Source organism: Mobula hypostoma, chromosome 17 (assembly GCF_963921235.1).
Source record: "Mobula hypostoma chromosome 17, sMobHyp1.1, whole genome shotgun sequence".
Lineage (NCBI taxonomy): Eukaryota > Metazoa > Chordata > Chondrichthyes > Myliobatiformes > Myliobatidae > Mobula > Mobula hypostoma.
Genome location: NC_086113.1, coordinates 11,772,098 through 11,916,276, shown reverse-complemented (window position 1 = coordinate 11,916,276; position 144,179 = coordinate 11,772,098). Strand labels below are relative to the sequence as shown.

The following is a 144,179-nucleotide window of genomic DNA, read 5'->3' as shown; positions in this document are numbered from 1 at the left end:
GTTCTGAATGGACAATGTACACTACCTCGCTCTCTTTTGCGCTACTCTAAAAATATATATATACTTATTGTAATTTATAGCTTTAATTATTATACATTGCACTGTACTGCTGCTACAAAACAACAAATTTCACGACATTTGCCAACGATATTAGACCTGATAGTATTCACACCACTAAGGCAGTGGATACAATGGAAGCCCGGCTGAATGCTAAGGGGATCCGGTGTTCCTGTGACGTGCCAGCCGTTTATTTGGGTTGCCTTGCCGAGAGAGGTCGACTTCCTTAGCAAGCGATCTCTCGGAAGGAAGTGCTCCTTCACACTTTCGTTAATCAAAGCAATTACTGGAAACCGATAGGGACTGAGCTCGCTCCCTTGAATTACACGCGAGGTTTGAAAACACTCATGAAAGTTCAGGCCGCCGCACCTACCGGCGTCATTCACAGGGACTAATGGCGCGGCAGTCAGCGAGCCTTGCGGTGATATATTAATTTCGGACTAGAGTACATCAATAGAAAAAGAGAAATCACATACTTTTTTTAAGGCAAGTTTTAATTTGTGGAACAATGTCATTGCTGATAAATCAAGGAGAGGCTCCATCACCGAATCTGCTGGGTAAAATGCGTAACGTTTACCTTACGTGGCGGCGTGAGTCAAGTCGCTCCTATCAAAGTAACGATACTTTACAACTATCAACTAAACCAAAAGCACGAGACGCCCCTTCCACATAAATCAACCGAGTTCCTTGCGATGTTTACCCAATTAATCTGGAAAGAGGACGGCGGCATGAGGTGATATTTCACCCGCTTCGTTTCTTCTGAGGACCGTGGCTAATCACTTCCTAACAGTATCATTTATTTTTTAAAAAACACGACACCAAAACTTGCAAGATGAGATTTCCAAAAACTGCGAATGAGGTTATCAGATATTTGATGAAAAGCCCGGAGGGCGAGCAGCGCGACTAGCTGCCGCGGCGCTCCCGTTTGCAACCTTTGAATTGCATTAGCTGTAACGCGGTGTGGAGTAGATCGATCGATCTCGTGTAATACCACACACCTTCAAATCAATAGGGAATTTTGTGCTTTCATGTTCCAATGTCAACCCCATTAATAAGGGTTATTCAAGACTCCTGGCTGCGCCCCAATGATCTGAGTATTTTATAGACATTGTAAACCGTGAGTGACACCACACCCAAAAAAATGGGCAATTCTACACCAGCTGTACGTTATTTATTTGATTCTTTTGACTTATTGTAGGCAAGATAACTTTGCAAAACTAACAAGAACCGTTAAATTTAAGCTCGTACGTCGTGATCTTGATTCGCCCCGTGTCCGTGACCTGGTTCTGCATCCCAAAATGGATTTAATCTCCCTACTACTGTGTTTGGTTTTAATCGGTGTTAATATTTAATACACACTTAAGCAGATACAATAAGGTTTATACGAAATTCAATAAAGGAATAATATATTTCTACTCTCTTTCAGCACAAGAATGATTTTAATTCACTGAGGGCGGATTGTTTCGCTTTGACTATGGAATGCCAGATACGCAAATTGAAATAACAAGATGCGACTTTGCTGGGCATCATTTTTGAGTTTGTTGTACCAATATAAAATTAGCTCAAACATAGGCCGGCGAATATACAAATGACGAGAGCCAAATTAATCTTCTATAATTCTGCAAATACCTATATTCCCAAGTTATGTTAATTGATAGGAGCATTTGGGTATGAAAATTGCTGTCATTTCAGGCTGCAGACTAGAAAGCAGTGAACTGTAGTTTTTCCTTATATTTAGTGTTGTCATTACTACAAGCAATTTAACTATAATTTGTGTAAATATCTATACAGTATCTGAAATTCAGATATTCTAGTTTCGAAACGTAGACAGATTAGATTTCTAATAATAAAATAATGATTTTGTTGGAAGTAATTTGTCAAACAATAATGCATGCTGAGAGCAAGAAAGTTGGTGATACTTTCTGGAATCGAATTAAGAATTAGAGTTACAGTTACTGCATGTGTATTACGACCATTTTGATTTCGTTCTTAATAGTAAGTATATTTGCTAATTTTTCGGGAAATATATTTCTGCTGGAACTAAGTGTTCTTGGAGCCAACGAGTCATTAAAGTTACTTTCGTTTGATGTTTTTTCTTATTGTAACGTAGTTGTGAAATAAATTGCAAATCAAATGATTTGTAGTCGTATTCGCCTTTTTATAGCTGTTATGCAAAATCTTTTAATACCATTATCAGATATCACCTACATTATTGTAACCACCGAACGAATAAAACCATTCGTTGTAATTTTTACAAACTGTCAATAAAAATGTGAACTTAAGCAAAAAGAATAACAATTTTGTGCTCTGTTCTAAGCAGTTATTATGTAATAAATACACCCTAGTTGTCCCGCCACCGTGGCAAGTCGCAATGAATTTGATTATCCACAGTGTTTAAAGGCAATAACATTTTATATGCAGAAATATGAGAGTCAGTAAAATTTGAAAAATTGTGCATGTGTGTTACAGAAAAATCAAAGTTAAAAATCCATTAATACCTATGACATTCTAGAAACTATTTTCCTATGCCAACTGGTTTTATTAATAGCAAAAATGTTTTCATGGCAATTATGAAGAATGTTAATACATTCAAGGAAATGAAATCGAACGTGTTTTACTACCAATTCCAGATTGATTAAAATAGCCGAGAGGGAATATTCCTCGAATAAATAGTTAAATATATTATAATTCGTAGAAAACATGGCCTGCCCTTATTGGTCATGCGCTCAGCGGGATCGGGGAGGTACGTCTAATGTACGTTTCCATTGGATCACAAGCCCGGCGGTCGATCATGAATATGCAACTTCTGATGACGTCGATATGTTCATTGGTCAATATTAGAATTCGTTTACCATGCATCGCCTTTCTATTGGCTTCCAGGCGGAAAAGGGGCGGGCGAGGTGGAGTCTGCGTCGTGACGTTATATTATAATCAGATCCACCCTTCTAATTATGACGTGGCATCGCTTTATCCAACCCGAGCGCAAGGGCGTGCACCGATAGCGAAGGGAGGTTACTAAACGTCATCGCGTGCGTCATCATCTACGCCCTCTCAACGTCTTCCAATGATACGCGTCGGGTCCAGCCAATCATCGCGAAGCATGTAAATTACCCGCTGCGCAAGCGTGTTAAGAGGCTCCGCCTGCTCCTGCCTCCGCGCTCCTGTCCCTTCGCTGCATTTCGTTGCGACTCGTTCCTCTTGTCCCATTGCACGGCCAGATGAAAATATGCCTTGATGATTACAATTTTTAATTTTCTGATATATATAAGCCTGAACGAATTATGTGCACAATTACATCCCACGTCATTCGACAATAAATCGTACATAATGCAATGAATTATTCCAAAGGACAGCACAGCTTCATTCTTGCACGCTACATTTATTCTAAATGTTGTTCTCTACTCGGGTTCCAACTACTGTACAATATTAGAATGGGTTTTGAGATAATTATCCTATGATGATAATAACAAATAAATTAACCGAGCGTGTGTTACGCAGTCCATTAACTTTTATATTTCTGAACTCAACATAGGAAATCTCTAACCTATGAGTTTGTAACTGGTGGGGAATAAATGTTTTTTGATCGTTTCCATTTAATAATAATAAATTTTGCAGAAAGGTTCCGGTTTTCCAGACCAAAGAAGGGGATATTCATTGGAGCTATACAAGATGTGCAAAGGCAAGTAACGAAAGTCACTCGGTTTACTGGAAAGGGAGAAAATTTAATCTAACGATATCTGCTCTCTATAGAGGAATGACACAAAACAAACTTCCCCAAGACGTGACATTGAGGATCTTTCTCCTTTCTGGTGTGTCTGGAACCAATGATTACAATGTCAAAATCCAGGACTGGGTGAGAAGAAATTTCTTCACTCAGAGGCAAATGGGTCTTTAGATTTCATTGCCAAACAAGGCTTTGGGGTTAATTTGTTGAGTGTATTCAAAAGCTAAATCAATAGATGTTTGGATTTAAGGGATATGTGGTTAGCACTGGAAAATGCAGATCACCCTTGGTCAAGGTGTAGCACCTGCTTCCTGCCACCCCTGATCAGGGAGCAGGTGGTGGATGGTCATATGAGCAGCTGAATCATATCACAAGTCCTGGTTATGTGACCACTGACGCCAGGCAGACAATCTCTGATGGGTATTGATAATGGCTGGAATCACCAGTCTTGTAAAGAAACTGCCCAGAAGAATACAATGGCAAACCACTTCTGTAGAAAAATTTGCCAAGAACAATCATGGTCATGGAAAGACCATGATCGCCCACGTCATACGACACGGCACATGATGATGATGAAAATACAGAATTGATACCCTAAGGTAGGGGAGTCAAATTGGTGTTTAAGAGGCACATGATGATGATAAATGTGGGCCTGGTTAGATTGATTTTCAAATGCATCCAAGCCCAATTCCTTACTTGGTTCTGTTCTGACCAAAACTGATTGGAAGGGAATGGAAATTCAAGCGAGTGGGATTATGCAGCCAACACCAGAGATTCCCAAGCAATACTCCTAAAGTCCACAATCAGCAGAGCTTGTGTTCAAGGAGGTGGATTCATACAACATAGTTTGTTATTTCGTAAGGCAGGTGTTTTTCTCTTCACACATCTAACTGAAGTGTGGCCCAGGAGAGGCAGACACAAGTCTGTCCATTCGGGAGCCAGGGTTGGATCAATCTTCGTCCACCGCCCACTCCAGCATGGGTGACCTAGAGTTGGCATTGCCCGGTGGAGATCTTGAAGCACGCAAGCCTCCGCACAACGTCAGCGTGTTGGCCCAGGTTGCAGAAGACAACATAGCGTAAGAGGTTTCAAAGTACATGGCCATTCACCCATTCCCATAAATATAACACAATAGTTACATTCATGGCCAAGAAACAATTCATTTGCTTTAGCAGATTTGACCTTTGTTAATCTTCACCTTAAATCCACACTTTATGGTTTACCTGCACTGCACTTTCTCTGTACCTATTACACTTTATTCTGCAACACACATCAAAGTTGCTGGTGAACACAGCAGGCCAGGCAGCATCTCTAGGAAGAGGTACAGTCGACGTTTCAGGCCGAGACCCTTCGTCAGGACTAACTGAAAGAAGAGCTAGTAAGAGATTTGAAAGTGGGAGGGGGAGGGGGAGATGCAAAATGATAGGAGAAGACAGGAGGGGGAGGGATGGAGCCAAGAGCTGGACAGGTGATAGGCAAAAGGGATATGAGAGGATCATGGGACAGGAGGTCCAGGGAGAAGGAAAAAGGGGAGGGGGGGAACCCAGAGGATGGGCAAGGGGTATAGTGAGAGGGACAGAGGGAGAAAAAGGAGAGAGAGAAAAAGAATGTGTGTATATAAATAAATAACAGATGGGGTACAAGGAGGAGGTGGGGCATTAGCGGAAGTTAGAGAAGTCAACGTTCATGCCATCAGGTTGGAGGCTACCCAGATGGAATATAAGGTGTTGTTCCTCCAACCTGAGTGTGGCTTCATCTTTACAGTAGAGGAGGCTGTGGATAGACATGTCAGAATGGGAATGGGATGTGGAATTAAAATGTGTGGCCACTAGGAGATCCTGCTTTCTCTGGCGGACAGAGCGTAGGTGTTCAGCAAAACGATCTCCCAGTCTGCGTCGGGTCTCGCCAATATATAGAAGGCCACATCGAGAGCACCGGACGCAGTACATCACCCCAGCCGACTCACAGGTGAAGTGTCACCTCTGCGTTGTCGTGTCGCCTACACGTTATTCTGCATTGTTATTGTTTAAATGATGCTGAGGTAGAAAGAGCAGCCACGATTGTAAAGAATAACAGAGTGGGTACGTGAGGCTACTTGCATGATGGGGTGGAGATACAACTCTACCAAAGGAGGTGTAAAGCGCTCCCTCCTTCCGTTTACCTTGTTCTGCCTCAATGCACTGGGCAATGGTCTCATCTGTATATGCAGAATGCAAGACAAACTTTTCACTCTATAGTGGAACCAAATGCAATTCCTATTATTTAAAATATGTCCCAATGATTTAAGAGACAACTGTGGTTTAATGAAAATGTTCAGCAGAAGCACAAATGATAAAGTTAACTTAATTTTGCATATTCCATGTTAGAGATTAATTCTGCGACAACACTCTGTTAGCAGGAAGGACAAACAAAACGATGAAATCTATAAATTAATAAAGCAGGCCTCCAAAATCGGGAACTCAGCAAAAGTATAAAATGGAACTAAACTAGAAATTTCCAAATGCCTAGATTTCTTCAACTGTTTTGGAATCATATTTTGGTTTGTTCAACCTGTTTCTCAGGGAGGTGGGGACTCAGATCCCATTCCAGAGACCTGTTCATCAAAAATCCCAACTGACTCGCCTGTGCACTGTGGGGTTGTCAGAGCAACATCAAGTAGAACCAAACAGGAGGCACTGTCCAGCAGACAAGGTTATAAACCAGGGTCAGGTGAACTCAATGGACTTCATGGCACCATTTCAGGGGGATCAGGGGAGTTTCGCCAACACCCTCTCCCCACACCCCTCCCCAACGTAATAGTGAATCTTCACTCCTCAAACACCGTCATAATCAGATTATCATTGCTGTGACCTGTTTGTTCTGCATTTCTGTATTTAACATCAGGGCAAAATATGGAATAGGAAAGTAAAATTCATTTTTTTCTTTTATTTAACCCAAACCTACTCATGGGACAATGTACAATGACCAGTTAATCTTCCCGGTAGGTCTTTGGAAACTGGAGACAACCCTTGCATTCCACGGGGAGGACGTACAGAGACTCCTTACAGAACTGCACCGGAATTGATCTCTGAACTCCGGAATGCCCAGCGTTGTATCAGCATCACACTAACCGCTGTGCTACCATGACGCCCTGACCCAACTCCAATGGCGGAGTCACACCTACCAATGGCAGAGGACGCTGGAGGTCAATCATCCAAAATCGAGGGAATTCCATCACTGTGGGACTTTATCATTTTGCCCCAACAATTCTCAGCTGCAAGAAATGAACTCGCTCCCATCAGGTTATCCAGCAACGGGGATAGTCACTGGTTCCTGACAGAACTTCTCGGAAAGTGATACGGTCCACATCTGCATGCAGCAACCTCAGGCACCAGCAGATGTGAGGCAAGGAACATTACTACCGCAGACTTGCAACAAGAACCATTTCCTAAACGAAAATCTAATTACAATACTTGAACTTTAGTGCCATTACCAGCTGTCAGACGCTCCACCACCAACATCCTGCAGTGGAGTTCATCACTTGCATGAAAACCTACTGTAGCGGCAATATAAAAATGGTGGTGACAAAAGACTGATAATATTGACTCTCTTCATCCACCAACACAGACACAATGGGCCATTGTTCTGCTTTATAATATAATTCTACCTGTATGTACCTAGGAGTAAGTCCAAGGCTGATTCCCTGGGGCAAGTGTTGGCTTCAGTTCAGTTCCTTCAGTTTTGGTGGGAGGAGAAGATGGCGGCGTGACACAGCTCACAGCGGCCACTCCAATGGTGATATCTGTTATCTGTCAAGTAGGGTGCCATGCACAATCCTGATTTGATGGAGATGGACGTGAGAGCACGGAGGAACATCTGGTGAAACTTCTGAAATGCCTGCTTCGCTGCTGCTGCTGCTACTATGTGGTCCAGAATCTCCGGAGGAAAAGGCCCCGAGTCCTCGGCTTTGCTTGTTGCTCGGCGGCCGGGGCGGGGTTGAAGCGCTCGGCAGAGGATGGTGCTCAGAGAGGCTGTGTCGGAGGGGCTGGTCAGAGGCTCGAAGTTTTCGGATGGACACAGAGTCCACTGCGGTCGGGTGCTTCCAATGGTGCTGCATCGGCAAGTTGTCGGCGCTGGAGGTTCATGGCGGGGAGAGTTTCTCCCTTCTGCCGCCTGCGTGAGTTGATGAGTGTATCGGGACTTCGAGACTTCTTTTTTACCGTGCCCATGGTCTGCTCCTTATCAAATTATGGTATTGCTTTGCACTGTTGTAACTATATGTTACAATTATGTGGTTTTGTCAGTTTTAGTCTTGGTCTGTCCTGTGCTTCTTGTGATATCATTCTGGAGAAACGTTGTATCATTTTTAATGCATGCAGTTCTGAATGACAATAAACGAGGACTGAGTGTACTCATAATCTAAAAAAGTGGCTTACCTCATGACATACCAGAGCCTTTCAGAATCAGATTTACAACCACTGACAAATATCATCAAATTTATTTGTTTTGCGGCCTTAAAAGTCTTTAAAACTACCGTAAGTTTTAAAATCATGGAATTACCTCCGTTAACAGCACTGTGGGTGTACCTACACCTCAGGGACCACAGTGGTTCAAGAAGGCAGCTCATCATCACCTTCTCAAGGGCAACTAGGAACGGGCGATAAATGCCGGCTTTGCTGGTGGTGCCCACATCCTGTAAATGATTAAATAAAAAGTTACAAAGTTTGGTACATAAGAGGAATAGCAAGATAGTGTTCATGGACCGTTCAGAAATCAGGTGGCGGAGGGGAAGAAGCTGTTGCTAATATGTTGAGTGTGGGTCTTTAGGCTCCTAGACCTCCTCCCCAATGGCGGTAATGAGAAGGCGGCACGTTCTAGGTGGTGAGGGTCCTTGGTGACAGATACCACCTTTCTGAGGCATTGCCTTGTGAAGGTGCCCTTGATGGTTGGGAGGCTGGTCACCATGAAGGAGCTGGTTGAGCCCACAGCACCCTGCATCCTCTTCCGACCCTGTCCGCTAGAAACTCCGTACCAGGCGGTGATGCAACCAGTCAGAATGCTCTCCACCGTACGTTTGTGGAAATTTGCAAATGTCTTTGGAAAAGGCACAAGAGGGGAGTTTGACGGAACTGTTTCCAAACCGTGTTACATGAATGCAGCTTATGAGAACATCCAGAGGCTCAAAGCCTTCCAAGAAGCAGCCTAACAGCCGTTCCTTCCACCAACTTTAACACGCTCTTCCTCCCTCTGCCACCAGCACACAGTGGCCACCACCTCACACCGTCAACAAAATGAACCCTTTCCTCCGCAAGGAAATTCCAAGATCACCAGTAAACCTGAAAACTGGGCCATCTAAAAAGACAGGTGTGTAGCAGTAGGTCCCAAACGTGGATATCTACTGGTATGAAAGCAATACATTCAGATTAGTCCTTCAGTGACACAAAAGGTTGGATGGAACCAACTCACTGCTTGGCCAAAGGCAAGACTGACTTCCACGTTGGAAATCCAAGCCAGACACACAAATTGCAGGAAGAACCCAGCAGACCTGGCAGCATTCTACAGAGGCGAGGTTGAGAGTGTGCTGACCTTTTGCATCACAACCTGGTACTCCAGCTGCAGTGCTGTTCACAAAAAAGCCTTGCAGAGGGTGGTTAGGGGAGTAGAGAAGGTTATTGGGGTCTCCCTACCTTCCGTCCAAGATCTCTTTCAGAGTCGATGCCTCCAGAAGACACGGTACATCATTAAAGACCCCTCACACCCTCTCCATGAACTGTTTGTTCTTCTGCCATCAGGCAAACATTACAGGAGCATCAAAACTAAAACCACAAGGCTACTAAACAGCTTCCTCCCACAGGCAGTCAGACTGCTAAATAGCTGCTCCACCTGACTCTGCTTTGGACACTTTTAACTTGCACTGGACACTTATAACTGATTTAACTGGCATGTGGCTGTTGTGTTTTACTATTTATTGTTATGTTTATTATTTAGTGTTGCGTTCGTTATGTTATGATTGCACTGCCCCTGAGAAACGCTGTCTCATTCTGCCCTGCAGAGCTGATGTACGGTTGGAATGACAATAAAGTTTTTTGAACCTTGAATCTTGAATCTGTGGAAAAAAAGTACAGTCAACGTTTCGGGCTGAGACCCTTCGGCAGGACTGGAGAAAAAAAAGCGGAGGAGTGAAAAGGATAGTGGGAGGGGAGAGAGAAACACACGGTGATAGGCGAATCCTGGAGGGGGAGGGGTGAAGTAAAGAGCTGGGAAGTTGACTGGTGAAAGAGATACAGGTTTGGAGGAGAGGGAGTCTGATAGAAGAGGACCGCACAAGGACTTTTTTTTGCTCACTGAACATACTCCATAGCATCTTCCATTATTGGAGATTGAGGATTTCAAAGAAGAGCTAAAAAGCCCTCGTTCCACAACTTGTATAAACAAATTGAAGTTTCTAGAACTTGTAAAAATGCATCTAATCAATAGGATCTTTTAAGTGACTCTTAGATAGATACATGGAGCTTTGAAAGACAGAGGGCTGTGCGGTAGAGTAATTCTAGACAGTTTCTAGAGTAGGTTATGTGGTCGGCACAACATTGTGGGCCGAAGGGCCTGTAATGTGCTGTAGATTTCTATGTTCTATGTTCCATGTTAACCACAGTTACTCAAATTGCTTCAGAATTCTTTAACTCTTACTTCCACCAAGTCATGCACAATACTGTCTTAAAAGTATTTTACTAATCTTTCTTGGGACTTGCTATCAGATTCAGATTTATTTATCACATGTGCAGTGCTATGCAAAAGTCTTAGGCACACATATATAGAGTGAGGTTTCCAAGACTTTTGCACAGTACTGTCTCTGTCAACATGGCGAGTTTGTAAATCCGGCGGGAGCAAAGGAAGTTGTGAATGGCGAGGGTGGAGCACCGCGGGAGGGGTGGAGCACCGCGGGAGGGTGGAGCACCGCAGGAGGGGTGGAGCACCGCGGGAGGGTGGAGCACCGCGGGAGGGGTGGAGCACTGCGGGAGGGGTGCGGGACAGGGGCCAGAGAAGGAGTGCCGGGGTGAGGTGTGGTGTGGGAGCAGACACACCCCACCCTGAGACACCAGGCAAGGTCATTTGATTCCAAACAATTGGTTTATTGATCATTACAGAATGTCTCTCTGGTGCTTCCCGCTCCCTCCTCTCTCCCTTCCCCTTTTCCCAACCGTGATTCCTCTCTCCCTGCCCCCGTCCCACTTTCAGTCCACAACTGAGACCCAGATCAGAATCAGGTTTATCATCACTCACATATATCATGATTTTTTTTCCTTTGCAGCAGCACTACACTGTAATATATAAAATTACTACAGTACTGTGCAGAAATCTTAGGCACCCTAGCTATATATATGTGCCTAAGACTTTTGCATAGTATTGTATATCAAAACACACGGTGAAGTGCGTCACTTGCGTTGACAACCAACACACCTCGGGCAGCTCACCACATATTCCAGCTTGGCATCCTGACAGCTCTGTAGGAGTACTTTCACCAGAAGGACTCCAAGATGCAGAGAAAAGTCTTGCCTTGCATTCTGTTCAGTCAGATCTACTCATTCCACAGTCCATGCAGCTGGAACGGGGCAAAACAATAACAACGCCGAATAGAGTGTAAAAGCTACAAAGAAAGTGCAGTGCAGTTAAGCGATAAAGTGCAAGATCATAATGAGGTAGATTGTGAGGCCAAGAGTCCATCTTATCACACAAGAGGTCCGTTCAAGTGTGGTCACGTGGAATAGAAGTTGTTGTTAGTCTGATTTGAGCCACGTGCCGATGGGGGAGTTGGGTGGCTGGGAGGTTGTATTAGCATGCTTGTTGTCCTAACTTGCACAAACTGACCAGGTGGGAGCACTGAAATACCCTCTCTGGAGTTAAAATGCCTCAAGATTTTCCCAGCCATCCAGAATAAAACAGACAAGACGCTGGAAGGTTTCCCCAGCCATCCACAATAACACTTACAACATGCTGGAAGAACGCAGCAGGTCTGGAAAGGAATAAACAGTCGATTTTCCGGCCAAGACCCTTCATCAGGACTGGAAAGGAAGGGGAATGAAACCAGAACAAAAAGGTTGGTGGAGGGCAGAGAGTACAAGTTAGAAGGTGATAGGTGAAGCCAGGTGAGGGGGTGAGGTGGAAGGTGTGTGGGTGGGGGAGGGCGGAATGAGGTGAGAAGCCGGGAGATGATAGGTGGAAAAGATGAAGGACTGAGGAAGGAATCCTATAGGAGAGGAGAGTGGACCCTGGGAGAAAGGGAAGGAGGAGGGGAAGCAGAGGGAGGCGATGGGCAGGTGAGGAGAAGAGAAGGTTTAAGAGGGGAGCCAGAATGGGGAATTGAAAAAGAGAGGGGAGAAAGGGGGAGAAATTTCTGGAAGTTAGAGAAATCTATCCAATGCCTCATCATGAATTCCACACAATGTCTCACCAGAAACAAGTCAGACCACCTCAAGAACTGCCTCACTTGAGGGAATTCACCTCTTTGTACTCAAAATTATTTGTTAAATATATACTTCCAATTAAGAAATTAAAATCACATGCTCACCACTTGGAAGAATCGGCATTAATTGAAAAAGAATTCTTAAAACAATTTGAGTATTTGTGGTTGAAAGTATCTGGCCTTTGGCTGATGATTGGGGGTTTGCTGTATCAAAGGACTAATCTGAAAGTATTGCTTTCATACCAGTAGACAGCCATGCTTGGGAGCTATCACTATTTATTCCAGAGATGTTAATTACTTTCAAACCCATCTTCCCAAGATATTTCATACTGGAGAAATAATATATTGAATCAGGGAACTTTGGGAGGTTCCTATTAGGAAACTATTAAACTGAAAATTTAATTAAGGCCGTCAAAATTTAATGGAAGTGTTCACAGGTAATAAACCACCAAGGTGATTTCTCTCATCTGAAACGTTAGATTAAATTACAGCTATCACTGACTCTCCATTACCACCTCTATGTCATTCTGACACCCTCCTCTACTGCCACAAAGACAGCACTTTCAGCTTGGAGGAGTAACATCTCGTATTCCGTCTGGGTATTCTCCAACTTAATGGCATGAACATCAATTTCCCTAACGTCCAATAATTTCCACCCCCCCCTTCTATTCCCCACTCTGGTTCCCCTCTGATCTCTCCTCTTCTTCTCACCTGCCCATCGCCTCCCTGGTGACCCTTCTCCGATGGTCCACTCTCCTCTCCTATCAGATTCCTTCTTCTTCAGCTTCTTCCACTAATCACTTTCCAGTTCCTCACTTCATCCTCCCTCCCCCATCCACCTACCTTCTCCCTCACCCGGTGTCACCTATCACCTCCTAACTTGCATTGCTCCCCCTCCCCCCCACCTTCTTATTTTGACTTCCTCCCCCCTTCCTTTCCCGCCCTGATGAAGGGCGCCGTGGTGTGCGCTGGCAATGACTGAACGCAGGTACGGAAGAATGACTGACTTCCACATTGAGACAGGAACAGGAGTTTATACACGGGAACTCCAAATGAACGTCAGTGACCTGACTGAGCGACGTTGCGAGACGAATCATGCTCGGAAAACACAAGGAGCCCGCAATCATCGCTAAACAGGAGTCTGCTTTAGATAATCACAGTACGCTGAAAACCCGTGCCAGTCAAAATAAACTCGGCAAGGTTAAACAGGCAGCACAACAACTCTAGACAACAATTAAAAATACAGGAACAAGGTCAGCAGGGTTCACAACAGAAGGGTGATGGCCTGTGGGATGGTCTATGTATCCGGTGCTCCCGGTGTGGCCTCCTGTGTATCGGTGAGACCCGACGTATATTGGGAGACCACTTCGCTGAGCACCTACACTCCGTCCGCCAGAAAAAGTGGAATCTCCCAGTGGCCACTCATTTTAATCCCACTTCCCATTCTGCCTCCTGTACTGTTGTGATGAGGCCACACTCAGGTTGGAGTAGCAACGCCTTATAGTGTGAAGTATCTGGCATTTTGTGTGTGTTGCCCCGCATTTCCAGCATCTGCGGAATCTCCCGTGTTCACATTGATGTCAGTTATTCTCCTCCCCTGCACTCTGAACCCTGCAGGTATCTCCCATTCTCTCCTAATTTCCCTTCCCTACCAAGTGACACAATCGGTCGGCTGAGACAATGATGTCCACCGCGCTATTCAATGATTGAGTGGATTATCTTGTCCATGCATGGATTTTCTAGTAATGGTCACTGAACAACAGATCAGGACAGGAAGCTCAATGGATTTTCCATTGTGAGCTTGAGAAGCACTTGTAAAACTGCAATAAAATTCTGACCAAAATGTAAATAACCCAGATAAAAGCTTCAAACCTTCCTGCTATTTGCTTGTTACGCAAATATTATGAAATATTATATCATTGGTTCTCAGGGCACCACAGTAGCATAGAGGTTAGCTCAACGCTATAATAGCTTGGGGCATCGGAGTTCAGAGTTCAGTTCCAGCATCCTCTGTAAGGAGTTTGGACATCTTCCCCGTGAGCATGTGGGCTTTCTCCGGGTGCTCCCATTTCCTCCCACAGTCCAATGACGTACTGGTTAGTAGGTTAACTAGTCAGTGTAAATTGTCCTCTGATTAGGCTAGGGTTAAATCGGTGGGTCGCTGGGCCGGAAGGGCCTGTCCCACTCTGTATCTCTAAATAAAATAAAATAAAATCAGAAACTGGCGTGTCATCCAACTTTATAAACAGGACAGCAAACAATCTCAAACAAGAGAAAATCTGCAGACGCTGGAAATCCAGAGCAACACACACACACACAAAATACTGGAGGAACTCAGCAGGCCAGGCAGCATCTATGGAAAAGAGTACAGTCGACGTTTCGGACCAAAACCCTTCATCAGGACCAGAGAGAAGAAGATGAAGAGTCAAAGTTAGAGGGGAGGGGGGGAGGAGAGGGAGAAACATGAGGTGAAAGGTGAAACCGGGAGGGGGAGGGGTGAAGTAAAGAGCTGGGAAGCTGATTGGTGAGAGAGATACCGAACTGGAGAAGGGGGAATCTGATAGGAGAGGACAGAAAGCCATGGGAGAAAGAAGAGGGAGAAGAGCATCAGAGGGAGACAAGGAGATAAGGTGAGAGAGAGAAAAGGGGATGGGGAACGGTGAAGGTGGGGAGAGGGGCTTGGCCATTACCAGAAGTTTGAGAAATCGATGTTTATGCCTTCAAATTGAAGGCTACCCAGATGGAATATAAGGTGTTGCTTCTCTAACCTGAGTGTGGCCTCATCGCGACAGTAGAGGAGGCCATGGATTGACTTGTCAGAATGGGAAGTGGAATTAAAATGGGCGGCCACTGGGAGATTTTCCACTTTTTCTGGTGGATGGAGTGTAGATGCTCAGCAAAGCGGTCTCCCAGTCTACATCGGGTCTCACTGATATACAGGAGGCCACAGCGGGAGCACCGGATACACAGACTCACAGGGGAAGTGTCACCTCTCCTGGAAGGACTGTTTGGGGCCCTGAATGATAGTGAGGGAGGAGGTGTAGGGGCAGGTGTAGCATTTGCAAAGATAAATGCCAGGAAGGAGATCGGGGGGCAGGAGGAATGGACAAGGAAGTCGTGTAGGGAGCAATCCCTGTAGAAAGCAGGCAGTGGGGGATTGGGAAAGATGTGCTCGGTGATGGGGTCCTGCCGGAGATGGGTCCACCAAACAGTCTGCTGGAGCAGCTCAGTGGGTCAAACAGTGGGAGGAATGGGATGTCAATGAGAGGAATGGGAATGGGATTGTCAGTGGGAGGAATGGGATTGTCAGTGGGAGGAATGGGATGTCAATGAGAGGAATGGGAATGGGATTGTCAGTGGGAGGAATGGGAATGGGATTGTCAGTATGAGGAATGGGATTGTCAACGCTTGGGATCAAAACACTGCCACCATTTTGGGTGGTGGAGCAGCACATTAGTCAGTGTTAACGCGTTACAGCGACGGTGAGCCATGTTCAATTCCCACCGCTGTCTGAAAGGAGTTTGTATCTTCTCCCCGAGACTGCAGGGGTTTCCTCTGGGTGCTCTGGTTTTCTCCCACATTCCCAAGACATGCAGGTTGTAGGTTAGTTGGTCACATGGGTGTAATCGGGCGACGTGGCCTCACTGGGCAGGAACGGCCTGTTATCGTTCATGCTGAGTCTCCACATAAAATAAAAACAAAAGTCGTACTTGCATGAGTTCTGAAATGGAGGTCAGGTCCTGATCCAGTAATGATTCAACATTGGGGGGGGGGGAGATCAGAACTAATTTCCTTTTCTTGTCACTGCTCAGTATAGGTTGAGACCCAGAGTGATCTGACCTTTCTTTGCAGGACACATGATAATGGCTCAGGCCTTCCCTATTGGTCATTTCCGTCCCACCATTCCCCATTTACAGATCCCATTCAGCCATTAGCTCGGCCTCATTGCCTGCCTTAGGGACCCAGTGTTATTGTGTAACTTCCCAGCTGGAACAAACTGATCGCAGGCCGGGAGGAATGAGAGTAAGTGACCAGGATCTCACTTCAGCAGGATGGCTGGTGGGACTTGTGCTCCCATGGCTGCCGCCTGCAGTTCAAAATTAGATTCAACAAGAGACTGCGCCGGGACGCAGAAATTATTAACGCACTTCCTTTCCCAAGTCCAACGCTCCCGTTGTGGCCCTCTCCGCATCGGTGAGATCTGACGGACTTGGGGGCCACTTCATTAATTGGGCTCCTTTGTTCTCTCTGCGGCAAAAGATAAGATCTCCCAGTGGCCGCCCATTTCAGTTCGACTTCCGATTCCCATTCTGAAACGTTTGTCCGCGGCTTCCTCTGCTGCCACGATGAAGCCACTGTGAGGCTGAGGACGAACATCTCAAATTCTGTCTGGGCAGCCTCCATGCACCTCAATCTCTCCCCCCACCCCACACCACCCTGCACCCTGCCTTCTCTCTCTTTTCCATTACCCATTCTGCTTACCCTCACCCCTTCTCCTCACCTACCCATCACCTCCCTCTGATGTCTACCCTCCTTCCCTTTCTTCCACGGCCTTCGCCTTTGACCTCCTATTAGACTCCTTCTTCTTCAGACCTTTATCTCTTTCACGTATCCCCACCCAGATTCTTACTCACCCAGCTTCACCTATCCCCGCTAACCTTGCACTCCCTCTTCTCGGTCCCTTACCTTCTTATTTTGGCTCTACCCACTTCCCTTCCAGTCCTAGTGGAGGGTCTCAGCCCAAAACATTGACTATTTGTTCTCCACAGATGCTGAGTTCCTCCAGAATTTTGTGCGTGAACACTATCTTGACCCGTTCCGCTCTGCGCTGACTGTGGCTGGTGAGGGTGTTGGTCCTCCACTGTCCGTCCCTTTGCCCTGCGAGAGCTCGGATAATCATGAACAGTCATCCCGCAATCAGCTATCTTCGTAAAACTGAACCCGCTCTCAGCCCCCCAAAAGTTATTACATTTACTGGTAGAAAAGCTATTAAACCGGTCTGTTGAAAGCATCCCCAATGTTACTGGGTTAGAAGTTCTAGGGCTATTGATGAATTATACAACTCTAATGAAAACAACACACACAAGATGCTGGAGGAACTCAGCAGGTCAGGCAGCATCTATGGAGAGGAATAAACAGCGGACATTTTGAGTGGAGACCCTTCATCAAGACTGAAGCCAGTTTTTCCTGAATGCTTCCGCAGTTCCTTTTCAAGGTGCTGCTTTCTCGTTGGGCTACGGTTTAACTTGGGAGGCAAGGTGGAGACCAATGTTCCCTCTGATTTGTAATGACCAGTGTGCACAAGGATTTTGTGCTGTACAATTTTTTTGCCCAGTGACAACGATACGTGCGCACTGAATAATTTCTTCAATAAAAACAGCATAAACAAGCCAGTTCTAAAATCTGGAGGCAATTCATCACGAACTCTACGTCGTCAGCACAGAAACCGGGGAAGGAAATGTGATTGTGTACGATCGTGAAATATACTTGACATGCCAACAAGGTAGAGGGTGACAATCTTTTGTGCAGTTTAAATTCCTTTGTGCGCTAGTAGCAAAAGATGTACGTGTGCATACACACCTTAGAGAGAACGTTGGTAGAGATATGTCTCTACCAAACAAGATGTAAGGTGCTCCCTCCCTCCACTAGCCTACAGGTCACCCTTGGGCAAGGTGTAGCACCTGCTTAACACCCCCGATTAGGGTCATGGGAAGCCGTGGGAGCAGGTGGTGGATGGTCGTACGAGCAGCCGGTGCAGATCACAAGTCCTGGTTGTGCGACCACTGACGCCAGGTAGACAATCTCTGAAGAGTGTCGACAATGACTGGGGTTACCCGTCTTGTAAAGACACTGCCCAGAGGAAGGCAATGGCAAAGCACTTCTGTAGAAAGGTTTGCCAAGAACAGAAGAATTTGTTGTGGCAGGGGGTGGTGACACTCTGGAAACATCAACCCCGCAGAGGTATGGATGCTGGCGCACTTGAAGGGTAAAGTGGAGCTGGATAACCTTCCAAAAGGTCAAGTAACCCCTATTGGTCAGGGGTCAACCAATCTCTAGCTGACATTCTCTGATTGGTCGTTGTGCTGGACAACGTCTCCAACCGTCTTTGTGCCCGTTCCAATAGTCTGTGCTCTGGTTGCCCGGTTGGGTTTGGGCTGTGCGGTTTGCGGAATAACGGCTTATTGCGCCTTCTGGCTTTGTTCTGTTGCCAAGCTCACGGTCTCATCGGTAGTTCCAGGTGAGCAAACGCAATGGGGAACTGGCGCAGTGAAGATCTTGAGGCCTAGGACCAATCAGACCTCGTCATATTAAACAAGAGGGGATGCTTGAGGGGCTGGGTGGACCATTCTCCCTGTTTTCATGTGTTTGGCCAACTGCAGACTGTCACTCCAGTAACAGCATCTTGTAAATCTATTGTTCTGAACACCTGCCAGTGCCTTTCAGTAGCTAGATCACCTCATTCCTGGAATGGCATGCCTTCGTCCCTCTCTCCCCAGTTCTCCCTCCCCCTACAGGGCTCTCTTTAAAATGCCACAAGAAAGCAGCACCCAGCATCAGAATTCCCCACCACGCAGGCCACGCTCACTTCTCATTACTACCATCGGGCAGGAGGTGCAGAAACCTCAGGTCCCACACCACCGGGTTCAGGAAAAATCATTATCCTACAATCATCAGGCTTTTGAACTCACTTCGGAACTTCACTCAACACTACTGCGAACTGACTGCAGACCTACAGACTCACACCCAAGGACTTGTTACAACCCTTGTTCTCAGTATCATCTTTTATTTGCACCGTTTGTCTTCTTTTGCATGTTGGTTGTTTGTCAGTCTTTGCTCAGTACAGTTTTTGTTTGTAAATTCTATGGTATTGATGTATGTTCCTGTAAATTCCTACATAAAATGAACTTCTGGGTAGTATATGGTAACATACAATACGTGGTTTTAGAGTTAAAAATACACATGGACTAAGATGTTAACTGTCCTGTGCTATCACCAGTGGGATCATCAGTTGATCTGCCACCTGTCTTCAGGAGTTTCGGCCCACTTACGATCAAGTCTCCCTCGAGGTGGTGGGTCATCAGTGCCAAAGCACCACCTCCCACTGGCGAGCTTAAAAACTTGGCATCTGCCCCTATCAGTCACTTCCATCCAACAGATAGTCTGCTCTTCAGGTGTCTATGCAACCACTGAGGGGTTTGCAAGATATGTATACACTGTCTGACTATCTGCCCCTCTAGACTTACTTGGTCCACACCCATGCTGATCCTTTCTCTGCTGCCTCAGCTACAGCCCTGCTGGTTGACTTGATCTCTCTTCTAGTGAAGCCAAGGTCACGCAGCCACTTCTGGAGAGTGAACGCAATAAACCCACTGCAGCCCACTTCGAATGGATGGCACGAGACCTTCCACCCTCTGTCCCTGCACTCTGATCTTAACTCTGCATACTTGGTTAACTTGCGCTCATGGGCTTCATCGATGTTGTCTTCCCAGGGGACTGTGAGTTCACCAATAACCACTTCTCTACTGGTGTCAGAATGTACTTTGAAACTTGGAACGTGATCTGCACCACCCTCACACAGACACAACATCTCCTTGGTTAGTTTGCCGCGGATATTTTTTCTGGGATTACATGATCTCAGGCATTTTTTTTTGCGTAAATAAGTGCAAGCAGAATCAGGTTTAATATCACCGGTATATGTCGTGAAATTTGTTGTCTTTGCCACAGTGGTACAATGCAATACATGATAATAGGGAAAAATTTGAATTACAGTAAGTTGAAAGAGCACAGAGAAAATTTACAAGGATGTTGCCGGATCTGGAGGACCTAAGTTAAAATGGAAGATTGAATAGGTTAGGATTGTATTCTCTAGAATGTAGAAGATTGAGAGGAGATTTGATAGGGGTATATTGAATTATGAGGGGGAAAATAGGGTAAATGCAAGTAGGCTTTTTCAACTGAGGTTGGGTGGGACTACAACCAGAGGTCATGTGTTAAAGGTGAAAGGTGAGAAGTTTAAGGAGAACATGAGGGGAAACTTCTTCACTCAGAGGGTCCTGAGAGTGTGGAATGAGATGCCAGCACAAGTGGTGCATGCGAGCTCAATTGCAATGTTTAAGAGAAGTTTGGATGGTAGGGGTATGGAGAGCTATGGGCCCGGTGCAGGTCGATGGGACTAGGCAGTTTAAGTGGTTTCAGCATGGACTAGATGGGCCGAAGGGCCTGTTGCTGTGCCGTACTTATCTATGACTCAATATATATTAAAGTTAAATTAAATAAGTATTAGAAAAATAAAAATAAAAACGTAGTGAGGCAGTGTTCATGGGTTCAATGTCCATTCAGAAATCGGATGGCAGCCCCCACCCTCTCCCCACTCCTAAAGTTATAAAAACACCCACAGAACCACCCCCTTCCCCCCAAAAAAAAAACTACTCACTTTCCGTAATGAATTATCGTTTGACATGGCCACAAAGGTTTCCTGTTCTCAGAATTACACCTTAATGTAACTTGTCGGTATCAGGTAAAGAGCATTAAGTAAAGAAAACCGAACTGTGTCAAAGTTAAAATCGCTAAGTTTAAGAACTTGAATGATTGAGGGGCTGGTGTGTGGGGAAAGTCAAAACACACACAACGTCTCCAAAATCGAGGTCCACACCTGCAGTTGCAGCTCCATAACCGAGAGGGAGGACTTTGAAATCCAACTATACCTGTTTCCAACATGCCCCGAGCTGGATTCCGCGTTTTATTGCGATTACCTTCTCTAATTGCCACGAGAAAAAAGACCGCTCGGTTAATTCCAACAGAAAAATGCCCAGAAGCTCGAGTTCCTGCCCACCCCGAGGTCCCAAGCGCACGGCCACCTGTTTGAGGAGCAATCGCTTCACCTACTGTCCCACAACCCGGGTCTCATAGAGAAGCCGCGGTGTACGTGTTTGTCTCTTATATTTATCACTTGTCACAATTATAAACGAAATTCCTTTCTTTATTTGTTTTCATTTATGCTGCCTGACTTATTGAGTCCTTCCAGCATTTCGTGCGTGTTACTCTGGATTTCCAGCATCTGCAGAATCTATTGTATTTATGTTATAAGCGAAATATCAATGTTTCATCATAATGATTATTAATTCGGACTTTGGCAAAAAAAACCAGCAAAATGCCTAAAGGCTAAAAAATGCCTATAAACTTTCCTCGCTTCTCTTTTCCATATTAAAGGATTGGATTTGTGAAATAAAATAATCAGAAAGTGCTCCGGCAGCTCGTAATGAGAAGAAAACCGAAGCCTGCGCCGACCTCGTCTGGGATTTGGAAGGTGGGTGATACCCAGAATGAACACTAGGTGTCTCTCTAACACCGCGTATCATTCTCCGCGAAAGCGGCCACTGCTGTAACCCTTGCGCTGCCGGAGAATGTAAACGCCAGCGACTTCCCAACGACGCCCGCAGCAGAAACTTAATTCTACAACTATCACTGCCCAAAGATGTTTCGCAAGTAATCTGATCTGCAGAAATGGGTTCCTTTTCTTCATAAATAATCTACGGTTCATTTTTTTTCCCCGTGAATATGATAAAATGCATTCGCAGAATCAATAGTTCTTCCAGCATTTTGTGTGTGTTGTTCTGGATCTCCGGCATCTGCAGAATATCTTGAATTTATGTTACTGGCGAAATACAGAATGCATTTGTTGATCTTTTCGCCAGGGTTGAAATGTCTAATACCAGAGGACATGCATGTCAAGTGAGAGGGAATAATTTTAAAGGAGATGTGAGAGGCATGTGTTTTAGAGTGTGGTGGGTGCCTGGGGTGGCGGTAGAGGCAGATACATTAGAGACTTTAAAGAGACCTTTAGATAAGCACATGAATGTGAGTAAAATAGAGGGATATGGACATAGAGGAATAAGGGGTTAGTAATTTTTTGGCACAACATTGTGTACCAAAGGGCCTTTTCCTGTGCTGTACTGCTCTGTGTTCTAGAAACAAAATGCTGTGCATTCGAAATGCTCAGTGTGAAAGAAAAAATATCCGTCAAATTAAAAATCAAGAGATTGATTCTTTCTCGGATGTGCATGTTTAAAGCGTAAACACACAAGATATTCTGCAGTTGCTGGAAATTCAGTCCTGATGAAGGAACTCGGCCGGAAACGTCGACTCTTTATTCCTCTCCCGGACCTGCTGAGTTCCTCCAGCATTTTGTGTGTGTTGCTCATGTTTAAAGCTGTCGTTCTCACTGTAGTGATTAATTTGTCCACGTGTCATTGGAATGGTTAGTTGGGTACGCTGGTGTGGAAAATCATTATCGCTCACCTGGGATAGACCAAAGTGTTACTAAACAAATAATTCAGAAGGTCAGAAGTTTTTTTTCAGATTTCACTCCAGCAGATCGAGAAGTTTTAGTTGCTGTGTTTTTTTTTCATTTTATAACTGAAGTTCATCAAGGTGGGAAATCTAATTGTGTTTTTTACCTGCTTTCCGTCTCCCATCAACATACTAATTTTGACAGTAAATTGAAAACAAAGTGCTGGGGATTCTGAAATACAATCATAAAATGCTGAAGAATCAAGGATCAGCTTTATTCGCCAATGTACGTTTACCTGTATTAAGAATTTGCCGTGGTGTGTTGAAAATCAACACCATTCAACAATTATAAAGATTAAAGGATTATATTTAAAAAAAGGCTAGAGATTAAGGTGCAGATATGGAATAAAATGTGAAAAAATACCTAAATCCCAGCATGTATTTACAACGTAAACATCTTTATTGAAGTAGTTTAAAGTGTTTGCAGTGACAGTAGTAATAGATAGAGGGGTGTGGGGGGGTCTAACTGGAATGGTTGATCAAATTAACTGTCTCGAAATGTTCGGCATGTTAGTCAGCATCTGTGAAGAAGGAAGCAGAACTTAGCTCGATAGTTTTTCATCAGAACTGGGAAAAGAAGGAGATAAACAGGTTTATGGGGAGCACAGCAGCTTGGTGGTTAGTGCATTGCTTTACAGCACCCCGCGGTAAGATCAGTGTGCAACCCCCACCCCCACCCCCACCCACCCCGGCAGGCTGTGAGGAGTTTGTACGTTCTCCCCAGGGCTGCATGAGTTTCCCCCGGGTGCTCTGATTTGCCCCCATATTCCGAAGACGTACTGGTTAGGGTTAGTGAGTTGTGGGTACGCTATGTTGGTAAGTTGTGGGTATGCAATGTTAGTAAGTTGTGGACTGGACGGGAAAGGCAGTTTCCCGGAGCAAATAGCTTTCACAACATTGCGTCCAGATACAATCGTATGGTCTGACAGCAGTAGAGAAGCGGTTATTGGTGAACTCACAGTCCCCTGGGAAGACAGCATCGATGAAGCCCATAAGCACAAGTTAACCAAGTATGCAGAATTAAGATCAGAGTGCAGAGACAGAGGGTGGAAGGTCTCATGCTATCCATTCGAAGTGGGCTGCCATGGGTTTATTGCGTTCACTTTCCAGAAGTGGCTGCGTGACCTTGGCTTCACTAGAAGAGAGATCAAGTCAACCAGCAGGGCTGTAGCTGAGGCAGCAGAGAAAGGATCAGCATGGGTGTGGACCAAGTATGTCCAGAGGGGCAGATAGTCAGACAGTGTATACATATCTTGCAAACCCCTCAGTGGTTGCATAGACACCTGAAGAGCAGACTATCTGTTGGATGGAAGTGACTGATAGGGGCAGATGCCAAGTTTTTAAGCTCGCCAGTGGGAGGTGGTGCTTTGGCACTGATGACCCACCACCTCGAGGGAGACTTGATCGTAAGTGGGCCGAAACTCCTGAAGACAGGTGGCAGATCAACTGATGATCCCACTGGTGATAGCACAGGACAGTTAACATCTTAGTCCATGTGTATTTTGTAACTCTGGGTACGCTGTGTTGGTAAGTTGTGGGTATGCTATGTTGATAAGTTGTAGGTACACTATGTTGGTAAGTTGTGGGTACGCTATGTTGGTAAGTTGTGGGTACACTATGTTGGTAAGTTGTGGGTACACTATGTTGGTATGTTGTGGGTATGCTATGTTGGTAAGTTGTGGGTACACTATGTTGGTATGTTGTGGGTACACTATGTTGGTATGTTGTGGGTATGCTATGTTGGTATGTTGTGGGTATGCTATGTTGGTAAGTTGTGGGTATGCTATGTTGGTAAGTTGTAGGTACGCTATGTTGGTAAGTTGTGGGTACGCTATGTTGGTAAGTTGTGGGTATGCTATGTTGGTAAGTTGTGGGTATGCTATGTTGGTAAGTTGTGGGTACACTATGTTGGTAAGTTGTGGGTATGCTATGTTGGTAAGTTGTGGGTACACTATGTTGGTATGTTGTGGGTACACTATGTTGGTATGTTGTGGGTACACTATGTTGGTAAGTTGTGGGTATGCTATGTTGGTAAGTTGTGGGTACGCTATGTTGGTATGTTGTGGGTACACTATGTTGGTAAGTTGTGGGTACACTATGTTGGTATGTTGTGGGTACACTATGTTGGTAAGTTGTAGGTACACTATGTTGGTAAGTTGTGGGTACGCTATGTTGGTAAGTTGTGGGTACGCTATGTTGGTAAGTTGTGGGTACACTATGTTGGTAAGTTGTGGGTATGCTATGTTGGTTGGCGCTGGAAGTGTGGCGACATTTGCAGGCTGCCCCCAGTGCATGCACAGATTGTCTTGATCACAAACGACACATTTCTCTGTATACTTTGATCTTCTGGTGACAAATAAAGATAACCTTAATCTTAAGTGTTGGGCTCCAGGAAAAGAAGGCAGAGAGGGGTTTCTCACAAAATGGAAGAGAGGAGAGATTCAGCGAGAAAGGAGGGTGATAATGGGACAAGTCAACAAGGTCTGGAGGAGCTGATAACGAGCAGAACCATTCAGCCCAGAAGTGTGTGTCTGGTTAGGAGATCGGCTGTTATTTCTGAAACTAAAGGTCGGTTTTCACTGGAGCAGTGTGTGAACACAGAGGTAGGAGTGAAAAGAATCCCTGACCATCCCGGCCACATTCTCTTCTCACTACTACCATCAGGCAGGAGGTACAATAATCTCCACTCCCACACCACCGGGTGGAACAGTTACTACCCTACAACCATCAGGCTCCTGAACCAGTCTGGACAACTTCCCTCACCTCAACTCTGATCTGATTCCACAACCTACAGACTCACTTTCAAGGAGTCTACAACTCATGTTCTCAGTATACAATTTGTCTTCTTCTGCACGGCGGTTGTGTATCAGTCTTTGCTCACGTATAGATTTTCATAAATTCTATTGTATGTCTATGTTTTCTGCAAGAAAATGAATCTCAAGAGAGTATATGGTATAGGTACTGTGATAATAAGATCGACTTTGAATCAATGGACATGTAAGCTGATGCGCTGAGTTGGCCTTGTAGCTACAAAGTGCCCTGGTACAGAGGCTTGAATATGCAGGATTAACGAGGTTGCAGTGGACTGTAGTCTCGACCATCTCCACCACTGGCACAGCCCTCCCCATCCATCGAGGACACCACTAAAGGGGTGAGTTTGAAAGAATGGTTGTGGCTTGCACAGTGAGCGGAAGGGCAATTAAAGATTAGATTAAAGATTGGCTTTGTTTGTCACTGGTGCATCAAAACGGACAGTGAAATGTGTCGTTTGCGTCAAAGACCAACACAGTCCGAGGATGTGCTGGGGGCAGCCCACAAGTGATGCCATGTTTCCAGCAGGCCCACACCTTCATAACCTTAACCCCTACGTCTTTGGCCTGTGGGAGGAAACTGGAGCACCCAGAGGAAACCCACACAGTCACAAGAAGGACAGGCGGTGGTGCGAATCAAACACCGATCACGGCGCCGGGAAGCGGCCGGCTACCTGCCACGCTACCACACCACCCCTACGCTACTGTGCACACTGGGACAGAAAGGTGATGGGACGCAGACAACGGCAGTCATGGAGGAGTGATCCAGAGTGTCGTGAGGGTGGGGAAGAGGTGTTTAGTTGTGGTGTCACTGTGGAGATGAGGGAAACAGCAGGACGTAACCCTTTGAATGTTAAACACAAGAGATTCCGCAGATCTTGAGATCAGCAATGCAAGGGATTGAGCAACACAAACGCAAAATACTGGAGGAACTCAGCACCCACAGAGGTGAAAAAATGTCGCCATTTCAGGCAGAGACCCTTCATCAGGGCTGGAAAGGAAGGGGGAAGGTACCAGAATAAGTCGGGGAGGGGAAGCAGCACAAACTAGCAGTTGATAGGTGAAGCCAGGTGAGGGGAAAGGTGGGTGGGTGGGGGAGGGGGAACGAGGTGAAAGCTGGAAGGTGATAGGTGGAAGAGGTCAAGGGCTGAAGAAGGAGGAATCTGATAGGAGAGGAGAGTGGACCCTCGTAGAAAGGGAAAGAGAAGGGGCCCCAGAGGGAGGTGATGAGCAGATGAGGAGAAGAGAAGGGGTGAGAGAGGGGAACCAGGATGGGGAATGGAAAATGAAAGGCGGGGGGGAGAAAAACCTGCAAGTTAGAGAAATCAATCTTCATAGCGTCAGGGTGGAGGCTACCCAGATGGAATGTGAGGTGTTGCTCCTTCAACTGAGTGTAGCCCCATTGTGGCAGGAGAGGAGGCCGTGGATCAACACTTTGGAATGGGAATGGGTAGTCGAATCGACAGGGATGACCTCTGGGGAAACCCCGCCTGTTGTGGCAGATCGATGAAGCGGTCCTCTTTCCGGGGCAGGAGATGGAATCAAGGGAAATGGTATTGTGGCTCAGGGTTAAAAGGACAGACATGGAAGGTGGTGCAGGAAACTGACAGGCAGTGAGGAAATCCCTGCCGAGCCCAGTGAGGGAGAATCGTCTACTGAGGAAGAAGAAACAGACTGCAGAATTGGTGCACCCAACAGAGGAACTGGGAGAACGGAAAGGAGTTCTGGTAAGGAAGTAGCTGTGGGTGTCATTGGGTTTGTATTGATAATAAGTCTTTGCTAAAGACTAGTAGACTTTTATCACTAGCTACAATAGTCCCCAGGTTCAATTTTCATTGGAAAAATCAGTCTGGTCCAATTAAGTGTATGGTTTTTTAAGAACTGTTTTCAACGCCATTAATTTATACGGAAACCCATTCTATTAGTGGCTATGATGGTGATAACACATAGTTTTGCAGTCTATAAACAGAATGCACCGCACACTAAAGCAGCAGGTTACTTGATTACATTCCTTCAGCTTTGTTAATGTGTATTTATTAGCTAATCAAATAAATATTTCAATTACTGACCCAGCATTTACCACCTGTTAAATATCTCACCAGTGGAAATGCCTCCGACAATATGACCTGTAACGTTGCCAAACATGAAAGAAGGTTTATTTTAAACTGAAGTCCTGTGCTGAATTGATGGCTGCATTGGTGCTGCTCCGTGCATCTGTGCCAAGCTCGACAATTTCATCAACTTTGCTCCAACTCCCACGCTGCCTTTACATTCACTTGGTCCCTTTCTGACACCTCTCTCCCCTTTCTCGATCTCTGTCTCCTTCTCCGGAGGCAAACTGTCTTTTATGAATTTATCGACTACCTCAGCTAAGGGTTCAGCCCAAAACGTTGACTGTTTATTCCTCTCCATAGACGCCGCCTGACGTGCTGAGTTCCACCAGCATTTTGGGTGTGTTGCTCTGGATTTCCACCAGAGTCGTATCTCTCATCTTTTTACTAAATAACTGTATTTTTTTTATCTTCAAAATTCAAACTCCAAACTTCGTAGTACATTGATTATGAAAGTATTTATGCTATATACTACTTTCAGATTCGTCTCCTTGCTGGCGGCCACAAAACAAAGAAACACAATAGAACCCATTTAAAAAAAAGAAAAACGTCAAATCCCCAAAGTGTATTAAAGAACTTTTAATGATACACCTGGAATTTAAATACACAAATAGAGGATAAAGATGATTTGAACACTTAATATTCATTTTAAGAAATTAATTTTATATCTAAAATATTTTTATATCTGATTTGTGTTGGGCACGTGGCCAAGTGGTTAAGGCATTCGTCTAGTGATCTGAAGGTCACTAGTTCAAGCCTCAGCTGTGGCAGTGTGTCTGTGTTCTTGAGCAAGGCACTTAACCACACATTGCTCTAGTGTCTGTGAGAGGAGTGGCGCCCCCATACAGACTTCCAACTTGCACCTTGTAAGGCATGAAAATGCCCAACGCAGGCCTCTCATGGTCTGAGTCAATGTTCCCTCCCTCCCTTCCTCCATTCCCCCATCCCTGAGACAATAGCAAGTTAGAAAAGTGGACTAGTAAACAACGAATTAGAGAATTTGAAAACTGAATGTAGGAAATGAATATGATTATTGTTGGAAGTAGTTATTGCATTGGACAAAAATGAATATAAATGAACCATAGAGGAATATTAAGATCTCTGGCTTTGTCTTTCTCAGGTGACAAAATGTTGTACATAAACTGTAGATAACATTGTAGGTCTATCGATGCAGTGTGGAAAATATTTAGGACAAAAATGCAGACAAGAAATGAAGGATCTCCCTCCCAGTGTGCTAAATGAATACATTATAAAATGTAATTATGATCGTTATGTCAGTAGATGTGGTAGCCAAACATAACCTCACAATTTAGATAGCTGAATGTTATTCCAAGACAGGGCATTATATGAAGATGAATGGTAATAATTGGGGCGCTACAGTGGTGTGATGGTTAGTGCAAGGCTATTGCAGCTCAGTGCATTCCAGATTTCAGAGTTGACTTCCAGCACCGTCTGTAAGAAGTTTATACGTCCTTCCCGTGAGCGTGTGCATGTCCTCCAGTGCTCTCGTTTCCTCCCACATTCCAAAGAGTTACAGGTTCATAGGTTAATGGGTCATTGTAAATTTTCCTGTGATTGGGCTAGGGTTAAATAGGTGGGTTGCTGGGGTGAGGCAGCTCTTTGGGCCAGAAAGGCCAGTTCCGTGCTGTATTGCTAAATAAATAAAATAAAATCTATTTTTAACATTTGATTCCAAATACAGTATACGTCGGAAGGTTAAGAGTACAGGTCGAAGCAGAAAGGTCAATCAGAAGTCCAGAATTTGAGGGTAACTGGCCGGGCCCCCAAGTCTGCAGGTCTCTGCGGGTCTGCTGGGGAACCCGTGGCCCTGGGTCTGCAAACCTATGAGTCTGTTTGAGGCTGGAGGCTGAAGACAGCCTGTCCTGGGTTTAGAGGACTGTGTGTATGTGCGGATGAGTGGGTGGGGGGTGGGGGGAGGAAAGGGGCTTGTTTCTCTGTTATTGCTCTGTCGCATGGTATGTTTTGTTGTGTTGTGCTCTGTGTTCTTCTGCAGAGCACTGTTCACATGTTATGTTGGCGCCACAATTTATGGCCCTCTTGAGGGCTACGGTACATAGGTTGTTAGCGCAAGTGACACATTTCACTGTATAAGTGACAAAGAAATCTAAATCTGAATCAGAAAATACATTGGAGTTCTGTGAATTAATCACCCCTCTCCATTTTTATTTATGTTGGTTTATTGCACAGTGTGATGCTCCCTAGATCTAAACTTATTAGAAAAATATCTCAATGTTACTTCAAAAGTTACATATTCTTTTAAATTAAATATAAAAATGTCAACCTGATAGAAAATGCTAAATTGGATTACAAGCCAGACAAGTGAAACCCTTTGGTTTTTATTCAGGGCTGTATTAATATTTATCTGCGCTTAAATTACTGAGGAGATGCACTGAACAAGATTCTTTCAGTAGCATTAGATTAACTCACATACACTAAAAATGTCAGTTTGAATTATATTTGAATTTGGCTTTGTGAAGAGTTGGTTCCTTCATTGTCCAGCCAGTCTTTTTTTTTACCGTATTGAACTGCTATTTCTTTTTGCAAGGTACTTGTATTCTTGAAAGTTTACAGGTTTGAAGCTGCCACAGGGACAGCACAATTCGATGCCACATCCTGGAGTCATAGGACACGACAGCACAGAAACAGGCCCTTCAGCCCATTTAGTCTATACCGCACCATTAATCTGCCTAGTCCCATCGATGTGCACCCGGACCATATCTCTCCATACCCCTCCCATCCATGTACCTGTCCAAATTTCTCTTAAATGTAGAACTTAAGATAGAAATTTAAAATTAACGAGAAGTGGGGCGGTCACCATTGAATCTGTTGTGGAATTATTGAGCATGCCCACAAGAAAATGAATTTCAGGGTTGTGTATGGTGACATATATGTACTTTAACAATAAATTTACTTTCAGCTTTGAACCCAATCCATCAAATCTGCTGGGCAGCTCGTTCCATATTCTCACCACCCTCTGAATGAAGAAGATCGACCTCACGTTCCCCTTAAACATGTCGCCTTTCACCCTTAACAAATAGCTCTAATCTCACCTACCCTTAATGGAAAAAAGCCTGCTTGCATTTACCTTCTCTATACCCCTCTTAATTTTGTATACTTTCATCAAATCGCCTCTCATTCTGCTATGCTCAGGGAAATAAAGTCCTAGCAAGTTTAGCAAGGCTGTGGCAGTGGTACCAGTTTTGATTAGAGCGTGTGATGGATAACACTCCGCTGTTCTGGGCGATGCTTTCGGCGCTGAGGACCGGCAGGAGATGGCGCTCACTCTACTCGGAGAGCACGCCGGCGGAGGAAATGGATTGTCCCGGCACAAGAGCCCGGCTTTTCGCTCGGACCCGGCCTCTTGTGTCGACTGAGGCTCCGGTCTGCTTGCTGCCCGTTCCGAACGGCAGCCTCTTTACAACCAATTGCACTTCTGCACGGGAGTTCGTGAATAAACACCCACAGTGCGTGTCCGCAGGCCGGGCAAGGCCACGCCGAGTGGGCGGGTCGTGCACCTGATGTAGTAACACGAACTCGGGAAAATCTGCAGGTGCTGCAAATGCAAAGCAACGCACACAAAATGCCGGAGGAACTCAGCAGGCCAGGCAGCATCTATGGATAAGAGTCGGATTAGGAAGGGTCGACTCCATAGATGCTGCCTGGCCTGCTGAGTTCCTCCAGCATTCTGTGTGTCTTACTCGATGTAGTAACTGTCCCTCGCTCTCCACTCGGTGCAACGTTTTGTTACTATAGCTTTCCCACAGCTGCAGATATTTGTTTTTTTTTATGTACACCTTCTAACATAACTGAATTGCTTTTGCCCCAGCAGCACTGTTCTCCCTTGCATTTTAATATGGCTGCTGTACACCGAGTCTTAGGTATTCGCCAGGCATAGCGGGGCACAGACTTACCGAGTAACAACAGGGAGCCGGTACAACCACCTCGTGGATGGCGATGATATTTGTTTGTTTGCTTTTCTGTAACGGTTTACAGCATTGAACCCATACCGAGGTACCCAGGAGCCCCTGGGTCCCACACCTCCAGATTCAGAAAGAGTTATTACCCTTCACCCACCAGGCTCCCGGACCAGCATGGATAACTGCACTCCCCCAACGCTAAACTGACTCCACAACCTATAGAAGTTGCTGGTGAACGCAGCAGGCCAGGCAGCATCTCTAGGAAGAGGTGCAGAACGAAGGGTCTCGGCCCGAAACGTCGACTGTACCTCTTCCTAGAGATGCTGCCTGGCCTGCTGCGTTCACCCGCAACTTTGAGTTGTGTTGCTTGAAATTCCAGCATCTGCAGATTTCCTCGTGTCCACAATCTATAGGCTCACTTTCAAGGATTCTTATCACTCATGTTCTCAGTTTTGTTATTTACTTTTTTTAAGAACCAGGTTTTATATCACTGACATATGCTGTGAAATTTGTCATTTGTAGTAGCAAGTACAGTGCAATACCTAATGATTAAAAACTATAAATTACAATAAGAAACATTTTTAAAAATTATATTAAATAAGTAGAGCAAAAGATATAGTGTTGATTGTTCATTCAGAATTCTGATGGCAGAGAGGAAGAAGCTGTTTCTAAAACATTGAATGTGTGTCTTCAGGCTTCAGTACTCCTACCTTGATGGTAGCACTGAGAAAAGGGCACATCCTGGGTGATGAAGGTCCTTAGTGATGGATGCCACCTTTGTGAGGCATCGCCTTTTGTCTGGGTAGCCTCCAACCTGAGGTGTGAATATTCGCTCCCCCTCCTAACTCTGACTTCTTACCTCTTCTCACCTGCCTATCTCCTCTCCTGGGCCCACTTCTCTTTCCCTTTCTCCTGTGATTCACATTCTTCTCCTATCAGATTCCTTCCTCTCCAGAACTTTATCTTTCCCACCCACCCAGCTTCAACCATCACCTTCCAGCTTTCCTCACCTTTTTGTTCTGGTGTGTTCCCCCCCCCCCTCCCCTTCCTTTCCAGTCCTGGAGAAGGGTTTTGGTCTGAATGCCAACTGTTTGTTCATTTCCATGCACGCTGCCTGCCCTGCTGAGCTCCTCCAGCATTTTGTGTGTGCATTGCCTTTTGAAGGTATCCCCGTCACTGGTGTGCAGAATGGAGCTGGCTGAGTTGACAGCTTTCGGCAGGTTTTTCTGATCCTGTGCAGTGACCCCTGCAGACCAGACCAGAGCAACTAGTTAGAATGCTCTCCACCGTACATCTGTAGAAACTGATAAGAGTCTTTGGTGTTACATCAGGTGTCCTGAAACCCCGAATGAAATATAGCCACTGTCACATAGATGATTTGTCTTCTTTTGAATATTGGTTGTGTGTCGATCTTTGTTATTTATAGTTTTTGATAAATTTTGTTGTATTTCTTTATTTTCCTGCAAATGCCTGCAAGAAAGTAATATATTTTATGGATATTATATGGTGACATATGTACAAGGGGTGATTGATAAGTTCGTGGCCTAAGGTAGAAGGAGTCAATTTTAGAAAACCTAGCACATTTATTTTTCAACATAGTCTCCTCCTACATTTACACACTTAGTCCAGCGGTCGTGGAACGTACGGATCCCTTCTTTGTAGAAGTTGTCGTCTTGGACCTCCAGAAAGTGGTCCACAGCAGGGGTGATTGATAAGTTTGTGGCCTAAGGTAGCAGGACATGTTATTAACTTCAAACTTTCTGCATAATCACTCAAAGAGTTGAACTGCATGTGCATGTAACGAGAGCAGTATAACTCATCTCCTTCTACTTTAGGCCACAAACTTATCAATTACCCCTGCTGTGGGCCACTTCTACAAAGAAGGGATCCGTATGCTCCAGGACCGCTGGACTAAGTGTGTAAATGTAGGAGGGGACTATGTTGAAAAATAAATGTGCTAGATTTTCTAAAATTGACTCCTTCTACCTTAGGCCACGAACTTATCAATCACCCCTCGTAGTTTAGGAAGTAGATTATACACAAGATATTCTAAAGATGCTGGAAATCTTGAGCAATACACAAAATGCTGGAGGGACACAGCAGGTCAGGCAGCATCCAGGGAGGGGAATGAACAGTCGGCGTATTTCATCGTATGTTTCAACGCACATGTGACAAGTAAAGCTAATCTCTTTTTAATCACTTAAAATACAGCTGGCAGGCTGGAGGTATGTCCCTACCAAAGAATATATAAGGTGCTCCTTCCCTCAACTAGACCACCCTTGGGCAAAGTGCACCTGCTTAGCCCCCTGATCAGGGTCATGTGAAGCCACAGGAGCAGCTGGTGCATATCACAAGTGCTGGTTGTGCGACCACTGACACCAGGCAGACTGTGTCTGAAAAGTATTGATAATGGCTGGGGTCACCCGTCTTGTAAAGACACTGCCCAGAAGAAGTCAATGGCAAACCACTTCTGCAGAAAAATTTGCTAAGAGCAATCATGGTCAAAGACGATGGTCATCCACGTCAATACAACAGGACACATAATGATGGTGATGAAAATACATGAGAACTAATACCTTAGGATAAGGGAGTCAACTTGGTGTTTATACTTTATACCTTATTGTCGCCAAACAATTGGTACTAGAATGTACAATCATCACAGCGATATTTGATTCTGCGCTTCACACTCCCTGGATTACAAATATTAAAAATATTTAAAATAGTTAAAATTAGTAAATATTAAAAAATTAAATTATAAATCATAAATAGAAAACAGAAAAATGGGATGTAAGGTAGTGCAAAAAAACCAAGAGGCAGGTCTGGATATTTGGAGGGTACGGCCCAGATCCGGGTCAGGATCCATTCAGCAGTCTTATCACAGTTGGAAAGAGGCTGTTCCCAAATCTGGCCGTACAAGTCTTCAAACTCCTGGACCTTCTCCTGGAGGGAAGAGGGACGAAAAGTGTGTTGGCTGGGTGGGTCATGTCCTTGATTATCCTGGCAGCACTGCTCCGACAGCATGCAGTATAAAGTGAGTCCACGGACGGAAGATTGGTTTGTGTGATGTGCTGCACCGCGTTCATGATCTTCTGCAGCTTCTTTTGGTCTTGGACAGGATAACTTCCATACCAGGTTGTGATGCACCCTAGAAGAATGCTTTCTACGGTGCATCTATAAAAAATAGTGAGGGTTTTAGGGGACAGGCCAAATTTCTTTAGTTTTCTCAGGAAGTAAAGGCGCTGGTCGGCCTTCTTGGCAGTGAACTCTGCTTGATTGGACCAAGTCAGGTCATTTGTGATATTGACCCCGAGGAACTTAAAGCTTTTGACCTGTTCCACATGCGCACCACCGATGTAAATTGGGTCGTGCAGTCCGCTACTCCTTCTGAAGTCAACAACCAATTGCTTTGTCTTGCTGACGTTCAGGGATAGGTTATTGTCTTTGCACCATACCACCAGGTTCTTAATTTCCTCTCTGTATTCGAACTCATCATTACCCGAGATACGGCCTACAATTGTTGTGTCGTCAACAAACTTATATATTGAGTTTGATGGAAACTTGGCTACACAAATAGACACACAATTATACAGGAAACGGAGAGATATGCATCATGTTTAGATAGAAGATTTAATTTAATTTGGTATGGTGTTCACTGCCAATGTCACAGATGAAGGTCCCTTTCGTGTGCTGTACTGTTCTATGCATAATAGTGAACTCATTAGGATAGAACGCAAATTTTCACGAGAAATCGCCACATGCACCAAAATTCTCCTGGACCTTATGCAATAAATTATTCCTCTGCATCAAAGTACGAGGATAGAAAATTAGATTGCTAGTTTTCAAACCACAAGCTTGTTTTTAAAGCTAGAAATAGCTCCATATAGTCCCTGTACCACAAGAAACCGTGAAGAGTAATGGACACTGCCTCGTCTCCATGGACTCTGTCTACACTTCTCACTGACTTGGGAAAGCAGCCAACATGATCAAAAACCCCACCCATGCCAGATATTCTCTCTTCTCCCCCTCCCACTGGGCAGAAGATGCAAAAGCCTGAAACCACACACCACCAAGTTCAAGAGCAGCTTTTACCCTGCTGTTATAAGTCCCTCGTAAGATAAAATTGGCTCTTGACTGTTGTAGCATGGATGAAATCACTGGAGAGACAGAGTCACTGGTAGATACAAAGCAGCTTCTTTATTCAACACAACAAGGTACAGCAGGCATCACACGGACGGAGTCGCTTTCCGCAGAAAGGTCTGCTAGCCCAATGTGGGCTCAATATTTACATGCTAAACACAAAGGCAATCGCTACTTAAAAAGTTATAGACAATGTATAGACCATGCTTCCTATTGATGCTACATACAAACGTCACACCCTCGGATTTTATCCTTTCCTTCCGACGCCAACGTGTCTGGGTTGGTATCCACAGCCTTTAGTTCAATCCACAATACATTTATTTGGCATTTTACGTGCTAACATAGAAGACAATTAATATTTATAATGTATAGATAATACTGTCTTCGAAACTACAGCGTCTGGTCAAACTACGGCGCCAGAAGCATCTGGTATTCACACCTTTTTAGGAAGCGCGTTGTCAAATAGAAGTCTGGTGGCCAAATACATTTAAGTGTAAACAAATCGTCTACCCAAACAAAAACTCACTCTAACATTGACCTCACAATCTGCCTTGTTGTGACCTGGCACACTCTTGTCTGCCTGCACTGCACTTTCTTTGTAACTGTTACACTTTATTCTGCATTCAGTTACTGTTTTACCTTGTGCAACCTTAAGTGTCCAGGCGGGGGGGGGGGGGGTCACCTCTGGTGAAGGGGCTTGTCATGTCCATTCTGGGGCAGCTCGCTCACCTTTGGGCCCCACTAGACACTCAGCTCTCACCTGCGGCTCCAAGTAGCTGTTTGCATGCGACAGCGGCCACTCCCCGGTACACGGCTTCGACAGGTGGGCTAAACCAGGTGAGATAGGGACATGCCTGTCCTAGCTTATGAGATCAGCTCTAGCAGACTGGGTCAATGAGATGTACGGTGAAATCCAACGGCCAGGAAGGTGATTCTGCTACGTCACATGGAGAGTAAGGGGCATGACAAAGTTATGGTCATCCACTACAGCCAAAGAAGGTCCCAGTTTGTGACATCTCCTCATACCACTAGACTCAGACTTCCAAGGTCAAGAAATTGGAACTGCCCCAATAGATTAGATTAGATTATGAGGACACTCAGTCCTCGTTTATTGTCATTTAGAAATGCATGCATTAAAAAAATGATACAATGCTCCTCCAGAGAGATATCACAGAAACACAGGACAAACCAAGACTAAAACTGACAAAACCAAATAATTTTAACATATAGTTACAACAGTGCAAAGCAATACCATAATTTGATAAAGAGCAGACCATGGGCACGGTAAAAAAAAGTCTCAAGTCCCGATAGCCCATCATCTCTCGCAGACAGTAGAAGGGAGAAACTCTCCCTGCCGTGAACTCCAAGTGCTGCAAACTTGCCGATGCATTGGAAGCACCCGACCGCAGCTGACTCTGAGTCCATCCAAAAACTTCGAGCCTCCGACCAGCCCTCTGACACCGAGCATCAAGCACCATCTCTGCCGAGCGCTTCGACCCCGCCCCGGCCACCAAGCAACAAGCAAAGCCAAGGACTCGGGGCCTTGCCCTCCGGAGATTCTGGATCACACAGTAGCAGCGGCAGCGAAGCAGGCATTTCAGAAGTTTCACAGATGTTCCTCCGTGCTTTCACGTCTGTCTCCATCAAATCAGGATTGTGCACGGCACTGTACCTGACAGATTACAGATATCATGCACCGGAGTGGCCGCTGCAAGCAGCGTCGCGTCGCCATTATATGATACAATACCATATCTTTTCCATGTTAAAAATTCTCCTATATAGTTCTCCCTTCATCACTGGATATGACAGACAACTAATAACCTTAACGTCCTGCAACACACACAAAATGCTGGAGGAACTCAGCAGCTAAGGCTCTGTGGAGGGGAATAAGCAGTCAATATTCTGGGCTAAGACCCTTCATCAGGACCAGAAGGAAAGGGGGAAGAAGCCAGTAGAGGAAGACGGAGGGAGGGGATGGAAGGGTGAGGTCAGGTGAAGGGGAAGGAGGGATGAAAGGGGAATCTGGGAGATGACAGTGGAAAAGGTAAAGGGCTGGAGAAGAAGGAATCTGATAGGAAAGGAGAGTGGACCATGGGAGAAAGGGAAGGAGGGGGGCACCCGAGGGAGGTGAGGAGTAGATGATCAGAAGGGGAGTAAGAGCCAGAATAGGAAATGGAAAAAAGGGAGAAGGGGGAGGGGAATTTACTGGAAGTAAGAGAAATCAATGCTCATGCCATCAGGCTAGAGGTTACCCAGTGGGAATAGGGGTGTTCTCCCCCACCCTGGGGGAGGCCTCTTTGTGGCAGAAAAGAGGGCCATGGAGAGACATGTCAGAATGGGAATGGGAAGTAGAATTGAAATGGCTGGATACCAGGAATGGCAGATGCAGTGAAAATTTAGAAATCTATTGATCACTGTTATATTCAAACAGAATCTGTTCTTCATCAGAATCTAAAAGTTTGATTTTCCTATCTTAGATAGGTGGTTCAGTTTAAAAGGTCACCTCACAGTCTGTAGTACAGAAAAGGTGAGAAAGGGCTATCGACAGCACATCTTTCCCTCGGCACTATCCTGACTGTAAACCTGGCAGTGAACAGATTTACTCGGCTATGCAATATCTGATGCATGAATGCACAGCATAAAAACAATCCCGGGGCAATGTCACACGGGGCAAGTGGCCAGATGGATATTCCAGTGATTGATATTCCCACTGAAGGAGCCTGGATGCAACGATCTTAATTAGTTTGAAATTATATACATGAACCATAGGCAACAAATATAATGAGAGATTATTCAAAAGGTAAAAGGAAAATTAATGCAAATAATTAAAATATGAAGTGAAACAAACGTGGTAAAAAGGCACAACATATCCTCCAGAAGTGTTGCTCCTCTGACCTGAGAGTGGACTCTTCGTGGGGGCCATGAACAGACATGTTAGAATGGACATGGGAAATAGAGTTAAAATGGTCGGCCACCAGGAACACTGAAGGAGAAATGTTGCTCGGTTATCTAAATGAGTCCACTTATATGTCTGAAATGGACAATGAACCAACCCATTTCTGGCTCTCTTTTTCATGCACAAATTATTTAATTACGGTGTAATTTATTTTAATGTATTGTCATGGACTGCTGCTGCAAAACAAGAAATTTCATGCCATTTGGCCAGTAATATTAAACCTGATTCTGATTATTTGTGATACACCAAGCCTGTGCTGGTATTCAATAGTTTTAAAGTAACTTTTATTTTCATATCTATCTATAAATTGGCTAGTTAGTGACATATAACAATTAGTGTAATGCTCCACAGTGCTGAACACTTTTACTGTGTTGGTCATTGACACAAAATGGTGTAGTTTCACTGTATGCTTTGACATTTCGATGTGCATGTGACATACAACGCTAACTTTTTCTACATGGAAATTATTCTGGTTCAATTTCTACCACTGCCTGCAAGGTGTTTGTAAACTCTCCCTGTGATGACATTGGTTTCCTAACACGTTCTTAAATTACAAAGTAGGGATAGTAAGCTGTGCACATACAGTACTATTTTGGTGCCAGAGCGTGGTGATACTCGTGGGCTGATTCCAGTACATTCTTGGACTGTACTGGTCACTCATGCAAACACTGACAAATAAGACTAATCTCTAATACATGGAAATTACTCTTAAAGATACAGTGATATGAATGCCTAATTTACTGACACCAAATTTGTTTCAAGGGCACTAATTCATTCATAAAGGACTAGGATTAAATGTACTTTTCACATTTTTCACCTTACAAAATGGTACTTTGGTTAAAGTGATGTAAAAGTTACTTTACCACAGTAACTTGAAAGCTTCTCCAATTATTATGAATTATTTCTTCCTCTGTAAGAGTTTATTTTAAAATAACTTTCAATCTCAGTAACTTTCAATATTTAGCACATTTAACTTTAAAAAAACAAGGGAGGTGATAGGCAGGCAAGAAGAGTTAAAAAGCCAGAATGGGGAAAAAAGAAGAGGGGAAGGGGAGTGAATTTCTTTTACCAGATGGAGAAATCAATATTCATGCCATCAGGTTAAAGGCTACCCCCATGGAATATACAGTTTTACTCCTCCACCCTGAGGGTGGCTTCATCTTGGCAGAAGAAAAGGTCATGGACCAACATTGACGTTTTACCAATGCTAATTCCAACAAAACCTCTAGTGCAGGTCAAGTTGCCTAGTTTGGTGTGGCTACAGAACAGTGTAGAGTGTGGATTCATGAAAGTAAACTTCCCAGCATTGGATTTAATTGAGGAAGGGAAGCACTAATGTTGCAGATGTGAAATACTCTGGTTATTTGTTAAAAATCCCACCTATTGCCATGTGTATTACATGAGAAAAATTATACCCCTGAAGACAGAAAATGCTGGAAATAGTTAGATCAGTCACCAATCGTTGAGAAAGAGGGAGCAAGAGAGCGTGAGAATTGATGTTAGTATTTCAGCTGGAATGCTGGAAAGAAGGGGAGGATCAGAGTGTGAATTCACTTGCCTGGAAATCCAAAAGTCCTGAATGTTTCAGTCTGAATGCATGGATTTTGTAGGTTTATCATGTGACCGCATGGGTTTCCTCTAATTTTGCCCCACATTCCAAAGGCGAGCATGTTAATAGGTTAATTGGCCCCTAGTATGCACGTAAGTGGCAGAACGTGGGAAAGAATAGAGGGGAATGTAGGGAGAATTTAAAAATAAAGTTAATCCAAATGAAAGGTCTTGGCCTGAAAGGTCAGCTGTTTACTCCTCTCCATAGCTGCTGCCTGACCTTCTGAGTTCCTCCAGCACTTTGTGTGTTACTCTAGATATCCAGCACCTTGTGTTTATGATCAGTATAAATGGATGGTTGAATCAGACTAGATGGGCTGAAGGGCCTGTTTCTATGCCGTATCTCCCTGTCACTCCGAACAACGGAACTGTTCACCCCTCCGACCGTAAGGAATAGGAGCAGGAAAGGGCCATCTAGCCCGTTGAGCTGGCTCTCTCATTCAATAAGATCATGGTTGATCTGATCTCCACGTACTTGCCTTTTCATAATCACCCTTAATTCCCCTGTTATGTAAAAAATCTATCTAACTGTGCCTTAAACACTTTTAGTGAGGTAGCTTCTGCGGGTTCCCTGTACAGAAGAGGCAAAGAGAAAATTTTCTTTTTTCCTTTGCTCCCCCAGTAGAACAATCCTTTAGGCTGACAGAGGGAATAATGTTAATATAACCAAGGTTGTGGTTATTTAAAAACAGTGGAAGCACAAATACTGTTAAAGCAATGCACTTATGTTTTCAGTTAGTATCAGTTGATGTTAATTATGCCTTTATGTGCTGGTAAGCACCAAAACATATAATCATGTGCCTTGGTATTCCAAAAAAGTATGGATTCTGAGCAGGAGTGAAGGCAATGACCTGACGCAAATTGGAAAAGTTCCATATCTAGATCTATGGGTTCAATTTAATATTCATGGCCACCTATCTTCAATAAGTGATACCTCAGAAAGGAGGTTTTATCAGTAAGGACCTCTACCTCCCAGAAAATGCCCACTTCTCATTACTACCATCTGGGTGGAAATACAGAAACCTGAAGATGCCAAGCTAATATTTTTGGAACAATGTCTTCACCTCTGCCATTAGATTTGAAAATTCTAAGTAAATTTACTATCGAAGTATATATGTGTCACCATATACAACCCTGAGATTCATGGTCTTGTGGGCATACCCATAAAATAATTTGGTTTGGAATGCTGTTGTTGTTGTTGCTTCTATTGTAGGCATGATTTGTTTTGGTTTTTTTTCTCTCTTTCTCTGTGGGCACGGGGGGTGGGGTGGCCTCATGTTTTTTCAAATTGGTTTCTTTCGGGTTCCTTGCTTTGTGACTGCCTGTTAAGCAAACAAATCTCAAGGTTGTATAATTTATATGTTTGTTGATAATAAATGCACTTTGAACAATAACCATAACAGACACAATGAAACACTGCAACAACTTGGGTGTGTTACCACTGTGCAAATGGAAAAAGAAAGAAATAATAATAAATAAGTAAGTAATAAATATCAAGAACATGAGATGAAGAGTCCTTGAAAGTGAATCCATTGGTTGTGGGAACATTTCAATGATGGTGCAATTGAAGTTGAGTGATGTTATCCTCCTTCATTCAAGAGCCTGAAGGTTGAGGGGTAATAACTGTTCCTGAACCTTGTGGTGTGAGTTCTGAGACTCTTGTACCTTCTTCCCGATGGCAGCAGCAAGAAGAGAGCATGTCCTGGGTGGTGGTGATCCCTGACGATGGATGCTGCTTTCCTGCACCAATGCTCTGTGTGGATGTGTTCAATGGTGGGAGGGCTTTACTTGTGATGGACTGGGTTGCATTGACTATTTTCTGAATGGTTCATGAGCCAATGAACACTACATCACTATTTTGATTACTTTTTGCACTCTTTATTCATATTTTTTATTTCTTATTGTAACTTATAGTATATTTTATTTACTGTACTGTGCTGTTGCCACAAAACAACAAGTTTCACAACATAAGTCGGTGATAATAATCTGATTCTGAACCTTGCCAATTAGCTAATGGGAAGGTTGCTGCAACACAACAAAAGAACAAGGAGCTAACCCACTACAATTCACCTTCTGTAACAACTGCTCTATAGAAGACACTATCTCACTGGCTTTCCATGTGGAACAGCTAGACAACTGCAAAACACATCAGGCTGCTGCTCGTTGATTACAGCTCAGCATTCAGCACCATCATTCCCTCAGTACTAACCAACAAGCTTCCAAACCTGAGCCTGTGTACCTCCCACTGCGACTCGATCCTCAGCTTCTTTATTGGGAGCCCACATTCCGTATGGATCTGTGATAATAACTCGTCCTTGCTGACAGCATAGGCACACTTCAGGATGTGTTCTTAGCTCACTGCTTTAATCTCTCTACACTCATGACTGTGCGACTGAGCAAAGTCCAAATACCATCTGTAACCTTGCCGTTGGCACCACTGTTGTGAGAATCTCAATGGCGACAAGGAGGCCTACGGGAGCGAGATTGACCGACTGCAACAACAACCTCGCACTCGAAGTCAGCAAGTCCGAGGAACTGATTGTGGACTTCAGGAAGGGAAAGTCAGAATACACACCAGTTCTCCTTGAGGAGTCAGCAATGCAAAAGGTATGTATCTTTAAATTCCTGAGTATCAACATCTCCGAAGAACTATTCTGGGCCGGCCCAATACATTGATACAATCACCAAGAAGGCATGCTGGCTGCTCTACTCCTTCGGAGTCTGGGCAGATTCAGTATGTCATGAAGGACTCATAAATTTCCATAGCTGTGTGGTAGAAAGCATTCTGACTGGTTGCATCATCGCCTGGCATGGAGACACTAATGCACAGGATCAAAGCAGGCTGCAGAGGGTTGTAAACTCAACCAGCTCCACCATGGGCACAACCCTCTCCACCACTGAGGACATCTTTAAGAAGCGATGCCACAAGTAAGTTTGATCCATCACTGAGGACGTTCATCATCTGGGATATTCCAGCTTCTTGTTATCATTATCAGGGAGGAGGTATAGGAGCTTGAAGATTCACTCTCAACAATTTAGGAGCAACCTCTTCCCAACCGCCATCAGATTTCTGAATAGTCCATGAACACTACCTCATTATTCCATTTTTTTAACTGTTACTTAATTTATAGTAATTTTATGTCAGTACTGGTGCTTTAAAACAACAAATTTCATGACATATAAGTTAGTGATAATAAATTTGATTCCACTTGGAGACAATGAAGTAGGACATTCTACAGCCCACTCTGGTTGCCATGACTTTCTTCCATTCTCCCTACACAACAAAAAAAACCACAAGCAACCTGGATTCTACATCCTGTTACTACATTCATTTATAATAAGCCAATTATTCTATGAATAAACCTCACATTAACTCACTTTGTATGCAATTAAAATGAAATAATGGCCAATGACTGCGCTTTTTGTAAAAATGGCCATCATATTAAAAGATGGCATTGATTACCTCTTACGATTCAGAATTTACTTCAAAAAATCCACTGCTTCAATTGGAAACCTATGATAAATATTTGATTGAGCATTTTTATTATTCCATGTCATTTCTGTCCAGAATATTAATCCCACTTCTTTTCTTAAACCTTTGGGTGTACCTAGGCAAGTAATTATTTAGAGACTGATGCTGGCTACTAGAAGCTAGCCCACGCATAGAGCACAATACAAGGTCCTTCAGCCCAAAATGTTGTGCTGACCCTTTACCCACTCCAAGATCAATCTAACCTTCCCTCCGTCAAAGCCCTCCATTTTCCCTTCATTTATGTACCTCAGAGTCTCTTAAATGTTCCTAATGCATCCACCTCTACCTCCACCCTGGCAGAACATTCCATGCACCTACGACTCTCTGACACCCCTTAGCTTTCTTTGAAAAAAAAACTAACCCTGACATCCCCCCACACTTTCCTCCAAACACCTCAAATTTATGCTTCCCTCATGTTAGCCACTTCTACCCTGGAAAAATATCTCTGGCTGTCTAGGCCTCTTATCATCTTATACACCTCTTTCAAGTTATCTCTCATTCTCCTTCGCTCCAAAGAGAAAAGCCCTAGCTCACTCAACCTGTCCTCGGAAGACAGTCTCTAATCCAGGCAGCACCTTGCTAAATCTGCTCTGCCCTTCTCTAAAGCTTTCACGTCTTTCCAAGATAAACTTTAAATTAACTACATTTTACATTATGTTAATATGTAATGTGAACTTTTAAACTTCATTTGCTCTGTCAAATTAATTAGCTGCCATCAAATCCAAATCAGTGTCATATTAGGTATTTTTAAGGGTTAATGTGAGAAAATAGAACTATGTTGCACTGACATACATGATTAATCTGTCACTGGTGCATTCATGACCACTGTTGAGAACCAGCAGAGTATTAATTATGCCTGATCTGGATTGAGAGTATTCAGAATCCACACCAGGAAAGGTCTTTGTTCTCCATCAAGATAAGGCTTTACTTTGAAGGATGCAAAAGTCTTAGAGAAAAATTAGTAAATGTTTACAAATATACCTCTAATGGCTACTTTATTAGGTACTTCCTGTTCCTGATAGAGTGGCCTCTGAGTGTATGTGTTGTGACAGTAAACAAAGTCACTGGAGAGAAACTGAAGCTGGGCAATATAGAAGCCCTTATTCAGCCTTCGAGATATTCTTGGCCTGCCCAATCCAATATTACATGACATTTTTATATGCTAAAGATCAAAGGTAGCAGTAGGACAATTCTATAGTTACAATATCTACAATACTTCCTTTGAATTACATATAGTTTTCAAACACCCCTTTCACACCCATGCTCCAGACACCCAAAATGAACATTAATCAGTATCGTCTCTCTCTATTCATGAATATGGAGACATCATGTAAATGGGTTTCCTGTTTTGCAATCAGCTCCAGTCTGAAGACTATTGCTCAGAGCTGCACTTTAAATTCGATCTACAATCCACATTCAAACCTGAAGATTGGTTGCTGTGGAAATTAATATTTATTATATACCCAATCTCCAGAATACGATTTAGCAGTATGTTTGAGGTCTTCTGCTGCTCCAGCCCATCCACTTCAATGTTCAGAGATGTTTTTAAGCATACCACTATTGTAACATTTGGCTATCTGAGTTACTGTCACCTTCCTGTCAGCTTGAACCATTCTGAAATACTCAGAAAATTAAGAAGAACATTGAGAAACATTTCATTTTGTGGCTTCTTCGTGTCAGTCATAAAAAGAAAATCATTTCAGGTTCTGGTTATGGTATCACAGTAACATTCATTGTTTGTTACAGAGAATAATATCTTGAAACAAAGCAACGCATTCAACACAATACTGTTGATAATCACATGCTGTGGTTCACAAATGGTCAACAATTAGAAGCCAAGAGGCCTTCCTTCATAATGCAAAATCCGCAGATGCTGGAAATTCAAGCAACACACCCAAAATGCTGATGGAATGCAGAGTCAGGACGTAGGGTCTCGACCTGAAATGTCGACTGTACCTCTTCCGATAGATGCTGCCTGGCCAGCTGCGTTCCACCAGCATTTTGTGTGTGTTCCTTCATATGCGGTCTATTATCTTAATTACAAAACGTGACTGAAACAAAAGAAGAATTCAATGGAGGACACCCATCACCTCACCCCAACCCCCACTCAAAGATGAGGCTTTACAAACAACTTCCTTTTCTTCTCTTTCATGGAATTTATTCCTGTAATGGTTTAAAACTGAAAGACAGAGACTGTAAAAGTAAAAAATCGAGCACTAGAAGAACTAAGCGGGTCAAAGAGCAGGTGAGGAGGTTGCCTAGATTCCACTCCACCCTCCAAGTACTTCCAGCAATCTATTCTTTTGTTTAAAACTGACAGGCTGTGGCATCCTGCTTTATTAACGTTTTTGTTCTGTTAAGATCGCAGCAGACTCTGTCACGTGAAGCCACCACATGCAAAAATATGATATTTAACAAAATAAGAATCAGACCTCTGGAAGGAATAGAGGAGAAAATATCTCTGCATTCCATGTGACGTTCCCAGATAAACCACAACTGTCTTTTCTAAAACTTTATAAATCTTTCAGTTGTTCTACCACACTTTAATCACTGGTTTCTATCTCTCCATCGTTGCTGCAAAACAACAAACTGTCAGCGATAATTAACTTTGTTTTGATTCACTTCTAAAGGATGGGGAATGCGAGAGTCACCGTCATTACACAATGCACAATACTGAATATGAGAATCAGGTTTAATATCGCTGGCGTATGTCATGAAATTTGTCATTGTGTAGCAGCAGAACATTGCAATACATAATAAAATTTGTGAATTACAGTAAATACATTAAAAAGCTAGATTAAATAAGTCGTGCAAAAATGTAGTGAGCCGGTGTTCATGGGTCCAATATTCATTCCGAAATCGGATGGCAGAGGGGAAGAAGCTGTTCCTGAATCATTGAGTGTGTGCCTTCAGGCTCCTGTACCCCCTCCCTGATGGTAGTAATGAGAAGTGGGCAGGTTCTGGATGATGGAGGCCCTTGACGATGGACGCCGTCTTTTTGAAGCATCGCTCCTTGAAGATGACCTGGATGCTGGGGAGGCTGGTGCCCATGATAGATCTGACTGAGTTTACAGCTTTCTGCGGCTTATTTCGATCCCGTGCAGTAGGCCCCCTCCCCATACCAAACGGTGATCCTGCAATTAGAATAGACTCCACGGTACATTTGCAGAAATTTGCGAGCGTCTTTGGTGACGTACCAAAGTACATGAAGATATGTTAATCAGTTTTACATCATTGATTAATGCAAAAGAAGCATTTCACTGTTTGTTTCAATGTACACAGAAGAGTACAGCTCAGGAGCAGGCCGTTCGGCCCACAATGCTGTGCTGAACCAGCTGAAAAGCAAATCAAAAACAACCACGCACTAACTCCTCCTATCCACACCATGCCCATATCCCACCATCTTCCTTACATCCATGTGCCTATCCAAACATCTTTTAAAAGCCTCTAATGTATTTGTCTCTACCACCATACCAGGCAGCGGATTGCAGGTATCCACCACTCGGAGTAAAAAAACTTACCCCTCTCACCTTCAATGCACGCCCTTTGGTATTAGACATTTCATCCCTGGGAAACAGATACTCTCTGCCAACTCTATTTATTCCTCTCATAATCTTGTAAACCTCTATCAGCTCTCCCCCCAGTGGCTTGCGTGTATGAATGTAAAAAGAGGGGAAAGGGCAAAGACATGGACAAAATCTGAATGCATTCTCTCATCATATACAGAAAAGGCAAGTGTGCCAGAGATCAAATGTAATCTTTGCTCTGAAATTGCTGCTGAAAAAAATGATATGTACTGTCTTTCATGTCACAATGATAATATGCCTGATTCTGATTACCAGCACCTTTGTAACGGGTCAGCCACAGGGCAAAGGCACCGCCAGGGCTCTCCAGTCACCTCTTACTACAAAAGGAGCTCATTTAAAGGCAGAGTGAACATCATCTTCACCCTGTACCAGCTGTAAGAAAAATTCTGGGAGCAGCCCCAAGTGGCTTTTCTTGACCTCAAATTAAGGATTTGACTCAGTCAACAGTGGAGTATTCAGCTGCCCACAAACATATGTCACCATGTTATGTTGGCTGATCTTTCGAATTAATGGAAGATTATTTAATGTATCAGATTAGTTTCATCTGCTTCATTTGTCAAAGTACATTACACTTAAAAAATAAAGTGAAATGTATATTGGAACATACAGTAAAATGTGTCATTTGCGTCGATGACCAACAAGAACAGCTTGAGTGAACTTGGCCTTTTCTCCTCGGAGTGACGAAAGTTGACAGGTGACCTGATAGAGGTGTATAAGATGATGAGAGGCACTGATCGTGTGGATAGCCAGAGGCTTTTTCCCAGGGCTAAAATGGCTAGCACGAGGGGGCACAGTTTTAAGGTGCTTCGAAGTAGATACAAGGGGTTGTCAGAGGTAAAATTTGCATGGAACGCACTGCCAGCACAGTAGTAGAGGCAGATACATTAGGGTATTTTAAGAGACTCTTAGATAGGTACATGGAGCTTAGAAGAAATAAAGGGCTATGAAGTAGGGTAATTTTAGGCAGTTTCTAGAGTAGGTTACATGGTTGGCACAACATTGTGGGCCGAAGGGCCTGTAATGTGCTGTAGATTTCTAGGATTCTATGTAGTCCGAGGATGTGCTGGGGGGCACCAGCACGTGTCGACACACTTCCTGCACCAACATAGCATTCCAGCAACTTGCTGACCCTAATCCGTGTGGCACTGTGCAAAAGACCGTACTGTATTTATCAACATGGAGCGGGCAGGGAGTTTGTAAATCAGGTGGAAATAAAAGATGTTTGGAACGGAGAGGGTGGAGTGCCACAAGAGGGGTGTGGGATAAGTGGCAGAAGAATGCCGGGTGGGGGGGGGGGGGTGCGGATACACTCAGCTCTGAGACACCAGGCAAAGTCATTCAATTCCAAACAACAATTGATTATTACAGAATGTCTCTCTGGTGCTTCTCATTCCCTCCCCTCTCCCAGAGCATCCAGAGGAAAAACACATGGACATGTGGAGATGTACTAACCCCTCACAGATGGTGGCAGAGATTGAATCCTGTTCTTACAACTGGCTGTGTAAAACATTACAGTAACTACCCACATTCTCAAAACTACTCATGATCTCTGTATTTACTACATTTATTTGCACATTTATTGTTCGTCCACCTTTGTTGTGTGCAATTTTTCATCAATTCTGTTGTGTTTCTTTGTAAATGCCCACAAGAAAATGAATCTGGTGACATGTATGTACTTTGACAATAAATTTACTTTGAAGTTTGAGCTTCAAAACACGATGCCAGTGTGCAAAGCTATGTCACCTACATGGCGGAACCACAGTTACCCCAAGATCTAACTCCATCTACAAGTTTACTGATAATACCACTGTCGCGGGCCACATCTCAAATAACGATGCGTCAGAGCACAAGAAGGAGATAGAGAGCTTCGTGACAGGGTGTCATGACAATAACCTTTCCCTCAAAGTCAACAAAAGAGCTGGTCATTGACTTCAGAAAGGGGGGAGGGGTGGTGCACATGCCGGCATCTACGGGAATGGTGTTGATGTTGAAAGGATGGAGGGAGAGCTTCAAGTTCTGAGGTACTAACCCCTTACGGACAGCGGTGAAAACTAAACCCATCTTCTGATCACCAGCGCAGTAAACTACACTAACTGCTTTGCGCCGCCCTGTTTCAAAAAGGCACGTGTGAGGAAAAAAGTTGTCCTTGTACATTTTCAAGAGTAAACTGTTTAATAACGGCATCCTCAAGGAACCTCTAACTGCTGCAGTACTCCAGCCTTTTGTTATAAATAAGATAATGCAATTGTTCATATCAATTAATAACATTAAATACTTCATGTGATCTTATACATGTGACCCAAAATAAAATGAGATCCTTAAACATCCTCACCACCTTCATAAATCTCACCATGTAAAAACATTCATCTGGTAAAATATCACTGCCTCGTATATACTGTTTGCATGTTGTGTACAGTATATTATATTTTTAACAAGATCAGTATGGAACAAAGTATTCACAAAGTACTTAGGTTACATTCTCAATATATCATTTGTGAACCGGACTATAAGTGAACTAGATATTTGCTCAACTAAAGGACAAAGTTTTTAAATATTGACTCAAGATTTACCCTGGACCTTGACCTTCTAGAAGAACAAAGAGAGCTGGTGCTTGTGAACACCGGCTGTTAGACATTCCCTTCCAGGTCAATTAGTGGTGACTTGGAGCTATAATTTCTCTGCCTTCATTGTCCCCAAATAAAAATTTGGAACTTTCCACCCTTTACCATACAGACTGAAATGATTCCCAGCTGCATTCTCTTGGGCAATACTCTAGCCAATTAAACTCGCAGCTTGTGAATAAACTAAAACAAAATGACAGAGTTTGTCATTGAATTTGGAAAGGGGAATGGCACTCCCATTTACGTCTACAATGTTGAGGCTGAGAGTTTCAAGCTGCTAAATGTGAACATCATCAATAGTCTGTCCCGGTCCAAACACTTCGTTATCGTGGCCAAGACCTCTACTTGTGGGAACTAGGTAGGAAATTGAATCATAAGGCAACATTTGGGTGGCAGAGAAGTTAACAATACAGTTAAAGCAAAGGTAATTGGGGTTCAATTCCCACTGCTGTCTATAAGGTGCTTGTAGGTTCTCCCTGTGACCACGTTGCTTCTTCTGGGTACTCCAGCTTACTCCCAAAGACATATTTGGGACATACTTGTCCCAAAGACAAATTTAACCAATTTCCCCTGGGATCAATAAAGTATGACTATGACTATGACTATATGGGTGAGGGTTAGTAAGTTGTGAGCATGCTACATTGGCACCAGAAGCATGGCAGTACATGCAGACTGCCCCCAACCCATCATTGGACTGTGCTGGTCGTCGACACAAATCATACATTTCACTGTTCATTTTGATGCACATGACAAATAAAGCTAATCCTTTACACATCAGAAGCCATCAAATTATTGTAAATATATCAGACTGTCAGATTCACAATTATTTTCACTGACATTTGTGCTAACATGTGTTATTCTGTAGCAGCAGTACAGTGCAATACATAAAACAATACTATAACTTACAGTAAAAAATAAGTGTAAATTTTAAGTTGCAAATAATAAAACAGTAGTGCAAAAGAGGAGTAGAGAAGTGGTGTCAGGAACTGTTCAGAAATCTGATGGCAAGAGGGGAAGAAACCATTCCTAAAATATTGAGTGTGTCTTTAGGCTCCTGCACCTCTTCCATGATGGTAGCGATGAGGGGAGGTTATGTTCTGAGCGATGAGGGGCCCATAATGATGGATGCCACCCTCATGAGGCATCGCCTTTTCAAGATGTCCTGCATGGTGGGGAGGCTTGTGCCCATGATGGAGCTGGCTGAGTTCACAACCTTCTGTAACCTCTTTTGTTCTGTACGTTGGAACCTCTACACCAGGCAACGTGCAACCAGTTAGAATGCTCTCCATGGTGCACCTGCAGAAATCTGGTAGAGTCTTTGGTGACATACAAAACCTCATCATACTCCTAATGACGTATAGCCGCTGGTGTGCCTTCTTCACGACCACATCGATATACATCAAGAATCATGATTAAGCCCAGTTCATCCTAGTGGATCCCATTTAAACTATGCATTGAGAAGACTTCTTGGTCAAAGACATCACCATAGGATTTAAACAAGGACATCCCTTTAGAACAGATGAGGAATTTCTTTAGCGAGCGAGTGGTGAACCTGTGGAATACATCGCCACAGATGGCTGTGGAGGTCAAGTCATTGGGTATTTTTAAAGCTCAGGCTGATAGGCTTTTGATAGGCTCAGAGTGTCAAAGGTTACTGGGAGAAGCCAAGAGAATGGGGTTGAGAAATTAGTGCAGTCAAATTGTAAAACAAAATAACTAACAGTCATGGAATAAAAAACAGTAAACAAACTTTTTTTAAAAACTCACCTCCAAATAAAACAAACATATTCCGAGTTCATCTGGGGAAGGTGATATTGATATTTCCAGAATAACACACACAAAGTGCTGGAGGAACTCAGCATGTCAGGCAGCATCTATGGAGAGGAATAAAGAGTCGACAATTTGGGCCGCGACCCCTCATCAGGACTGGAAAGGAAGGGGGGAAAAAGCCAGAATAAGGTGGTGGGGGAAGAAGAAGGAATACAAGCTAGAAGGTGATAGGTGAAGCCAGGTGAGTAGGAAGGTCAGTGTATGGGATGAAGTGAGAATCTGCAAGGTGACAGGCAGAAAAAGTAAAGCATTTCTTTTATGGGAATGACAAAATGCTTCCTACACAAGGTAAGCACAGTGGATTATAACAAGTTTATGACTTTTTAAAGGCTGCATCACTACAAATCTCACCTTGAGTATTGTGATCAGACTGGCATCGGAGAGGGTTCAGAGGATGTTCACAAGGATGATTCGGGGAATGAAAGGATTATCATACAAGGAACGTTTGATAGCTCTGGGTCTGTCCACATAGAATTTAGGATGGGGGGGATCTCATTGAAACCTTTCAAACATTGAAATGGTGGGGAAGTCTAGGACAAGAGGGCACAGCCTCAGGATAGAGTGGCGTCCATTTAAAATAGATGCGGAGAAATTTCTTTAGCCAGAGGGTGGTGAAATTGTGGAATTTTTTTTACCACAGACAGCTGTGGAGCCAGGTCGTTGGGTGTATTTAAGGCAGAGCTTGATAGGTTCTTGATTGGACACGGCATCAAAGGTTATGGGGAGAAGGCTGGGGAGTGGGGCTGAGGAGAAGAAAAAAGGATCAGCCTTGATTGAATGGTGGAGCAGAATCGATGGGCCAGAAGGCCTAATTCTGCTCCTATGGGTTATGGCCTTTCTGGTTTTAAACCAGGGACTTGTGCTAATTTTTTTTGTGACTGTCTGTGCTATTGTAACTGTGTGACTGTATATACTGTGTTTTGTACATTGGCCCTTGAGGAACACTGTTTTGTTTAGCTATATACATGTGTGTGGTTGAACGACAATTGAACTTGAACTATTAATGAATTGATTTTAAAGCAATGGCATACTTATATCATTAACAGAATAATAAAAAAAATACTTTTTCACATAAGCCCAATAAAATAAAACCTAAACAAACAGTACAGATTTTGACAATTCTGAAATATTGTGAACTGTATCAAGTACTTTAATATTACACTGGAAAAGACCACAAAAGGTTTTACGATTACATTTTAAAAGTCTGTAGTAGCAGCACCATCATCCTTTGTGATCCCAACCTTCAACCTGCCTGGGAACGATTACCAAATCTCACGATCTATAGCTTTGATCCAAAGTGAAGCGACTCTCAAAACAAAGTTCTGTAGTGCACTGACTACTATTTACTCAGAGCCGGAGTGTTACAGAACTTTGCCTTGAAAGACTAAAATCCCCAAACTTGTGATCAAAACTTTCAGCGAAACTGCTAAGCACATCTCCGAACTATACAAGGGGGCACAAAAAAAAACAAGCTGGTTTACAAGTTTACTATTAGATCACTTCAAGCCTGTATACATTTTAAAAGGTAAAACTATAAGCACTTTCGCAGCAGCAGTTTACAACAGTGGATCAAAGTTGTTATCCAGGTCCCAGGACGTAACAACACTTAAAAATTATACACCATATGTTAGTGGATGGAAAAAAGAAGCACATTATTCCTTGTTTTAGACGAACATCTGAAATGCATATAATTTCTAATTATTAGTACATTTAATAACTTGAATTTTTAAACAATATTTGAAGTCCAAACTCAATATTCTGAAAGTAACCACAGAATTAGTTAAGTATATTGCACTGGACAATATGATTGCATGTTGCAACGCGTTTCACCTCAAAAGCAAACATGAAAATGGTCCAGACACCATGTTAACTCAGTCCCTACACAGCTTAGTCTTGCAGACTGAACCATTGACATCAGAAATCATTTGGCATCGTGAATGAAGGGGGAAAGTGAATCAGTGAACAGACACAGCCCTGAGTTAGAGCAAAGATTATCCACTTACCCTCAATAACCAAGCCAAGGTCAATGACTCCACCCTGGCCACCACTAAATCCATCCACTTTTTAAAACATAGAACTTACAACACAGTACAGGCCCTTCAGCCCACAATGTTATATCAACATTATAACCTACTCTAAAAACCATTTAACTCTTCCCTGCTACATAACCCTCAATTTATTCTATTTATGTGCCTATCTAAGAGTTTCTTAAATGCCCCTAAAGTACCTGCCTCTCCTGCCATCCCTGGCCGAGTGTTCCACACACCCACCACCCTCTGTGTAAAAACAAAAAACTTACCCCTGACATGCCCCCCCTCCCCACTCTTTCCTCCAAGCTCATTAAATTTATGCTCTCTCATATTAGCTGTTTGTGCTCTGGGAAAAAAGTCTCTGGCTTTTCACTTGATCTATGCCTCTTATCATCTTGTACTCTATTAAGTCACCTCTCATCCTCCAACTCCCTAAAGAGAAAAGCCCCAGCTCACTCAACTTATCCTCATAAAACAAGCTCTCTAATCCAGACAGCATCCTGGTACATCTCCTCTGCACCCTCTCTAAAGCTTCTACATCCTTCCTATACAGGAATGAGACGCCAGAAATAGACACAGTATTCTAAGTGTGGTCTAACAACTAGAGAGCTACAACTTCACTTTGCGGCTAAAACCACACCTCAACATTTCAAAGGGCAGAGGGGGAGCAGAGACCTCTCCACAGCCGGCAGGTAGTCTGGAGCCAAAGAAAATAAGCAACTTTGAGCTCTGAGTCAGAGTTCTCATGCACCAGTGCACAGCTTTTCCAAGGCAGAGAAACAAGAGGGGAAATAGGTGTTCTGAAACAGATGTAGAGCCCCAGGCAGTTCAGAACACCCTCAAGCCAGAGGACAGAGGACAAGCACGCTGTTCCTGAGTCAGAAGACTGGGTTGCAACATAGGTCTCCCCAAACCAAAGGACAGAGATAGAGGAAGCTTTCCACGACCAAAGACAGCTGTCCAGACGCCTCTTGTGTAAGACCACTGTTTGTCTAAGCCAGAGAACTAAGAGAGAGCTACCGAACTAGAGGACGTCTTATCACAGCCCTGCCAAGTTGGAAGATAGAGGCAGATCTCAGTTTTCTGAGGCAGAAGAGGCAAAAAAAAGGGCAGAGCAAAGGGCAGCTCCTCTCAGCCAGAAGGTAGAGACTGATCCGAGTTTTCCAGGCCAGAACACTGAAGCGGAGCTCAGTTTTCCAGTCGTATCTCACCCGTGCCAGACACCGGCCATTCAGACCCCAGCTCTCATGAGGCAGAGGTCCGAGCGCGGCTCTCCGGACCAGAGGTGAGAGTCGGGTCAGAGCCCTCGTGATCCAGCGGAAACCGGGAAAGAGCAGATCTCCTCCGAGCCGGAGGGTTGTGTTGAAATCCAGCTCCCTGCCGAGCCCAGAGAGAGACGGGGCAGTAAGGGCGGTTTTGAAGCCCAGCCCCGAACCTCTGCTGCCACCGCTGCCGATGCCCCACACTCTCCATTTACCCCCATCCTCCTCTCTTTTGCCGACGTGGAAATGCTGCGTTCCGGGACGAGCCGGTCGCCGATTGGCTGCGGCGCGGCGGGGGGCGGGTCGTGATTGGCACTGAAGGCGGCCGCGATTGGGCGGGCTGTGTACGATTGACGGCCGAGTCCCCGCGGTCTACCTGTCGGACTCGGCACGGAACTGTGCCTCCATCTGACCGGACCTGAGCCGTAGACCGGAGTCATAGGGAGAAACCAGATGGACAGCAGAACATTCTCTCTTCTGCAACACACACAATGCTGGAGAAGCGCTGCATCAACGAAGAAGAAAAAGAGTCGACGTTTCTGGGGACCCTCTCCCATCGGGCAAAAGATATACTGTACAAGCCTGAAGACACGTACCTCCAGGCTCAAAGACGACTTCGAACCCACTGTATCAGTTTTGAACGCATCTCTTGTACGAAAAGGTGGACTCTTGGCCTCACAATCTACCTCGTTATGATCTTGGACGTTTCGTTTAGCTGCGCTGCACTTTCTTCCGGTATATTTTTCGGTAGACTCAGCACATTGTTCTTCATTGCTACTGTTTTACTTTATCACAGCTCAATGCACTAGGTAATCACTCGATTTTCATGAGCACTAAAAAGACAAGCTTTTCAACTGTATCTTGGTACATGTGACCGTAATAAACCAAACCACCACTTGATCGATCTGTTGCTACTTTCTGGGATTGACGAGGATTGAGCCGCGCTGCAGGTAATTATCTAGAGAGTAATTTCTAAACTGTAGTTAATTACTTCTATATTTTCAATTTTAACCCTTCACTGTTAGTGAAATCCCCATCTTGATTCTGCAAATGTCCTCTGGCCCAATCACATCCTTTCTCGAGCATCATCTTCAATGACTTCAGCACATGGTCAATATAATGTGTAGCTTTTCCAGTCTGCTCAAATGAGGCCATAGATTCACTGGCTTTAGAACATAGAAATCTACAGCATATTACAGGCCGTTCGGCCCACAATGTTGTGCCAACCATGTAACCTACTCTAGAAACTGCCTAGAATTTCCCTAGTGCATAGCCCTTTATTTTTCTAAGCTCCATGTACCCAAGAGGCTCTTAAAAGACCCTACTGGATCCGCTTCCACCACCGCTGCGGGCAGTGCATTCCACGCAGCCACCACTCTCCGTGTGAAAACTTAACTCTGACATCCCCTTTGTACCTACTTCCAAGCAGTTTAAAACTATGCCCCCTCGTGTTAGCCATTTCAGCCCTGGGAAAAGGCCTCTGGCTATCCACATGATCAATACCCCTCATCATCTTATGCATCTCTAGCAGGTCACCTCTCATCCTCCATTGCTCCAAGGAGAAAAGGCCAAGTACACACAACCTATTCTCATAAGGTACGCCCGCCAATCCAGGTAACATCCTTGTAAATCTTCTCTGCACTCTCTCTATAGTATCGACGTTCTTCCTGTAGTGAGGTGACCAGAACTGAACACAGTACTCCAAGTGGGGTTTGACCAAGGTCTTTTATAGCTGTGACATTACCTCACAGCTCTTGATCTCAATCCCATGGTTGATGAATGCCAACACACCATATGCCTTCTTAACAACAGTCAACCTGCGCAGCAGCTTTGAGTGAGCTATGGATACAGACTCCAAGATCTCTCAGCTCCTCCACAGTGCGAAGAGTCTTACCATTAATATTTTATCCTGTCTTCAAATTTGACCTACCAAAATGAACCACTTCACATTTAACTGGGTTGAACTCCATTTGCCACTTCTCAGCCCATTTTTGCATCCAATGCAACCTTTGACAACCCTCCAGCTTATCCACAACCTTCCCAACCTTTGTGTCAACAGCAAACTTACTGACCCATCCTTCTACTTCTCCAGGTCATTTATTAAAAAAATCACAAAGAGGAGGGGTCCCAGAACTGATCTCTGCCGAACACCACTGGTTACCGACCTCCATGCAGAATATGAACCACCTACAACCAACCTTTGCCTTCTGTGGCAAAGCCAATTTTGGAGCCACAAAGCAAGGTCTCCTTGGATCCCACGCCTCCTTATTTTCTGGTCTCCTTGCAAGGGGAGCCTTATCAAATGCCGTACTGAAATCTACTGCTCTACCCTCATCGATGTGTGTTACATCCTGAAAGAATTCAATCAGGCTCGTAAGGCATGACCTGCCCCTACCAAAGCTATACTATCCCTAATCAGATTGTCTCTCCAAATACTCATTAATCCTACCTCTCAGGATCTTCTCCAACAACTTACCCACCAATGAACCCAGACTCACTGGTCTATATAATTTCCTGGGTTATATCTATTCCCTTTCTTGAACAAAGGAACAACATTTGCAACCCTCCAGTCCTCCAGTACTTCTCCCACCCCTATTGATGATGCAAAGATAATCACAAGAGGATCAGCAATCTCCTCCCTCACTTGCCACAGTAGTCTGGGGTATATCTCGTCCAGTCCCAGTGACTTATCTAACTTAATGTTTTTCAAAAGCTCCAGCACATCCTTGTTCTTAATGTCTATGTGATTAAGCGTTTCAGGCTACTATAAGTCTTCCCCACGATTGCCAAAGTCTTTGCCCTGGTGAATACCAAAGCCTTTATTTTCATTAAAATGTTCATTTTTTTTCCTGTGGAAGAAGACACTTTACTTTCTTTCATACCAACTTCACTGTTTGTTATACACATTATTATAAATACATTTAAAAGCACACCCTAATTTCCATTTTCACCAGTTGACAGGATAGGTGGAGATGTCAAGAAAACTTGATCAATTTATTTGAAATTATTTCAGTTTTAGAAACCTACAACTTTGAAATCTTTTAAATTGTACGCCTTAGATATACAAGGCTGGGAGCTACTTGACTAAAGGCACAGCTGTGAACATTAAATTAGTCATTGGAAGATACAAAGTGATCAATCCGCATTATTTTGAGAGCAGGTCGAAATAATAACACTTACGCTCCTAATAGATTTTGATGAAATAACATTACAAATTAATGTCAATAGGTACTCACATTCATGGATTAGCTACTGACAAGAGGTGCAAAGTTACAAACACAGATGAAGAAAGCGTTTGTTGAGAAAAGGTTGCTTTATTCAGTGTGTAAAATATCTGAACAATATTTGCTAAGGTAGGGACTATTAGAGAAAACAGCCAAGATCAAGAACCTTAACAGGTTATTAAGACAAATACCACCAACACGGGATAACTGAAAAACAGTATTCAAAATACTGTTGGTAGCTGTGGAATTTAAATTATGTTATTCATCTGGAATTCAATAAAGAGGTCCCAAACTATTATGTATGAATGAATGAATGAATGAAATAAATTTATTTTGGTCAGCACAAACATAACAAAAAGCATCAGTTTCAAAGATGATTTCATAGGACAAAATTACAACAAAAAACAGATACTCTTTAAAACAGACCAAAAAGGTGTAGGCTGAAGCTACAGCTTATTAAGCCTACCCCTCTTACTTATAGAACAACATATTTGGCGTCAATCGTGACATCAAGACAAAAAATTTCATAATCTTTTAACACAAAATCCAATTCCAAGTATCATTTATTTACATTACTCCCATTCACTTAAATCATGTATTTTATATTTGTTCATTAAATTATTTTAAAATAATTTTAAAAGAACTTAAGTGGGGTGCATGTTTTTAAATTCTCACAACTGTTCCATAGATTCACCCCTCTGACTGAAATACAATGATTTTTTACATTTGTTCTTAGCCTTTGTATTTGAAATATACATGTTCCTCTCAAAACATGTTGACTTTCTCTCATTTTAAACAACCTTTGGATACTTTGTGGTAGCTGTCCATTTTTTACTCTATACACAATTTGTATTATTTTAAAAGCTACGAAATCTCTAAATTTTAAAGCGTTCACTTGAATAAATAGTGGATTGGTTGGCTCATAACCTGTCTTATTTACAATTCGTATCAGTTTGTTGTTATACACCCATTCCTACATACCTACTGCCACAACATATGTAAACTCTGAATAAAACAAACTCAGTAAACTACCACCTTAGATCATGTTATCATTCCAATCACTCCAAGGCTTCACTAGCATGCCCCAATTGTGCAGGTATAGCATGTATATATGTATATATCAGGTAATCTTACACTGGTCTAATCTACATGAAACACTGTCAGGGTCTAGCATCTCTATCCCACGATGCAGAAATCAAAGCACTCCCACTGCTGAATTGCAACCAGCAGCATTTATTGGAAAAACTTAATGATGTGCATTAAATGACAAGAGCACTGTCAGCTTCCTGATAAACCAACCATCCAAAATTCATGTTTTATATTTACAGAATTACTTTGATCTAGTCATAACAGGTTTAATCATGAAAGATCAGAAGTGAAAAACCACTAGATCTGAATATCAAGTTAGAAAAGATAACTTTTTGTCCTAACGAAGGGTCTCGGCCCAAAACGTCGACTGTACCTCTTCCGAGAGATGCTGCCTGGCCTGCTGCGTTCACCAGCAACTTTGATGTGTGTTGCACTAACTTTCTAAATATGATTAAAGTATCCCTAAAACACTCAAGAAACCCAGATGAAAGGTTGGTGGCCTTGCATAGAAATATTTAGATTTCCATCACATAGCAAATACATCTTCAATTTTATATTGTGTAGCAGAGAAATGGTTATTCCAAAGCAAGATACAAAATTGTCATCCTTTGTTAATTAAAACAGTACTCAGTTCTGGGTCATCTGCAAATCTTACCACGCAAAATTTAGGCATTGCTATTCATGATGGATCAGAATCAGAATCGGGTTTATCATCACTGGCATATGTAGTGAAATTTGTTGTTTTTGCGGCAGCAGTATAGTAATAGAACATAGAAGATCTACAGCACATTACAGGCCCTTCGGCCCACAAAGGTAAAACCGATAATTATAAGTATACAAAATAATAAATTAAATTGTGCAAAAGGAGAAAAAAGTGAGATGATATTCACGAGCTGTCTAGTCAGATTATCTGATGGTGTAGGGGAAGTTGTTCTTGGAACGTTGAGTACCCCTTCAAGCTCCTGTACCTCCTCCTACCATTAAGAGGGCATGTCTTGGGGATACGGGTCCTTAAATGATGGATGCGGCGATTTGAAGGTGTCCTGGATGCTGGCGAACTAGTGGCAACGATGGAGATGGCTAGTTTACAATTTTCTGCAGCCTTTTCTGATCCCCTGTAGCGACCCCTCCATACCAGTCACATTGCTTTTGATACATCTTTCAGAAATTTGCCAGTCTTAGGTGACATACCAATTCTCAAACTCCTAACGAAAAATAGCTCAAACACGAGGAATTCTGCAGATGCTGTTAATTCAAGCAACACACATCAAAGTTTGCTGGTGAACGCAGCATCTCTAGGAAGAGGTACAGTCGACGTTTCGGGCCAAGACCCTTCATTAGGGCTACCTGAAACATAGAAAATTGGTGCAGGAGTAGGCCATTCGGCCCTTCGAGCCTGCACCGCCATTTATTATGATCATGGCTGATCATCCAACTCAGAACCCCGCCACAGCCTTCCCTCCATACCCCCTGACCCCCGTAGCCTCAAGGGCCATATCTAACTCCCTCTTAAATATAGCCAATGAACTGGCCTCAACTGTTTCCTGTGGCAGAGAATTCCACAGATTCACCACTCTCTGTGTGAAGAAGTTTTTCCTAATCTCGGTCCCAAAAGGCTTCCCCTCTATCCTCAAACTGTGGCCCCTCGTTTTGGACTTCCCCAACATCGGGAACAATCTTCCTGCATCTAGCCTGTCCAATCCCTTTACGATCTTATACGTTTCAATCAGCCCCCCAATCTTCTAAATTCCAACGAGTACAAGCCCAGTTCATCCAGTCTTTCTTCATATGAAAGTCCTGCCATCCCAGGAATCAATCTGGTGAACCTTCTTTGTACTCCCTCTATTGCAAGGATGTCTTTCCTCAGATTAGGGGACCAAAACACCACACAATACTCCAGGTGTGGTCTCACCAAGGCCTTGTACAACTGCAGTAGTACCTCCCTGCTCCTGTACTCGAATCCTCTCGCTATAAATGCCAGCATACCATTCGCCTTTTTCACCGCCTGCTGTACCTGCATGCCCACTTTCAATGACTGGTGTATAATGACACCCAGGTCTCATTGCACCTCCCCTTTTCCTAATCGGCCACCATTCAGATAATAATCTGTTTTCTTATTTTTGCCACCAAAGTGGATAACTTCACATTTATCCACATTAAATTGCATCTGCCATGAATTTGCCCACTCACCCAACCTATCCAAGTCACCCTGCATCCTCCTCACAGCTAACACTGCCACCCAGCTTCGTGTCATCGGCAAACTTGGAGATGCTGCATTTAATTCCCTCATCCAAGTCATTAATATATATTGTAAACAACTGGGGTCCCAGCACTGAGCCTTGCGGTACCCCACTAGTCACCGCCTGCCATTCTGAAAAGGTCCCGTTTATTCCCACTCTTTGCTTCCTGTCTGCTAACCAATTCCCCACCCACATCAATACCTTACCCCCAATACCGTGTGCTTTAAGTTTGCACACTAATCTCCTGTAAGGACCTTGTCAAAAGCCTTGTGAAAATCCAAATATACCACATCCACTGGTTCTCCCCTATCCACTCTACTAGTTACATCCTCAAAAAATTCTGAGATTCGTCAGACATGATTTTCCTTCCACAAATCCATGCTGACTTTGTCCGATGATTTCACCGCTTTCCAAATGCACTGTTATCACATCTTTGATAACTGACTCCAGCAGTTTCCCCACCACCGACGTTAGGCTAACCGGTCTATAATTCCCGTTTCTCTCCCCCTCCTTTTTTAAAAAGTGGAGTTATATTAGCCACCCTCCAATCCTCAGCAACTAGTCCAGAATCTAACGAGTTTTGAAAAATTATCACTAATGCATCCACTATTTCTTGGGCTACCTCCTTAAGCACTCGAGGATGCAGACCATCTGGCCCTGGGGATTTATCTGCTTCTAATCCGTTCAATTTACCTAACACCACTTCCCTACTAACATGTATTTCGCTCAGTTCCTCCATCTCACTGGACCCTCTGTTCCCTACTATTTCTGGAAGATTATTTATGTCCTCCTTAGTGAAAACAGAACCAAAGTAATTATTCAATAGGTCTATATGGCCCAAATAGGCTGTGATCAGATCATATAGAATCTATTTACTAATAGATCTCAAAGTGAAATACACGTATCTAACAATGTAGTTGCATCTAGTTAGTTTGAAGGATTTTTAAAAAAAATTCCAAGTACTAGAAATATCATTGAAAGGTTGCAACAAACATTAAATCTGATTAAATATAAAAAGGGAGAAACTAGCAGGTAGGCATAGCTTGAATACTGCATTGTGGAGGAGACACCCAACTTTTTCCACAGTGGACTTACTAAAGGTGTGGAGAAAGATGCAAGGATCCTTTTTAACTGCTCACTCTGAGGAGCTGCCTTAGTGGACCGCAAGTGTGCATCACCCCAGGGAAAACATGTTTGACAATTGCGCTATATGCAAATATTGTTCCATTCCATTTATCTTGTCCACTAGTTACTGTTGTCAATTCAACACGATAAATTTAACTTCAAGTAAACTACTATAACGGAAATGAGATAGTTCCCATTTGGTTATTCACTGCACAAATGGTGGAACTGGTCACGTTTTCAAACCAGCTGATACTGGTTGCCATGGCCTGATAAATTGACTCCTAAATATATACGACGACAGCTGAATTGTAGCAGGCTGAATAACTACCATAAGTGAAGAGCCAGTAACGTTTCCCTGACGTTCGCTTTTATTTCCAAAATCATACATAGTGGGACAGTCGCACAACTTTGCCAGGCACCCAAAGCGATGGTAGTGGATTGACTGGCAATTACATTAAATTACCCTGAGCAAAACAAAGGAAATTTAAATGATCTACTGGGTGACAGATTTGTTAACCATGGTAAAGCAAAAAATTACAATCAAGTCAGATTTAAAACATTATATTTAACCAAAGAAATAGAGGTTATAAAACAGGTACAATTCAACAATGGCAACAAACTCCTCAAAAGTTAAGTTACAGGGAAGAATTCTAATTAGCCCACAACACTGGGCAATCTTTTTTCAACTTCATCAAAAATCAAGGCAACAAACAGCAATAAGGTCATTGTCTCTAAAGTCCATTAGCATAGAGGAATAAGTTTCAGGTTGGTTTCAAAGTTTAATGTATCATTTAAAGGAAGGGCATGTATCAGCTGCAAATTCTATTGCAGGACAAGTTGAAGGGTATGAAGAAAAGGAAAACCATTAAGAATACAAGCTCAACACAACTTATTTATCATGAAGATGATATAGTTTAAAGTGCTTTACAAGGGGAGGAAGTGTAAACATTATAATCATATAGCTGATTTATCTCAACTGCACTATCTCAGTATCTTTAAAAAGTATCATATATTACAATCCCTTTTGGAATTCAATCCATCCACCGTGTCGAGCTGGGAATAAAAATTCTCAGCTGTACTAAATAGCCAACCTTTTACTTTGAAACTGATCCCTGGCCCAACTTATCCATGAAGTGTAAAAGCACTGGCTTAACAATCTGTTTCTAAGAAGCATGTCCAAATTTGACACCTCTTTCAAATAGCTTTCCATACTTTACCCATAATGCTGCTGCACCTAGCGTACATTAGTGTTTTATTCACTAATCAGTTAAATATTAAACGTTCATTTTGTTTACACTCCCTTATAGCACCGGCCCAGTTGTGTACTCTCAAACCACTCCCCAGCCAATTTTTCTTTCACTTTTGCCACAGCACAAATTGTGATGCATCTGGACACAAATCTAACATATGTGCATTGTGTGTTAATCAAAATACAAATTTGGAAACTTACAAATACTTTCAGTCTCAGTAACAGAATAGACATGCTGTAAATACGGTACCTGCTAATACATCAAGGAACTCAAATATGTTTTAATTCAGATATTGGGCAGTAAGATGGCATTTCACACATTTATTTCAAAATCACTTCAGTTTTGTTCACAAGATAAACATACATATTGCAGAAATGGTTCCATGCAATTATCAATAGTAACGTACCCCATTTACAAATTAAACATTCTATAAATACAATAAAATTGGTTATATTTCTCATTGAGATGAATTGCACTTCACAGAATGCACTTTAGAATTGAACACAGTAAGGGTACAGGTGTTTTATGCTAATTATTGCTGGTACATGTTTGGAGAATTTTTTAAGTTTAATAGCAACAAAAAAATACACTGCCATTAAATTCGAATTCTGACTAATCAAACAAGTCTTCATCATGGCATTTTATGCAAAGCTTTAAGCTTATTTTAGTTGACTGCATTTTTTTCCCCATTTGCTACTGTTTTCTTGGGTTGAATTGTGCTGTCGGGAGGTTCATGATTCCAAAAGGCAACTGCTGGCATTCAGCCCTCAAACAAATGTTTTAACAGTGCATTGCAAATGCTCATTCTGTTTAGAATTCCAGGATGTGTCACATGCAACCCCAATGTTGTCTCTCAAAAATGCCGACTCACACATATATACTTGTATGATTGAGATCCTAGTACCAGTCAGACCCAGGTATAGGACCCAAAATCTGTCTCAATTTCAATTGCAGGGCAAATAGGAAATTTTTTAAAATGAAAAAATTAAAAGTTAAATTATTTGAAAATTACCATATTGCAGTACAAGTTTTTATATTTCCAGTAAACTATCCATATCATGGCTTTCCTTAACAGTATCATGTGTCAATAAACAAGTTGAAAATTTGTATTTTCTTATTTCCCACCTTCATATCAACTGAACATTATTCTCTCAAAATCTTCAGTAGCGATTTGCAAATTCTCAATGAATTTCCATTACCCAAACAGTTCGAACACAGGGAGTCATCTGTTATCTACAAGGTTAGAATGCTGCTGAATGCAAACATCATCTAAAAATAAGTTCTGCCTCAAGCATAGCATTGTATAAAGAATTCCAGGCACTGCCACCTAACTTGAAGAGTATCCTGTAAAGGTTTAGACTTTAAATGTCATTTTTTATAAATTGGCTTTATTCAGGCCAGTCTTGTTCAATTCAGGTTTGGATTGTTTCCACTACAGATTATACCGGGTGAAAAACAGGACACCCAGATATCTTATTGAGAAAGATGCCTGCAAATATATTTTCTATAAAAATAGCAAAAGAATTCATCTTAATTCAACTGTTTTCAAATCAGTAATTTCTACATCCCATTATATTTACCATTTCTGAGGCAGTATCAGCCTAGACTAAATGCTGTTGTCCATACATAGCAATGTGTTTGTGGCATTACTGCACTGGTGTTCTATGCTTTTACCAGTAAGTATAATCTAATCATAGCACTCTTTACCCTCCTCCAACACTGCAGTTCACATAAATCCAGTATTATTTTTCTGCACTGTTGACCTAAAATTTTATACTCAGCAGTTACACTTTATCATTATATAGCAACCAACATCAATGAGTACTTTTTTTGAAAAACCCTTCAACTGAGAGAATAATGCCCCAAAGGATCCATTCTGATTTCTTGAATGCATGATTACCCAGACCCACCATCAACACTTAATATATGCCACTAGACCTAATCAGTAGTGGAAACATAACTCACTTGATTCTATTTAATCAGTCATTAACGTGTCCAAATTTACTCTGTCATCTAGGAGAAATACAGAAGGCCCAAGGATGAGAACACAAATGAAAAATATCAATACTTCTGAGCTCCAGCTGACTTCTGACTTTCTTAGAATGGCCTGGAGGATCTCTCAGCCAATGGAATACTAAACAAAGAGCGCTCAGATTATCTGGCAATGGAAGATCTATATTCATGCTGAAGTACCAGTTATTCATAATCTAAGCCACAGAGCATTTGATCTCTGCTACCTCCAGGTTTGCTGATGATACTATACTGGATGGCATGGAGAATAGGGGAATTTAGGCAAGCTGAGTGAGTGGGTAAGAACCAGTATAACCTAGCAAAACCTGAGGTCACCTTCTTTGTAGTATATAACAGAACAGTATCTCTTGAGACTGGTTAACATTATATTCATGAGGGAATATCCTTGCACATTCACTTAAAACCAACATGCAGCCACAGCAAGCTATCAGGAAAGTTAATAGTATACTAGTTTTTAAATCACAATGGTGTTGAAAAACTGAAAGACTTTTTACTACAAAGTAAACCAGTCACAGAATAAAGAATTTAAAGGATGAAGAAACTTCTTCACATCATAGGTGACAATTATTTGGAATTCTTTATCCCAGAAGGCAGTGGAAGAGTTCATTTAAAATAGATCACTAGAAATTAAGGAAGTCAGCAAATGAAGACAAAAAATGCATAAAATAGATCATCTTGTTAAATGGCCAAAATATATCCTGCTGTACCTATTACGTCCCACAATGGAAACAAAGTCAGTGTACAAGTTGGCTAAGATTCCCTACAGATCAGGGTTCCAAATCTGGGGTCCACTGACCTCTTGCTTAAGGTATTGGTCCATGGCATTAAAAAAAAATGTTGGGAACCCCTGGTATAGATGAATTCAAGAGAATCATTCTTTGGGAATTCCTGAAGCAAACAAGAGCAAAGAAAATAGTCTCACTGAAGCTGAAGAGGAAAGAGACAGGTGAGGCACAGCAACAAAGTCAACTGAATAAGGAGAACAACAAATCACCAATATAAAAGATTATAAAATAATGCAGAAAATTCTTTTAGCCACTTTCAAAATAGAATTTTGCAATCACAGAACTGCCCAGCACAGGCTGTGGTATGCTTCCACTTGGGACTTCTGACATTATCCCCAAGTTACAAGGTTTAGGAGCTCTTAGTGGGGCACTGCCACAAGTAACTACTTTAAATAATCAATGAAGTGGTCTGCCCAGTCTACTTCCAAATATCACCCTCTCTACAGGCTGTGCCCAAATCACTGCTGTTCCACAAATCGTGCTACATTCAGTTAGCTCAATGTACGGGCCACATTTCCACTTGCACATTTACATTCCTTTGCAATGTTGAATTTTAGATTTTAATGCACAAGTCAATTAATTCCAAAGTAGATACATTCAGATTAAAAGGCATTCCATATATTGTGTAACCAAAGTACAGAAAACTTCAGATCTTGGTATTACATCTGCCCTTTGAAATCGCACCCCATTCATTCTGCTCTCAAGCCACAAGGAATATGATTTAATAAATAAAATCTAGTTTTATAGATTATAAAATATAATCTGAGCCGGTGGGAAGCTCATCTAGGGGAAAAAAAAGAGTGCATTCTGGCCTTAAGTGTAGGCAATCCTATCAGGAATTTTCATAGATGACATCACGATTTTTAATTTTCAGTATTCAGTTGAATCCCAAATTTAAAAGTAATAGTTCAGATGCTAATTGCACAATAGAATATATTTACTTATATGAAGTACTATAAGTAGCCACAAACTGTTGTTACTGTTATCCAAGCTTCAGCTAAGATATAGTTGTCTTCTGTCCCTCAGGCCAACTTATCAACACAAATTATATACGTTCATAAATAGTGGTTATAACCTAGGTTTAACTTGAATTACTTTTAACAACAAAATAATTTCACTCACCTTTCCACAATTATGCATCTGGTTGATAGTACTGATTTAAGTTCTGAGTACCCTTTAATATTTGCATGATGAAAGTATGCCCTTTACCAGACACCAATTTGACAATACTTACATTACTTAGATATTCCAAGCCATCATAAAACCTGGGAACAAGAACCAGAATCCTATAGGTATTTGTGACATTGATCATAAACCTCCCTATCTTGTATTCTCAAAACTGATGCAACATTTCTCCAAGCTCCACCCAAGATGACACATTTCATTTGTCAGATTATTATATTTTTAAAGATATTAGTGCAAACTAACACAGAAGCACAATTGTAGGCAAGCAAATCTACTCAAGCAAGGAAAAATAGCACTTGCAAATTTCAACAGTCTTAATAATTTTCCAAAAATTCCTAGGGTCAGTAAGACCCAACTATTAGAACGCCTAGTGGTTCATATATTTATTTCTCAAATAGATTTCTGTCCCTCAACCATCAAGGTTCTCCATTATTCCTGCAGCACAAATCCATACACAGCAGGTTTTAAAAGTACCATTTTCAAGCCAATGACAAATTTATTGGTGTAACAAAGCCAAATTCTTCAGTGTCATGGAAAACTCAGTCAATTATGCCAATACACACACTAAGGAAAGTAATCACAAACTCTACACCAAGAGGATCGTCGTACAAGTCTTAGTACACAAAGTGGTCCAAATTAACCAATTTTTGAGCATTTCAATAATTTTCAACATTTATCCTGAAGGCAGATGTATTCATGAAAACTATCCGTTGTCTGGCTTCCACATTTCGGCAGAAATGTAAATTAGAAGTTGTAATTCTATTGCTATCTCCTAGCACATCAGCAGGATCCAAATGTCTCAGGTTTTCATTACTCTCATCGACAAGGCCACTCCTTATTTTTATTACCCAATATGAACAACTTCCTGATTATTGTTTTAGTATCCCCTTAGCTTGAAGCTCAATAATTTTCCATGCTTGTGTCTGCCACTCCCATCCATACACAAATTGTATAGTCTATAAATACTGCAATGTTAAAGAGAAAGTAGCAACTCAATTGCCACCGGCTTTTTTAAAATCACTAAATTGGGAGCTTTCTGGACAAAACCACCTTTAAAACCTGCCATGAATGAAAAAGCTATTAATTCAAAGAACTCAGCATCCTCAAAAATTCTCACGATCCAGAGAATTCTGTTTCACTTCCTGCAAGAGAAAAACGCAAATATAAGTACACATTCATAGAATGAGTTAAGAGGATAAACAATTCTCAAAACATTAATACAATAACTCCTCGTCAAATGATTTTAGTCATGTGCAAGATTGAGCTAGCAACCACTTAAGTGACATCTGACAAAAAAAAACTGACAACCACACTCGACTTTTTCCCCCAAACAAAAAATATTCAATTTTAACAATAAAGGCAGAATAACTCCAGCTTAGAGACACTGAGACAAGTTGTACCAAATAACTAATACATAGAACCTTTTAGGACACCATGGTTAAATTATCAACTTCTGAGCCACTTCTTTTCAAACTATCCCATTTTAACTTCATAAAACTCAATTCCTTATACTTACCTACAACATTAATTTCTTTGCAGAAGTTTTAAAATTTGATTCCCTATAGTCTGAAACTGTATTAATCAGCCAATTAGCACAGAAACAACCCCTTTGCCTCTCTATACTAATTCTATTTTCTCAGCCCTAAGCATTGTTTATGGCATGGCACTCCAACTGCTTAAAGATTAAATTTCAACGAAAGTGTGACTGGAAGTCTGGAAGCCACTACTAGAGGGCTGTTGAAGTGAGTACTTTCAACGAAAATTCTTAAAAAGCACCCAAATCATCTACCTACCCAAGTAGCTATAGAAAGCACTGCTAAAAGGAACAGTTTCTTATCATCTACACCAGTCTATTTTATCAATATTTGCCCTCAACTTTCTCCACTCCATGAAACATAGCCTAATCAGTCTATTAGCGTTTATCACTTACACTTATTTCTTTCCCAAATCCTTCTCAAAGCATCAACTAAAAAAGACATTGGTAAAACATCTGAACTGTAAAGAGATTTCTCTCCAAAGAGTAAGAAACAATGACAAATCCTACCCATTCCTATTAACCTTAGCATATTTTACATCTGGATACCATCAACTAAGTCCAAATTCCTATGATGTTGCAAATGAACCAAATATCTAAATACATTTATACATTTAGATACTTGGGATCCATGTGGGAACAGCAAAGCCTGTGTTAAAGAATATTTCTGTTACATGGGTCAGTTTGAAATCTACTTATATTTAGTTTTCATTTGCATACTGTAAGTTTAAAACCTAGTTTCAACACCACCAAATCATTGAATGCAGACTGCACAAACATTTAATAGGTCTGGACAGATCACCGAAAAGTTAACTTCATGCACAGGCACTTTTGATCAATGGAATGAATTCAGGTTCTTCAGCCAACTTGCATGACCCTAACCTCACCACAGCAATGGCAAGAGAGACCACTTATTGCCCTTTGTCTGTGGTAATGCAAAGAAAAAGCTAATTCTGCAGATGCTGGAAATTCAAGCAACATACATCAAAGTTGCTGGTGAACGCAGCAGGCCAGGCAGCATCTATAGGAAGAGGCGCAGTCGACGTTTCAGGCCGAGACCCTTCGTCGACTGCGCCTCTTCCTATAGATGCTGCCTGGCCTGCTGCGTTCACCAGCAACTTTGATGTATGTTTATTCAAGACAAGGTCTTGTTTTTGAAGGCCCCTGCCATTCGTAGCTCAGTATACTTGTACACAACAATAAACTTGACTGACTGATTTTGTACAGGACAAGGGTCAATAAAGATTTTGCTTCAAATTACCAGTGCTTTAATAGCAAAAGGGTTTTTTTTTTAAAAAAAGCTCTATTATACAAGTAAAAATGTTTCATTAGGCAAGGCGATCAAGACTTGTTTTATAATTTTCAAGCATGGCATCAATGCTTCCAGTTCTGAGGAGCAAACATTCAGTCTCAGCATTCAAATTAATACTTATGGTTCAGTTCTGTACTTACCTACTTCAGTAGAGACCAAAATTCATCATGTGGCTTACAGCCAAGATCACTGCCCTCACCACTGTGATTTCAGTTTCAGTGCAGCTCAGACCAGTTGACAGAGGTCAGATGCTGGCTGAGGATGGTTCTGATCACATGTGGAATGAAGACTGGCAGCTCTCACTTTAAGATCCAGTGGACAATCAACACCCACCTTCAGAAACTAAAACCATAAATGGCATAGAAATGTTATTAGTTAGGCACAAAGAGATTGAAATTTTATTTTTGTTCTTGCAAATTGGAAAGCCACCAAAGTGAATTTGGTGTAAATAAATTCCCACGTGATAGAACAGAACAAATTTGATATATCAAAAAAATTATCTGCTAGATTTCTATGAGCTAAGTTTTGACCACCTCTTCACTTCTGTAAAATAAAAGACAATTAAATAATATCTTACCTACATGGTGAAGTTTAACTGATGCTTAGCTCTATTCTGCTCTATAAGACACATCTGTTTTCGTTGGCCTCCTCTTTAAATTTACTGCAGTAAAAGCTTTTGATCCATGAATACCGCTCACTGTTACAACAGTGCTGGCTGAAATTAGGCTTCTTTGTCCAGACTTCTTGTGCTAGACCTGTTTTCTTGGAAGTGTAAACCATTTGCTGTTTTAACGTCGGATCATGCCTTTCCTGGCCGATGAAGTAGCTGCTGTATCTATACGTTCTAACGATCTCTCCTTCTCGCAGAAACCAGTTCTAGCAGTTTTTAAATTCTGAGGACTTGACGATTCATCTCTGCACTTTTTGCCTGATTAGCAGTCCTTGCATTTCCCTGGCTGTGATAAAAGCTGGAATTTACCCACCCACAATAATATCTACCTAAGAAAACAATTACACACCCCCTTTTCTTTTTTTTTGGGATTTTATTAAAGTTACTGTGGACATACAACATTTTCCAAACTCTACACACTGCAGATATTTAACATAGAAAGGCTGTATATAATAACTCCATGATCCTGGTTCATAGCTCTCAAAATTCTCAGTGCATCTAAGAATATTTAAAAGTCAAAATCCCCTCAAACTCTTAACAATTCCACATTGGAACTTGTATAGAACACTACAAAGATACTACAGCAAAGAAAATTAAAAAGCTAGAAATCTGTCTCCAAGGCATCTTTACAGTCCTTTCTCCACATCAAGAGTCCGCTCAATAAACAATCCCAAGCATTGACAAAATGGTTTTCTCTGCCTGTGCACTGGAGTCTTCCGTCATCTCACTGCCTTTTTATGTTCCGCTGAGATAAAATTTTTTCCTTAAAATTTTGCTGAGAGAATAACCTGCAGCTGTCCTGTAAACTCTGGGCTCTCATCCTCCCCTATTTATATAGTGATGCCTGTTACAATAAAATAAAGGTAAATAGTAAGCAGCAGTTAATCACAAAAATCCAATGTTACTATCTATTTAACATAAAAATGGTACAAAGCCCTCAAAGACCCTTTTGCCAAATGTTATGTTTCCAGAAGTTAGTTACAATAACTTTAACTACATTACTCTTCCCCAGAGGACTTGCTACAATTATGAATAGTTGTGCATGTCTTTGCTCCAAATACATGAAAATCATCTTTTAAGATTACTTGAATCCTTCCAGATTTAACAATTTAAAGGTTCATTTAATGTCAATGTTTGAAATTTACATATTTTGCTACTGGTATTATTAACAGTAAAATGTTCAGAATGGATCACACACTTACCCTTGGAATGGGTTGTTGTTAAATTAATATCTGTTGCGGCCACCAAATCCTCCTCCTCCACCATAGTTTCCTAAAATTAAATTTTTAAAAATGTGCTTACCCAATTCAAGTAGGTTTTCATTCAGAAACACTGTAGTACATATTCTATTCATTTTTCCCCTTGTACATGTCAGAATTCACAACTCAGCCACAGCAGAAAACCTTGTAAATTGATCATTAGTCCTTCTCAAATGCCAATGGATCACCCACTCTTCCATGGATAAAAAAAGCCTTGAATTCCTCTTAACACCAGCAGCTTCCTTTGGGCACACTGAGCAATTTACATTTTAAGATTTAGCTTTGTTCTAGCCTAAGAATAGGGAATAACTTTCACTTAGGAAATTTGCATTAAACTAAAAGGCGAGCTCCCTTGAAGGATTTTCAACAGCAAACATCCATGTTTTCTTCCACAGATTCTACCCTGACTTCAGTGCTTCCAGTATTTTCTATAAATACCAAACAAATAATGTCTAAAGATACCAAGTTCATTAGTTAAGAATTCTAAACCATCATTGAAGAATTTAATTTCTCAAATATTTTAAACCAATGAGTTCAGATTTTAGGCAAGTTACATCTAGTACAATTAATAAGGTCCTCATTTTAAAATCTAATAACGCAGAATTAACAAGTAACCACTAAATCTACACAAAAGTCAAACAAACCTACAGAATTAAATATAGTAATTTTAAAAAAACATTATTCAAGACAGGAAACAGGCCCTTTTGCCCAAGTCTGCAGTGCCTTCCTGGGCTAGTCCCATTTGCCTATAGCTGGCCCATATCCAACTTGCCCATATATAGAAAATATTCTATCCAAATGTCTTTTAAATCACTAATTGTACCCGTCTCTACCAATCTTTTCCCTGGCAGCTCATTCCATATGCTATTCTGTGAGGAAAAATTGAGAATTTTGTAGCATTTGCAAGGGATCCACAGCAATCAGTATTTAAACTTTTCTAGTGATGCTGAAATTTATTCACCGATTTAAAATTCTCAAAAATTGCCCTTCCTTTGCCAGTCATTTTCATATATCATTGCATTTTAAAATTGATTGTCGTCCTGGTTAATTTCTTGAAGATCCAAGTCAAAGCTGAAAGGGCTCAAAGACAAAGACTTCATCTAATTAAAACTTCAAGTTTACACTTAAATTTCTTTAGTGAAATGTCCAAGACTAATGCTTATTACAACCGTTCAGCCACAGGATTCCAATTTTGTTTTATTATTACAAGGAAATAAAGATGATTTTAATGCAAGCTGTTGCTCAGTAAGGAGTGATAAGTACAACTGAACTACGTTTCTTTTCAATAGCAGGTCAACGTTTAATGTAATTTAACCTTAGCAATTAACATTTAACACTAGACATTTGTGCAAATGCAAATAAATTTAAATTCCTAGTTAACACTTTATTTGTGCAGGTTATATTTTCTATTTTGAACAAGCAAAAAATACTTAATGACTGAAATACTCCCGTAAAATTAAGACGTTACTAGGCTAGCTAGAGGGTAGAATGGAAGAGAACTGTCATGACATGAGCATACCTGCAAGTTTATCAGCACAAATCACCTTTGAAAAATAACCAATGAAAAATCAATTTGTGGACAGCAAAGTCCCATAATGCTACCACAAGTGAGATAACCTCTATGGGATCTTATGCATTCCCAATACAGCAGATAGGAACATAATGTGGCATCACATTTGAAAGACAGCTCTTGATAGTCTGCAACAGTTTCATGAAAACTTTCCCAGTCAGCCTGCATCTTTCTGCAAAAGGTAGTGAAAAGAACGTTGAACCTGCCAGCAGCAGACAACTAAGGGACAACTGTGATTCCCTGTTGAAAAAGGTGTCAAGCAATTCCAGTTAAGACAATGACTGAGGATAGGATTATCTCACCGATCTGACACTCTCAACACCTGAAGGATCTGCCACTGAGTAACAGTATAGCCAGCTCCATTAAATAAGCATAAAGGAAGGTAACACATTAATTCTAAATTATGATTTGAGTGCTGTAAAGATGAACAGAAACAGCCTTGATAATGCAAAATTTAATATCCACAGAAGGAGTTTAGACAAACCTTTCAAACTTCGTTCATGGTATGCTAAATTACTCTAGTAGAAAAAAGCTTCACCTTGGAACTGCTCAAAGCAATCTACCCAAGAATTTAAAAGCAAACAATGTCATGACTCTACTTTCTAAGAACACCTCTCATCCCAGACAAGAAAAATAATTACAAACCTCCCAATATAAACCTTCTACCCATAAGGTAACAAGAGAAATTACCTCCATATGGTCCACCCATATTTCTACCTCCAAAGTTTCCACCTTTCATTGGTCCAAAATTAGAATTCTGATGATTGTAATTTCCAAAATCATTGAAGTTACCACCACCACCAAAATTTCCTAAGGTTAAAAAAAATGCAGATTACTATATTTTGTTCAAGCCCTTTCATTAACTCTATTATCCTTTGTTGTGTTTATGAAAAGATTTCAATGTCATTCATAAAAATCACAAATCTTTCCATATTTTCTTTTACATAGCAGATTCTCCACCCCCAAAAAAATCACTATCAATGCAAACACTAAACAGCAAAATTGAAGTTGGACATTTGTACTTTCTAATGGTCTGGAATCCAAACATGCACCAATAATTATTGAAAAAAATTATGACCTTGAAGGACATTTATTTCATGACAGTTTATTGCAAATTCAACTGTTCCATCTGCCCTCAATCCCAACATAGTTACATAATTGAAAAGCGCCATCACACTGAGGGGAAAAGAAGCATAAAGAATTGTCTCACAACAGCTGCTGTGGGACTCCTGGAAGATGAGACAGGGGAATCATTAGTGGGAAACAAGGAAGATTTAAACCAATATTTTGTATCTCCCTGTATGCAAGATTACACAACAAATACCCCAAACTGGCTATATTCAAAAAACATGGGGAAAACTTATAAAATCCTTTATGATGGACATCTCCTTAACATCCTTTGATAGCAAGACGCTAGAATCCATGGCTTAAGAAAATAGCTAGCCATTTAGGAGTAAAATGCAATCAAACAGGAAAAAAGTATTTGTACTCTTGGGGATACAACAAGCAATGAACAGAAGGGGAACTGTAACTGCAGTATATCTGGATATCTAGGTTTTGGTAAAGTCTCACACAAGGCTGGGGTACAACACGAACTTGCAGTATTGAAGTTTGGTAATCATACAAAAGACAGTCAGAACAAATGTCTTTTGTGCTGGAAGGATACAACCAGAAGAAACATCTGTTCTTGGTCCCAAACAATTTTCTAACTATATTAATGATTCAAAAGGAGGAGCAGACCATTCAGCTTCACAAGTTTGCTGACAACAAAAGAAGTTGGAGGGCATGCTGTATTAGGAACATATTGCTCATGTGGATGGGTTGAATGAAGAGATGTAAACATGGCAAATAGAATTTTGTGACATCCTGCAGCTTAGCAAGAGAAATCAGAAGTATTATCTGAAGAAAAACACAGCAAATGAGTAGATATCTAGGTATTCTTGCATATGAAATAAAGCTAACATAAAAGTAGACCAAGTATTATGACAAATGGCACACTAGTCTTCATTGCAAAGGGGTTTGAATTTAGAAATGGTGTTGCTAGCATTCTACAGAATGTTGATGAGGCCACATTTAGTGTACTGGATACAATTTTGTCCTCATTGTTTCTCCAATGCCAACAGTAGACAGTCCAGAAGAAATTCACTAAGCAATTATAGGTATGTGATAAGATTCTCTACCATACAAAGCAAGTTATACAGCACAGAAATGGGCTTTATGACTCTCCCTGTTCATGCCAACACTTTTGTTAATCTGCACTAATCCATTTTGCCCATACAAGGTCTTCTATACCTTGTTTATATGCATTCCAAATGACCACTGAACAATGACTGAATCTAACTCCAGTAACTCCTCTGAAAGAGAATTCATGATTTCTACTTCAGTATAAAACTCACCAAATTCCCTTAAAAATTCTTTCCTCTCACCTTTTAAGTACACACTTTTGTTTTTTTATAAACTACCTGAAGAAAAAAAATGCTCATCTTACTTATCTATGTCTCTTACAAATGTGTACTTTTTAAAAAAATAATCACCCGTTTTTCTCTCCAGGAAAAAAAACCCAGCATACTTAACCTCTCCTCATAACTGAAGTTCTCGAATCAAAGCAATATCCTGGTGAACCCCTTGTGCACTCTTGCCAGAGTAATCACTTGAGTGTGGTGATTAAACTAAACCAAACAGTCAAGCAATCTAACATTTCCAAAAGTTACAACCACCCAGAATTTATATTCCGTGTCATGACCTATCTACCTGTGTTGCCACCTTCAGGGACCTAGACTTGTACCCCAAGGTCTCCCCATTCATCAATATTCCTAACATTTTACATATAACCAAACTTATTCTATGTCTTTCAAAAATGCATAATCTCATACTTGTCAAGGATTAAGTTACATCTGCCAACACCATGATGAGTTAATGAAAATTGTACTCTTTGCTTTAAAATATGATTTTGAACTTAACATCTTTAGTCAGGGCTGATGCTGAGATGCCCGCACTAAAATGTTATAGGGGTGGTCAATTTACACTGAGGTGCAGAGGAATTCCTTCTCAGGGGGTGAAGCAGCACTGGCATTCTCTACCTCTGAGGGTTAAAACAAGATCGGGGAGGTATTAGATGATTTTTTAAAAAAAATATCAGGGAACTGAAACTGGCACTGAAATAAACTATTCAGATGCAAACCTGAAACCATCATATGGAATGATGGGACGTGCTTGAGGGTCCAGACACCTCTATTTCCTTGTGACCATCAAGCATTGATTTCTGCCATTGGCCTATACACTAGGGTCAATTTATACAGTCCACCTTCACTAATCCAACTAACTGTAATCTGGTTCCTTCGATAATCCAGCACTGATTTCAGATTTTCTGAGCATCTGTAATTTCAAATTTCCCAGGCGACCGTACCAATCTGCTGTGCATTCTTTTTGTTGTGCTAGATCTATTCACATGTTGGCGTGCTCCTGTAAGCACAGACAGGTGATTCCTGCTTGTTTTCCTGCATTTATTAATATCATTGGTTCATTTTTAGCCCCAATTGTGGGCCCAGTAAGTGACGGAAATGCACCTCGTGCTGTGAAGCATAAACACATTATCCATTAACGATAAGGTCGAACTCTTGAAAAAAAAACTGGACAGTGGTGTATTGGTGAAAAGCTTGTGCGAGTGTTACAACATTGGCTCTCCCACAGTGTACGATATAAAAAAATAGGTTCAATGTTTTGAGTCTGCAGCCAGTGAAGACACTGGAAACAACTTTACAGGCTTTAGAGTTTCCAAGGAAAAACAGATGATACTTGAACTGCTTTCTTTTGCTCAAGAGCTAACTAATCCTGCTGCCAAGGATCTTGCATCAAGATTCAATGATGATAATGTTGAAGAATGGATGAATAAAGATGAGGATGAGCCTACTGTTCATCATTACACTGACTTGGAAATTGTGTAGATGGTTGTACATCCAGAGAGGGAAGACAATTGAAGGAGAAAGCAGTGATGAAGACGAGGAAGTTGTAGCAGAGAGACTTTCTATTAACAGGCTAATTAAGTTGACAAGTGAATTGCTAGAAGGATTAGAGCAACGATATTTTATAACTGAGCAAGAACTAATAAGTTTATATGCGGCAGGATAAGCTAACCAGAGAGAGACCAAAATATATGGAACAGCTTACCTTGGAAGATGCGTTCAAAAAATTGCTTAAAAAAGTGCAACAGGGAAGCTAACATTTCAAAATCCAGTACCATCAACTTCAGCTCACCCAGATGTGCTGCCACCAACATCAACAATTTTTGAAAAAATTGTTGTGCCAGTTTCAGCACCAGTTCCTGATGCTTCACTCATTTTTCAAGATGAAGATGTTGATGATCCTGACAACACCACAGTTGCAGACATGTAACTTTGCCTGAAGGTATTTTAAATGTCTCACTTTAGAAGTGCTCAACTTTTCTGTATAATTCCCGTACATTTACCTCTATCCTTTATTTTATCTGCGCCTGTACAGTATATTACTTTATTAAAATTTCATTTGCTATTCATTTAATATTTCTGTTTCATTATCTAACTTGTACTGATTTACATGATATTTTAAAGGTATGTTGAGGCGGTTAGCTACTGCTTAATGTGATCCTTCTGTAATTCAACATTTCCACTAGTCCGGCACTCCTCAGGTCCCAGTGGTGCCGGATTAGACAAATGTGTAAACCCAACATAGACAGCAAGGTTTAGTTTTATGGGTTGCAGTGGCCACAAGAGAGTTCTATCAGCTGCACCATTATTATAATTCTTATTTAATGCTCAGAATTGGTTTCCTCAATTTTTTCCTATCATTTAATTTTCTCTTTCAATTTCAATGCAAGGTGTTCTTGTGTATATTTCAGAAGTACCTCAAACTCATTTGCAGGATGTAAAGGCTACCCAGGGAATAGCTTAATTCAGAATTTCTGTTAAGTAACTTCTTGAATATTATCTCTAAATTGAGAGGAAAACATTTTAGAAACTATAGCATTACTCAATTCAGTTCAAAAATAAATTTTCTGTTACCTCAGTTCTGTACAATTTTAGTAATTAACATGGCAACTTTATCTTCTAACACCTTCCAGGGACCAGAAACATTTTCTTAAAACTTAACAGCAGTTGTAAAGTACTCACCTCCATAATTTCCACCATCATAGCCACCACCCTGATGGCCAAATCCTCCACCATATCCAGGGCCACCGCCAAAGTTACCACCTTAATGGTAGAAACAAATAGTTGGGTGAATTTGGCAAGCTATTTAACGGCAGAGCAAAACAAAGCAAGATTCAACTGGCTCAAACTGTGCATTTAAAATGCATCCATAATGAATGGAAATAAGAGTTTTATTTGAAAAAGGAAAGATGCAGATATTCAACTTATATTTAATCAAACCTGGAAGAAAACAGCTTAATGTTGACCCAGAAGAAACAAGGATCCAAACCAAACATTGGTTTCCTCATGTGCCAACCTGCAGATCTGCTCATTCTTTTTCTTAAAAATGGGCACTGTAACTGGAAAGCTTCAATACCTTCCAAAATATTTACAAATTAAAAAATCCTATCTTTTTGAAGTGCAGCATATTATTTGATCTGACCAGAATTCTGACAATCATGCAGAAGTATTTGTCATCATTTCTTAAATGCAAAAATACACTAAGTTGAAAGTTATTAAATGATCCCCACTACTTATTTGAATAGTTAAAATGTCTCTTCATTTTTAGTTGGAAGGAAAACCACTAATGTTTATCCAAAGTAGTAACACGCAAAATTTAAAGTCTGTGCCGCTTGACTGCAAGGTTAATCAAGAGAGCGCTTGAGAAAATAAAATCCTGACAGGAAGGAGAAAAAAAATACGTAACATGTTTTGACAGAAGCTTAATCTAAATTATTAATAACACCTGCTGCATGTTGATGACACAAAATTGAGACATGTAATTGACGTCTTAAAAGAGGCAAAACTGGAAAAGTGGAGCCGTGCTGAAGAGCAAGGAAGATTTCAACAGTGAGCAGCAATAAAGATAATGTGGATTAATGCACAATTAGTTTGAATGGAAATAATATAAAATGAGAACGAAAACAGTGGGATTGAACTGTCGGCCTCCAGCATGTTGCCTCACAATGGGTCAAAGCAGAAACAGGGAATTATCAAGAGGCAAACAAGGAAAGAACTGTGATTACAGGCAATCTCAGTCTACCAAGGAAGCACTGAGGAACTGAATGCATTAGTAACCACTACTTTGAGCAATGATTCAGAAACAACCTGATCAGAGATTAATACACAAAATGCCAGAGGATTCATCCAGCATTGTGTATTACTTTGATTTCCAGCATCTGAGGCTACATACACACTAGACCGGATAATTTTGAAAACACCGGTTTTGCGTAAAAACAAGGGGCGTCCACACTAGGTGTTTTTGAAAATACCTCCATCCACATTAAAACGGATATTGGGGTGAATCTCCTCCTACTGGGCATGCACAGGACACACAGAAAACAAGCGAAGAGGAAACGGTATACTTGGTGCGCGTTTGTCCAGAAACATTTCCTACAGCCATAGTCTCTTCACCAATGAAAGGGATGACAGCTACAACTAAATGCAATAAAGCTTGTTACTGGGCAAAAGTGAAATTTGCTGTTCCCTCTTTTGTTTGCTTTTACTTTTGCCATGTCTTTGTGTATTATTTTGCTGTATTTAACATGTGCAGTAAAATGAGTTACTGGGCAAAAGTGACAATTGTATCTATTGAATGTTTGCACAAGCAATACATTAATAAAGCACGTTGTTAAATGTATAAAACATGTCTGCATCAGTGTTATCTTGTATTTCCATACAATGTTACATTAGGCGGTTACACATCTATTGTCAAGATATTGTTGCGGTGTTGGAGGTTGCGTTCAAGAAAACAATGAAATGCCGCGCTGCCACTACCATTTGTTCCGGCACGTCATGACAGCGGTTTTAAAAAATAGCCGGTTACCCTGTACACACTACTCTGGATATTAGGTGTTTTCAGACTTACTCACTCTGGAGAATGTTTCTGAAAAGCTCCGTCTTTGGGGGGAGGAAAACGCCGTTTCAGTGGACAGAGGGTCAAAACAAAGAAAAAACTTCGGTTACGGATTTATCCAGTCTAGTGTGGACATAGCCCGATTTGTTTGTTTGCTGATCACAGCTTATTTTAGATTGTAAAGAGACAGGATTCAAGGCAAGCTTACATTTAATTAAGGATCCTCAGGAGCAGTGATTACACCATAGTAGAATTCCAAATAAAGATTAAGGAGATACAAGGAATCCAAAACCAGCATCCCCAAAAGAAGAAAGTAACAAAAAATGAAAAGCTATCTTAAGTGGACCAGGGAAAACATGCTACAGGAATGGTCAGTGTATCAACAGACATGAGAAACTGTTATATCAGTCACCAGCAATTTACCTCTATTAAAGAACAATTTTATGAAAATGATCAACCTTCCATTAACTAGGGTAAAGGAAAAGATTAAAATATAAAATGGAATAATTAACTGGCCAGAGATCTGCAATTTTCAGGAATCAGAAAGAAAATGAAACTAATTGATAAAGCATGATTAAATCAATATAATTAACAAGTGTTGCTACAGTCACAAAAAAAAAGTAGGTATCCAACTGTGGAACTCCAGAATAAAATTAGGAGTAACAGAAAACAAGGATATGGTAAATAACTTAAACCAATACCTTGCATCAATCTTCATAGTGCAAATATTTCAAAGCTACTTGTAGGAGTTCATTTTGATTTTGGTTTGGTTGCTACAGTACTGTTAACTAAGATAGAAGAAATTGTAACCATCCCCATCACAAATGACACAGCATTGGAAAAAACTGATGTAGTTTAAAATCACACAAGTTAGCAGAAACCTGTTAACGTGTGATTTTTCTTAAGACAATAGCTACAAACCCTTTTAGATGAAGTTGTTGAGTTCCTGAAGCATACCAGTAGATTGGAAACTGCAAGTATGATGTCATTAAAGGATTCAAAAGGCCAGAAACTTAAAGTCAGAGTTTATCAAGATTTTGGCTATACGTTCAGTGAAGTTTAACAGGTTGCAAGGAAACAGACGTTAAAAGGACAGAACTGGAGTCAAAAAAGGGAAACGTAGGTAAGTGTATTTGGATTTCCAGACACTTGGTAAGTTATCACATTAAAAAATGGTCTAACAAGAGTTCATACTATTGGAGAAATGTCTGTCCACTCGAAGTGAAACATTGTTATCATTGAGTTCCCCCACCCCCACCAGACTAAAGATCTCTCTCATGGAATGAACCATGGATCAACTCTTGGCTCTTAATTATTAATGACTTGGGGTGGGGGGGGGGGAGAGCTAGAGTGCAAGGAATTTATGGACAACATGAAAATTGGAGCAAGGGCATCCCACATTGAAGATGTATACAAGTTGAGTAGGTAGGTGAAAATTTGGCAAAGGAAAATTAAGGTTGAAATACACAGATCATGCACCCCAGTAGAAAGAATTACATGTTCTCACTCAAAATAAATAGTATGAGGGAACTGCAACTAAGAATTTCTCAGGCAAGCTTACTCATTACTACTACTCAAAGTGATACACAATACAAACACTGCTAAGGATACGGCCACTCTGCTGCTTTCCCCCATTACCCCATTCAAAAATAAGACTATTTATAAAAACATATACAAAAGAAATACTGCATAATCATGGTGGTTGCATTCAGTAGTACAACCACAACGTATCTCCTCAAATGGTAACATGTTGAAAAATCAACTGGAATCATTCTCTAGCCCAAAAACCAACATCTTTGAGGAAGGGCGGGTCAGAGTAAAATAAAGCACGAACAGTACTTTGAATAAACTTACTACCTCCACCATAACCATTGAAACCAGGACCATCGCCAAAACCACGACCACCTCCAAATCCATCTGCAACAAGAAAACAAAACTTAAAAGACAGACACTGCAAAATAATAAATGAATGGTTATGTTAATAAGCAAACATATTTTAAAAAGCTTACTAGGGCCACCTCCGAAGTTTCCACCACGTCCCATAGGATAATTGCCACCACGACCATCTCCTCTAAATCCACCACCACCTGCCATTTACAATATTATTATTTATATTGTTTTGCAATGGAATACCAAAAATGTAGAACAAAAAAAAAATACAGCCATTCTGCTCAACAGGCAATTAGATGATGACCAATCTCTTACCTGAGCACAACCTTTACTAAATCCAAGATAGCCTTAATATCTAAAAATCTAAATCTCTTTCCAGAATATATTCAACTCAACTGTTTTGGACACCTTAAGGAACCAGTAATTCATCTGGAGAAAAACCTCATCTGCTTGGAAAGACCTAGCACTTATTACAAGATGAGGTAAAATAATTCCTGTACTTATCCATTGAAGCCAGAGAAGAATTTGGTTTATTACAAAGGACCACCCTCTCATTCTTTTGAAGAAATACAAGGTATTCCTGCTTACTATATCATTCAAGCAATTTCATACCAGTCCCGAACAACTGCACTCCAGATTCAATATGGCAAATCTCTCACAAATACTTCCTTAAAGTAGGAGACCAGACCCACGTATATCCCTGGAGAGACCTCACTTGTGCCTTATAAAAATTCAGTCTGCCTTTACCCTATCATTTCAAATCCTTTTGCAACCATCTGAGTTCTGATTTCTTGCTGGTTCTGTGTGGTTATTTTCATTACTCCTGTACAGAACACCCAAGGATCTCCTGAACACCGATGGCTCAGTTACCTATTAAAATATTTTATTTTGGGATTTACTCAAGTGCATATCCTCACCTTTTACCCACTTCCTCTGCCATTTAGTTAGTCAAAGACCACCCATAATTCCTTCATTAATCAGGCTACCAATCAAATTTAATTATTTACACACCTCAATTCCCTTCATGACACTCCACCTTACAAACTGCCTGACTTACATAGTTTATATCCATGATCAAACATCTGGGAAAACCAATGACATGAATTAACCAGTTGCCATGTGTGGAACCTAGGTTTACAGCTACATTTCTGGATCATGAACAGTTCACAGGAATAGAACCCTGTAATAACCTGGGGAAGACTTGTAGATTGAACAGGTCTTTGGTTCAGTTCCACACAACTAAAAAACCCAATAGCCCAAAAATTACTTACTTATTTTTGGTTGTCTAAACATTAACTAATCCATGCCAACTATCTCTCCAAAACATTTTGGTGTAATCTTCACAACTTTTGCTTCCTTACTTTACCAGCTGCTATTTCAAAAAATCTGTCAAGCATACATAATCACTCTATACATAACCTTAGTATCATTACTACATCCTTAATAGTTACCATCATTTTCCCACACATCAAGATAACAAAATCTGTAACCCCCAAGTACATTCTGCATGCCCCTTTTACAATTTCAAGCATATTCTACACTCCTGCAACCCACAGGCTTTGTAGATTGTTACTAGCAAACACTGTCTACTGGTTTTGTTTATTTACCTCCTCGTCCCATCCGGTTATTTTGTGCATCCATTATTTCCTGACGAGACAGAGCTTTTCTCACTTCTGCATTGTGTCCATTTACATAATGGTATTTTTGAACTGGAAGAAAAAAAAATTACAAGAGTAATCAAGTAAGCTACTAAGACATTATACAAAAGGCAAAAATTACTTTAGAATCTGAAGTTCTATAACATCTAGAACAGAGTATGGAATAGTAAATTGGAAATGTTTCACAACAGTGACTCCGTGCATCCCAATATAAACTGATGTGCAGAGATATCATAATTTGAAGTAACTCCAGTCTATTTGTTGTATTCCATCTATTAGTTCTTTCTATTCCTTTATTATCTCACCTGGACTGGTACATGGATGAGAGGTGTATGGAGGGATATGGTCCAGGTGCAGGTCAGTGGGACTAGTCAGAAAAATGGTTCAGCACAGCCAAGGAGGGCCAAAAGGCCTGTTTCTGTGTTGTAGTGTTCTACGGCTCTATATAAAGTCACTAATTCCCAATTTCTCTCAATCACCTATTGGCACTCTGCTTTCATTTGCCGAATCTCAAAGACATCAACCACTTATCACTATTCAGTGTTTCTCTTCCAACAACCTCAAGAATCACCTCATTGACTAAGTTCTCATTTCCCCCCTTCTAAAACTCAGGTTCGGTGTCAAATTTCCACCAGTTTAGATTGAAACTACCTAGGATATTTCTTTTTGAATGTGGAAATTGAAGATATACCTCCCTTCCACAGTGAGAACACTTAATTCTGTCAATTTCATTACATATGAAAATATAGTATAATGTGGTATTTAGGACAAAGGAAGCTGCTCTAGTCCAAAAGTCATGCTGACTTAGGGTGGGAAAAAAAAGGGCTCCATTATCAACATTTTTTCCTGTCATCTGTTCTTCCCACATTTCCATCAATTCCCCACAGAATTTCAACCATGCAATGCAATTAAGAGTGGTCAATTGACGCACACATTTTTCAATTGTAAGAGATAACCAGATAACCTCCATGGATAGCAGGTCAGGATTGAATCCAAGCCACTGAAAGTGTGAGACCAATAGATTCACCACTGTGCCACGGAAGTATTGTTTCAAAAGGAGTAGAATTTAACAGAGGAAACAATCTGGAATGCAATAGAAGTAGTTTCTATGCTGGAAAAATGTTCCAGAATCCCAAAAGCAACTGTACATTTGGGAGGGGAGGATGTGATCAGGATGGTCAGGTAATGCTTTGGAGAAGGACAAGAGACAAAGCAAGTTCCATACTAAACAGAGACAGAAAGCAATTCAACTAAGGTTGCTTACGGACTATTTTGTCCACTGGATCATGGTCATCGAATGTTACAAATGCAAATCCTCTCTTTTTTCCACTTTGCCGATCAGTTATTACTTCAATGGTTTCTATTTTTCCATAGTTCTTAAAATATGATCTGAGATGATGTTCATCAGTGTCGTCTTTTATTCCACCAACAAATAGTTTCTTCACAGTTAAATGAGCACCTGGTTTCCCAGATTCCTGGAAAAAGAAAACTGTACTTTAATTGCAATTATAAATAATAGGTTGAATTGTGTTCAATCCAACCCACTGCTCACAAGCAAACCTGCTAATCCTTAAGTCACACTGCCTGCATTGGATGTCTTTACTCTCATGAGGTACAACAGGCCCAGAATAGCAACCAGGCTTCAGGCAATTGCAATGGCAAGTTCACTTTGATTAAAGAAATGATCTGGAGGAATCCAAAAACACTTAAAATTACCGATAATCTGTAATTGTACAATACTCTTAACTAACAAAACTCTACTTGGTTCTGTTTTTAAAAAAAATGCAATGACTGTATTAGCTATCAGCATAAAAGCTGGATCCATTTTAAATCTAGCCGCTCATTAGGAAAAAGAGGTGAATTGCAGCAGCCAACTTCAAGTCAGGTGCTTACTTCTAGCCTTCGCTGTAAAGAACGGTTTTGCCTTAAACTGACAATGGAATGTCACCCAAAAAGTTGCGAAGAAAAATATTTGGCTCCCTAAAAGTTGAGTGTTGGCTAAATACAAATACAGGTTCAATGGCTTAAAGGTGCCTAAAATAGAACATTAGAAAGTTAATAGCTACACCAACTAAAATATTCCTCTGAATCAATAATTCAACTCAACAGACACACAGAGAGCTGCAACTGGAAATAAATCGTTTATAAATATGGAACTTTACAATTGACAGACACAGAACACCCATAGCACAATCCAGGCCTTTGGGCCTACAAAGCTATGCTGAACATGTCCCTACCTTAGAACTACCTAGGCTTTCCCCATAGCCCTCTATTTTTCTAATCTCCATGTAGCCATCCAGGAGTCTCTTAAAAAACCTCGTTTCTGCCTCCACCGGCAGCCCACTCCACGCACTCTCTGCATAAAAAACTTACCCCTGACTTCTCCTCTGTACCTGCTTCCAACCACCTTAAAACTATGCCCTCTTGTGCTAGTCATTTCAGCCCTGAGGAAAAGCCTGACTATCCACACGATCAATGCCTCTCATTATCTTATACACCTCTCATCCTCTATCGCTCCAAGGAGAAAAGGTCAAGTTCACTCAACCTATTCTCAAAAGGCATGCTCCCCAATCCAGGGAACATCCTCGTAAACCTCCTCTGCACCCTTTCTATGGTTTCCACGTCCTTCCTGTAGTGAGGCGACCAGAACTGAGCACAGTACTCCAAGTGGGGTCTGATCAGGGTCCTCTATAGCTGCAACATTACCTCTCCGCTCTTAAACTCAATCCCATGATTGATGAAGGCTAATGCACCATATGCCTTCTTAACCACAGAGTCAACCTGCGTAGCAACTTTGAGTGTCCTATGGACTTGGACCGCAAGATCCCTCTGATCCTCCACGCTGCCAAGAGTCTTACCATTAATGCTATATTCTGCCATCATATTTGACCTACCAAAATGAATCACCTCACACTTATCTGGGTTGAACTCCACCTGCCACTTCTCAGCCCAGTTTTGCATCCTATCAATGTCCCGTTTTAACCTCTGACAGCCCTCCACACTATCCACAACACCCCCAACCTTTGTGTCATCAGCAAACTTACTAACCCATCCCTCCACTTCCTCATCCGGGTCATTTATATAAAAAAAAATCACGAAGAGTATGGGTCCCAGAACAAATCCCTGAGGCACACCACTGGTCACCAGCCTCCATGCAGGATATGACCCATCTACAACCACTCTTCTTGCCTTCTGTGGGCAAGCCAGTTCTGGATCCACAAAGCAATGTCCCCTTGGATCCCATGCCTCCTTACTTTTTCAATAAGCCTTGCATAGGATACCTTGTCAAATACCTTGCTGAAATCCACATACACAACATCTATGGCTCCACCTTCAGTGTGCTTAGTCACATCCTCAAAAAATTCAATCAGGCTCGTAAGGCATGACTTGCCTTTAACAAAGCCATGCTGACTATTCCTAATCATATTATGCCCCTCCAAATGTTCATAAATTCTGCCTCTCAGGATCTTCTCCATTAACTTACCAACCACTGAAGAAAGACTCACTGGCCTATAATTTCCTGGGCTATTCCTACTCCCTTTCTTGACAAGGGAACAACATCTGCAATCCTCCGAAACCTCCCCCGTCCTCATTGATGCTGCATAGGTCATTGCCAGAGGCTCAGCAATCTCCTCCCTCACTTCTCACAGTAGCCTGGGGTACATCCCATCCGGTCCCGGTGACTTATCCAACTTGATACTTTCCAAAAGCTCCAGCACGTCTTCTACCTCAATGTCTACATGCTCAAGCTTTTCAGTCTGCTGCAAATCATCCCTACAATCGCCAAGATCCTTTTCCGTAATGAATACTTTGCTTTAGTATTCACTAAATACCTCTGCTATTTCCTCCAGTTCCATACATAATTAAAATAGAATTACACAAGCCTATTGCCTCAAATGTTAATGCTATTAATACATTACTAAATTGTTTGAACTATTCTACAGAAAATACTAACAAGTAGATTACTTGTGATGAGCTAGTTACCACTGACATCTACCCAACATGGTTTTGAGGAGGAAACAAGTCTTTTCTGTTTAAAGCCTAACAAAACTTCTAAGTTTCTTATACATTGTACACAGGACATTGATTTGATCAAGCTCTTTTTCCAAAGAAGCGACAAGAGGATTAGCGTGGACTTTTAGCAAGGCATTTGGCAAAGGTCTTGCTTTAAAAATTACAACATATTGGATTGATTCAAGGCAAGCCAGCACTTCAAATACAAAATTGACTGTGGTAGGAGGCAGGGGGCAGCAGTAAAGTCCCCCCTCCCACCCCAAGATTAGAAGCCTGATCAGTCATGTGATGCAAAATCCTCTGTTTATTATATACTAACCATGTGGATGAGAAAGTAGACAAGTGGCAACAATTAACAAGTTTACAGATTAATAAAATGGTGGTATAGTAGACAGTAGGATGTTGCTACAGGATTATCAAACCACTAGAATATGGATGAAGGCAAGTCATTGGGGAATCTTGTTCAACAGACACCTTGGGGTACAAGTACATTGTTCCCTGTAAATGGCAAACGAAGTAAGGCAGTGAAGATGACAGAAAATGCTTGCCTTCATCAGCCAAGCCATTGAATGCAAGAGATGGGTTATTATGTTATGCTTGAGTAAAATTTTGATTAGGCCACAATTGTGTACAGCTCTGGTCATCACTACAGGAAAATTATGCTTAAGCTAGATAACATTCATAAGGATGTTGCTTAGATCGATGAGCTTTCAGTTAGTTATGAGGAGATAAATTAGGCTCATTCTGCCTGGAGGATGAAAGATGATGTGATTGAGATATATAGAATTAAAAGAAAACACAAAGTTCAAACAGCTATTGTCTGTTTCCCATGGTAATGATGTCTAAAGCTGGAGGGCACGAGTTTAAGGCAACTTGGGGTTTAAAGGGGATCTGCAGAGCAAAATTTCCACTCAACTAATAAATGGTTTCTTAAACTAGTTGCCAGAGTAGATGGTGATAGCAGAAACAGTAACCACATTTAAGAGGCAGCTGTACACATACTTGAATAAGCAGGGCATGAAAGGATACAAAATTAATTTGTCAACTGGGATTAGTATGGTAGGCATGATGGTCAAGGTCGATGCTGTGGAACTAAGTGCCTGTCTCTATACTGCACAAGTCCACAAATCTTTTAAACTTATACAGACCTTATTTCTTAAGCCATGGATCAAGTCAAATCAATAACCCACATTAATTGCAAAAGCTTTAAAAATAAGTTAACAGGGCAACTACGCAAGCCCACTAGATTGTGGCATAGTACAGAAGTTTACTGAGTTTATTTAATGGAGTTTTTTTTAAATAACACTGAAAACTTACTTCTCTTGCAACTGCTCTTTTAGGCTCCACCACACGACCATCTATTTTATGAGGTCTGGCAGCCATTGCATCATCAACTTCTTCTGCAGTAGAAAATGTCACAAATCCGAATCCTCTTGATTTTTTGGATTGAGGATCCCTCATGACCTGCGAAGCAAATAATTTTATAATCACAATCAACCTGGATACAAGCATAACCTTTCCACACTAACATGTAGAAAATATTTGTGTAAATGCTTGTGTTAATAATTAACTCAGCCCATGAAGGCCACAGTTCAGATGCTTTGCCACATGCAAATTACCTTTAAAAAAAAGCCCATGGAGATCACTTCAACATTTGCAACCATGGCCAATTTTCAACAAAATTATTGGCTGGCTTTCCTTTCATGTATGTAATAGTGAAAAAAGATATAATTTGAAAGTTTAACTTTTCATGTAATTTCTACACAAAAGCCCTTTTATACTCCCCTCCCAAAAACAAGTGGTTACATGGGACAAGCCCATTATCAATAAAAATGCATTCCAAGATAATAGAGCTTAAGTTACACTAATAGTTCAATAACTAGCCATTCTTTCATTCTTTAAGGCATCAATGGCTTCAGACTGCAAGTTATTTCAAAACATTACCAGATAAATTATACGAGTTTTCCATAAAACTTACCACACAGTCGGTAAGCTTTCCCCATTGCTCAAAGTGGCTTCTTAAATTTTCTTCTGCTGTATTAAAACTGAGGCCACCTATAAACAGCTTGCGGTACTGCTCCTTATCCCTGTTCTGGAGAGAGAGTCAATTGATTAATTGATTTAAACAACCATCTTCATAGGGACATTAAAAGGACACTAGTATCAGATTAACTAGTCCTGGTGCAAGATGTTGCAGAGCACTATGGGATGTCTTTGCTAGGCTAAGGTCTGGTGTTCAAAAGGTTTTCAACAGCAGTTACAGATGATGCCAAGTCAGTTTGACCAAGACCTTTTTAAAAACTTAAGGGATTTCACCTAGACCAAATTAGGAATGCTGGAGGTATAATGGCTGTACCCACACCTACACAAACAATACTCTTACTTCAAATATCATTTCTACTGCCAGTTAGTTGTCTTACCACTCCTTATTCAATATTGAGCACTGAAGCTGAAAATTCTTTAGATTTATCATATCCATTCTTTCTTTACCTAACTTTACACATTTGACAAGTAAAGACGACACTGGTTTCAATATCACTTCAATAAAAAGACCAGTTTGACCCTTGCACATGACTTCAGCTTGACCCTCAAGTTTTCAGTTTTGCGTGTAAATTGTTTCAATGCTTGAAGCCAGACTTTCCACCTCACAGCCTAAGTTGGACTTTATATCAAAATGTCACTTCCATCCAATGCAGCCAAAACTTTTAAACAACTATCTAAAATTTTTACTTAATGCCAAGCCAGCCAAGGGTCAAAATTTTAGATGTTCAAAATTCCTCATACCTTTTCCATTCTAAGATCTCTGCTCTAGGCTTGGTGTTCGCACATCCTTATCTACTTTCACCCTCACTCCACACCTACATTGGAACATCCACTTTAAATCCTTGGGTATACTCTCAAAACCAGTAGTTTAGCATTTTTGCAGTTTATCTTCTGTACTCTAGTTGATCTTTCATTGAACCTGTTAGTTACTATTCTATAGATTTGCTGAGCATGCCCGCAGTTAAACGAATTTCAGGATTGTATATGGTGACATACATGTACTTCCATAATAAAATTTGCTTTGAACTGTGAGAGGTTAAGTGTCCTAATTATATCTTTGGAAGTAATTTTTGGTCTGACTGTGCTCTTGTTAAGTGACATTATGTTTTCATTCATTAAATGCACTATATAAACAAAACTTCTGAATTTATTTTACATCTGTTTTCAGAAATAGCTAGGAGTTATAAGTTGTCATATTGGAAATTAAGTCATGAGTGAGATTCATTTGCACCTCACTTACAACCTGCCAATATTAGATAAATGAAGTGGGATATACACTTAATAAATTAGATTTCTGTGGCTCAGGTTTAAGTTACATGGAACAAATGGCAACTATGGTCCACAACAAATTACAATCCAGATGCAAGGACAATTTGGGCTAAAATTCCTGGGAAGGAAGGGCGAGGGAATAATGTCATCCCTTGGAAGAGGTACTACAGCAATCCTTAGGTGAATGCCAGAAGTATTGCAAGGTTCTCCTCCCTCCCAGTGTCAGCGGCAATCAACTCAAAGTAAATTATCGAAGTACATGTACGACACCATACACAACCATGGGATTTGTTTTATTGTGGGCGTACTCATCAAATCCAATAACCAGAGCAATCAATGAAAGAGCACACCCTCAGGGCAGGCAACCAGTATGCACAACTGTGCATATACCAGAAAAGAAAAATAATAAGCAGTAAATATGGAGACCACGAGATGAGTCTGCGAAAATGAGTCTGCAGGTTGTGAAAACACTTCAGTGAAGAGGCAAGGGGTAATAACTGTTGCTGAACTTGTGGTGTGAGTCCTGAGGCTCCTACCCCTTCTTCCTGATGGCAGTAGTGATGAGAGAGCACATCCTGGGCGGTGGGGGTCCCTAATGATAGGTAATGCTAGTAAATTAACAAAGTTCAAAAGTAAATTATCAAAGTACTTCGATGTCACCACATACAACCCTGAAATTCATTTTTCACACATAAAAAATAATACATAGGCAAATTTAGACTGAAGGCTAGAGTCTATCATCTCGGCACGTTGTTGCTTGTGGAAATGTGTTGTGCAGAAACTACCTGCCTTCTCTTCAACAAGTTAGGAGAAAACACGGCTGTAAGGTGCAAGAAGGGTTAGAAAATGAAAAATCTAGGCTCAAAGTACATATTTGGAGGATCCCAACCCCATCTGTTTTTTTTTGGGTCACCATTTGGCTTGCTAGTGACACACGTGCACTTCTACTCGCAAAGTTCATCTGTTGACCAAGGGGTCTGCGAAACCTCCCTCTTCACTTTCAGTCTACGCCAGGAGTGCGAAGAAAAAAAAAGTCCAGCCTTAAAGGCATTCTGGAAAGGAAAAAAAAAGTTAAGGAGAGATAGAGGAAAAAGGGGGGATGAAGACGAGAGGGAGAAGAAAAACGGAAAAAAGCAGAAATTAACCCAACAGTTCAATGTTTTATTTGATCATTACACTCATTCGCCCAGTAGGAAAACCAACTTGGCCTTCGACCTGCTTCCGTTATTAGCTGCATACTCGTGGAAACCTCCTTCCCCACCCCCTCGACTACTCAAATCTTTAAAAACATAAAAAAAACCATCTCCAGCCCCATTTTCCTACCCCTTACCTCCATCCTCTTCGAAAGAAATGTTTGAAAAATAACTGTACTTCAACTCAAATGCCTTGTATTCAGCGTAAAGTTCGCTCTGAATCTAAAGAAACTCAACGGCTGAGCCGAGTCTCAGCCAGCACCGCCACTCAGTCCTTTTTCTAGAACCTTCTCTGAACCACAAAATGGGCGCCCTCCGCTCACGTGACCCGCGCCTACCAACGGAAAATACACCCAGCTCGTCCAAAACACGAAAGTCCACCAAAAAAATTTAAATCATGCCCTAAAATTCTGAAAATAACGTATAATTTCTAAACGTTTGCTGAAATGGCGTATATATTCAATGAAAGTTGCCTATTAGGAAGCGGCGGCCTTCGGCGGAAAAGGCCGAAGTTCTGTCGGAATGACGCAATTTAAAATAACGTTTTAATATCACGTATAAAATATATCCTATCACGCTATTTATTTTTTTCATCAATAAGAAGTTTTAAAATTATCAAAGTACTTTCATAGGATTTCCCCAGCGAATTCTCTAAAATTTATTCCCGGTCACGTGGTAACACGAACCCGCGAACAGATAAATACTTTGTCTAGTCTTTCGTTTTATTTTACACAGACAAGATATAATTGACTCTTTATGGCGAAGATGCGCGTTATTTCGCCGCTAATTATTTTTTTAATTTTTAAAAAATCATAGGGGGCTGCCGGCGCGAGGTTGCGCGTGCGCCCTGCGTCCGCGCGTGGTTTTGGCGGGACAGTAAGTGAGCCGCGGAGACGAGCGGTCGAGAAGACACAGGAGCCGAGGTTGGAGTGGAGCAAGAGCAGAGCGAACGGGGCAGGTAGGGCGGCAGGCAAGCAGGCAGGCGGCGGTGTCGGCGGCCCTGCTCGCTCGCCGCCATCTGAGTTTCACTGGCTGCGGCTGTACTGGAGCTACCCCCCCCCCCACCTCACCGAAGCCGCACTGCCGCGACGTGCCCATTAGGGCCCCGTAGTCAAATAAAATAAAACTTGTTTTTCCCATCTGTGGACGCGGCTGGTGTAGGCCCCCGAGTTTTCTGTTTGTGCCTTGGGCGGGGCGGTGGCCACAACCCGAGGATTTTTTTTAATGTATGTCAAAATCAACTGAGCCTGCATTTTTTGTAATGGTCTCAGGAGTTTTGTTTACATTTTCCTGCTTTGTATTAGGGTGGCGGTGATCTTGTCTTTTAATCTTGGTGGTCGTAAAAAAATTGCTTTGATCTTTGATTTAGCGGCATTGTTCTTTAGGTTAAGTGATCCTTTTAAAAGTATTATAGTTATGTTGCTTTTTATGTATATTTTCCTTAGGTTAGTTAGAGAAAACAGTTGAGGCTGTTGCGTAACTGGGTACGTACTGGGCGAGTGTTGTAATAAAAATATTGGATAATAAATTTCGTTTGCAGACTGATATAGAACACAGCCTTGCTATGCGGTTATTTAAAGCATGAGGTTGGGTATTCTCGATCATTTGGATGTGCTGTTTGTTACGGGGAAGTGAATTTTTTTACCACGTAGAGCAATTCAGTTTAGTGTACTTTCAAGCCAAACTCATTTTAGATAAACTAGACTGAACTCAGTTTATAATTTCAGACAGAAAAATGAATGTGTAAGAAAGGATCTTTTTAGCTGTCTTTTAATGGTTATAAACACGTTTTAGTGGAAGAATTAGTAGAAGTTTAATGTTCCTTTGTTTACTTTCCTGTGTGTGGCACATTTCAGTTTCAATCTTGAGTTTTTTAAAAACCTGAGTTGTTAGATGCGCATCTGCTTCAAGCTGAATCATAAAACTCGCTAATTTAATTTTAGTGTTTGGCCTGTTAGTGTATGTCGGAATGTACGTGAAGTTGGCTGCTCCATAATCAGTTGTAATCACCTTTGGCATCTTGCACTATGTATCCCTTCTTAATTTAAACGAAATAAAGAATTTAAGCAAGTTTTTTTAAAGTTATTACTGTCTTGATAACACCAAAATGTAAGTGTTTGAAATGCTGAATTTATTTATATGTGAGCAATTGCTGATTATTTTTTCCTAGGACTTGAGTAGGCGGATACACAGTAGAAGATGACTACCGTTGAAGATTCCTTTTTTTCTCCTATTAGCCTTGTTTCTACTAGTGAGTTAATCCATGTTTACAAATAATAAAGAAAATGCATCAGCATGTTATATCCCATTTACAGTTTGTGATAATTTGACAATATATAGAGTGATGAGTAAAATTTGTAAACTCCCAGGCCCTAGAATGATAAGCTGAGGTCATGCTGTTATTGGAATCAGGTTTAATATCTCTAGCATTATGTAGGGCAAGAAATAGTGAGGTAGTGTACATGGCTTCATTGTCCATTCAGAAATCTAGTTCTGCCATTTTGAAGACTGGATGAGATTGACAACTTGCCTTAAAGTGCCAGTAATGAAGCTGATAAAAGGCTTGTAAATTGCTTGGTGATCTTAGTGAATTAAGGGTTTTCTAAACGTGGGGGAGCATTCCAATTGTCCATCCAGAATTCAACAAGGACCCAGTTAGTAGGGAATAAAATCTAATGAGGAAATATTGCTCAAATTATTTTTCTGGATTTTTATTGTTAGTTTAAATATACTTGCTATGATCTTATATCATTGATTCCTTTATCAAACGTGATAAATTGGGGCATTTAGTACGTGTCCATTTCTTCACTTGTTAATCTTCAATAATTTTGTTTTAAACTCTTAAGTGTTAATTCTGTTTCAGAAATCTGGGTATGAAATTCTATCTTGCTTGCCTGATTTTACTCCTAGATTGTGACTTGAGTCTATACATTGAGTATTTTTAAAATTTCTATGTGTAAAATGGGAAACCTATATTAACTAACAGCATTAGCTTTAGGATCAGTAATTTACATAGTCAATTGTTTGAAGTATTGGAACCCTTTTTAATTTCGTACTAAGGGTGGGAGGTAAATTAGATTATTCCCTTCGCTGGTTTTAAAATTTGTTCCGTCAAATGGTAGAAAGTGTTTTGTGTTAGTCATAGTCATAGATCAAGATTTACATGACTGGGTAACAGTATTGTTTTAAAATATCCCACAGGATTTAAATTAGCACTTAGTTTTTCTACTTCCTTCTTCCTCTTTTCTGTCAAAAAATTAGCCTTAAGTGCCGTATAGCTCTACTGTAATCCCTTGTTCAAGTGACAATTTGTGTTTTGTTTTTACTCGTGTAAAATCTATATTGTAAAGCTCCTTGTAGCTAACCATATTTTTGTTCTGCTTAATATTAATATGCATTGGGGTATTAATTTTAAGCTATTGGGGACTGAAACCAGAGGTGGTTGTATCTTACCATGCATTTAGGTATTGCATCTAACACAGGTTATATTCAAAACAATAACTTGGTTTGTTCAGCTGTATGTTTAGTGCATTAACTTAGTGAGCCATCTTCTTGAATTGTAGTTCCTGGGTTTTTTCCCACTCATTGTTGCATGGTTCTGTCATAAACAGTAGTGGTAGCTTCTGACTGTACAAGTCTGGTATGGTGAGGAAGTTGTAGAGTTTCTGTTGCTGTTGGTCATTTGTTAACAATGCTTAAAAAAATAATTAAGTGCTAATAATGCTTCTGGTGCCTGACAGTTGGCATTTACAACAGAAGGGTAAGACAGGTAATATTGCAACTGCCTTTATTTTATGCATTGATAATTATACATGCATAAAGGCCTTCACTAGAGATTAAAATATGAATTTCGGCAAGCATAATGGGCCTGATGCTCTCCTTAACCCAAGGGTGTTGCTTGAAACCTTGTTCTGTGCAACACTTGTCCTCTGAAATGTGCTTTCAATTTAGATTCTCATGTAATGGGTTTAAAGTGTTTTGTGGTCATAATGGTGCTAATGCAGTGAGTTACAGTCAGAGACTTGGGATAATATCTAAATCAGACAAGCAAATACAAATGTTTACTAGAGGGTTTCTGATGAGAGGCAACAATGGATGCTCTTGTGCTAGCTCAGAAAAACTTTTCAATACAAAACTACTTTCATTTGATACTAATCGTATCATGCCAGTTTTAACCTCTGCTTAACTCCCAGGGCACACCAAGCCTCTTGATATCTTTTGTTGGTTCTATGTACCATATATAATTGCTCTAACATGTTAAATTGATCTGCAATGAAGTGTATGCAGTATGAGTAATGAAAATCGCCAAGCTCAGATCCTGGTATCCTTATGTGAATTATTTTATTTTTGCCCAGTAAGCTCAGCTGTTTCCTGGATTAACACCTTATTTCCTAACTGAACTGGTTGTGGACCAGTAAATCCCATGGCGATGAAGTTTTTGTTTCAGGCCTGCCAGACAATTTGTGATCCATTTACTGCAATCTATTCTGTACTACTTCCTCATCAGTTTCACTTCTAGTGCATTGATCAAAAAGAGAAAATGCTGAAGGGTTAAGCAGGTTGGGTATTCTTGATGGAAAGTAGAATCTGAAATTTTGTTTCTCCCTTCACTAATGCTGTCTGACTTACTGTTTCTAGTGTTTTCTGTTTTTAAGATTATTGAGTTAGAACTTTGAGGAAACGTTTGGAAAATAATAACGTAGGAATGGCATGCCACCTTGTGTGGTAAAACGAGATTTTTCCATAACAGGTTATGGAAAAAAGGTAGGTAGATGGAACTGAGTTTACAGCCGTGTCAGCCTTGATCTTAGTGAATGGAGGCGCAGATTTGATGAGATAGATGGCCTCCTTGTATTTCTTATATTGTGTAAAATGATGAGAGAAATTCACATTTTTTTAACACACGTTTCCTCAAACTTCTGTGGTAGTTCAATCCCCTGCTTTGGTAACAAAACCCCATCCCACAAAATGTTCCCGGCACCTATGGCACATCAGAACCAACTTTATGCAGTTTTAAGCAAAACAAAAATTGCACAATTTATAATGTGCTTTTTTAATAGCTTTTTTTAAATCTTTTATCATATGGCCCTTAGAAACCTTTTCATGATGTGCGAATCTGATACAAAATACTTTAATTCCTTCAATTAAATTTCTTTAAGTACGTAAAATTAAGGTTTGCTGTCTTCAAAAAAGATTTAAAATTATGTCCAGTTAGAATAAAGCCCAGTGAATTTTCATGTAACTTTGTGATAATTGCATTCAAGGAATCACTGTGTGTTTATTGGTGGTATCGAAAGCAGTTGTTTGTAAAATCAAATAACATTGATTGGGCTATATATGTGTTTTGGGGTAAATGAGATTAGAAAATAAAATCAGCAAACTTGTTAGAGATGGGTGAGTGATTTAGAAACTCTTCAAATCCCATTGACCAGCAGAGAAGTCAGTTTGAATGGTTGTAGGCTGATACTATTTTATTGTAAGCAGAATAAATTTTCTTTCAAATTTGGAGAATCAGCATTAAACTGGTCTGATGTTCATGTGACTGTGCTAACTAAATGTTCTTGTGTCAAGTGAGGATGGGACTTAATACTAACTTAACAAAATCAGTACATTCCAAGATTCAAGTTTTCCCCCCAACTATAATCCAAGCCAGTATGAGTTTTGGTCCCATTTAAAGACAGGCTTTTTTTTATCATGCAGGTTTAAATTTTAAATCTTTCAAATTTCATAGTTTAATGATTTATGTTTTATGATAGTTGTTGTCCGCAAACTAGTTACTTAAGTTCTTTGGGCTACAGAGCAACATTTAACAAAATTGAGAAGGCAGCCCATTTTTGTTTCAAAATACTCATGGCCTACCTGTTTATTGCATCTCCCACTTTGAAAGTTAATGTTTTGTGCCACTCACAGTTATTAATATTGACTTCTTATAGGCGGAAACCTTTTTGTCGAGTAGGGATGACGCATCATTAAGCGTTTCCATGTTTATATGTACTTATTTTCAACTACTTGCTTTTCTTTGTGTCTGCTCATTTTTATATATACCTGTTGTAAAAGTTGTAGCAGTGTCTGCTAAAAAGGCCCTTTGCTCTACTCTTTACAGATTATTTTCCTGTACTAGGGGAGAAAAAGAGTAATTGATTGTTTCAGTTCCTTGGGAAACCTGTATGCTTATATCTGTGCAGATATGATCCAATCACCTGGTTTGCAGTTATTTAACAATAGACGAAGCATATGCTAGCTGGAGGGCAGAGTTGATCTTAAAAACTAATACAAAATCTGTAAGTTATATTCAAATCAATAATATTTAGAGATGACTTGGATGAAAATCAAGTGTTCTTGTGTGTTTTCGCCAACTGCAAAGCCACCTTGGTCTTGAATTCTTAATTTGTTAGTGTTTTATGCCCATACTCTTGCAGTTTTGCAAACTGCAATATTACTGCAAGCCTGCACTTTGGCTTTTGTGTAAGTGCTTGTTTTTAAAACTAGTTGTAATACATGGGTTTGTGGTCAGTTCATAGCCATGCCATGGTCTTGAAACCTCAACAGCTCCTGTGCTGCTTGTTGGTTGCTGCCATAATATAAGTATGCTCTGCTCAGTATTCCAGTTCATAATGGAGAAAACTGGTATGCTTTTGAGATCTAATTTCCAACCTTAGCTTGGATTTGATTGTAAGATGAATGAGAGTATCAGGAAATATAGTTTAAATGTTTACATGAATTTAGGTTAAAGTTCTTAAACAATTTAGGCTTGAGTATACTTTGTGTTTTATCATTTTATTCTTGTGTTTTTCAGATAAAATGGGGAAAAAACAAGGTAGCAAGACAAAAAAATCTGAAGACGTTCAGCCTGAAGAATATATTGTTGAAAGAGTGTTAGACAGACGAGTTGTACAAGGAAGGGTTGAATACCTTTTGAAATGGAAAGGTTTCACAGAGTAAGGAACTTCACTATGAAGGCAGTCTTTTACTCTGTTTGAAAGTTGACTTTGTATTTTAATGTTGAATGGTGAAATGGGCAGACTTGAAATCTACCAATCTGCAAAACTTACTCAAATTTGAAAATAAAATTAAATTTGATGTGTTATTTTAAGATAAAATGCAGGCACTGATCTAGTGTTTTAAAAAATCTCCAGATCATTTGATGACTTTTGTTGTGCCTGTGGTTATTTGGCCTCAAAATTCACTGTCCATTGACATTGTGTGAAGTGGTTTCATAATATGTTGCAGTACATAGTGCTGTGAAATCCCTTCTTGTATGAAGACAGATTCCACAGCACTGAGAGAAATGAACAAAGCTGCTAGTAACACTTTAAAAAGTTGCACATTTATTCCAAAATGCTTAGCAATATACATGTAGCCAGAATGGTGTAATTAGGTTATCTGAACTCTAGATCCAATTCCTGACTCCCATAATTTTTAAGTATGCAGTAATATGAAATTGGAGGGTGGATTGCAAGAGAGACTTAATACTTTGAAAGACAAATGGGATTCAGGGGAGATATTTAATAATCTTGCTGAACAAACATAATTGGCATGTGAAGTAGAAAACAGACAAATATGAGGATGCTTTTTGGTCGGGGGAATGCAGAGTTACATTTGTTGGAGGGCAAAAGTCTGGGTTGGATAGAGAAACAAAGTCTTAACAAAAATTCATCATCCCTTTTTAAAAAAAATTGTCATAAGTTATTGAGACCATTTTGGAAAATGAATATTGCAAAGCTTCACTGTTCATTTGTTAAAAAGTAGAATTTAAAGTAACTACATTGTGTTAAAAGGGTATCAAATTTTGACAAACTATTCTTGAGTACTGTCTACGGTTTTGTTTGCCATGTGAAAGGAATATGAAAGCACTGGAAAGGATGCAGAGAATGTTTGTAGCTCATTTTAGAGAAGTGTGAGGGTTAAGATCTCAGGAAGGGATGAGCAAACTAGTTTTATCTTGAGGCAAGGGATCACTTGAAGAGCAATAGATAATTAAAATTACCACCAGATTTAAAAAGAAGAAGGGGTGTGCTGTTAATAAAGTTCCCAATGTACAATAATCACCATGAGAGCTGATGAAGAATTATGAAAGTTCTTCTGAATGAGAATGTGGAACTTGATTGATACATTAAAAGTTGGAGAATCAAATGAGGGAGGTGGAATAGAGGTCAGTGCTGAAAAAAGTTTTAGATGAGGAAAAAGGCCCGTTTAGGAATTCACGGTCACGCAACGGTGAGCGTGACACTATTATGGCTTGGGGCTTCGGCGTTCAATTCTGGTATCCTTGGTAAGAAAGCTCATACATTTTTCCTGTGAGCACGTTGGTTTCCTCCCAAGCTCTCCAGTTTCCTCCTGCAGTCCAAAGACATACCAGTTAGTAGGTTCATTGGTCCTTGTAAAACTGTCCTCCCGCTAAGGTGGGTTGCTGGGTGGTGCGGGTTGGTGTCCAGAAGGGTCTGTTTCACACTGGTATCTCTGACTATATAATAATATAACATGGATTAGTTGGATTGAATGGTGTATTTGTACATCTACATTTGATTCTGTTCCCAAAGGGCATCATATACAAATGTTTCCGCACTTGTACAACAGTGGTGGTGTTAAACTGAGATTCAGATTTTGTATTTTTCTATCTTTCAATTCATAAAATGTTCAACACTAAAATCAGATTGGTGTCCCTAATGCAGCGGTCCCCAACCACTGGGCCACAAAGCGTGTGCTACCGGGCCGCGAGGAAACGATATGAGTCAGCTGCACCTTTCCTCACTCCCGGTCACGCACTGTTGAACTTAAACATAGGGTTGCCAACTGTCCCGTATTAGCCGGGACATCCCGTATATTGGGCTCAATTGGTTTGTCCCATATGGGACCGCCCTTGTCCCGTATTTCCCCCGCTAAAGTAGAGCGTTCCTATGAAACCTTTTGTTCCGAAATAGCATAAAGCGAAGAAGCAATTACCATTAATTTATATACGGAAAATTTTTGAGCATTCCCAGACCCAAAAAATAATCTACCAAATCATACCAAATAACACATAAAACCTAAAATAACACTAACATATAGTAAAAGCATTAATCATATGATAAATATACAGCCTATTTAAAGTAGAACTAATGTATGTACAGTGTAGTCAGGGAGATTAAGCCAAAGCCGATTTGTGGGGAAAAATGGGCACGTACACGCAAGCGTACGTCACGCGTGTGTACACAGGTGCCTACACAAGGCTTCATGGTCATGGTAGTCTTTCTCGGGGTAAACACAAATGTCCCATCAACACACACAAAAAATGCTAGTGAATGCAGCATGCCAGGCAGCATCTATAGAAAGAGGTACAGTCGACATTTCGGGCTGTCAGGATTTGTCTGCTAGTTTTGTCCCTTATTTGGGAGTGAGGAAGTTGGCAACCCTAACTGTAAAAGGCATGTTGAGGTGAGTTTAACCCTGCTTGAACACCTCCACCACCCCCCCCACCCCGGTCAGCTGGTCCACAAGAATATTGTCAATATTAAACCAGTCCACGGTGCAAAAAAGGTTGGGGATCCCTGCCCTAATGAACCATAGAACACTACAGGACAGAAAACAGGCCATTCGGCCCTTCTAGTCTGTGCCGAAACTTTATTCTGCTAGTCCCATTAACCTGCACCCAGTCCATAACCCTCCAGACCTCTCCTATCCATGTCTCTATCCAATTTATTCTTAAAACTTAAGAGTGAGCCCGCATTTACTACGTCAGATGGCAGCTCGTTCCGCACTCCCACCACTCTCTGAGTGAAGAAGTTCCCCCAATGTTCCCTCTCACCCTAAAGCCATGTCCTCTCGTATTTCTCTCCTAATCTAAGTGGAAAGAGCCTACTCGCATTTACTCTGTCTATACCCCTCATAATTTTGTAACCCTCTTATCAAATACCCCCTCATTCTTCTACGCTCCAATAAAGTCCTAACCTGTTCAATCTTTCCCTGTAACTCAACTCCTGAAGACCTGGCAACATCCTAGTAAATCTTCTCTGCACTCTTTCCATCTTACTGCTATCCTTCCTATAGTTAGGTGACCAGAGCTGCACACAATACTCCAAATTTGGCCTCACCAATGTCTTATACAACCTCTCCATAACATCCCAACTCCTATACTCAATACTTTGATTTATGAATTGCCAAGATGCCAAAAGCCTCCTTTACAACCTTGTCTACTTGTGATGCCACTTTCAGGGATTTATGTATCTGAACTCCCAGATCCCTTTGTTCCTCCACACTCCTGGGTGCCCTACCTTTTACTGTGTAAGTCCTGCCTTGATTTGTCTTTCCAAAATGTAACACCTCACACTTGTCTGCATTAAATTCCATCTGCCGTTTTCTGGCCCATTTTTCCAGTTGGTCCAGATCCCTCTGCAAGCTTTGAAAGCCTTCCTCGCTGTCCACAACACCTCCAATCTTAGTGTCATCGGCAAACTTGCTGATCCAATTTACCACATTATCTTCTAGATCATTGATATAGACAACAAACAACAGTGGTCCCAGCACTTGAACTCATCCCACGGTTGAAGAAGGCCAATACACCGTATGCCTTCTTAACCACACAGTCAACCTGCGCAGCAGCTTTGAGTGTCCTATGTACTCTGACCCCGAGATTCCTCTGATCCTCCGCACTGCCAAGAGTCTTACCATTAATACTATATTCTGCTATCATATTTGACCTACCAAAATGATCCCCGAGGCACACCACTGGTCACCGACCTCTATGCAGAATATGACCCATCTACAATGACTCTCTGCCTTCTGTGGGCAAGCTAATTCTGGATCCACAAAGCAAGATCGCTTTGGATCCCATGTCTCCTTATTTTCTCAACAAGCCTTGCATAGGGTACCTCCATCAAGATTGGAGTCCAAACCAGGGGTTCCCAACCTTTTTTTTATACCATAGGCCCCTGCCATTAACTGAGGGGTTTGGGAACCCCTGGTCTAAGAGTTTAGATGTACAGTGTACATGTAGATAAAGCATGCAATTCACTTGAAGGATACAGTGAAATTGGACTTTTAAGTGTTTTGTATCCATTGTTTGCATTTTAATTCTGAATAACTGGCTTGGGTACAAATTCAACATGGCTTTCTCTTGCATAGAGAAGATGGGTGGGATTTGCAGACTGTGCTTCTATTTTTATTATAAATTTGGTTGGTTTAATGGAAATCAGCATTTTTCATTAAGTATTTACTCGACTTCAATATGAATCTGTTTTAGTGCTGACAATACATGGGAGCCAGAGGACAATTTGGATTGTCCAGAATTGATCCAGGAGTTTCTAGATTCCCAGAAGGCCACCAAGGAGCGTACGGATGGGTTCAAACGAAAATCTGCCTCGGAAAGTGAAAGTGAAGAAAACAAGCCAAAAAAGAAAAAAGATCCAGTAAGAGATTATTTTTGAATTAATATTTTTAGAAGTGAATCAGCTGATGTAATTACTATTTATAAAGTGATAATTATCTTTGGCATTCATTGTCAAACTCTCCTTAACTTCACTATTTCTCACCCAAGAAGACAAACAAGAACTGTTTTCCTTGACCATGTCTCTGGTGTTTAGAGGATGGGTACACAAGATTGCTCGATATGGATGTACATAAGTCCCTAGGCATTTACTTATCCCCATTACACCTTGTCATGAGAAACTAGTCAATTGGGAAGTATGTAGCAGATGGTGTAATTTTATGTTATGAGCCTGCTGCCAATTTGCCTCTTAATACCACCTGCCTAACACCATAACTTTTTTTACTATTTTAAATTTGCAGTGGTAAATGAGAGTGTTGGATTTGTCATGGTTGTCATTGACCCTTGTGATTAAATATGATTGATTGACTTTCTAAACTAGCAGTAAGGAACTTGCAGTTGTACATGGATTGTTAACTTACTGTATTTAATTTCTCATTTATGGTGAAATTTAAAGTTGCAAGTAGTGTATTTGGGGAAAAAATGCATTTAAAATAAAATTTGTGCAGAATTGATACACAAAACTAGTTGCTAGAATCTGGAGCAACAAGCAGATTGCTGGAGAACTTCAGTGAGTCAAGCAGCATCTGTGGGGATGGGAGTAGACCAGGAATTGTCCATGTTTCGGGTCAACCCCTGCATCAGGAGTGAAGGTGGCCGGTATAAAAAGAGGGGGAATAGTGAGCCTTGGTGATTGCTGGACTGAGGATGGATGATGGGTAGATAGAGCAAGATAGAGGCGGGGGAGAGATGGAGTTGGTTAAAAGGTTGAGGCAAGCCAAAAAGGCAGGTGGGGAAGGGGAGAATGAAGGTGGAAGCAGCTAGGATAAGCAGGAACACAAACTCTGCCAATGTTGGATGGAAATCATTAGAGGCAATGAGAGGGGTAGATTTGGTAAAATGCGTGGGTAGTTGGTGAATGGGTCCTGGAAGATGATGGCAGAGCCATTTTATCCATGTGAAAGGATGAAAGAACTGCGAGAATTTTTTTTTTGTTTGTCTAAAACAGGGGTTCCCAACTTGTTTATGCGATGGACCATTACCATTAAACAAGGGATCTGTGGCTCAGGTTGGGACCAACCCCACCACCACCACCCTGGTCTGAAGATTTAAATGGCAGGGTACTAATAATCGGGTAGATTTCCATAATAGGTTTGTGTTGTTAATTCATGTAGAGTTAACAGTAAAGTTACCTTTAATATTTTTTCTCTCTAAGCTGCTCTGCATTTCCACCCCGCTCTTGTTGCTTGCTTCCCTTAATACGTAGTTTTTGGTCAGTTTCTTCACTCTTTTCTGAAGAACATAGAAATTCAGAGCAAGAGGGGTTTATAATTGTAACTACAGACAGTTTAATGATAGATAATTGTGCAACTGAAATAGCAATTGAAGTAATATGTTACAAAATTTTAAAATCTTTCAATTAATTATTTTTAAAATTAAAGTTAAAACTCCATAGCATAATAATTAAAATAGTTGCTACACTCAAGGAGGGAATCTTACAAAAATGATGCTCACTGGAAGCAAATTGCACCCCATATTTCAGAAAGTGAGTGGAATAAGCTGTTTTGGGAGGGAAGGGGGAAAGTTTTGAAACCTCATTTATGATTCTCTGCTGTTTTAATCTTTAAACAATGAAGAATGTACTTGTTTTGCAATCAGCGCAGTATAGAATCACTGAGTTGATTCTTGGAGTGAAGGAGTGACAATTGGGGGGGTGGGGAGGATTGGTCTGTATTTCCTTGAGTTTAGAAAAGAAATTATCTTATTCAAGGCTGCTTGGTCAAGAGCACTGACATAATCTCAGAATAAATGGTCAGTTATTCAAGGGCTGAGATGATAAACTTTTATCAGGAGAGTGTTAGAGCAGGAAATGCACTTGTGTAGGGTAGATGTGATTAATAAGTTATCAGGCAGTGGAGTGGGAGGAATTGGATGTTTATACATAACATCTCCATGGAGTGCTACAGTAGTGTGGTTTACGAGATGCTATTACAGCTCAGGGCGATGGAGTTCAATTCCGGCGTCTTCTGTAAGAAAACTTGTACATTCTTCCTATGTGCACATGGGTTTCCTGTGGGTGTTCTAGTTTCCTCAACAGTCTAAAGACCTACCGGTTAGTTGGTTAATTTATTGTCCTGTGATTGGCCTGGGGTTAAATCAGCGGGTTGCTGGGCAGTGCTGCTCGGTGGACTGGAAGGGTCTGTTCTGTGCTGTATCTCCAAATAAATTTTACCCTGAGTAGGAATCCAGACATAAACCTCATGGATTGGATCCCATCTTCGAATGGTGGGAAAAGCAGCAGAAGGATTTGATGTGAGTAGTTGATAAATTGTATTGGCCTTTGTAATATCATCTGAAGTTAATGAAGAATTGTGAAATTATTTGATATTTCATGCTTTGAAGATCTGGAAATGGATTAGTCCTGGGTTAGATTCCTCCATTTTTTAGCAGTGGGTTTCAATAGTTGCAGCATTATTTAACTTGATGGGAGGAACCTCAAAAGGAAACTGCTGACAAACAAGATGCTGGAAATCCAAGCAACACCAACACAGGCCAAGATCCTTCTTCAGGACTTTGAAGAGTCTTGGCCTGAAATGTCGACTACTTATCCATAGATGCAACCTGGCCTGCTGAGTTCCTCCAGCATTTTGTGAGAGAAACTGCTGAAGTGTTGGAATGGGAATGGGGAATTGGGGCTGTCCTTAAAATATTTCATGGTAATGGTAACATAGGTGGCATTGTTTTTATTTACAAAGGAAGTGGTCAGAAGGTAACATTGAAGTGGAAAATGGAAAGTTAGGCTTCGTGTCTGGAAATTTAATTTTGCTAGGATTGAGCAAGGATAAAGCACCATCTGAGGAAAGTGATTAAACTGAGTGGCTTAAAGTTACCATGTGCCATCACTAGTATGATTTGTGATCATGTAAGTGAGAAGATCTGCATGGGTTTTTGCAAAATGGAAAAGAGAATAATGTTGAAAGTTAGGTGAAAATAGTTGCTCAATTAGAAAGTTCAGGGAATTGAGTGGATTATAAATATAATAGCTTATTTGATCTTCAGAGCTTGTTATTGCATGTGTGTGATCTGCTCTGTATATCCTTGCTTAAGATGAACCTAGAACTGCAAAAGACTAGCGATGATCTAACCATAGCCTTAAATCTGGTTAACTTGAGTAAGATTAGTACAGAGGAGAACATGAAAATGGCTGAATTATATAGACTGCCACAGTAACTGTAAATTCTTATTCTGAAAATCAACTTTGGCAATTTCTATTTCTAGTATCAGATTATAAGTTAGACACAACTTAATTGTGGCTGTAGCTGAATGCATCTCTCTAGCTACTACCTTCATTTACGACTAAATGGCTTTTCTTGAGCAGCAACTCCAATTGATAATTTGCTTGTTTTTGGACCATCTTGGGTATGCTGTATTACTTATTGGAACTTCTATTTTCTACAACTTTAGTTGATGAGGAATGCAAATGTGTAACACTTGTTATTTCCCCTCCTAAGAATGACAATCAACCAAGAGGGTTTGCCAGAGGACTGGAACCGGAACGCATCATTGGTGCAACTGACTCGAGTGGTGAATTGATGTTTCTAATGAAATGGTAAGGGCTGCATTTTGAGTTGGTCTACTCCATTTAAGGAGAAAACTGAAATTATTTATTGGCCTGTCTGTTGATGTACTGTATCTTCAAATTAAAAATAGTTGGCGCTGTTTTTTAAAAAATATATATAGGGAAGAGGTTTGCTTTTGCAGTCAGTTCATTGAGAGTCTTTGAAACCTTCTTAATGTGATGGAACCAGGACCTGAATATTTAAAAAATGGAGGTAAATTAACCAAGAAGATGGGTAGATGGGAATTATGTAATTGAATATGAGCCCTGATCTGTCTTAGTGAATGAAAGAACAGGCTTAAGGGGAGTGAGTAAGAATTGTGTACCACTCTACTTTGTATGCTCATTTTTTTTTTCAAGAGTGGAATGTGTATTGGTTGGGGTTATTTTATGATGAAAGGTTGGAAAAGCTAGCTTTTATTTGACCAAGAGTGTTTTCATTGAAACAAGATCCAACTGGGCCTTGAAGTTTGCTCTTGTGAGAGAAGCTGAACTGTGGGGTGAGGGGGGGGAGTTGAGGGTCACTGTTGAAAGGAAGGAGTTGCATATTTTAAGACGTGTTTTTTTTTAGTATTGAGCTTTTGGATTTCTTCCTCAAAGGCTGATGGAAGCAATCCTTGAGCATTCTTCTGCACCTAATCATTTTAAACATTTTTCATTTGCCGCCTCATTAGGAAGGATTCTGATGATGCAGATCTGGTCCCATCCAAAGAAGCTAATGTTAAGTGCCCACAGGTTGTGATTGCATTTTATGAAGAGAGATTGACATGGCATTCCTATTCCACAGATGATGAGGAAAATTAACTACAGGATGCACTATAATTAAAGGATATAATGGAAAAATTAAGTCTATTCATGTTTGGATGTACTGTTACTGTCCCAAGTTTTTAAAACCAGTGTCTGAATTATAAAGTTCAGTTTGTTTATTGCCCATTGACTGCAAGTATTTTGAACAAACTTGTGCATTGAAGCTGGGACATTGGGATACATCGATAAAATGCATAAAATATCAAATATACTTTTCATTTATTGAGCTTTGTTTACCAAAAATTGTTTGTGCATATCACAGGCTTACACTGAATCCACCATGAGGATTTGAGGTTAGACTCCATTCACCATTGTTATCAAATTTTTTTTGTCTACTTGTTTGCTTACATTGTCAAGTTTTTTTAAAAACTAAACTGCAAGTTGGAAAAATACCAAGGCTTTATCTGGGCAAATGATTAAGACCCATAATATGAGATTAAGTTCCAACTTGCAGTATCTTTGGCTCAGCATTTATTCCAGCTGTTTTAATTACTTTGATATCCTGTTTCTAAAGTCACTGTTGTAAAGTTTAATTGGTATTTGTAAATGTGTGATTTTAAAATGTAACTTGACGTGCACTATTTCTATGGAATGGGAGCTCGCTTGTTTTTGGAATGGTTCAGACTATGAAACTCGTCAAGCAATGCAAATTCAGTGAGTGCTGTTGTAATACAGCTGCAGAACTGAAAATTGTATATTTGACTAGGTTCCTAGATGCCATTTGGTTTGTATATTAAAGCTGTAACTATCTGCACCCTCAGTTTATACCTATGAAACGTGATCATGAAATTACCAATCAGCTCAACTCCTGCTCTGCTGTTGAGCTGATGCAGTAACATAGACAGTTATGGAATTCTGATCGACTTTGAAGCATGGGTTAATTTTGAAACCTGAACTATTTTTATTTATAAATTCAGATTTTATTATTTTTCTTTTGAGTACTTGTAAGTGTTTTACCTAAGTTCTTTAGTAATGTGGTTTAATTTCTTGTTGACTGTTGAGGGGAAAAAAGTTTAATAAAACTATTTTGTCTTTTTGAATACAAATGTTGCCTCTTTATTGCTTACATTCAAGTGGTGTGTGGAGTTAAAGATGGGATCTGCATTACTTAACGTAAGATCATCGGACATTCTGGCATGATTTGCTGTAGTGAGTTGGGAAAAACTGGATGGAACACATTCTGGGCTGCCTTCACAAATGAGGGTCCTTATGAAGGATCTCAGCCCAAAATGTTGACTGTTTACTATTTTCTGTAGATGCTGCCTGGCCTACTGAGTTCCTCCAGCATTTTATGTGTGTTACTTCTCAGCTGTTTTATTGGTTCTGTCAGAATTGGGTTTAATATCACTGCCATAAGTCATGAAATTTATTATTTAAGCAGCAGTTCATTGCAAAACAAAAAAAATCTTAATAACAATGAGAATAAATAAAATGTGTCGTGCAAGAATAGAACAAAATTTTAAAAAATAGTCTTTGTAAGTGGGTTAATTGATTCAGAAATCTGATGGTAGCAATGAGAAGAGGGCATATCCTGGGTGATGGGGTCCTTGTTGATGGATGCCACCTTTTTAAGGCATTGCCTTTTGAAGCTGTCTTCGATGCTGGGAAGGCTAGTGCCTGTGATGGAGCTGGCTGATTTTCAGATTTTCTGCGCCTTTTTCCAATTCTGCAATGGCCCTTCCATAAAGAGCATGATGCGGCCAGTTAGAATTCTCTCCAAAACAGAAATTTAGTAGTGCCAAACCAATTCTCAAACTCCGAATGAAATATACCCACTGTCATGCCTTGTTATCAATATGTTGGGCCCAGGATGGATCTTCAGAGATGTTAACACCTAGAAACTTGAAACTGCTCACACTTTCCTCTGCTGATCCCTCGATTGCCCACATTCATCTATTATCCCTTTGACTCTGGGAGCATTGTCTTCTGGGCAACTTTGCTCTCCACCCTACAGCAAATTTATATTCATTTTTTTTTTCAATTGTCCTGAAGCATTAACTCTTGTTTCCTTGTATAGAAATCTGCCTGACCTGAGTGTTTCTAGCATCTTGTTTATATTTGTTGGATCAGTTTAGATTGAGTTGATAAAGCCACGTCCAAAGCAGTAATGAGAGAGTCAGTAATTTTAAATTTCTGAGTGTCACTATCTCAGAGGACCCATCATTATAAATATTATTGTAAAGAAAGCACAACAGCATCTCTACTTTGTCAGAAATTTGTGGAGATTCGGCTCTGACAGAACTATTTCAAATGTCATTAGAAACGGGGATGGTGCTGGAGGATTGGCGTATTGCTCATGTGGTTCCATTGTTTAAAAAGGGTTCTAAGAGTAAACCTAGCAATTATTGGCCTGTGAGTTTGATGTCAGTGGTGGGTAAATTGATGGAAAGTATTCTTAGAGATGGTATAAATAATTATCTGTATAGACAGGGTCTGATTAGGAACAGTCAACATGGATTTGTGCGTGGAAGGTCATATTTGACAAATCTTACTGAATTTTTTGATGAGGTTACTAGGAAAGTTGACAAGGGTAAAGCGGTGGATGTTGTCTATATGAACTTTAGTAAGGTCCTTGACAAGGTTCCACACTGAAGGTTAGTTAGGAAGGTTCAATCGTTAGGCATTAATTTTGAAGTAGTAAAATGGATTTAGCAGTGGCTGGATGGGAGACGCCAGAGAGTAGTGGTGGATAACTGTGTGTCAGATTGGAGGATGGTGGCTAGCGGTGTGCCTCAGGGATCTGTACTGGGTCCAATGTCATTTGTCATATATATTAATAATCTGGATGATGGGGTGGTAAATTAGATTAATAAGTGTGCAGATGATACTAAGATAGGTGGCGTTGTGGATAATGAAGTAGGTTTTCAAAGCTTGCAGAGAGATTTAGGCCAGTTAGAAGAGTGGGCTGAAAGATGTCAGATGGAGTTTAATGTGAGGTGCTACATGTAGGACTAATCAAAATAGGACATGCATGGTAAATGGTAGGGCATTGAAGAATGCAGTAGAACGGAGGGATATGAGAATAATAGTGCATAGTTCCCTGAAGGTGGAATCTCATGTGGATAGGGTGGTGGTGAAAGCTTTTGGTATGCTGGCCTTTATTAATCAGAGCATTGAGTATAGGAATTGGGATGTAATGTTGAAATTGTATAAGGCATTGGTAAGGCCAAATTTGCAGTATTGTGTACAGTTCTGGTCTCTGAATTATAGGAAAGATGTCAATAAAATTGAGAGAGTACAGAGGAGATTTACTAAAATGTTGCCTGGGTTTCATCTCCTAAGTTACAGAGAAAGGTTGAACAAGTTAGGTCTTTATTCTTTGGAGCGTGGAAGGTTGAGGGGGGACTTGACAGAGGTGTTTAAAATTATGAGGGGGATTGATAGAGTTGACGTGGATAGGCTTTTTCCATTGAGAACGGGGGAGATTCAAACAAGAGGACATGAGTTGAGAGTTAAAGGGCAAAAGTTCAGGGGTAACATGAGGGGAAACTTCTTTACACAGAGAGTGGTAGCTGTGTGGAATGAGCTTCCAGCAGAAGTGGTTGAGGCAGGTTCGATGTTGTTTAAAGTTAAATTGGATAGATATATGGACAGGAAAGGAATGGAATGGAGGCTTATGGGCTGAGTGCAGGTCGGTGGGACTAGGTGAGAGTAAGAGTTCAGCACGCAGTAGAAGGACCGAGTTGGCCTGTTTCCATGCTGTAATTGTTATATGGTTATATGTCATCAAAAATCTTGGCAAACTTGTATAGATGTGTGGTGCAAAGTGTGCTGACGAGCTGCATCACAGCCTGGTATAGAAACACCAATGTCTTTGAGTGGAAAATACTACAAAATGTAGTGGATTTTGGCCCAGTACATTGTGGGTAAAACGCTCCCAACCTTTGAGCACATCTGTTTGAAATGTTGCCATAGAAAATCAGCATCCATCATCAAAGGTCCTCTACCCATCCGTCGTATGGTGCTGTCATCATATAGAAGGTACAAGTGTCTCAGGACTTGCACCACCAGGTTCATGAACAGTTATTACCCTTCAACCATCAGGCTCCTGAACAAATGGGGATAACTTCACTCACTCTATTTCTGGTGTTCTAACAACTGATGGTCTCACTTTAAGGACTCCTTTATATTGTTATTTCATGCTCGTTATTTGTTGCTATTTATTTATATTTGCATTTGCAGTTTGTTGTTCATTGGTCCTTTTATAGTTACTATTCTATAGGCTAAGTATGCCTGTAGGAAAAAACATCTCAAGGTTATCTGTGGTGATGTATGTACTCTGATAGTGAATTTTACTTCGAACTTCCTATTTTTGAATCCCCACATTCCTACCCCAGTCCATTTTTGCCCCTTTACATTTTCTTCACCATTTGGGCTTCAAGTTCTTTTTGAGAGCCTCCACTATTTGATCTTTCTTGGCATTTTCTGGAGGTTCATTGTATTGCTAATTGTTGCCACTTAAGCAGCAACCACTACTTTCCAACTTCCTTAGTGTATCTGCTGAAGTATAATCATAGATCCATAATTTCAGTACTGCTTATCATTCTGGTCACTACAGTAAAGTTTAAAACAATACTGGAAAGGATATGGGAGGATTTTATAAGGAGTTGTTGTTACTAACAAAATAGCCATACACACTTTAACTGGGAAAGTATTTAACACAGCATATATGGAGAGAATCCATACTCCTGAAGAAGGGTCTTGGCCTGAAATGTGGACTTGTTATTCATTTCCATAGATGTTGCCTGATCTGTTAAGTTCCTCCAGCATCTTGTGAATGTTGCTTTGGATTTCCAGCATCTGCAGACTTTCTCGTGTTTATCCAGAATTACATCCGAATCAGACAACGTCCCACACCTTCTATAGTCCCACTGTCCCACTGGCTTCAATAGCCTTAAATTAATAGTTGCAGTTGAATTATGAACAGATTTTATTTCCAGAAGGCTGGTTCTGCAATCTCTCATGTCCTCAATTTAACTAATTTCTGCCAACAGTGATTCCATAACTCCAGAAATATTTCCTAACAATTGATGTATGCGGAGATCTGAGGAAAGACTGTATAAGGTTCTCTGCATGTGTAATTGAGAAGTCGTAATTTGCTGTTGCAATTGGGCAGCAGGTTTGTAAAAGATGTTAGTAGATAACATTATGTGTTGTGTGTGTTGCTATGTTAGAAATCTGTCTCTGGAGGTGGAGACAAATACCAAGTATTGTGATTAGTCTTTTACAAAACCAACTGAATAGGCTGTGCAAATCAGAATCGGGTTGATTATCAGGGGCATGTGACGTGAAATTTGTTAACTTAGCAGCAGCTGTTCAATGCAATACATAATCTAGCAGAGAGAGAAAATTCAAGAAAATAAAACCTAATAAATAAGTAAATCAATTATTGAATAGATTTTTTTAATGTGCAAAAATAAATGCTGTATATTTTTTTAAAAAGTGAGATAGTGTCCAAAGCTTCAATGTCCATTTAGGAATCAGATGGCAGAGGGGAAGAAGCTGTACCTGAATTGCTGAGTGTGTGCCTTCAGGCCTCTGTATCTCCTACCTGATGGTAACAATGAGAAAAGGGCAAGCCCTGGGTGCTGGAGGTTCTTAATAATGGACGCCGCTCCCTAAAGATGTCCTGGGTACTTTGTAGGCTAGTGTCCAGGATGGAGCTGACTAGGTTTACAACCTTCTGCAGCTTCTTTCGGTCCTGTGCAGTATCCCCTCCATACCAGACAGTGATGCAGCCTGTCAGAATGCTCTCCTCGGTACAACTATAGAAGTGTTTGAGTGTATTTGGTGACATGCCAAATTTCTTCAAACTCCTAATAAAGTATAGCCGCTGTCTTGCCTTCTTCACAACTACATCAATATGTTGGTACCCAGTTAGATCCTCAGAGATCTTGACGCCCAGGAACTTGAAGCTGCTCACATTCTCTACTGCTGATCCCTCTATGAGGATTGGTATGTGTTCCTTCGTTCCTTCGTCTTACCCTTCCTGAAGTCCACCATCAGCTCTTTCGTCTTACTGATGTTGAGTGCCAGGTTGTTGCTGCGGCACCACTCCACTAGTTGGCATATCTTACGCCCTTTTGTCACCACCTGAGATTCTACCAACAATGGTTGTATGGTCAGCAAATTTGTAGATGGTATTTGAGCTACACCTAGCCACACAGTCATGTGTAAACAGAGAGAAGAGCAGTGGGCTAAGCATACAACCTTGAGTTGCGCATCATCTGCAGATATTGGAAATCCAAAGCAATACACACAAAATGCTGGAGGAATTCAGCAGGTTAGGCTATGAATCCTGAAGAAGGGTCTCATCACGAAACATTGACTGTTTATTCATTTCCCTATGTGCCCTACTATGCCTCTCATGATTTTTTTAAAAACTTAGTCTCAGTCTCTGACACTCTAGAGAGAACAAACCAAGTTTGTCCAACTTTTCCTTATGTCTCATATGCTGTAATCCAGGCAGCATCCTGACAAAAGTCTTTTGTGCCCTTTCCATTGTTTCTATATTCTTCCTATAATGGGACAACCAGAGCTGCACACAATACTTCTGGTGCAGTCTGAATAAAGTTTTATATTGCTGCAGCACGTGATTTCTTTACTTTTATACTAAAGCTCATGCCAAATGAATGCTGCCTGACCTGTTCCTCCAGTATCTTGTGTGTGTTGTTTTGGATAGGCTGTGTCTGTTTTCCTGTAAGGAAGGAGGCTGAGAGATGAGGTATATAAAATTAGAACATAGATCCAGACAGGCCATTCAGTCCATGATGTGCCTATTTATACTAAATGTTTTCTTTCTTTCTATTATTAAAATCCCTCCACTCTCTTCCATGGTTATCTAAAAACCTCAAACTCCACCAAACTGCCTACTTCCACCACTATCCGTTGTAACCCACACTAGGCGCCTTCCCTTTCCCTGCATAAGAAAACTTGTTCCTTGCATCACCTTTTAACGTCACCCATCAAACCTCAGAAGCACATCCTCTGTTCTATCCTGGTGAAAAAATTCTGACCATGTGCCCTATCTATACCCCTCATGATTTAAAAAAAAAACTTCTGTTATCTAGGCATGGGCAGCATCCAGACAAACCTCTTCTGCACATTTCACACATTCTTCCTGTTATGGAGCAACCAGAACTGCATGCAGCACTTCAAGTGCAGTGTGACCGAAGTTTTATATTGCTGCAGCATGACTTCTTTTACTCCTGTACTCAAAAGCCCTACCAAAGAGGGCAAACAAGCCATACACCTTTGGTCCTACCTTATCCACTTGCATAACCACTTCCAGTGAACGATGGACTTGGAGTTCAAGATCCTTTGTATATCAATGCTCTCAACACCATTTGTTAGTTACTGCCTGTCACGCCGCTGGCATTTAGGACAGCAATCTTTGTCTCATCCTCCAACTCAGTCTGTCCTTGGCCATCTTCTCTATGGTGCCCTAGGTGCAGGTCAGGGTCCTCATTTACAATAAAATTAATTGTATACTTACTCCTTTTACTTGACTTTCCAAAGTGCAAGACTCCCAGATTAAATATTACCTGCCACTTCTCTGCTCACATCTGTAGGTGACCTATATCATACTGTATTCTATGGTACTCCATACTTTCCACAACTCCGACAATCTTGGTGTCATCTGCAAACTTGCTAATCCACCCATCTACATTTTCATTCAAATCAATAATACATCACAGAGGTCCCAGCATCAATCCCTGTGGAACAGCACTGGTAACGGACCTCCAGCCAAGCTAATATCCTATCACCCCTACTCTCCCCTACTCTGCCTTCCATGGGCAAGCCAGTTCCAAATCCAAACTTAAGGTTCAACCTGGATCCTGCACATCTTTTATCTCCTGAATCACATACCATATGAGACCATATAAAAGGCCTTACTAAAGTCCATGTGGATGACCCCCACTGCTTTACTCTTTTCACATTACTTTGTCACTTCCTTAAATAAATCAATCAAGATTCTAAGGCATGACCTGCCTTGCAACAAGCTATGCCAACTATCCTTAAGCAAGCCATGATTTTCCTAATTTTTATCCCTCAGTATTCTCTTCCATAGCTTCTCGACCACTGATATGAGACTCATTGGCCTATAATTACCTAATTGACATAAAGGCACAACATTTGCCACTCTCCAGTCCTCTGGGACTTTGCCTGTTGCTTGTGAGGACTCGAGGATCTTTATCAAAGCACCAGCTGTCTCTTTGTTTGATTCTTTCAATATTCTGGAATATATGCAATCAGGCCTTAGAGACTCAGCCACTTTAAAGCTTTTCGAAAGACCCAGCACTACTTCCTCCTTAATCTCAAAATATCCCAACACATTAGCATGACCCACCCTGCTTTTCTACTTTCACTATCCTCCTTAGTAAATAGTGACACAAAAGGTATTTGTTTAGTACCACAACTACTTGATCTGACTCTAAACACAAATTCCCTCTTCTTTTCTTGAGTGGACCTATATTCTCCTTAGTTATCCTTTTTTTCTTAATACAGAATGTATAAGATGCTGTGATCCTGTTCACCAAAGACATTCCATGGCCCCTTTTGGTCTTCATAATCCTTGGCTTGAACATGTCCCTGCTATCTTTATATTCCACAAGTTTAAGATCAAGTTTATTGTCATCTAACTGTACGTATATATGACCAAACGAAACAACATTCCTCTTGTGGATGCACCCACAAAACATATCACACGCAGCACATAAAACAAAATGTTACCACAAGGAAGTTAATAAAGTATAATTCAAAATGTATGTAGTGCACCAGGTCACTGTCCTAGTGACGAGGCCTCAATGGTGGCAGGGTATTCATTAATCTCACCAGTGTTACTGGGTCCGGCAGTCCTAGACCTGATGCTCCTGTACCTCCTTCCTGACAGTACTGGGTCAAAGAGATTGTGGGATGGGTGGTAGGGATTCTCAACAATGCTTCAGGCTCTTCTCATACAACGTTCCTGATAAATGTCACAAATACGGGGGAGGAGACCTAGTGAACCCCTAAACAGTTTTTACTATCCTCTGTAGGGTCTGAAGCGCCAAGCCTGATTTTAGCTTTCTAAACCTACTTCAGCTTCCTTTTCCTTCCTGACTAAATATGGGACCTCTCAGGTCATCCAAGGTTTCCTTACCTTCCATCCTTGTCCTTATTTCCTTTGCCGGAACACGCCAATCCTGAACTCTGATCAGCTGGCCTTTAAACAAATTCCATATGTCTGATGTGGACTTGTCGGACTTGTCTTCCAATCAACACCACGAAGCTCCTGTCTTACCCTGCTGTAGAATGATGGCATCTGTCTGTCTTGAAGGATAATGGAGATATAGTGTGCACCATGGGTCAGTCCATTCTGTCGCTGAGAACAGTGGCACTGGAGTGACCTCTCCAGGGAGCAAGCCCGGTCAGAAGGTATGGAAATCTTGAGATGCCCAGTCATCAAGGTCCTCCTCTCGACCTTACCAGCGTAGTCTAAAGGAAAGATAAGCCATACGTTTGGCACCAGGATTTACCGGAAGGATGTTTATTGATGTCCAATCGCCTTAGCGGCTCCACTCCAGCCAGATTTTCCGTCTGGGTTTACTCCCATAGCCTTCGTCTCTCTGAAGGCTGCCCAGTAATCAGTGGGGCTATTTACCCATAGCTGGGCATCATGAGCACTGGATTCCCTCCCCCATTTTAGTACCTTCTAAAAGATCCAATTTTATCCTAACATAACTATCTTATAACAAAGTTCTTGTCACTATTCCCAGAATGAACCAGGCTGGGTCTGTCACCTGGCCTGGCTCATTTCCAGGTCCAGTATGTTCCTTCCAGCTGCATACTGTTTCAATACTCTCCAATGCAATGAAGAAATCCTACCCTGTCTAAGCTTTGTATATTAAAGAAGCTCCAATTAATACTGGGAAAGATAAAATGCCCCACTAAGCAACTCTGTTGTTTCTGCATTTTTCCATAGTCTGTCTACATATCTGTTCCTCCACCTCCCAGTGGCTTTTGAGGGGCCTATAGTATATCTGGATGGTGGGGTGGAGATACATCTCTACCAAAGGAGGTTTAAGGTGCTCCTTCCCTCTGCTAGCCTGCAGGTCACCCTTGGGCAAGGTGTAGCACCTGCTTAGCCCCCTGATCAGGATCACATGAAGCGATGGGAGCAGGAGGAGCACTTCACAAGTTCTGGTTATGCAATCACTGATTTCAGGTAGATAATCTCTGAAGGGTATTGATAGTGGGTGTGGGGGGGGGGTGGTGGTCACCCTTCTTGTAAAGACACTGCCCAGAAGAAGGCAATGGCAAACCACTTCTGTAGAAAAAATTACCAAGAATAATCATGGTCATGGAAAGACCATGACTGCACATAACAAACAAACAAACATTAGTATAATCCCATAAACTCCTTCCTTATTTTTGAGCTCCACCCAAATTGTCTCTGTGGATGAGCCCTCGAGTATGTCCTCTCAGTACCGCAGTGACATTCTCTCTCATCAGTAGGGCCACCCCATCTCCTCTCTTAATCGCCTCTCTATCACACCTAAAACAACCCATGATTCATAAACACAAGAGATTCTGCAGATGCTGGAAATCTTGAGCAACACACACAAAACTCAGCAGGTCAGGCAGCATCTACGCAAGAGAATAAATGGAAGAGTTTTGGGCCGACAGCCTCAAGAACCAGGAATATTGAGCTGCTGTCCTGTCACCCATACAGCCAGGTATCTGTAATGGCAACAACATTGTAATACCAAGTACAGATTTCGGCTCTAAATTCATCCTCCTTACCCATAAAACTCATAGTGTTGAAATAACCGTAATTCAATTCTAAACCACACATAGGAAGAAAGCTCTCAAATTTTGAAAACATTACTTCTTCCATTAGCAACAACCAGGTAGTGTAGTGGTTAGGACAACAATTTACGTATCAGCGACACGGGTTCAATACCCACCTCTGCCTATAAAGAGTTTGTAAATTTTCCTCACATCACAACCACACAGGTGTTCTTGTTGTACTTCCATTTCCTCCCACAGTTCAAAGACATATTGGTTGGTAGGTTAATTGGTCATTGTAAATTGTCCCATAATAAGGCTGGGATTAAATCAGGGGGTTGCAGCTCATAGAGCTGGAAAGACCTATTCTGCACTGTATTTCAATAAATAAACCTTTTAACTCTACTCTATTCCTCATCTTTATTTCTCCAGTCCTGTTGAGGTGTCTTGGCCCGAAACGTCGACTGTACTCTTTTCCATAGGTGCTGCCTGGCCTGCTGAGTTCCTCCAGCATTTTGTGTGTGAAAATTTGGCCCTTCACAAAAGCAAATTGTCTGAAAGATGCGTGATGACTGAACATTTTAGAATTTGTTTATTATAAAGTCACCCTCCCACCATCTTTAATAGGAAATCAAAATCATATAGCAAGGGGTTCTCAATAAAGGCAACAGCTTTCACTTGATTTTATTTGTTCTAATTAATAATTCTCCTATGAAGCTGGGGCTTATCCATTGAGATGCTTAAGGTTCCTCAGGAGATGAGTTTTTGGTTTTCAAAATCATAATTTAAACTCCTTATGGAGACTCCCTGTGGGATTTTCCAGATTGATTGTTTGGAGAACCCGACAAACGTGTTTGTTCCTGCTTTTTGGTTGTCACTCCCTTTTTGGGTAGTTCTTATAGTGCTGTAATCAAAATTGAGATTTTGTTATTATGTCAGCTGTTAGGTAGAGAGCTTCAATACCTGCCATATCCTAAAAAATTTGTTTCCAGCAATAATCATTGACATGGCACCTTATCAAATGAACATAGAACAGTACAGCACAGTACAGGTGCTTAGCCAACGATATCGTGCCAAATCTTTAACCTACTCTAAGATCACTCTAACACTCCCCACCTACATAGCCCTTATTTTTTCATCATCCACGTACCTATCTAAGAGTTTCTTAAATGTCCCTAATGTACCTGCCTCTACCACCAGTTCCACATACCCACCACTCTCTGTATAAAAAACTTAGCTCTGATATTCACTCTTTTCTTTCCTAGAAGGGAATGTCAGATGTAAGTTTTTTTTTTCCACAGAGAGAGTTTTGTTGTCAATAGGTCCTGTTTCTTACCCTCCTTAATTTCTAATCATGTCCAATCAGAGAGCTTAATTTGAAGCAATCATGTTCACTGGCCAATGATATTGAATGATGGAAGACAGGAACTGATTTTGCCAAAGCACTGACAGTTGGATAATGTGGTCCTGACCAGAATCAAAATCATCTCTCCTGGAAAGTTGCCAACAGCTTTGACTGCACTCGGGATATCTAGGAAGCTCAGGGTTGAGGAACACCTGTGCAATTCCACAATGTGTTGGAATGTTTCCTTTATTGGAAATTTCTGCACCTTCTCCACTTCCTTTCTGTTTCAAAGTTCAAAAGATCAAAGTACGTTTATTATCGAAGTGTGTGTGTATATATATATATATATATATATAATTAAGGCTTGAGATTCATTTTCTAATAAGGAGCCACAAGACAAAGAAACCCAAAAGAACCCATATAAAAAAAGACCATCAAACACCCAATGTGCAGAGAGAGAAAAAACACATCACACGAACAATAACCGCCAGGAAATGGTGTTCTGAACTGAAGTCTGCAAAGGGACTCCCATAGTTAAGAGCAGTACCTTAAACCTCTACTGTCCTAATTCACATTGGTTATCTACACTGCAAACCAGGGTGAAAAAATTGTATAGAATATACTTGTATGTGTTGTATTTTACAGAGATTCGTAACATTTGCAGTTTAGCCTCTCTTGTGGACATGACCTTTAAACAATCAATAGATATCAGTATCTCTGACTTGATTTTATTTGTTTAGAGATAGCGTGGAATAGGCTCTTCGGGCCCTTCAATCCATGCTGTAGTTTCTTTATAATTGCACGAAGAAAGCACAGCAGCGCTTCTACTTCCTTATGAGTTCGCAAAGATTCACCATGACATCCAAAACTTTGACAAATTTCTATATATGTGGGGTGGAGAGTATATTGACTGGTTGGATCACAGCCTGATATGGAAGCACCAACATCCTTGAATGGAAAATCCTACAAAAAGTTGTGGAAACAGCCCAGTCCATCACGGGTAAAGCTCTCGCTCTAATGAGCACATCCACATGAAGCGTTATCGCAGGAAACCAGCATCCATCATCAGGGACCCCCATCATCCAGGTCACGCAGACTTCTCACTATTGCCATCAGGAAGAAGGTACAGGAGCCTTAGGACTCAGACCCTCAGGTTCAGGAACAGTTATTACCACTCAACCATCATGTTCCTGAACCAAAGGGGATAAATTCACTCAACTTCACTTGTCCCCTCACTGAACTGTTCCCACAACCTATGGACTCAATTTCAAGGATTCTTCATCTCATGTTCTCAATACTTATTGAACACTTACTTTTTTTCTTTCTTTTTGTATTTGCACAGATTATTGTCTTTTGCACACTGGTTGTCCACCCTGATGGTGTGGTCTCTCATTAATTCTATTATGGTTATTGGATTTTTTGAGAATGTTCACAAGAAAGTGAATCTCAGGGTTGTATATGTACGTATATGTGCTTTGATAATAAATTTACTTTGTACATTGAACTTTGCCCAGCAACTCCTGACAACCACCAATTTAACCCTAACCTCATCCCGGGTCAATTTACAATGAAAAATTAACATATTAACTGGTACACCTTTGGACTGTGGGAGGATATCAGAGCACTCAGAGAAAACCCACCCATTCCATGGGGTGAAGGTACAAGCTCCTTACAGAGAATGCTGTTATTCAACTCTGAACTCCGCTGGCCCGAGATGTACATAATAGCATTGCGTTAACTGCTACACTACCATGATGCCCGTGATTATTTTAATAAGACTTTCAAATGAATCATACTTAAGGAAGTGAAGAATGGCAGTACATCATATGGTCCACGCATTACCCACAGGTACTGTGGTGCACACTGGTATTAAAATATATTTCATTGACCTTGATAGTGAATTCCTCAAATGAATGTCTAAGCCAGGATGATTTCCATATTTCATCCTGTCTTTTTTACCATGAAGTAGACCTTTGTCAACTCTGATTCATTTAGCATTGAAGAAGCATTCTCGGCCTGAAACATCAACTGTTCATTCCTCTCCGTAGATGCTACCTGACCTGATCAGTTCCTCCAGCACTTTGTCTGTGTTGCTAAAGAGAGAAAGAGATTAATTTTGGGGAGAATGTATTCATTTCAGTGCTGAACTGGCTCCATAGCATGCATTCTGCATCTCATGTTCGTAATTGCTTACTGGATATTACCGTTTGCACGATTTTTTCTTCCTTTCACACATTGGATGTTTGACAGTCTTTGTTGTGTGGTGTTGCTTGTGGATTCCATAGTGTTTCTTTGTTTTGTGGTTGCCTGTAAGAAGATACTTTATACTTTATTGTCACCAAACAATTGATACTAGAACGTACAATCATCACAGCGATATTTGATTCTGCGCTTCCCGCTCCCTGGATTACAAATCAATAGTAAATATTAAAAATTTAAATTTAAATCATAAATAGAAAATAGAAAAATGGAAAGTAAGGTAGTGCAAAAAAAAACCGAGAGGCAGGTCCGGATATTTGGAGGGTACGGCCGGAATCTCAAGATTGTATACACATACATACTTTGATAATAAATGAACTTTGTACTTAGAACTTTGAAAAAAATAAGGTTGGTTATAGTAACCAATGTTATCTGTATCTTGATATAAGCACAGGAAACTGTCTTAATTAGTACTATATGTGATAATGAATATTATGTATATACATTATTATATTATTTAATTTTCAAGATATTCATTATTTGTTGTTTTTCCTATCTTACAGAACATGAAGTCTGATCTAAAAATACACTACTTAGTTCATGGCTGTATAATGATAAAAAACAGAAATTTTTGTGCACACGCATATAATAAAAAATTATATTTTGCCTGTATTTAAATTATTAGTAATTTAGTACTAAATTTCAGAGAGAGGACTTGTATATAAAGGGAAGGATGCAATGCTGAAGCTTTATAAGGCTTGGAGTATTGTGAGCAGTTTTGGGCCCCTTATCTGAGAAAGGATGGGCTGGCATTGGAGACGGTCCAGAGGAGGTTACTGAGAATGATCCCAGGAATTAGGCCCTCCGTTGGTCGGGGTTGTCCATGGATGTTGCGTCTTAGCTGTCATATGCAAGCCAGTGCAGGACGATATGGAGAGCAAGCTGTTGCCCATGCAGCTGATGAATCCAAAGGAAAAGCAGAGACTGACCATACAGTCTGGCACCAGTAGTGTCGCAGACATTGCCAGTCAATGTGGGATGGCCTTAGGGACTCCAGCTCTGGATTTTTCCTCAGGGTTTACCCCCAAAGCCTTCCCCTTGAGCAGGTATAGCCGCAAGCTAGCGGAGATTTGAGATCAGAGTTTTCTTTCTAGATGAGCTGCTAACCATAGCTGATGAGTCCCATCTGCCCAAAGCGACAGTAACCTGCCTTTGTCCCTTCTCCTGTCATTAGAAATTGTTCCGCCTATGGCTTAGCTACAGGAACTGAACTTGGTTGTCAGAGACTATTTGAGAGTCACGCCATTGGTAGCATTTAATAAGTAGTTGGAGTTTATCCCCACTTCCTCCCCAGTTATGACAACCTTAAGGAACCTTTGGGAATGAAAGGGTTAAAATGAGGGGTGTTTGATGGCTCTGGGCCTGCACTCTTTGGAGTTTGGAAGAATACGGGGCGGGGGGAGGGGGATCTTCTTGAAACCTATGGAATATTGAAAGGCCTAGGTTTCAAGAGTCGGACCAGAGGGCACAGCCTCAGAATTCAAGGATGTCCCTTTAGAACAGAGATGAGGAAGAAAATTACTTTAGCCAGAGGATGGTGAATCTGTGGAATTCTTTGCCACGGTGGCTATGGTGGCCAAGTCATCGGGAAGTTGATAGATTTGTGGTTACTAAGGGTGCCAAAGATTACGGGGAGAAGGCAGGGCGAATGGCACTTAGGGGGATAATAAATCAGCCATGATGGAATGGTGGAGAGGACTCGATGGGCCGAATAGCCTAATTCTAGTCCTTTGACGTATGATCTTTTATTTTATACTGCAAGTCGAATAAAATCACATACAGTACGTCACCTTTTGAAGGCATATTCGCAGATTTGCGCAAAATAAAATGTTGCATTAAAAGCCAGACAAATTAAAAAAAAACTTCCTCGTTGTATGGCCTGTTTTGCACAACCCAACAGGGTGACTATTGGACGGGAATTTTCTTCCCCAAGCCGCAAGCGAAGAGCGGAAGCAGCGAGAGCCGTTCTCAGTATTTATTCGGCACCACGTGACGGGGGTACTCCAGACTCTCGTCCCCGGCTCAAGGCGGTGAAGGAGGCGGGCGCGGGTCGTGCGAGCGCCGGCGAGGTAAGCCGAGGCGGGTGGGTGGTCGCTGCAAGAGAACTTGTGAACGGGCGGCGGGCGGGCAGGCAGACGGTAACATTGTAACAGCCGGTCGTCCTTGCTGGAAATTGCAACATGCCTGTAGTAGACAGAGCGCCCAATGCATATCAGCTCTGGCATGATGTTAGAGTCAGCTAGACCCTTCCCGGAACAGTCTGCTCGTTTCATTTTGCTGCGTGTGTTTTTGTTTGGCCTTTTCGTTTCTTTTCCGACTTGTAAGATGTCTTACTTGTGGCGACGATTTTAAATCCGTTTTTTTAAAAAAAAATCACTATATGTCTCTGGTAATTGATTTCCTGTTTTTCACTTTGCCTCGTGCAGAAAAGAAAACCAATCTCGTGAATGTGGAAGTCGTAGATACCAAGATTCAAGAGAAGTTTGCTTCTCGTTTGTGTGAAGGCTTTAGTACTGTATAAAACTTGCAGAAATTGAAAAATTATAATGAAAAACTGCACTCTGAAATGAAAACAGGAAATGCTGTCAAGGGCTCAGGCAGCAACTATAGAAAAGAAAAGCGGTATCTAAGTTCACAACAGGCTTTGAATTAAATGGGATAACTTTCTTCACAGTCTCCTGTGCCAACACAAACTTACTAAATTATGCGACGTACATTCTCATCCAGTTCGTTAACAGGGGACCCAACACTGATTTCTGCTGCACATAACTGGTCACAAGTCTCCAATCTGAAAAATAACCTTCTACTATCATCCTCTGACTCCCCTCACCCAGTCATTTTTGCATTCAGTTGACTAGAGTTCAGCCTAGAGATCCCAACATGACAGAACATTCCAGATCAGCCTACCAAATGAGACCTTGTCGAAGGTCTTGCCCATGTTTACTGCCCTGCCATTGTGAATTCTCCTGGTCACTGTTAAGGCTTATTCTGGAGTTGAATAGCGTAGTGGTTAGCCCAACACTTTACAGTGCTGGTGACTCAGGTTCAAATCCCACTGCTGCCTGTAAGGAGTTCGTACATTCTCCCCGTGACCGTGTGGGTTTCCTCTGGGTGCTCTGGTTTCCACCCACAGTCCAAAGACATACTGCTTGGTAGGTTAATTGGTCATTGTCCTGTGATTAGGCTAGGGTTTAATCGGGGGATTGCTGGGCGGCGTGCAAAGGGCTGGAAGGGCCCATTCTGTGCTGCAACCAGCAGGAAATAAAACCGGTTAATAATTCAGGTTCAAGTTCACTGTCATTTAACCGTGTACACGTATACTGCCAAATGAAACAATGTTCCGCTGATCCAAGGTGCACAATTTATGAAATCAAAAATGAAATCTATGGTACCTCCTGCCTGATGTGCTGGAAGTGGCGGGGGTTGGGGAGGGTCAAAGAGATTGATTTGTCCCATCTATCCAACACTACCAATACTGAAGGGCCCTGTGTAAGCAGCGTTCCGGATAAATATCTGATGAGCGGAAAAGAGACAGTGATTTAACTTCCAATGATATTTTATGACTTGTGAAACCAGTCACTGAGTACAGGAAATTCTGATCCTTTTCCACAGAAACCATCGTGGGTAGGGAGAGGGGGCAGTTGATAAACTTTCACACTAATTGTTGGTATTTGAAAACATCAGGATTAACACAGGTTCAGGTATTAACACATTGTTAAAGGCAAATCCCTGCCAGTTAATGTACAGTTCAGGACACATCTGCTTTGTTTTTTTAATATTCTGGCTACTTATATACTTAGTCCTGATGAAGGGTCTCAGTCTGAAACATTAACTGTTCACTCTTTTCCATAGACACTGCCTGGCCTGCTGAGTCCCTCCAGCATTTTGTGTGTATTGTATATTTAGAGAGCTATCCCTCAGCACTATAACAAAAAGGTATAAAAAAAAGTGTTATGTTACTTCTGTTTAAACGTACCATGGGTTAACAGTAAAGAATCATATTCTGGAAGAATTAGAGAACTTTTATTTACAGTAATAAACACGTCTTAACCCAGCCACATGCTGGAACATTCTGGCAATCCCGCACATGCTCAGCACTCTGTCCAGTCATGTACTGGCACAACATTGCACGTAATATCACTATCAAAAGAACAGTATTAGAATTAAAGAAGTCTAGGTTCGAGATGGGAAGTAGCTGGTTTTGAACCTGCAGGTTTCGGACTTGAGGCTTCCTACCCAGTGGTAGCTGTGAGAAAGTGGCACGACCCAGATTGTGGGGGTCGTTGGAATGTTAAACATGAGAAAGTCTGCAAATCAGAATCATGCTTATTATCACTGGCATATGTTGTGAAGTTTGCTGGAAATCCAAAGCAACACACACGAAATGCTGGAGGAACTCGGCAGGTCAGGCAACATCTATGGAAATGAATAGATAGCTGTTGTTTTGGGCCAAGACCCTTATTCAGGAATGTTGCCCTCTCGAGGCAGCGCTTCCTGTGAATATTACTTGATGGTGGGGAGGGGGAAGGTGTGCCTGTGATGTGTTGGGTTGAATCCATTAATGTCTGCAGTTTCTTGCATTCCCACACGCTCGAATTGCCATTCGGGACCGTGATGTCACTAGGGTATATTCAGCAGTGTATCTGTAGAAGATTGCTGGAAAGTTCTGTAACAAGCCAAATCTGTTTAGCCTCTCTTTTTTAAAAAAAAGTAAACATGCTGGTACGTATGTAATGTTTGGCTTAATCTGGAAGATTGTTGCAGTTTTGATCACCTACTGATGGGAAAGATATCAGTAAGATCGAAAGAGTGCAGAGAAAACTTACAAAGATGTTGGCAGGACTGGAGGACCCGAGTTGTAGGAAAAGGTTGAACAGGTTAAGACTTCGTTCCCTGGAAAGTAGAAGATTGAGGGGAGATTTGATGGAGGTGTACAGAATTATGTGGGATATATGTAGGGTAAATGCAAGCAGGCATTTTCCACTGAGGTTGGATGAGAACAGCTAGAAGTCAAGGGTTAAGGGTGAATGGTAGAATAGTTAAGGGGAACTTCACTCAGAGCAGAGTGTGAGTATAGAATGAGCTGCCAGCACAGGTGGCAGATACAGGATCAATGTCAACATTTAAGAGAAATTTGGATAGATATTGGAAGGAAGGGGTATGGAGGGCTATGGTCCAGGTGCAGGTAGAGTAATTAATGATTTGGCATGAACTAAATGGGCTGAAGGGCCAATTTCTATGTTGTAGTGTTCTATGATTCTATTACTGCTTCCTGATGGATGGTTCTGATTTGGACTCTTTCAGACATCCTACCCAGCAAAAACTCATTTCAGGGAGGTAGCACCATCAATTTGCGGGAGAGTCCCAGAACTTCTGGGAGGGGTGGGACGACTGCAATAGAGTAGCTCCTTAGCAGCTAGCCAGCTAGTTTAAATAACGTTAGCTATGCTAATGAACGAATGACACCTGTTAAACTCACCTCAACATGTCTTTTACAGTCTTAACCCACCATGGGCAATAGAAAAGTCACTGTTGCAAACAGTGCAGCGAGCAACACTGTCATTATTTTTGACTCCTATTAGGCAGGGGTACACTTTAGTGTAGTCTGGGGTGATGTACGTTTTATATGTTCTTTTTTTTGGAACACTCTGCCATGTGCTCGCTCTTGCTCTTTCGCTCTCGTGGCCTCTCTCGCACACGTGCTGTCTTGCGGTCAGTCTCTCTTTCTCGCTCTCGTAGTCGCTCTCGCGCTCTCTCTCTCTCTCTCTCTCTCTCTCTCTCTCTCTCTCTCTCTCTCGCTCGCTCTCAAAAAAATGATTTCCGGGACATTGTATATATTTTGCGGGCATCAGGGAGCCACTATTAATATACGGGAGACTCCTGGAACTTCCGGGAGAGGTGGGATGTCTGTTCTTTGTTCCCGGGTTTAAATCTAGAAATCAAATTCATTGTTATTGACTTAAGCAGCTGAAATTGAAACGAATAGTTCTTTTTTTGTTGACTGAGTGATGCCTGCAAAATAAGTTGGGGAGTTTAGATATCCTGTTCGGGTTAATTTAATATCAATTGGTTTTCTTGCTTGAAAACATAATGGTTGCTGTGGGGAACCAGCAAAATCCTGCTGTCTTTGTGTCAGAGTTGAGGCCTGTAGGAGTGTAACACTTCACGTGTCTCTGTTCTCCCTGAGTTGAGAATACTTGCTGCTTCCATGGGGCTCCTAAGATAAGGATGCAATCCATAAATGTCTACTAATTCAAAATTTATGAAAACTGGTAACATTTTAAGATTCTCTGCTTCAGAATTGAAAGCTGAAGCAGAACTGAAAGAGAAAGGCAATTTAGTGCAGGATTTGAAATCAGCCAGATACAGAAAGTGTTGCACATGGAAGGAACACTGAGTGCCAGAAATGCCATACCACATTTAGAGGAAGTACTTGTGAACGAAAACCATTACTCTTTCTTCCTGGATGCTATTCTTCATCTGGTCCTCATTTAACCTGCAGGACATTTTGCCCAAATTCCACCAACACGTCACCATGACCGCCAGAGGAACAAATAGACTGGACATTGTTTATAGAAATAGGCATGGTACTTACAAAGCCATCCCATGTCCGCATCTCAGTCTCTCTGACTGAACCTGCATTTTGTTAACCCCAGCATACCTGTTCTGTTTTCAAAACATTAAACTAATTCAAAGGGATTCACAAGTGTCCAAAAAATGTGGGTGTAACTTTGAGTGCACGTATCACTCGGTAGTGTGATGACATATGCAATTAATGTATTTTTTATGTATAACCTGTAATTAATTAAACAATGCATAATCAAACAATATATTTGCAAGATTACTTAGCATAACAGAAATATTACATACACAGCACTCCTCCCTGCTTAGCTATGAACTCCAACTCAATAGAGAATGCACCTCAACTATATATACAGTATATTATATAATATAACTACTATATACAGACATCCACAGCATAGTAAACTTTACATTGTGCCACTTAGGCTGAAAGATTTCTTTGTTGTGGAGGCTTTCTTACTCTTGTGAGATAATGAATTTCCTGACAAGGGGGATCACTCTGCTTGGCAGGTGAGACTTGTGGATGTGAAATAATCTCAGTTTCTGAGGTCTCCTCTGTGGTGGAGTTGATTCTGAGACTGCAGGAAGTTGTTCTGACAGCTCTGGATAGCTTTCTTCTCCTTCCTTTTTCTTCCAGTTTGTGCATTTTGAGATTGGGAAGGTGCATTTACTTCCCTGGAGTATTCTCTTATTGCTCCCTTCATGATATGATCTCTGCTCTTGGTTTCCTAATCCACAACGTCTTCTGATGAATCCTCTGTATTTCTGTCTTCATTCACTCCTTTCTTTTTGCCCTCCCCTTTGTCCAACCGAGTTTTGGTCTTTGCATCTACTTTTATAAGCAGCTTTCTGCCTCCAAGTTCATGCAATAACCTTAATGTGCGCAGAGTAGATTCTGGTTCTTGAAACAGCGATTTCCACTGCTCGTTGAATGTAAGGTATGCTTCAGTTAGGAGCTGTTTTTGAATGCTTTCTTTTAAGATTCTACAAACAAAACAATTTCTTCATGTATCATTAAGACCATTGTCGAACTGATAATGCTCAGACAATCTCTTCAATTCGGACACATATGCTGAAATGGACTCCACTTTTTTTTGATTCTGCTTATGAAACCTAATGTGTCCCGCAATCTACAATGGCTTCAGTTCTAAATGTTCTGGCATTACTTTGACGATATTGGGAAAACTCTTTTCTGATGGCTTGGTTGGAGCAGTCAATCTTCAAAGCAAACTGTATGCCTTGAAACCCAACGCACTCAGCAAAATTGGCACTCGCTTCTCATTTCATTTGCTTCAAAATACTGTTCCAATAGCTCAGTATACATGAGCCAATTACCCATTGTAATCAAACTTGTCAGTCGTTATGATGTAACCAGCAATTTCTGCTTTCATTCTTTATGATTATTATCACCAGGTACTCTCTCTGTGAACCTGTGGATTCCTCTGTTATGGCCTTTTTTTAAAAAAAAAATCTTAATTGTGTCTTCCCTTCTGAAGAACGCATGCTTTTTGTAACTTGACTGTTCCTTGCTGGGTTTTATTTTGTTTTGAACGTCTTGCTGCATTTTAACAGGTCGGTAGCTATGTTAGGTTTGTTTTAAAAATATCTTGTTGCTAATGTATGTTTTGTAGCTTCAAGACAATACATTAATTCAAATGAAGACACAGGAGTCCAACAACACGGGCCTAGTTTGTGTTTGCTTCAAGCAAGGTGCGCACCTGTCACATGCGATGACGTCTGCAATTAATGTATTTTTACACAAAACCTGTAATTATTTATTTAAATAAACAGGAACGCTTTATCAACATATATATATATATATATATATATATAATATTACTCAATATAACTGAAATATTAAATGCAAAACAATACCGACCACTGCTGAAACCAGTCAAGAGGGCCATCACTATAGGGTCTAATGAGGCACTCTATGCTTCAGGACTGGCAGATGTTCAAAAAAGCCACCATAAACGGAGCAGACACAGACTTTGAATATGCCTCATCTGTCATCGGCTGCGTTAGTGTATGGACAATGTTGGTACCTCAAAAATGGTCATCTTATGGCCCAACCAAAAGCCCAGGCTGAATACAGAGGTGCGCTATCTACTTGCTAAAAACCTGGGATGCTGCCTTCAAGTCCAGTGACAGAACAGCTCTCAGAGCAGCCAAGAGAAAGTTTATCTTGGGCATCAAGAGGGCAAAGACTGCCTACACACAAGAAACAATACCATATGTGGCTAGGTGTCAAGGGCATTGCTAACTATAGAACTATAGAACCATAGAAACTACAGCGCAGAAACAGGCCTTTTGGCCCTTCTTGGCTGTGCCGAACCATTTTCTGACTAGTCCCACTGACCTACACACGGACCATATCCCTCCATACACCTCCCATCCATGTATCTGTCCAATTTATTCTTAAATGTTAAAAAAGAACTGGCATTTACCACCTCGTCTGGCAGCTCATTCCATACTTCCACCACTCTCTGTGTGAAGAAGCCCCCCCCTAATGTTCCCTTTAAACTTTTCCCCCCTCACCCTTAACCCATGTCCTCTGGTTTTTTTCTCCCCTTGCCTCAGTGGAAAAAGCCTGCTTGCATTCACTCTATCTATACCCATCATAATTTTATATACCTCTATCAAATCTCCCCTCATTCTTCTACGCTCCAGGGAATAAAGTCCTAACCTATTCAACCTTTCTCTCTAACTGAGTTTCTCAAATCCCGGCAACAACCTTGTAAACCTTCTCTGCACTCTTTCAACCTTATTTATATCCTTCCTGTAATTTGGTGACCAAAGCTGAACACAATACTCCAGATTCGGCCTCACCAATGCCTTATACAACCTCATCATAACATTCCAGCTCTTATACTCAATACTTTGATTAATAAAGGCCAACGTACCAAAAGCTCTCTTTACGACCCTATCGACCTGTGACGACACTTTTAGGGAATTTTGTATCTGTATTCCCAGATCCCTCTGTTCCACTGCACTCCTCAGTGCCTTACCATTAACCCTTTATGCAAGCAAAAACAGTGTCGACTGTACCACTCATGCCTCCCTCCCTCACACTCTAAACTTTTACGCATGCTTCGAGGAATGCAACACAACACTGGCCGTGAAAGCTACCACCCTCCCAGGTGCACAGCCACTGTCTGCAACAGCAGTCGATGTGAGGACTCTGCAGAGAGTCAACCCACGTCAGGCAGCCTTGCCACAGGACTTCCCAAGCCGAGTACTCGGGGCGTGTGCACAGCAGCTTACCAAAGTCTTTACGGACATCTTCAACACATCACTCATCCAGGCTGTAGTCCCCAAATGCTTCAAATTGGCCACCATCATCTCTGTACCAAAGAACTCCACACCTGCAGAACTAAATGGCTCATGTCTGGAGGCACTGACACCAATCATCATGAAATGTTTTGAACGGCTGGTAGTGGCTCATATCAAGAAAAAACTCCATTCCTGCCACAGAGCTGAGCAGGTATGGCAAGATTTCAGATTTAACCGTTCCCTCTCAGCTCGGGCTGGATCGCAATGTACTCTTGGTGTCCGACCAGAGTTGACAGGATGGATAAGTCTTTGTGTTGTCCAAGTCAGAATCGGGTTTATTATTCCCTGAGATATGTTGAGAAATTTGTTGTTTTGGGGCAACAGTACACTGCAAGACATTTTTTTAAAAAAAGATAAGTTAGAATAAAAAATATAGTGCAAAAGAGGAATAATGAGCTAGGGTTCACAGGTTAACAGACTGTTCAGTAATCTGAAGGCAGAGGGGAAAATGCTTTTCCCAAAATGTAGAGAGGGTATCTTCAGGCTCCTGTAGTAATAGTAATATAATCAGTCAGGTCGAGTGTGATGTTCTCCTAAGAATTTGTCTGTTCTTCTAACAGAGAATGCCTGTGCATGACTTTGTTTAGTGTGGGGAGGCTGGTGCATGGGCATCCACCATATGGGCCTTGGCAGACTGGGCTCAGGATCCAGTGGCATGGCATACAATATGGCTGAGGACCCTTCACCTCTGCTGCCTTCCTCCACCTTCACTGCCGTTGTGATGGGTCATTATCTTCTACCAGCTCCACCGATGAGCTCATGTTTGGATCTCTCTTTGTCTGGAACCTCCTGCTTGACCCCACCACCATGGGTGACCCTACCAGGAGTCAAGCTCCAGACGGCATCGCTCTCAGGATCTCAGAACTCACAAGCCTCTCCATTGTGGAGGCTCATGTGCCTCCTCCCTGAAGGTAGTAACAAGAAGAGGGCATGTTCTGGGTGGTGAAGTTTCTTAATGATGGATGCCGCCACCTTGAGGCTCTGCCTTTTGAAGATGTCCTCGATCTTGGGGAGGCTTGTGCTTTGGTCAGAGCTGCCTCTTCTGACCTTGTGCATTGGAGACTCTATACCAGGCGGTGATGCAATCATTCAGAACGCTCTCCATGGGACATCTGTAGAAATTTGCTGGAGTCTTTGGTGACATATCAAATCCCCTTAAACTCCTAATAAAGCATAGCTGCTGATGAGCCTTCTTCAAGATTGCATCAATGCGTCAGGCCCAGGATAGGGCCTCTGAGAATTTGATGCCCAGGAAGTTGAAGCTGTTCACTCTGTCCACTGCTGACCCCAAGTGTACGTCCATGTTCCAAGCCTACACCAGCACCGCTCCACAACTCTTCCTACACTGCATTGATGATTGCATTGGTGCTGCTTCCTGCAACCATGCTAAGCTCTTCAACTTTGACTCTACATTCTACCCTGCTCTCATATTTACTTGGTCCATTTCTGCCACCCCCCTCCCCCTCTCCCCCTTCCCCCTCTCCCCCTCATCTTTTATAAACCTAAAAAACTTAAAAATTGCTGGTGAACGCAGCAGGCCAGGCAACATCTCTAGGAAGAGGTACAGTGGACGTTTCGGGCCGACAACACCTTGTATTCCGTCTGGGTAGCCTCCAACCTGATGGCATGAACATTGACTTCTCTAACTTCCATTAATGCCCCAGCTCCCCTTCGTGCCCCATCTGTTATTTATTTATTAATTATTATTAATTTTTTTCCTCTTTTTTTTCTCCCTCTGTCCCTCTCACTATACCCCTTGCCCATCCTCTGGGTTCCCCCCTCCCCCCTTCTTTCTCCCTAGGCCTCCTGTCCCATGATCCTCTCATATCCCTTTTGCCAATCAACTTTCCAGCTCTTAGCTCCATCCCTCCCCCTCCTGTCTTCTCCTATCATTTCAGATCTCCCCCTCCCCCTCCCACATTCAAATCCCTTACTATCTCTTCTTGGCCCAAAACGTCGACTGTACCTCTTCCTATAGATGCTGCCTGGCCTGCTGTGTTCACCAGCAATTTTTATGTATGTTGCTTGAAATTCCAGCATCTGCAAATTTCCTCGTGTTTGCGTCTTTTATAAACCCACTGATTCTCACCTTGTACTATACCTCTTCCCACCCTATCACTTGCAAAAATGCCACCTCTTCTCTCATTTCCTCTATCCCCACTCCCAGGATGAGGCCGTTCATTCCAGAACTAATGAGATGTCCTCCTTCAAAGAAAGGGGCTGCCCTTACCCGCATTTCTTCCATTTCGCGCTTGTCTGCCCTCACCCCATCCTCTTACCAGAATTCCAGTGATAGGATTCCTCTTGTCCTCACCTACCACCCCAAGAGCCTCTGTGTCCAGCACATACATAATCCTCCATAACATCCGCCATCTCCAATGGGATTCCACCACCAAGCATGTCTTTCCCTCCTCCTCCCCCACCCAATTTTTTCAGGGACCGCCCCCTAATGCAACTCTCTTGTCCGCTCGTCCTTCCCCACTGATCTTGCTCCTACCTCTACACACCTCCTCCCTCACTATCATTCAGTGCCCTTCTAGGTGAGGCGACGCTTCACCTGTGAGTCTGTTGGGGTCTTGTACTGTATCTGGTGCTCCTGGTGTGGCCTCCTGTATATCAGTGAGACCTGACATAGATTGAGAGACTGCTTTGCTGAGCACCTACGCTCTGTCCGCCAGAAAAAGCAGGATCTAACGGTAGCCACCCGTTTCAATTCTACTTCCCATTCCAATTCGGACATGTCATACCATGGCCTCCTCTACTGCCACGATGAGGCTACATTCAGGTTCGAGGAGCAACACTTTGTGTTCCGTTTGGGTAGCCCCCAATCTGATGGTTGATCGTATGTACATCAATTTCTCAAACTTCAGGAAATTGCCACCCCCGCCCCCACCCTTCACCATTCCCTATTCCTGTTCCCCCCCCCCTACTTGTTTCCTTACCTGCCCATCACCTCTGTCTGGCACTCCTTTCCTTTCTTCCATTGTCTTCTACCCTCTTCTATCAGATTACCTCTCCTCCAGCCCTTTATCTCTTTCACCAATCAACTTCCCAGCTCTTTACTTCACCTGCCTCCCCCTGTCCTGGTTTCACCTATCACCGACCACCTTGTACTTCTTCCTCCCCTCCCCCCCACCTTCTTACTCTGACTTTTCATCCTTTTTTCTTCCAGTCCGATAAAGGTGTCGGTCCAAAACTTTGACTGTGTATTCTTTTCCATAGACGTTCCCTGACCTGCTGAGTTCCTCCAGCATTTTGTGTGCATTCTCCCAACTTCCCCATCCTGAAGTTAGCAGTCGACTCCATGGTCTTGCTGACACTGTGTGTGAAGTTGTTGTGGGGACAGCACTTGACCAGCTGATCTGTCTCACTCCTGTATGCCCCCTCATTGTCATCTGTGATTTTACCAGCAAGTGGTGCCATTGGTGAATTTATCGATGGTGTTCGAGCTGTGCTTAGCTACTCAGTCATGGCTGCAGAGAGAGTAGGGAGTGGGCTAATCATGCTTGCTTGTGTTGGTTGTCAGAATAGAAGATGTCATTACGGATCCACACAGGCTGATCTCCTGAGGGGAAAGTTAAGGATCCAAGTTGCAGAGGGAGGAAGGGAGGCCCAGGTTTTGAAGCATGTTGATTAGAACTGGGGGAATGATGACGCTCAACGTTGAACTGTCATCAACAAACAGCAGCCTAGTATCGTTGTTCAGAATTGCATATTTGAAAACAAGTTATTTGTGGAATGCGAAGATAAGTGTGTTTTTTAAATCACAGATACAACATGGTAACAGGCCTTTCCTGTCCAATGAACTCTCACCTCACAATTATATCATGTGACCAACTAACCTACTAACTTGTATTTCTTTTGAAATTTTTCTTTTTGTCCTCTGTTAACTCACAACGTGATGTGAAACTCATGTTACAATATACCACACCAGTTCCATTTGCAGCACTACATTAAATCTTGTTTTTACCTGACTTGATCATTGTGAAGACTCACTCAATAACTGTCTGATTCGCAGTGGGTTAGTCCTTCAGCGGAGCTTTATAGCCTTGTCAAGAGCAAACAACTGGCTTGAAATGTTGGGGCGAGAGCCGGATGAACTTGGGGTTGCCCGTGACTTTATGTGTGCTGATAGAAAGGTTTATTTATTTATTGGGGTACAGCAGAGAATTGGCCCCTCTGGCCCTTTGAGCCACGCCAGCAGCAACCCCCGATTTAACCCTAGCCTAACCACAGGACAATTTACAATGACCAATTAACCTATCAACCAGTACATCTTTGGATTGTGGGAGGAAACCTGAGTACCCGGAGGAAACCCACGTGGTCACGGGGAGGAGTACAAACTCCTGACAGACGGTGGCGGGATTTAAACCTGGGTTTTCCATTATCTGACTCTGCTGTGGTAGCACAGTGGTTAGCCCAAGACTTTACAGCGCCAGCGATCAAGGATTGGTGTTCAATTCCTGCCACTGTCTTCAAGGAGTTTGTACGTTCCCCTGTGCTCCAGATCCCTGCCACACCCCAAAGACACACAGGTTAGTAAGCTGTGGGCATGCTGTGTTAGTGTCGGAAGCGTGCCAACACTTGCGGTCTGCTCTGGCATATCTTCAGAATGCGTGTCACTGTATGTTTTGATGTACGTGTGACAAATAAAGCTAATCTAATCAAATGACATCATAGATTGGTGTTTTTACCTTGCTGGGCTGTGGGCAACTCAGAAATAATGGGTCATCTATTCTGGACTGAGATGAGAAAATATTTCACCCAGGGATAATGGATCTTTGGAAAACATTCAAAATGGCAGCCAAGGTTCAGCTAATCAGTATACTCGACAGAATGCTAATTTTCATATATTAAAGGATATATTTATAACTAATGCAAGGATGTGGAACTGAGGTAAAACATATGATCTTATCAAATGACAGTAGCTATGAGATCTGAATGGATTATGCACAACTAATTAACTACTTTAGAAACAATTAGTCAAACATGACAGTTTCATTGTTCTCTGCCAAAACATTGGAAATGGAGTACTTTTTAAAGTAACATTGTTTGAAAGGAGACTGCTGGTGTGGATGTTGAAACCTACTTGCTTTCCCTTCAATGTCAGTGGAATATTTTATGGCCTTCAGAGCGATACAAATTGAGGAAAGATGCAAGTATTTCCTCAATTGAGCTTGAAGACTCATACGGCCAGATTTGGGAACAGCTTCTTTCCAACTGTGATAAGACTGCTGAACGGATCCTGACCCGGATCTGGGCTGTACCCTCCAAATATCCGGACCTGCCTCTGGGTTTTTTTGCACTACCTTACTTTCCATTTTTCTATTTTCTATTTATGATTTATAATTTACATTTTTAATATTTACTATCGATTTGTAATCCAGGGAGCGGGAAGCGCAGAGTCAAATATCGCTGTGATGATTGTACGTTCTAGTACCAATTGTTTGGCGACAATAAAGTATAAAGTATTATTAAGCCACCTTCTGAATGTCTTGTGACTCTCTTGAGGTACCCATGTGTGGACAAAGAGTATACTGATTATTGAAAGTGTATATTTTTATATACAACTATCATGTATGTGGAGGGGTGGAGATGTGTCTCCACCAAAGGAGGTGTTAGGTGCTCTTCCCTTCTCCAGCCTGCAGGTCACCCTTGGCCGAGGTGTAGCACCTGCTTGGCACCCCTCCCTCCCCTCCCCCCCCCCCCCACCGATCAGGGTCAGGTGGGAGCAGGTGGTGCATATCACGTCCTGGTAATGCAACCACTGACACTAGGCAGACAATCTGTGAAAAGTATTGATGATGGCTTGGTGGGGGGCGGGTTTGGTCACCCAACTTGTAAAGACACTGCCAAGAAGAAGGCAACGGCAAACCACTTCAGTAGAAAAATTTGCCTAGAACAATCATGGTCATGGAAACACCATGATTGCCCACGTCATACGACACGGCACATGATGAACGAGTGATGTGTAACTTTATGCGTACGCCCGCAAGAAAATGAATCTCGCGGTTGCATATGGTGAAATGTGTAGTTTGATTATAAATTTACTTTGAACTTTGTATATTGAAGAAGCAGCTTGTGGTAGCAGTAGTGCAATCACTCGAGTCGAGTGTGATGTTCTCCTAGAGAGTTGTCTGTGGGTCCTCTGGTGACTGTAGAGGTCGATCCAGGATCCATATATTCTGTTGCAAGGTCAGTAACAGTAAGTGCTGACTGTGGGTAGCAGTTGGGTCCTCATCTCATGTTCTCAATATTTATTGCTTATTTTATTTTTTGTTTATTCTATTTGCATAATTTGGGTGGTCTTTTGCACACTGGTTGTTTGTCCTGTTATGTGCAGTCTTTCATTGATTCTATTGTGTTCCTTTGTATTTACTGAATGGCTGCATGAAAACAAATCTCTGTTGTATATGTTGACGTATACTGTATGGTAATAAATTTACTTTGAACTTTGAATTTTTGATTGCTCAGTCTCTCTTTCTGCAGTGGCACTTGTTCTCTGTGGTACAGTGGAGTGTTTTCTTTGAAACTAAACACAAAGTTCACACTTCCTGATTTGTGAATCACACCACAGACATCCAAATTAATTTTAATGAACGTTGTCTGGTCTGAGATACATAGTTTTCAGGGACCCATTGTTCAGAGTTGCAAATTAAATCCACAATCCATATTCAGATGTGAATACTCTTAACCAAAGTCATTTGCTAAATGTAAATGTGCTAAACCAAAGATCATTCAAACAACTCCCACCACCTAGGTCATGTTCTGTCCTCACTGCTGCCATCAGAAAGAAGGCACTGGAGCCTCAGGACTCGCCACCAGGTTCAGGAATAGTTGTTTCCCCTCAATCATTAGGCTCTTGAACCAAAGGAGACAACTTCACTCAACTTTACTTGACCCATCACTGGAGTGTTCCCACAACCAATGGACACACTTTCAAGGACTCTTCATTTCATGTTCTCTAGGCTTACTGTTTATGTATTTTTGATTATAATTTCTTTTTTGTGCTTGCATTTTGTTATCTTTTGCACACTGTTGTCCACTCTGCTGGTGCGATCTTGCATCAATTCTATTGTTATTTTTCTATTATGGAATTATTGAGTAAGCCTGCAAGAAAATGAATTTCATATATGTACTTTGATAATAAATTTACTTTGTACTTTCAACTTTGAAATAAAACTAATCTTAATTATCTGGTTTCGATCCTGACCTCTGGCTTCTGTTTTTATGGAGTCTGCGCACTCATGTAGGGCCTGTTTCCATTCTGACTTTTCAACCTGTTTGCAGCATGATTGTGCCAGTTTCTGCTAATAATTCAATGTGTCCATTTAATATCAGAGAATGTGTGCAGTTTACAACCTGAAATTCGTACTCTTCACAGGCATCCATGAAGGAGAAAAAACCCGAAGGATGAATGACAGAAAAATATTAGAATCCTAACGCACCTCCCGCTGAAAATTAAATGACAACTGAATCACAGTGCCATCATCACCAGTTCAGAGGGCTCTTCTTGCCACCTTTCTCCATGGCATTTTATCACATTCCTGCAGGTTAATGAATGAATTTGTACCACAGTTTATTTCTGCTTCCTCTTCAATGTGCTGTGTGCCCTCCTGTCTAGCAATTGGGAATTCTGAAAGACTCGTGAATGTTTTATTTTAATGACTCTTTCCAGCTGCCACGGTTTCCTTTTAGGAAACCGGATAGTACAGTTAAGGAGGTGGGGTCCTCTCTCCCCTAGCAGGAAACTTTCTCAAAATGCATCCAAGTACAAAGTATAATTTACAAAGTAGGTACTAAAGCAGGAGCTAGCCTAATGTTAGTTAACTGACCCAGATAGTGCCATGTTGTTTTAACAAATTAATGGCAATCACAGATGTTATAAGTAGGAGAGCTTCCATTTTCAACAACATGGCATGAATTTTAGTGATGGCTTTTCCTAATAATTAGTTATTGAGTATTTCTTTGATTTGTGGTAGACTTTTTAACAACACTGAATCAGAAAGGCACTAAGGATGCACTGGTGGCTGGACAGGTAGGAAAGTGACTTCAGTGGAGCACTTCTAATCCCCATCTGTCTTTACACTTTGTTTTTAATCTGTTGATGTTAATAGAGAGAAATACTCATGAGGTGTAGAATTGATGTTCTGCCCAATCTCATCATAGTGTTGTCCATAACAACCAATCCATCTCGTCCTGTCCACGTCCTGTAAATTCTTTCAATTATTTACCCTGATGCCTTTTGACAACCACCGTTGTACCTGCCTCCAGGACTAACCCTGGTAGTGTATACCAGACTCTGACGACTTAGAGATTAGCTTTATTTCCGTGCCTATGTGACAAATGTATAGTGAAATGCGTTTTTGGCGTCAACGATCAACACAGACTGGAATGTGGTGGCAGCCTGCAGGTGTCGCCACGCTTCATGGCACGAACATAACGTGCCCACAACTTATTAACCCTGCATCATACATCTTTGGGATGTGGACGGGAGCTGAAACACTCAGAAGAAATCCATACCAATACAGTGGGAGAATGCACAAGCTCCTTGCAGTCAGCAGTGGGAATTGAACCTGTGTCATTGGCATTGTAAGACATAATGCTAATTGCTACGCTACTGTACCTCCCTTGCCACATTCTTTAAAGAAAAGTTTTTCTTCATGGGAATTTTGGTTCCTTTCCCAATGGCGGCGAATGGGACAGATTTCCTCTGTGCACACCGTCAATAGATTTCATATTAGTAGCAATATAGGAGGAAGTAAACTGGCCCATTGTGTCCAAACTCTCCAAGTAACTCCATCGTTCTATCTCTTGGTAATTATTCTTTTGCCGATACCCATCAACTGCACCCTGATGCTCCTAGTTCCTGTGAATTAGATTTCTCATTAACTGGATGATCTATTAATCAGCATGTCTTGGAGATGCAGAAGAAAACTGCAGCATTCCGGGAGAAGGTGCAAACTTCACGTAGCGCTTGAGGTCAAGATCAAGCTGGGACATTGGAGAGCTCTTTGCTGTACTGGCTAAGATTTGGCAATTAACAGATATTCCAAGTTGCTCAATGTTCTGCATTTTTGAGGATTGTATCATTTCTCATAAAGTTCCCTTTTCTTAAAGTAAAGCACACAGTTATGTTTTCAAAATCTGTACTATTAACTTCCTGAATTTGTCGTACTTGTTTCACCAATCAAAAATGTCAATTCGTTTGATGCAATAGTGTGGGCTGAAGTAATACAATACAAAATGCTGGACGAACTCAACATGTCAGGCAGCATCTGTGGAGAGGAATAAAATATCAATGTTTTGGGCCCAAGATCTTTCACCAGGACATCAAGAGCCCTTTATCATTAGTCCTGATGAAGGAGCTGAGCCCAAACCATCAACTCTTTGTCCTTCTCCATAGATGCTGCCTGACCTGCTGAGTTCCTCCAGCATTTTGTGTGTGTTACTCTGGATTTCCAGCATCTGCAAGAATCTTGTGTTTGTGATTGTGGGCCGAAGGAAGTGCTCCCGTGGCTTGCCGTTCTACGGAAATGAACAATGCCTGGTGCGGAAATACCGATACCTTTGAACAGAGAATCTCACAGAGGGTAGTGGGTTCAGCCCAGTGTTTCACAGGTAGTGCCCTCCCAACCATTGAACACATCTACATGAAATGTTGTCGTAGGAAAGCAGCATCCATCATCAAAGATCTTCACCACCCAGGCCGTGCTCTTTTCTCGCTGCTGCCATCGGGTCAAAGGTACATCAGGCCTCAGAACTTGCACCACCAGGCTGAGGATCAGTCTTGAACAAAGGGGGAGAACTACACTCACTTGCCCATCTATTGAGATGTTCCCACAACCAATGATCTCACTTTAAGGACTCTTTATTTTGTTCTTTCATGTTCTTGTTATTTATTGCTATTTATTTGTATTTACATTTGCACAGTTCCTAATCTTTTGGTTGATCTTTGATTGAACCTGTACAGTTTTCTCCCTCTGTTCCTCTCACTATAACTCCTTGCCTGCTCTCCACCCTCCAGGCTCCCCTCCCCCCTTCTCTTTCTCCTCGGGCTTCCCATCCCATGATCCTCTCCCTTCTCCAGCCTGGTATCCCTTTTGCCAATCAACTTTCCAGCCCTTAGATTCCCCCCTCCTGTTTTCTCCTATCATTTTGGATCTTCCCCTCCCCCTCCCACTTTCAAATCTCTTTACTATCTCTTCCTTCAGTTAGTCCTGATGAAGGGGTCTCGACCCGAAATGTCGACTGTACCTCTTCCTATAGATGCTGCCTGGCCTGCTGCGTTCACCAGCATTTTTTGTGTGTTGTTGCTTGAATTTCCAGCATCTGCAGACTTCTTCATGTCTGCATAGTTACTGTTCTATAGATTTGCTGAGTCTCCCACAGAAAAATGAATCTCAGGGTTGTATGTGGTGACATGTATGTAGTCTGATAAAATTCACATTGAACTTTGTTTTTGAACTTCGATCTTATCTGGGGTATTTCATTGTTGCTTAATGTGAAAATGATTTGTCATTTGGAAAATACAGTTCAGACTGATAGTGCTGACTGTTGCCTTAAATAACTGCAAGGGTTTGGAAATATTCTGTATTTCGAGCAATATTCAGTGGAGAGAAAAACAGTTGATGTTTTGAGTCAAAGACCTT

At 41.3% G+C, this 144,179-nt stretch overlaps 2 protein-coding genes and 1 long non-coding RNA gene across 12 annotated transcripts; 1 reads left to right on the top strand and 2 right to left on the bottom strand.

The window, feature by feature from the left end:
• Positions 1–47,918: 47,918 nt before the first annotated feature.
• Positions 47,919–55,890, bottom strand: LOC134357847 (uncharacterized). Its single transcript, XR_010020740.1, has 3 exons — positions 54,943–55,890; positions 51,639–51,745; positions 47,919–51,525 (listed from the first exon to the last, which is right to left on the bottom strand). It is a non-coding gene; the product is annotated as an uncharacterized LOC134357847 (long non-coding RNA).
• Positions 55,891–58,338: 2,448 nt separating this feature from the next.
• Positions 58,339–93,657, bottom strand: LOC134357845 (heterogeneous nuclear ribonucleoproteins A2/B1-like). Of its 8 annotated transcripts, XR_010020739.1 has the most exons (12): positions 93,489–93,657; positions 90,825–90,938; positions 90,164–90,310; positions 86,097–86,307; positions 84,782–84,883; positions 83,294–83,371; positions 83,139–83,204; positions 79,412–79,492; positions 74,958–75,077; positions 72,641–72,710; positions 70,909–71,110; positions 58,339–69,064 (listed from the first exon to the last, which is right to left on the bottom strand). XR_010020739.1 is itself a non-coding variant. In XM_063069554.1 (11 exons), the coding sequence occupies exons 1-10, from the start codon at positions 93,492–93,494 to the stop codon at positions 72,664–72,666; spliced, it is 972 nt and encodes a 323-aa protein (XP_062925624.1). In that variant the 5' UTR covers positions 93,495–93,657; the 3' UTR covers positions 70,557–71,110; positions 72,641–72,663. The 8 variants fall into 8 exon arrangements, 7 of the variants coding, with proteins under 7 accessions (XP_062925624.1, XP_062925623.1, XP_062925627.1 ...); XM_063069554.1 differs by lacking the exon at positions 58,339–69,064 and having other exon boundaries at positions 70,557–71,110; XM_063069553.1 differs by lacking the exons at positions 58,339–69,064; positions 70,909–71,110 and adding an exon at positions 71,124–72,282 and having other exon boundaries at positions 93,489–93,656.
• Positions 93,658–94,157: 500 nt separating this feature from the next.
• Positions 94,158–110,293, top strand: LOC134357846 (chromobox protein homolog 3-like). Of its 3 annotated transcripts, none has more exons than XM_063069561.1 (6): positions 94,158–94,309; positions 95,522–95,602; positions 100,148–100,289; positions 104,570–104,735; positions 108,325–108,422; positions 109,106–110,293. In XM_063069561.1, exons 2-6 carry the CDS (start codon positions 95,551–95,553, stop codon positions 109,233–109,235), a joined length of 588 nt encoding a protein of 195 aa, XP_062925631.1. In that variant the 5' UTR covers positions 94,158–94,309; positions 95,522–95,550; the 3' UTR covers positions 109,236–110,293. The 3 variants fall into 3 exon arrangements, with proteins under 3 accessions (XP_062925631.1, XP_062925633.1, XP_062925632.1); XM_063069562.1 differs by lacking the exon at positions 94,158–94,309 and adding an exon at positions 94,372–94,577; XM_063069563.1 differs by lacking the exon at positions 95,522–95,602 and having other exon boundaries at positions 94,191–94,309.
• The last annotated feature ends 33,886 nt before the right edge of the window (positions 110,294–144,179 follow it).

What these genes read in the sequence shown, in the direction of transcription:
- LOC134357845 (XM_063069554.1), bottom strand. An exon ending in AAAGAGCAGTTGCAAGAGAA is followed by an intron (nt 86,308 to 90,163) that starts GTAAGTTTTCAG and finishes TTCTTTTTCCAG; the next exon opens with GAATCTGGGAAACCAGGTGC. An exon ending in TCCAGTGGACAAAATAGTCC is followed by an intron (nt 84,884 to 86,096) that starts GTAAGCAACCTT and finishes TTTTTCTTCCAG; the next exon opens with TTCAAAAATACCATTATGTA.
- LOC134357846 (XM_063069561.1), top strand. Translation starts at nt 95,551, where the DNA reads ATGACTACCGTTGAAGATTCCTTTTTTTCTCCTATTAGCCTTGTTTCT. An exon ending in AAATGGAAAGGTTTCACAGA is followed by an intron (nt 100,290 to 104,569) that starts GTAAGGAACTTC and finishes AATCTGTTTTAG; the next exon opens with TGCTGACAATACATGGGAGC. An exon ending in TTGATGTTTCTAATGAAATG is followed by an intron (nt 108,423 to 109,105) that starts GTAAGGGCTGCA and finishes CCGCCTCATTAG; the next exon opens with GAAGGATTCTGATGATGCAG.